Source organism: Alternaria metachromatica (assembly GCF_023757995.1).
Source record: "Alternaria metachromatica strain BMP 0045 chromosome Unknown scaffold_27, whole genome shotgun sequence".
Classification (NCBI taxonomy): Eukaryota; Fungi; Ascomycota; class Dothideomycetes; order Pleosporales; family Pleosporaceae; genus Alternaria; species Alternaria metachromatica.
The window spans coordinates 70669-192564 of NW_026055518.1; the positions used below are offsets into that span (position 1 = coordinate 70669).

At 53.3% G+C, this 121896-nt stretch overlaps 46 protein-coding genes and 1 non-coding gene across 47 annotated transcripts; 23 read left to right on the forward strand and 24 right to left on the reverse strand.

Annotated features, from left to right (window-relative positions):
• Positions 1-1363: 1363 nt before the first annotated feature.
• On the reverse strand, positions 1364-2160 carry J4E83_008750 (uncharacterized protein; the record flags this gene model as incomplete). The annotated part of the gene is made up of 2 exons (XM_049335644.1): positions 1364-1655; positions 1706-2160. The coding sequence occupies 2 exons, from the start codon at positions 2158-2160 to the stop codon at positions 1364-1366; spliced, it is 747 nt and encodes a 248-aa protein (XP_049185140.1).
• A 653-nt stretch (positions 2161-2813) lies between these two features.
• J4E83_008751 (uncharacterized protein) lies at positions 2814-3859 on the forward strand (the record flags this gene model as incomplete). The annotated part of the gene is made up of 2 exons (XM_049335645.1): positions 2814-3003; positions 3060-3859. The coding sequence occupies 2 exons, from the start codon at positions 2814-2816 to the stop codon at positions 3857-3859; spliced, it is 990 nt and encodes a 329-aa protein (XP_049185141.1).
• Positions 3860-4018: 159 nt separating this feature from the next.
• On the reverse strand, positions 4019-5218 carry J4E83_008752 (uncharacterized protein; the record flags this gene model as incomplete). Its single annotated transcript, XM_049335646.1, has 1 exon — positions 4019-5218. The coding sequence occupies one exon, from the start codon at positions 5216-5218 to the stop codon at positions 4019-4021; it is 1200 nt and encodes a 399-aa protein (XP_049185142.1).
• A 2164-nt stretch (positions 5219-7382) lies between these two features.
• J4E83_008753 (uncharacterized protein) lies at positions 7383-9421 on the reverse strand (the record flags this gene model as incomplete). The annotated part of the gene is made up of 2 exons (XM_049335647.1): positions 7383-8071; positions 8122-9421. 2 exons carry the CDS (start codon positions 9419-9421, stop codon positions 7383-7385), a joined length of 1989 nt encoding a protein of 662 aa, XP_049185143.1.
• A 474-nt stretch (positions 9422-9895) lies between these two features.
• Positions 9896-11154, reverse strand: J4E83_008754 (uncharacterized protein; the record flags this gene model as incomplete). The annotated part of the gene is made up of 2 exons (XM_049335648.1): positions 9896-10042; positions 10096-11154. 2 exons carry the CDS (start codon positions 11152-11154, stop codon positions 9896-9898), a joined length of 1206 nt encoding a protein of 401 aa, XP_049185144.1.
• A 1752-nt stretch (positions 11155-12906) lies between these two features.
• On the reverse strand, positions 12907-15131 carry J4E83_008755 (uncharacterized protein; the record flags this gene model as incomplete). Its single annotated transcript, XM_049335649.1, has 3 exons — positions 12907-14874; positions 14986-15042; positions 15105-15131. 3 exons carry the CDS (start codon positions 15129-15131, stop codon positions 12907-12909), a joined length of 2052 nt encoding a protein of 683 aa, XP_049185145.1.
• A 310-nt stretch (positions 15132-15441) lies between these two features.
• J4E83_008756 (uncharacterized protein) lies at positions 15442-16978 on the forward strand (the record flags this gene model as incomplete). The annotated part of the gene is made up of 4 exons (XM_049335650.1): positions 15442-15699; positions 15760-15934; positions 15982-16829; positions 16883-16978. The coding sequence occupies 4 exons, from the start codon at positions 15442-15444 to the stop codon at positions 16976-16978; spliced, it is 1377 nt and encodes a 458-aa protein (XP_049185146.1).
• Positions 16979-17387: 409 nt separating this feature from the next.
• J4E83_008757 (uncharacterized protein) lies at positions 17388-17897 on the forward strand (the record flags this gene model as incomplete). The annotated part of the gene is made up of 3 exons (XM_049335651.1): positions 17388-17477; positions 17537-17568; positions 17789-17897. The coding sequence occupies 3 exons, from the start codon at positions 17388-17390 to the stop codon at positions 17895-17897; spliced, it is 231 nt and encodes a 76-aa protein (XP_049185147.1).
• Positions 17898-18521: 624 nt separating this feature from the next.
• J4E83_008758 (uncharacterized protein) lies at positions 18522-19248 on the reverse strand (the record flags this gene model as incomplete). Its single annotated transcript, XM_049335652.1, has 2 exons — positions 18522-19031; positions 19084-19248. The coding sequence occupies 2 exons, from the start codon at positions 19246-19248 to the stop codon at positions 18522-18524; spliced, it is 675 nt and encodes a 224-aa protein (XP_049185148.1).
• Positions 19249-20079: 831 nt separating this feature from the next.
• Positions 20080-22745, reverse strand: J4E83_008759 (uncharacterized protein; the record flags this gene model as incomplete). The annotated part of the gene is made up of 5 exons (XM_049335653.1): positions 20080-21730; positions 21781-22247; positions 22298-22365; positions 22474-22617; positions 22670-22745. The coding sequence occupies 5 exons, from the start codon at positions 22743-22745 to the stop codon at positions 20080-20082; spliced, it is 2406 nt and encodes an 801-aa protein (XP_049185149.1).
• Positions 22746-23043: 298 nt separating this feature from the next.
• On the reverse strand, positions 23044-23397 carry J4E83_008760 (uncharacterized protein; the record flags this gene model as incomplete). Its single annotated transcript, XM_049335654.1, has 3 exons — positions 23044-23121; positions 23185-23299; positions 23366-23397. 3 exons carry the CDS (start codon positions 23395-23397, stop codon positions 23044-23046), a joined length of 225 nt encoding a protein of 74 aa, XP_049185150.1.
• A 357-nt stretch (positions 23398-23754) lies between these two features.
• Positions 23755-24574, reverse strand: J4E83_008761 (uncharacterized protein; the record flags this gene model as incomplete). The annotated part of the gene is made up of 2 exons (XM_049335655.1): positions 23755-24372; positions 24425-24574. 2 exons carry the CDS (start codon positions 24572-24574, stop codon positions 23755-23757), a joined length of 768 nt encoding a protein of 255 aa, XP_049185151.1.
• A 377-nt stretch (positions 24575-24951) lies between these two features.
• J4E83_008762 (uncharacterized protein) lies at positions 24952-25472 on the forward strand (the record flags this gene model as incomplete). Its single annotated transcript, XM_049335656.1, has 3 exons — positions 24952-24987; positions 25057-25270; positions 25339-25472. The coding sequence occupies 3 exons, from the start codon at positions 24952-24954 to the stop codon at positions 25470-25472; spliced, it is 384 nt and encodes a 127-aa protein (XP_049185152.1).
• Positions 25473-25859: 387 nt separating this feature from the next.
• On the reverse strand, positions 25860-26492 carry J4E83_008763 (uncharacterized protein; the record flags this gene model as incomplete). The annotated part of the gene is made up of 3 exons (XM_049335657.1): positions 25860-25923; positions 25971-26335; positions 26394-26492. The coding sequence occupies 3 exons, from the start codon at positions 26490-26492 to the stop codon at positions 25860-25862; spliced, it is 528 nt and encodes a 175-aa protein (XP_049185153.1).
• A 270-nt stretch (positions 26493-26762) lies between these two features.
• Positions 26763-27466, forward strand: LOC1 (60S ribosomal subunit assembly/export protein; the record flags this gene model as incomplete). The annotated part of the gene is made up of 2 exons (XM_049335658.1): positions 26763-27104; positions 27188-27466. 2 exons carry the CDS (start codon positions 26763-26765, stop codon positions 27464-27466), a joined length of 621 nt encoding a protein of 206 aa, XP_049185154.1.
• Positions 27467-27753: 287 nt separating this feature from the next.
• J4E83_008765 (uncharacterized protein) lies at positions 27754-29079 on the reverse strand (the record flags this gene model as incomplete). The annotated part of the gene is made up of 1 exon (XM_049335659.1): positions 27754-29079. The coding sequence occupies one exon, from the start codon at positions 29077-29079 to the stop codon at positions 27754-27756; it is 1326 nt and encodes a 441-aa protein (XP_049185155.1).
• A 489-nt stretch (positions 29080-29568) lies between these two features.
• Positions 29569-32619, forward strand: J4E83_008766 (uncharacterized protein; the record flags this gene model as incomplete). The annotated part of the gene is made up of 1 exon (XM_049335660.1): positions 29569-32619. The coding sequence occupies one exon, from the start codon at positions 29569-29571 to the stop codon at positions 32617-32619; it is 3051 nt and encodes a 1016-aa protein (XP_049185156.1).
• Positions 32620-32957: 338 nt separating this feature from the next.
• Positions 32958-35474, reverse strand: J4E83_008767 (uncharacterized protein; the record flags this gene model as incomplete). The annotated part of the gene is made up of 1 exon (XM_049335661.1): positions 32958-35474. One exon carries the CDS (start codon positions 35472-35474, stop codon positions 32958-32960), a length of 2517 nt encoding a protein of 838 aa, XP_049185157.1.
• Positions 35475-36521: 1047 nt separating this feature from the next.
• On the forward strand, positions 36522-38162 carry J4E83_008768 (uncharacterized protein; the record flags this gene model as incomplete). The annotated part of the gene is made up of 2 exons (XM_049335662.1): positions 36522-37211; positions 37287-38162. 2 exons carry the CDS (start codon positions 36522-36524, stop codon positions 38160-38162), a joined length of 1566 nt encoding a protein of 521 aa, XP_049185158.1.
• A 3080-nt stretch (positions 38163-41242) lies between these two features.
• J4E83_008769 (uncharacterized protein) lies at positions 41243-42486 on the forward strand (the record flags this gene model as incomplete). Its single annotated transcript, XM_049335663.1, has 3 exons — positions 41243-41536; positions 41583-41824; positions 41880-42486. The coding sequence occupies 3 exons, from the start codon at positions 41243-41245 to the stop codon at positions 42484-42486; spliced, it is 1143 nt and encodes a 380-aa protein (XP_049185159.1).
• Positions 42487-45367: 2881 nt separating this feature from the next.
• Positions 45368-46105, forward strand: J4E83_008770 (uncharacterized protein; the record flags this gene model as incomplete). The annotated part of the gene is made up of 3 exons (XM_049335664.1): positions 45368-45436; positions 45488-45610; positions 45659-46105. 3 exons carry the CDS (start codon positions 45368-45370, stop codon positions 46103-46105), a joined length of 639 nt encoding a protein of 212 aa, XP_049185160.1.
• A 2727-nt stretch (positions 46106-48832) lies between these two features.
• On the reverse strand, positions 48833-50481 carry J4E83_008771 (uncharacterized protein; the record flags this gene model as incomplete). Its single annotated transcript, XM_049335665.1, has 2 exons — positions 48833-49395; positions 49446-50481. The coding sequence occupies 2 exons, from the start codon at positions 50479-50481 to the stop codon at positions 48833-48835; spliced, it is 1599 nt and encodes a 532-aa protein (XP_049185161.1).
• Positions 50482-50994: 513 nt separating this feature from the next.
• J4E83_008772 (uncharacterized protein) lies at positions 50995-52126 on the reverse strand (the record flags this gene model as incomplete). The annotated part of the gene is made up of 3 exons (XM_049335666.1): positions 50995-51232; positions 51281-51897; positions 51947-52126. The coding sequence occupies 3 exons, from the start codon at positions 52124-52126 to the stop codon at positions 50995-50997; spliced, it is 1035 nt and encodes a 344-aa protein (XP_049185162.1).
• Positions 52127-52925: 799 nt separating this feature from the next.
• Positions 52926-54941, forward strand: J4E83_008773 (uncharacterized protein; the record flags this gene model as incomplete). The annotated part of the gene is made up of 1 exon (XM_049335667.1): positions 52926-54941. One exon carries the CDS (start codon positions 52926-52928, stop codon positions 54939-54941), a length of 2016 nt encoding a protein of 671 aa, XP_049185163.1.
• Positions 54942-56429: 1488 nt separating this feature from the next.
• Positions 56430-58128, forward strand: J4E83_008774 (uncharacterized protein; the record flags this gene model as incomplete). The annotated part of the gene is made up of 3 exons (XM_049335668.1): positions 56430-56568; positions 56619-57012; positions 57063-58128. 3 exons carry the CDS (start codon positions 56430-56432, stop codon positions 58126-58128), a joined length of 1599 nt encoding a protein of 532 aa, XP_049185164.1.
• Positions 58129-58483: 355 nt separating this feature from the next.
• On the forward strand, positions 58484-59374 carry J4E83_008775 (uncharacterized protein; the record flags this gene model as incomplete). The annotated part of the gene is made up of 3 exons (XM_049335669.1): positions 58484-58963; positions 59016-59158; positions 59212-59374. 3 exons carry the CDS (start codon positions 58484-58486, stop codon positions 59372-59374), a joined length of 786 nt encoding a protein of 261 aa, XP_049185165.1.
• Positions 59375-59526: 152 nt separating this feature from the next.
• J4E83_008776 (uncharacterized protein) lies at positions 59527-60849 on the reverse strand (the record flags this gene model as incomplete). Its single annotated transcript, XM_049335670.1, has 3 exons — positions 59527-59928; positions 59994-60235; positions 60282-60849. 3 exons carry the CDS (start codon positions 60847-60849, stop codon positions 59527-59529), a joined length of 1212 nt encoding a protein of 403 aa, XP_049185166.1.
• Positions 60850-61595: 746 nt separating this feature from the next.
• Positions 61596-63463, forward strand: J4E83_008777 (uncharacterized protein; the record flags this gene model as incomplete). Its single annotated transcript, XM_049335671.1, has 3 exons — positions 61596-62082; positions 62165-62305; positions 62361-63463. The coding sequence occupies 3 exons, from the start codon at positions 61596-61598 to the stop codon at positions 63461-63463; spliced, it is 1731 nt and encodes a 576-aa protein (XP_049185167.1).
• Positions 63464-64795: 1332 nt separating this feature from the next.
• J4E83_008778 (uncharacterized protein) lies at positions 64796-66472 on the forward strand (the record flags this gene model as incomplete). Its single annotated transcript, XM_049335672.1, has 5 exons — positions 64796-64802; positions 64904-64990; positions 65041-65333; positions 65391-65773; positions 65824-66472. The coding sequence occupies 5 exons, from the start codon at positions 64796-64798 to the stop codon at positions 66470-66472; spliced, it is 1419 nt and encodes a 472-aa protein (XP_049185168.1).
• Positions 66473-67034: 562 nt separating this feature from the next.
• On the reverse strand, positions 67035-70973 carry J4E83_008779 (uncharacterized protein; the record flags this gene model as incomplete). Its single annotated transcript, XM_049335673.1, has 6 exons — positions 67035-68569; positions 69578-69697; positions 69744-69872; positions 69972-70311; positions 70517-70533; positions 70682-70973. 6 exons carry the CDS (start codon positions 70971-70973, stop codon positions 67035-67037), a joined length of 2433 nt encoding a protein of 810 aa, XP_049185169.1.
• A 384-nt stretch (positions 70974-71357) lies between these two features.
• J4E83_008780 (uncharacterized protein) lies at positions 71358-74199 on the reverse strand (the record flags this gene model as incomplete). Its single annotated transcript, XM_049335674.1, has 5 exons — positions 71358-72896; positions 72950-72975; positions 73022-73215; positions 73264-74124; positions 74168-74199. The coding sequence occupies 5 exons, from the start codon at positions 74197-74199 to the stop codon at positions 71358-71360; spliced, it is 2652 nt and encodes an 883-aa protein (XP_049185170.1).
• Positions 74200-74972: 773 nt separating this feature from the next.
• On the reverse strand, positions 74973-75471 carry J4E83_008781 (uncharacterized protein; the record flags this gene model as incomplete). Its single annotated transcript, XM_049335675.1, has 2 exons — positions 74973-75360; positions 75431-75471. The coding sequence occupies 2 exons, from the start codon at positions 75469-75471 to the stop codon at positions 74973-74975; spliced, it is 429 nt and encodes a 142-aa protein (XP_049185171.1).
• A 694-nt stretch (positions 75472-76165) lies between these two features.
• J4E83_008782 (uncharacterized protein) lies at positions 76166-77034 on the reverse strand (the record flags this gene model as incomplete). The annotated part of the gene is made up of 5 exons (XM_049335676.1): positions 76166-76202; positions 76256-76512; positions 76564-76842; positions 76897-76955; positions 77010-77034. The coding sequence occupies 5 exons, from the start codon at positions 77032-77034 to the stop codon at positions 76166-76168; spliced, it is 657 nt and encodes a 218-aa protein (XP_049185172.1).
• Positions 77035-77287: 253 nt separating this feature from the next.
• J4E83_008783 (uncharacterized protein) lies at positions 77288-79473 on the forward strand (the record flags this gene model as incomplete). The annotated part of the gene is made up of 2 exons (XM_049335677.1): positions 77288-77994; positions 78048-79473. The coding sequence occupies 2 exons, from the start codon at positions 77288-77290 to the stop codon at positions 79471-79473; spliced, it is 2133 nt and encodes a 710-aa protein (XP_049185173.1).
• Positions 79474-79758: 285 nt separating this feature from the next.
• J4E83_008784 (uncharacterized protein) lies at positions 79759-80280 on the forward strand (the record flags this gene model as incomplete). The annotated part of the gene is made up of 1 exon (XM_049335678.1): positions 79759-80280. One exon carries the CDS (start codon positions 79759-79761, stop codon positions 80278-80280), a length of 522 nt encoding a protein of 173 aa, XP_049185174.1.
• Positions 80281-80400: 120 nt separating this feature from the next.
• Positions 80401-81196, reverse strand: J4E83_008785 (uncharacterized protein; the record flags this gene model as incomplete). The annotated part of the gene is made up of 2 exons (XM_049335679.1): positions 80401-80885; positions 80992-81196. The coding sequence occupies 2 exons, from the start codon at positions 81194-81196 to the stop codon at positions 80401-80403; spliced, it is 690 nt and encodes a 229-aa protein (XP_049185175.1).
• Positions 81197-82509: 1313 nt separating this feature from the next.
• Positions 82510-83425, reverse strand: J4E83_008786 (uncharacterized protein; the record flags this gene model as incomplete). Its single annotated transcript, XM_049335680.1, has 2 exons — positions 82510-83288; positions 83419-83425. 2 exons carry the CDS (start codon positions 83423-83425, stop codon positions 82510-82512), a joined length of 786 nt encoding a protein of 261 aa, XP_049185176.1.
• A 2473-nt stretch (positions 83426-85898) lies between these two features.
• J4E83_008787 (uncharacterized protein) lies at positions 85899-87374 on the forward strand (the record flags this gene model as incomplete). The annotated part of the gene is made up of 1 exon (XM_049335681.1): positions 85899-87374. One exon carries the CDS (start codon positions 85899-85901, stop codon positions 87372-87374), a length of 1476 nt encoding a protein of 491 aa, XP_049185177.1.
• A 405-nt stretch (positions 87375-87779) lies between these two features.
• Positions 87780-89680, forward strand: J4E83_008788 (uncharacterized protein; the record flags this gene model as incomplete). The annotated part of the gene is made up of 2 exons (XM_049335682.1): positions 87780-87807; positions 87966-89680. The coding sequence occupies 2 exons, from the start codon at positions 87780-87782 to the stop codon at positions 89678-89680; spliced, it is 1743 nt and encodes a 580-aa protein (XP_049185178.1).
• A 493-nt stretch (positions 89681-90173) lies between these two features.
• Positions 90174-91670, reverse strand: J4E83_008789 (uncharacterized protein; the record flags this gene model as incomplete). Its single annotated transcript, XM_049335683.1, has 2 exons — positions 90174-91429; positions 91478-91670. 2 exons carry the CDS (start codon positions 91668-91670, stop codon positions 90174-90176), a joined length of 1449 nt encoding a protein of 482 aa, XP_049185179.1.
• Positions 91671-95686: 4016 nt separating this feature from the next.
• J4E83_008790 (uncharacterized protein) lies at positions 95687-100162 on the reverse strand (the record flags this gene model as incomplete). Its single annotated transcript, XM_049335684.1, has 3 exons — positions 95687-95869; positions 95921-100088; positions 100158-100162. The coding sequence occupies 3 exons, from the start codon at positions 100160-100162 to the stop codon at positions 95687-95689; spliced, it is 4356 nt and encodes a 1451-aa protein (XP_049185180.1).
• An 823-nt stretch (positions 100163-100985) lies between these two features.
• J4E83_008791 (uncharacterized protein) lies at positions 100986-103068 on the reverse strand (the record flags this gene model as incomplete). Its single annotated transcript, XM_049335685.1, has 4 exons — positions 100986-101680; positions 101735-102260; positions 102311-102735; positions 102783-103068. The coding sequence occupies 4 exons, from the start codon at positions 103066-103068 to the stop codon at positions 100986-100988; spliced, it is 1932 nt and encodes a 643-aa protein (XP_049185181.1).
• A 5388-nt stretch (positions 103069-108456) lies between these two features.
• J4E83_008792 (uncharacterized protein) lies at positions 108457-109371 on the forward strand (the record flags this gene model as incomplete). Its single annotated transcript, XM_049335686.1, has 2 exons — positions 108457-108772; positions 109133-109371. The coding sequence occupies 2 exons, from the start codon at positions 108457-108459 to the stop codon at positions 109369-109371; spliced, it is 555 nt and encodes a 184-aa protein (XP_049185182.1).
• Positions 109372-110243: 872 nt separating this feature from the next.
• Positions 110244-111201, forward strand: J4E83_008793 (uncharacterized protein; the record flags this gene model as incomplete). Its single annotated transcript, XM_049335687.1, has 2 exons — positions 110244-110251; positions 110550-111201. The coding sequence occupies 2 exons, from the start codon at positions 110244-110246 to the stop codon at positions 111199-111201; spliced, it is 660 nt and encodes a 219-aa protein (XP_049185183.1).
• Positions 111202-113449: 2248 nt separating this feature from the next.
• Positions 113450-113521, forward strand: J4E83_008794. The gene has a single exon. It is a non-coding gene; the product is annotated as a tRNA-Ala (tRNA).
• A 981-nt stretch (positions 113522-114502) lies between these two features.
• On the forward strand, positions 114503-115316 carry J4E83_008795 (uncharacterized protein; the record flags this gene model as incomplete). Its single annotated transcript, XM_049335688.1, has 3 exons — positions 114503-114554; positions 114736-115158; positions 115207-115316. 3 exons carry the CDS (start codon positions 114503-114505, stop codon positions 115314-115316), a joined length of 585 nt encoding a protein of 194 aa, XP_049185184.1.
• Positions 115317-116241: 925 nt separating this feature from the next.
• Positions 116242-118899, forward strand: J4E83_008796 (uncharacterized protein; the record flags this gene model as incomplete). The annotated part of the gene is made up of 5 exons (XM_049335689.1): positions 116242-116306; positions 116362-116507; positions 116559-118226; positions 118279-118530; positions 118838-118899. The coding sequence occupies 5 exons, from the start codon at positions 116242-116244 to the stop codon at positions 118897-118899; spliced, it is 2193 nt and encodes a 730-aa protein (XP_049185185.1).
• Between the last annotated feature and the right edge of the window lie 2997 nt (positions 118900-121896).

Genomic DNA, 121896 nt, shown 5'->3' on the forward strand with positions numbered 1-121896 from the left:
TAATAATAAAGCTATTAGTACTTTTAATAAAGTAAGTATATATTTATAATATATAGTATTCTAAACTTTTCTAATAGCTAAATAAAAAGTATAGTTACTAAAGTTAGTAACTTAGAAAAAAGTTAAAGTAAAAAATAAAAAAGTAAAGAACTAAATATATAATAAAAGATAAAAAAGTAGTATTAGTAGAAAAGTAATATATAAAATATAGTAGTACTAAAAAAGAAAAAAAGAAATAAGTAAAAGTAATAGTTACTTTATAATAGTATATTTACTATCTATTTATATAAAGACTATTTTATCTAAAATTAGATACTAAGATTAGTATAGTTTTTAAGTAGCTTTACTTAGTTTTTAAGCTTTAAATAAATTCTTAGTTTTTTATATTCTCTAATTAAGCCTTTTAGTTCTTAGATTAAAATACTTAGTTTTTAAACTCTTACTTCTAGTTCTTATACTAGTATACTTAGTTCTTAAACTAGTAGACTTAGTTTTTAAATTAATATACTTAGTAATTAAACTAGTATACTTAGTTCTTAAACTAGTATACTTAGTTTTTAAACTAGTATACTTAGTTCTTAAACTAGTATACTTAGTTTTTAAACTAGTATACTTAGTTCTTAAACTAATATACTCTATTCTTAGATTAATATACTTAGTTCTTAGATTACTATACTTAGTTTTTAAACTAAATTTATTACGCATAAGCTATTCTATACTTAGTTTCTACTAGGTATTATATATTCTAATATAGTTAGCTAATTATAGAAGGTTTTGTTAGACTAATTAATAGGTACGCTTTAAGAAAATTAAAGGTACAAATTAGGCTAAAATGCTTCCTTTGGAAGCAATAAGCGCTGCGTTTGCGCTCGTTAACTTAACTAGCAACGCGACTCTTGTCCTGTCGGGCAGCAGTGACACTAACGCGACAGCTAGCGACTGATCCGGCGACAGGCCGACCCTACGCGTGTTGGACAACTTACTCTCCCCTATTAACATCGGCTTGACGAGCAGCGAGCGCGCCTCTTGGAACAACTGGCCATCGTCGCCCTGATGACCGACGGCGATACCGCTCGCAGAACGTCGCGTTGCGCAACATTACATCGTTCGGCGACTCTTGATTCAGGCAGACTACCTCAGACGTACTGTGCTGGGGGACTGACTACTGTGACATTGGCTGCTCACGCGCGCTGGTCATCAAGCAAAGGTACATGCTAAGCTTGAAATTTTGAAGCGATTCAGCTGTGGGCGGCAATGCGTATACGTTGGGCGAAGACTTTGTAAGAAGAGCAATCATTGATGTCGTCTTCTGTAATTGTTTGCGCCGGGCTCGTACGACGGGTAATGAATCTCTGGACTGACTTCACCACCCCGATATCTCCCCAGTATACACAACCAACTTGCCGCCGTGCTCCTTCTTCGTAGCCTTTGCAAACACGCGCATCATGCCTTCACAGGAATCCTTCACCGACACCGGCGCCTTCTCGCCTATACCCAGAGCCTGGGACGCGCCATTGCCCATATCCGTCGCAACATGACCCGGGTCGAACGCGAAGCAGTTGAGCCAATCCTCTTCGGCGTTGATGCGAATCGTGTACCAGTTGAGCGCGGTCTTGGTCGGCGCATACGCCGCGTTGGGAATGGGCAGGTGGTTGCTGCAGTCACAGTCAAAAGGGTGCGCAAGACAGATGTCAAGTTTACTTACACCAACAACCCCGCCGACGAGCCCATAGGCAGAAAGATTGGCTCGCGCGTCGACTTCTTCAGGAGTTGGCGCATCGCTTGGTATAGCGCTATCACGCCGTACACGTTCGGCTCCATGTGCGCCCTGATGTCCGCAATCTTGACCTCTGCGACACTGGGCAAGATGTAGCTGATGCCGGCGTTCGCAATCACAATGTCGAGGTGATGGATTTGGTGCCTCTGCTGCAGCTCGGCGACGGCATCATGCGCGTCCTGCTCGATGCTTGCGTCGAGCTTCACAACAATGAGCTGGCTGTCGGAACCCTTGGGCAGGTCTTGTAGCGCATGCGCGGTCGGGTGCTCCGGGTTGCGCACTGCGGCAATGACGGTGTGCGAGGGCTTTGCCAGAAAGCGCTCGGCAAGGCCAAGACCGATGCCTCGGTTGGCGCCTGTGATGAGGACCATGGTGGAAGACATGTTGGTGGGACGAGGTTGCAGTTCTCGTTCTCCCGTGTTGCTGGTGAGTTATGATTGAAATGAATTCGGTCTCAGAGAATAAGAAGTAGGTTCCTGGCTCTACGTTGGGATATCCATCTCTTTCTCGGCGGGTGGGGAGATACTTGTAGCTTTGGGACCTTGGGCCAGATAGGCTATACGAACATCACAAACGTGCGAAAAGGATAAGGCGCCCAACGCGAAGATGACATATCGGCGTACGAACGGTTGTAAGCCATGTACGAGCTTCGTACCTGCATGTGTAGGATTCATCGCTAACAGCCTTCCGATAGTTGTCGCATTTCTAAGCACGGCGCTATCCGCCAAGGTTGCGTAGCGAAGTCGAGCCGCAGATGCATGGACGCAAGGCTGTCACATCGTTCGATGATGGTACCGGAAGCGTCGCGCTTGGGGCACGCGCTCGATGTCAGGAACGTGGGTGTTGTCCTGCAGCACGATCTGATGTCGCGTGGGTGGGAGTCGCAACGCTAAGGACGCGTCGGCGCGACTCGAACTTCCACGCGGGATGGTAAGGCTGACGTCACCACCAACCCACCTCAAAACACCACAGGCGCCATCGTCACAATGTCATGTTTCTATCCAAGATCGCTCGCCCCCTTACGACAAAATCCACCATGAAGCTCGATCCGGCAGTCATCAGGCTCCTCGGCCTGAACCTCGACAAGACGCACGTTTCTTCCGCAGGCGGAGGCGGCTCGAGCTCGGCATCGACGTTGAAGATCACGTCACAACTCGAGGATGGCACAGATCAGACATTTTTCATGAAGACTGGGAGCGGGGAAGAGGCCGAGGTCATGTTCCAAGGTAAGCGCAACTTCTAGCACCTCCGGGCTGGCTAATCAACTGACAGCGCGCTGAAGGCGAGTGCGCATCCCTCCAAGCCATCCACGACGCCGTCCCATCTCTATGTCCTCAACCCCTCGGTCACGGACGTTTCGAATCGCAGCCATCTGTATCCTTCCTCGTGACTGAGTTCCTTCACCTCACGGGACGATCGAGTTCAAAGTCGAAAGCGCCATCGCTGGCAGCTAAGCTCGCAAAGCTACATACCACGCCCGCGCCCATACCAGAAGGCTGTGATAAGCCTGTGTTTGGGTTTCCAGTGACAACATGCTGCGGCGACACACCACAAGATAACAGCTATAAGGGAAGCTGGGCAGACTTTTATGCGGAAAACCGTCTCAGATCTATACTACGATGCGCGGAGCAGAACGGGAGAAGGGACGGCGACGTGAAGAAGCTGGTTGAGCAGACTGCGACCGTGGTAGTACCCCGCTTGATTGGTGATGACCATCTCAATAACGGCAAGGGAGTCACACCCGTTGTTGTGCATGGCGACTTATGGAGCGGCAATGCAAGCGCAGGCGTCATTGGTAATAAGAAGGGCGAGGTCGAAGACGTGGTCTACGACTCGTCGGCATGCTACGCGCACAACGAGTTTGAATTAGGCGCCATGAAGATGTTTGGTGGCTTCGGTGGAAGTTTTCTGGAAGAGTACCATCAGCTGTGTCCAAAGACGGAGCCCGTGGAGGAATACGAAGACAGAGTGAAGCTATATGAGCTCTACCATCATCTCAACCACTATGCAATGTTCGGGGGAAGTTATCGGAGCGGCGCGGTCAGTATCATGCGAGATCTTGTCACGAAGTATGGTGGTTAAGGATAAGTCAAAGAATTGATAGAGTGACAACGAGTGGTCAAGTATCTACATTTGGATGTACACCAGCTTTCTGTCGCTCTAACCTCAACAATCGCGTATGTCTCGTCTTGTAGCTCACACGGACCAGCAATGCGAGTTTACAAGACAACCTCGATCCGCCTAAGCAAGCCCAGCGGCCTGGATCGCGAAGGAAGCCGCTGCATCTGCACTGCTGCCGTAGCTGAGATGGCTTCCAGTAGCACCGCCATCACCGCCACCACCGCAGATCTGATCAGCAGTACCGCAGAACTGCTTGATCTTGTCGGCTGAAAGACCGCTGATAGCCTGGCGCTTCAATGGGTCTCCGAACATGACAGCGCCGCTAACATCAGTAGCAGACATGCCCTTGCTGAAAGCATTGTGAACGACCATGGCACCTTGAGAGTAGCCCGACACAATGACCTTGGTGTCGGGGCATTGAGACTTGGCCTGCTTGACCAGATCGGCCATCTTCTGACCACCGTCGCCACCGAGGTTGGCGTTACCAGCAGCAGAGGCAGCGTAGTCAACACCCTGAACGGTAACACGGTCGTTACCCAGCTTCTGGCGGATAGCCTTGAACATGGGTGGTCCGGACACGGATCCGACGTTGCCCATCTCTCCGGTACCACGTGCGAAGACGATGGTCATATCGGTGCAGCAGTTCTTGTCCACGATACCGTTTTCGCTTCCTCCGAAGGCGTTGGACGATCCAGATTGGGGCTTGCAATCTGTGCCAATCGTGCCGGCGCCGCCAGTGTTGCCTCCGCCCGTTGCGGCGGGTGCTCCAGCGGCACCAGTCTTCGAAGGTGCGGGAACAGCGGCGTCAGCTGTTGTCGTAGCACCGCCAGCACCGCCTCCGAGGCCTCCAAGACCTCCAAGACCTGAAAGGCCCCCAAGACCTCCACTGGAACCTCCACCTAGGCCGCTGAGCCAGCTGCTCAATCCCGAGCCACCTGTACCGGTGCTGCCTCCATCTAGGCTGGGAAGGCTGGTCGGAAGTGAGAAACCTCCACCTCCGAGGGAGGGGATGCCGGTTGGCAAGCTGAATCCTGATCCTCCTCCAAGGCCTCCAAGGCCGCCAAGTCCCGAGCCTCCACCAAGTCCACCAAGTCCTGAGCCTCCACCTCCGAGAGAGGGGATGTTGGTTGGGAGGCTAATTCCTGATCCTCCACCAAGGCCACCCAGTCCCGAGCCTCCACCAAGTCCACCAAGGCCACCAAGACCAGAGCCTGATCCACCAGTCGGTAGCGAGAAGGATGGTAGGGAAGGAAGCTGGGGATGCGGGAAAGCAGTTGCAATGCTAGCAAGAGCGAAAGCTTGAGCGGCGTAGAACTTCATCTTGCGATATCGTTCGATGAGTCGTCTGTATCTGTATGGTCCGCGTCGGTTGAAGAAAAGAATGTAAGTGCACAGCACAACGAAGAACATAAGCGGCGCGGAAAGCGAATGTAGTAAAGATGGAAGCGAAAGTGCGGATCGAAGTCGATGCCCATCAAACTTCTGTTGGAGACCACCATCTTATACAAAACCTCCACGGCTGCCTTCCTCGGAGGACCATCGCAGCGAGTTGCGCCTGTGGAATTTCGAAACATTGCTTCTGCGGCGGAATGTGATGAAAGGAATGCCATGGCGTTGTCCATCAACGCGACCTCGGGACGTTATTGTGGAGTCGTGGCCCCGTTTCGCGGGAAGAGGCTGATGTGTACAGGGAAGCGTGCTCATGGTTTCCATCACCATGCCATGTCTGATTACTGAATCGGTCGGGTGATCTCTGCGTGTTTCGTGTTTTGCTGGCATGCGATTGGGAGGAGGAAAGCCATTGTTTCTGCGATTCAAGGATGGATGTGGGTGCATGACTCTAGTGACCGTTTCGATCATCGAGCAGGATTCTCGTTGCGTTGGCGGCGGATGGGATGCTAGGATGCGGGCTGTAGCAACCGCGACATGTGGTACATGTCATGGGTTTTGGATGTTGTGCGCAATATCCCCGGGGCCTCTTCGACATCTCGCATCGCGTCCAGACACGCGACGGTACTTCGCCCACACCTTGGAAGCCGAATGTACAATCTGAGCTAGACACAGCCTTTCGGGGTGGTTCACGCAAAAGATTCCGCTTTCAAACACGTGTGCAAACTCTACGTCGCTGTTTCCCAGCAAGCCTTGTCGGTTCGGCTGGCTTGCTGCTATTCAATGCCTTGCATGTTCTGGAACTCGCCGGCGATCGAAATGTACAAGATGGCATCATCCGCTAAAAAATCCAAGCATCCTTCATTTACCAGCCAAGGTCTTCTCAACGGTGCGAACGCCAGGTAATTAATCAGAATCCCGTAGGGCTGTCCCATCCATGTCGACGATGCGACGTGCGACCCGGGCCTCGGCAGCCACCATGTGGGCCGTTTCACGATGATGCTGGTGCAACATCAGTCATGAATCGTGGGTTTACTAACCAGTACCTCTGTCGACCCAATAAGATAGCCGTTTCTTACCTCACATCCGAGGCTGGCTTATATGCCTCTTGACGTCCTGTACACTTTCTCTTTTGATACGCTATTGCAGTATCACGACGACCTCGGGACTTCGCCCGCTGTAACATTAGATGGCGAAGGCTAAGTAAAGAGAACGATGACGTTGAAACATGTTTGCTTCTATCGCTTGCGCCTTCAAGTCAAATTGCCATTCCATCCTTCCTTCTTCACACACTAAACTCCAACCTATTCCCCGCAAAGTCCCTCGCAAAAAACCTCGTCGGATACTCCACGCCCTCCGCCCCACTATTCTTCACCCCAGGTCTATCTGCTTCCAACGGCGCCGCCTCTCCACCCCGCTCATGATGTTCCCAAACCTTCGCTCTCAGCTCATTCAGCGCTTCTACACTACCAACCCGGAAACATGGATGCCGTGATGAAGCGTGCGCAAAGTCTTCTGGCTTCCCGATAGCGACGTGCACTTGTTGACCGGAGTCGCCGATGTCGAACCACGCGAGCGTGGAGCGTTGTAAGTGTGGTACTGCGCGTGGTGTTAGGCCGAGGGTTGTTGCGTAGAAGTCGTTGGCTAGGTGGAGTGTGTTTGGCGGGACTACGAGGTTGATGTGGTGGATGCCGGTTATCATGATGGGTTGGGATTGGATGTGCGTTGACTTTGTGTTTGGTAGCGGAGTTGTTGATGGGGTGGTATGCTGCGACTTGGCGCTGCGAGATGGGGTGAATGCTAGCTGCGGGGTGGAGGTGGTGCAGGCAAGCTTGGAGGCGAGGCGCGGATCGTCCGAGCTAGTGGGCCGTTGGAGATGGCATGTCGGATATCTTGAGCATCGCCTCTTCACACGCAGTCTCATTGTATACATTACACTTGCACACACACGTCTTTACGATCAGTCCCTGTTCCGCGCAGAGTGTGAGAGAGGCAAGGATGAATGAGATTCGACTTTCGCTTCAACGCTACAAGAATGCCGCCATTGGGAATCATACCTATAGATGAAGCGCTGCATGATGTCGAACATGCCGTCTCAGACCAACGCCATTACCGCGACCAACGCAGCAACACTCGTAACAGCGTGTAGACTTACACCCACCACCCCCACCCCACCCTTCGCATTCAACTTAACAACCGCCCCCGGAAAACTACACGTCAACCGATCAGGATTCTCATCTCTAACCCCATACATGCCCATCCTCTGCACGCCATTCGGGCACGCAAACCCCATCTGCGCAGGGCAAGTCCTCACAATATCGAAGCACATATCCTCACACGGCTTGAGCTCTTTATACGGGCCCGGACTAATCTCCGTATCGATTTTCGGGTTTCTCGACTGGCTAAACGCAGCGCTGTCGTTGAAACCGGGTATCATGTCGGGAACAGAGCCGTTGGCAAAAGGCGTCTTAATATTCCGCGGCACGAGAGAAGGGTCTGTAGCAGTCCAGTCTTCGCAGCGGGGCATGAGGACCATGCAGAGCCAGTTTTTGTATGTTTTGGCGCAGTCTTCGCATGTTACGGCTAGGGAGTATTGGGCTTCGGAGACTGTGTCGCACGCAACTTGCGCGAGGGAGCGGGTGAAGTTGGTGTAGTAGTCGCGGGCTTGGGTTTCGTAGATCTCGGCGAGGGCGGAGTCGTTGAGCTTGAATTTGGTGTTGGAGGGGACGGCGTAGGCGACCATGTCGCAGAATTCGAGGTCGAAGAGGACTTGGCAGGAGTCGTCTTTGCATGTTGTTAGCATGATTCTGGAGAAAGTAGTGTGGAATGCTCACCAGCTTTGGTCGTCCAGTTGAAAGCCTGAAAGACCCTGCCTCCACCTCTCGTCGTGCCCGTGCCAGGAATCGTGAGTGGCTGTTGACTCCCCTCAATGACCACGAATCCGTTGTATGTCTTCGCACTCTGCAGGTTCCTGACATGGAATTGGCTCTTGGGCATGTTGTCGTCACCGCCAATCTTATTGAACTTGGTGGTGATGCTTGTGTCGATGGTGAAGTTCCTTGTCGCGTTGACATTGAACTGCTCCTTAAGCGCACAGTAAGAGCGTTCCAAGCCCGTAACGGGAGTCCATTCGCCGTCTGGGAAGGCGTACATATGGAAGGGGTTTTGCGCCCTCCATCTATCGATTTCCGCTGTGTCGTTCGAACTGCTCAGGTTTTGTGATATGAAGAGGGTGGACTCGCTGTCCGTGTCAATCATGTAGAGGAAAGGTGTCGCGTCGTCGTAGCTGTGGTAAGGTCCATCTGTGCTTGCGGCGAGTTCGAAGTGCCAGCTCCCAAACCAGTCTTCCTCGAGCTTGGGCGCCCCGATACCGATGTATACGTCCGAAGTGGTGTTGAGCTCGAAGCTGGCGTAGCCTCCATCGAAGAGCACGCCCGTGATGTTGGTGAGACTGTCTTGCGTCGCATCTGGGCCTGGTTGCTTGTTGCGCGGCGATGTAGAAACGTACATGACCAGCTGCGGGTGGTTCTTCCTTGCCTCCTTCGCGTCTCCATTCGGCATAGGTTGGCGGCAGGTATTAGCCGTGAGCCAGACGCGACTACTACCAGCCTGTCGCTTTGCCAGCTCTCCAATCTCATCATCACCAACATCGCCTTCCTTTCCAGGTACTGGCGCATCTCCCAAGCCAGCTTTGTCAGAGGCGTTGTCTGTTCCCCGTGCTTCCAGAGCATCCAAGGGAGCATCAAGCACACTCCGCATGCGCAATTGACCCTTCTCAAACACGAAGTGTAACGTCGTTTCGGGATCGATGTCCTTTTCCGTCTTCTCGTTATTCTTCAGCGGCTCCGGCGCATCTGTCTGTCGCCCAATCAGACTCCGGTCGAGATAGCTGAACTCCGGCTCGTAGCCATCGCTCTCTTCGCGGTCGAGTCCCCCATCTCCAATGTGTGGTGTATCTCCGCTGGTGAAGGCGTGCAGCGCGAGGCTGTCAAGGGCGTCGTGATCGGGCGTCGCGAGAACTTCGGCAGCATACGCGAGAGGTAAGGAAGGCGTCCATAGCGCGATACAGACACTGGTAGCGACAAGGTGTGCGAGCAGTCGCGACTGCAGAGGTGAAAGCCTGGGGCGTTGCATTGCCCTCTCCGCTGCCTTATCGATAGAACCGGGGCCGCATGGGTGGGTGGTGGGCGCAGAGGGTGCGCTGGGAGGGGAACGAGCGTCGGGTGGTCGCACGTGTAAAGAGAGCGATGCGCGCAAAGGATGATGTAGGTCGGGAGGTCTAAGGGCAAAGAAGGTTTGGCGGGGCGTGGTAGTACTCGCGCAACGGCTGATCCTTTGCTCGCCTGCGCCCTGCCAAGACATTTGGCTTCCCGAGTCCAGCCCCCACGCGGGCGCCATCACCGTTACACCACCCATCACCATGTCGGACACTTAGTCATTCATTCGATACATGCACAATGGTCATGTACACTTTGATTGATATATACAGTTCTCACGAATCTAGGACGAGCGAGATGCGATCGCGGCTATATACAGTGCATCTTCTTGGCAACCTCCATCCCGACAAGGGCTTGATTAAAGGAACTACGTGTCCTACTCGTCGAACGTCTATGCAAGAGCGGGGCTAGCGTTCTGGAGCAACATCGCGAAGTAGTCCTGGAACCAAGTACCAGCCTCAGGCGCAGGCTTGAACGCCGAGTCCTTGCCGCAGAAGCCATCGTAGCGGGCAGCAGATTGATCGGAAGTACCGTCAGACTGTATCCTCGTTAGCATTCTCCTTCTCAGTCGTTCACAAATACGTTACATACCTCGCCACCGGGCTTGACCCAGACAAAAGCATCGACAAGCGCGTTGTCGGTGTTGGTAGTAGGACGGATACCGAAGCCAGCACCCTTGACGTTGCACCAATCTCCCCAAGCCTGTTGGCCAGTAGGCTGCTTGCCGCTGCGACCAGTGTCAACGATGAAGTGAGCTGGGAAACCCTCGGCCTTGAGCAGGGGAGCGAAGGCGTTGATGTAGCGCTCCTCGTCGCAGTTCTTGCTTCCCTGAGTGATGGAAGGGCAGGTAGCGATGCGGAAGGCGTTGTAGTTGCTGACGTTGGTGACGATACCACGGACGGCACGGGGCGAGCCAGCCGCCTTGTAAACCTCGGCGTAGAGCTTTGCGGCTGGGCCAATGTTGGCGTCCCAGCCGAGCCAGCCAGCGTGGCCTCCGTCGAGGTACATGTCGACGTTGGCGAAGTTGAGGCTCTTGAGGGCGTAGGCGGTGAGTTCCTTGTAGTAAGGGGCAGCGCGCGAGCACTTTTGGACGCCCATGTTGGTGATCATGTTGGCCAGGGAGTCAGGCTCAATGGCAAGGTTGATCTTGACATCAGGGTACTTCTTGATGATGGCGGCAATCTTGTCGATGTACTGCGTCTTGTACTTCTCTACACCACCATCGTCGATCTTGAGCTCACCATTGGAGGCAAGGGCGGCGCAGTCACGGTCGGGCAGATCGTAGACGACGAAGGTACCCATCAGCTTCGCACCGGCGGCGTTCTTGGCCTTGATGTCGGCCAGGTAGGTGTCCATAAGAGGAACCTTGGCCATCGTGTCCATCCACACGAACGAGCCGACCTTGGCCACGGCGGAAGCAGCGGGCTTCAGAGATGCGGCAAGAGATGGCATGGCCAGGGTGTAGACCTCGGAGGAGTAGTATGGGTTGGCGTAGAAGTCCTTGCCAGCGAAGGGGTTTCCAGTCGCTGCCGGAGCGGCCGTCGTCGTCGTGGCGCGAGTAGTAGTGGTAGCCCGCGAGGTGGTCGCCTGAGGCAGGGCCTGAGCCACGCCAGCTGCGAGCGCAGCAGTGAAGAGAAGGTTAGACAGCATCGTGACTAGAGAAGAGAGTGTGATGAGAAGTGCGTGAAGACTGAAACACCTGGCGAGCACGCATATTTGTATGCTGGAGCTCAACCCCGGTGCTGGCGATCATGAAGTCTTCATCAATATCCAAATTACTTCAGCCGGTGTGAATGTCCGTGATGCCGCCGCTGATAGGTTTCATAACTTCTCCAGACAACGCTCGGTCATTTGATATGTCGATGTGGTACCTGCGCCCCCGGATCTTCTCGAAGCCCGCGAAGAACGTCCATGCTCATGACTCGGCCCGCCTCCACATTTGATGAAGGTGTATTGCTGCGGGGGTCCTACAACGGGTACTAGGCAATGCACTCCGGCTGCCGAGCAGGGTCCCAGGTCTGTCAACCGGTGGCTCGTGGGGTGGATGCTTGGAATGACTTGTGGTCTGCTGGAGCGAACGCAAGCTTGAGGCTGACTAGTGACGTCTAGGTACTAGATCGCCTTGACTTCATATCGGAACGTTGTCGCGTTCATGGCGGTCGGTCGTTGCAGCCACAACGGTACTTAGCGTGGCTGTAGACGTGAATGGATTGGTGATGCAGTTGGGCACAGTCGAGCGAAGGCGGAGCTCGGCTGCTTCGAGCCACTAGCGCGCTTCGACACCAGACTCACGTTGCTTACACCTAGACATCCTTCCTCAACTTCCATCGCGATGCAACAATATGCCTTTATCGTTGCTTGACGTCGCGACGTCAAATACGCCCCAAAGAGGCGCCTACCTGTAACCCGGTTCAGTATATGAAGACAGGGCTCAGTGCTGCCTGGCGAGGTTTTGTTTCCCGGTTCACCTCGGCCACATTAATCTATTCTGCTGCGGCATGTATATTGCTCGCGCTGCCAACCAAGGGGTCATATGACGTCTCACGACTAATCGCCTGCGACTCCGGAGACTTGGGGCGAGCAAGTTGTTAATCAACTCTGAGCATAATGTTCACTATTCAGGATTTGGCAACGGGAGCATGCGTGGACTAGCAGCATACTGTGGCGACGGATAGGGAGAAATCAACGAAGTCCTACTTTGGGTACGTTTGGCCTTCTTCGCCACATCTTCACGCACAGGTCATGCGTGGATAGCACGTAACTTTGACCTGAAGGTTTGTGGGTGCGCGCCAATGCACATTTCTGATCACTGGAATACGCGTTGTGCCTACATGCGGTTGTACCTATGCTGAGCCAAAGATGAAGCATTACTGCTTATTCGGCTTTGACAGCATCTGCTTTCCCGTGCGCACGATCAAGATGTCCCAAAGCATACATTGACCTCCCTCATGAACTCGTGGACGTTATAAATGCTATGTCTATTTCTCGCACCGCTTGAGGTCAAATCACAAGAGAGTAGTCTCATCGTAGACTGAAGTACGTCTGACAAGTATTGTCAGGCGCGTTATGCTACGCTTTGCATCCAATACGCATAGCCAACGAGTCAAAGAAGCCCAGGATGCGATAATGTTTCCAAAGTCATTGAAGTATATACTACAAATCGTGATCTACAGCAAAGATCAACCTGCAAAAATCTTCTTCCTTTCAGATCGCGTAAGCTGGTACGAAAAGAACACCTAAATGCCATGCAAGAAATAAACGCCGCCCATATGCTCGAAAGGGTATCGTTTGTACCGAATGCTTTTGACGGCTGGACGGAACCAGACCCATGCATGCCCCCATGAAACGCCAAATTCATCGTTCTCTCCACGTAACGACAGGCCGTGATATCCTTCTTCTTCTTCAGGCGGAGACCAGCGGCCCGTGGAAATCTCTCAGTGTAGCGACCAAGTCGTCTTCGCGGGATAGCTGTAGCAACAACTTCTCTTGCACCTCTTTCCATTTGCGAAGATCGTCCAACTCGCGTGGGCTCAACCATTTCTCTTCGTTGCCGACTACGTCAGAGCGCTCGGCTTTGGTAAGGGTAAACTCAATCTTCTCTCGTTCGTATTCTATGCGTTGGAGGATGCGGACCATGCCCTTGTAGGTGTCGTGGAGTAGCTTTTCGCGGGCGCGCTGCCGATCGTACCAAACAAGATGAAGGGAGTGCTTCGCTTCGCGTCGGTCGACTTTGGGAATCTCCTGCGTCTGGACAAAGCCCTGGATGGTGAGGTCGTTGACTATGCCGCGAACGTCGGCGGCGGGCATCATCATGACGTTGCACATGGCGCGCTCGTCGAGTTTGCCCTTCTTCTTCAACGCGCGAACCAGTTTCACGCCCAAGGATCCCTTCCTTGCAGAGATGGTGTTCTCGATCTCGGTCTGTATCATCTGCCGCGCGATCTCGTCGAACTCAATGTGCCATTGCGAAAATCCGGCGCGAGAGTGCCAGGTGACAAAGTGAAACGGGTCTTCCGCCAGCATCTGTATATGCTTGTCCACGACCTTGGTCCTGTCTTCCATATTGAGGGTTGCGGGGTCAACCGGCTGTGTCCAGATAGTGGCTCGGTTGATGTGCCCTTTGCGAGTCATTTGCGCCGCTGCGTTTGGATCGAGGCCCTCAAAGATGTCCAGATCGCGCTCACGGCTGAGCTTCGTGGCGACGTCGCGGGCGGTTACGAGGAAGCGGGGGTCGATCGAGTTCTCTCCAGCTTCGCCGGCAGGTAGCGGTGGGTCAGGCCACTCTTCCCAACAGCGGGGTGTCTTGGACTCGAGCATGCGCAACATGGTTTGGTAGACTCGCGCAGTAATAGAACCAAGACGTTGTTGTACCAGACTCACCAGCTGCTCCGTCCGCATGGCGACCGCAATCTTCTCCGGGTTAACGCGAATAACGAGTTCGTCGTCCGATGATGGTGCCGCCCATCCATTTGTGCCGTTCGCACCGTTGATCTTCACACGCTTGTTGGAACCATTCATTTGTCCGTTTCGGGCAAACTTTGGGACCGTCAGCCATTCGTCGCGCATTGCCCGTTTACGCTGCAAGGTCCCTCTGTGGACAATGTCCTTGTCTTTGGTGCCCGTGGGTGTGACGCCATTATTGTCTTGCTCGATGGACTCCTGGTAGAGCATGTCGTGCATGTCGCCGGGGGAGAGGTATTGTGTTTCGGTGACTGTCCTGATCCAGCCGCGCTCCATCAGCCGCTGAATGATTTCGTACAACTCCTCGACGGAGCCGATGTCGCTGTCATCCTGTTCTTGTCCGGGCTCTTCTGGAGCGCTGTTGTGGGTCACGCTGTCGACTTTGGAGGGCTTGTGCACGCCGTTGGTCTTGCCGTGGCCGTTGGTGAGTTCGGTGGGGTCTGGTTTTGCGTCGTCCAACTCAGAAGAGATGCCGTTCGTGACGCCATTCGTCTTCGCTGTGCCGTTGACGTGAGTGCCGTTGGTTCGTTTCCGCTTCGAGCCGGCTCCGTTGGCCGCGCCGTCGTCTGAGTCATAGTCGCTTTCAGTTTCGGAGGGGAAGTAGGCTTCTTTCAAGTCGGCGATGCGCGTGTGGCCGAGCGCGAGTAGGTTGGACATGACGTTGGCGGCCTTTTTGCCGTCGCGGTCTTGGACGAGCTTGACGATCTTGCCGAAGCGGACGATTGCGTACGAGTTTTGCCAGTCGATCTCGTAATAGGTCAAGGGCGCATCGGTGCCGGAGTGGAAGATGAGGTGCTGCTGGAGGAGGATGACGAGGCCGTACTTGATCTGGCGCGGGTTCAGGTAGGAGACGCGTGCGATGGATGCGAGACTCTGGCGTCCGTGGCGCGCGAGGATCGAAAAGACCCGCTATGAGGAGTTAGAAGAGTGTTCTTGAATGCGCCCGTCGCATGCCTGGCTGCAGAAGAGTACTGCGCCCGAGCGCGGCGATGCGCAGGGACTTGGTTCGACAAGACATACTGCCGCGAGTTCGCCGTAGACATCGTTCACCAGGGAGGTGCAGAGCTCAGCAAGGACCTGCAGAGTGGTTGGTTATGATTCATGTGACATAGGCGAGGCGCAAGGGCGGCGCGTCTTACCGGAGTCTCTCGCTGGTTGTAAGACATGATGGAGCCTAGATATTTGCCAGATATCTAGGGTGGGGTAATGCTACCGGGGAGACATTGGCGACGCACGGGGAGAACAAAGCTGGAGCAGAGGGAGCGAGGGTTAAGCAGCGACAGTCTTAGCGACTAGAAAATGATACCGGGTGGGGTCCCAGCTCCGGCCAATGGAGCGGCGGTCGATGGCACTTACTAGGCTTGGCGGCCTACGAACTTTGTGACGGGCATCTCGACATCCGCACCACCAGACGTCTTTCCATCCATTGCCGTCCCCCGCACACCACCCAGCCCTCCGCCCGGCGCCTACACCACGATGCTCTCCCGAACGACCGCCTGCCGGGGCGCGCAGCGTGCAGCCCGCCAGCAGCCCGTCGCCCGCTGCCAGCGCCGCGGCCTGGCTGCCCCAGCTTCAGGCTCCTTCAACTACCAGGCCGGCGAGGCCAAGGGCGTCAAGTACGCCAGCAGAGACTTTGCCGGCCCCACGACGACGCTGGCCCTGGTCGCAAAGGCCGGCACGCGCTTCCAGCCGCTGCCCGGCTTGACCGAGGGCCTTGCCAACTTCGCTTTCCGGGTACGCTGAATTGAGACTGCCGATGCTATGGAGAGCGAGACTGACGCTCCGGACCTCTAGGGCACCGAAAGACGGTCGACGCTGCGCATTGTCCGCGAATCCGAGCTCCTGGGCGCCAGCCTCAACGCCCACCACTCGCGCGAGAACCTGGTGCTCGAGGCCAAGTTCCTCCGCGATGACCTGCCCTACTTCGTCGAGCTGCTCGGCGAGGTCGCCAGCTCCACCAAGTACCAGCGTAGGCAAAATTGACACCCCGAGATGGATGGAATTGACACTGTGCAGCCCACGTCTACGCCGAGGAGGTGCTCCCCATGATCCACTTCGCCCACAAGAAGTTCCTCGCCAGCGTCACCGACATGGCCACCCAGTCCGCCCACAGCCTCGCCTTCCACCGCGGCCTCGGCGTCCCCACCGCCTCCGCTGCCCCCACGCCCTACACCAAGTACCTCGACGCCGAGACCATTGAGTGGTACTCCAAGATCGCCTACGCGAAGCCCAACTTCGCCGTCGTAGCCAACGGTGCCGACCACGGCGAGTTCTCCAAGTGGGTTGGCGAGTTCTTCGAGAACGTCCCCAGCACTCCTCTCCAGGAGTCCAACACTGGTGCCGACCAGTCCAAGTACTACGGTGGTGAGGAGCGCATCGCCCACGATAGCGGCAACGCCATGGTCATTGCTTTCCCTGGCTCCAGCTCCTTCACCGGCAAGTTCTACAAGCCCGAGATTGCCGTCCTCAGCTCTCTCCTCGGAGGCGAGTCCGCCGTCAAGTGGTCGCAAGGCTTCACCAAGCTCGGCCAGGCCGCTGCTCAGGGTGCCAAGGTCAAGACCACCAGCGCCATCTACTCCGACGCCGGTCTCCTCTACACCACCATCACCGGATCCGCCAAGGCTGTCGCCCAAACCGCCCAGGCCGCTGTTGATGCCATCAAGAAGATTGCTTCCGGCGAGATCTCAAGCGAAGAGGTCTCCAAGGCAAAGGCCGCCGCCAAGTTCAAGGAGCTCGAACACGGCCAGGACATCCGCGCTGGTCTCGAGCTTACTGGCAATGGTCTGATCCACAACACCCAACCGTACCAGATCGACGAGGTTGCCCAGAAGATTGACGGCGTAACAGAAGAGTCCGTCAAGAAGGTGAGTCTTTACACTTTCATTACCCACGTGATGTGTACTAACAACTACGCCAGGCTGCTAAGGAACTACTTGAGAGCAATGCCTCAGTATCATCCGTCGGTGACCTTTTCGTACTCCCCTACGCTGCGGATCTCGGCCTGAAGGTGTAAATACAGTGATTATGTAGCGCAGTAGATGTGGAATCTCGTTTGTGTAACATTATCTTGTGATAGTCCCTGATAGATGCATCTCGTATGAGAATTCTTTTGTTCAGACGATTTTCAATCAACCCGATATGTGAAGTATTGCTATGAGACAGCTACTGGCTTCTTGGCCATTTCATAGCCCCTGTACAAGGCCTGTGTTTATGAATGTGGCGTTCAGTGTTAGCTTTCCACGTGCCAGCGCGTCAACGCACAGACCCGGCTGCACGCATCGACGTCAACACACACGTCTACCCACGCATCCATCCCGTATTGTGCTCAACAACCCCGCACACCACGTCCACTGGGCCCAAACTCTCCTACACATCCTATAATAAGCCATCGCCTCAACCTTCGCAAGCGCTAAACGCAAACCATGGCGCCGACCCTCTACCCCCGCGGCACCGTCAAGAAGATCGTCAAGGCGCATTCCAACAGGCCTTTGAGCAAGAACGTGGATATACTGGTGCGTTGATGCTATTGGTTGTAGAGGGGCGAGAGATGGGAGACTAACGTGCGACGCAGATATATTTGAACTATGTGCTGTTTATGCAAGAGTACGTACTTCCCATGTCCATACACTCCACTCCACGATACGATACGATACGATGCGATGCCACACGATGCTTCCTTCGATTCACATCACATCACGACACGGTGCGACGAAGGTCGGATATTTTGGAAGGGCACAGAGCAAGGAAACGCATTCGCGCAGGTGATGGCAGGAGGTGGAGGCAGGGAATAAAAGGAGAAGACGGGAGCTAACGATACCCGCAGACTCATCAACGAAGCGAGCATCAAGAGCAAACAACGCGGCGAGCGGGGCTTGTCGGCCAAGAGCGTCAAGAGGGTTAGCGAGGATGTGTTGAGGAAGTACAAGGGTTGAGTGTGGTGGGCTTGAGGGTATGGGCGAGGCGCCTACGAGTGGATGAGCTGACTGTGGACGATGGGATTGCTACGGATGGCATGCTGTCGTCCCACTGGGCTTTTTCGACAGGCCGGTCAACTGTGGAGGCGTTTCGGGAGCTTTAGTTTGGTGTTTGTGATACCCGGGTATGTTCTTATGGCGTAATGGTAATGTTGTTTCTTGCACTGGGTGCCATGGAGAAGCACTCATGATTTCACAAACGCAGAGTATACAGCACTCTGCAATGGGCTCATCTGAAAAGATTTAATTTGAGAGTCGCTAACTGCATGGAACTTGTAACAAGTGCCACTTGCAATCAACTTGAGAAGAATCAGTCTCTCGACAAACAGGTCCAAGCTATGTTCCACTGAGGATCAGAACTAGTTGTGCTCCTACTACCGTATGTTCGTTCAGGCTTCGCCCCGACTATAGGTTTCAAACGATCGCACGCCCCTCCTGGTCGTCATCAAAACCCAAGACAGCGTTCCTCGCTCATGAAGATCTCCCCACTTGCTGATACCAAACGACGTGGATCAAACTAGCTATAGGATAAACTCGCAAGAGGTGGGCACCTCTCCCGGAACTCAAGAAATATTCCCCTCCCTAGACAATAGGGAACTTAGACAAATACACCTGACGCTTGTTCAAGACATTCAAGAACTCATCGTAGTAACATGACTGTGGCACAGTATCTCTGGGATCACCTGCTTGAAGCCGGTTCGGACACCTGAGTCCACTGTGGAACTTGCTGAACTTGCCAGGCAGGGAACTAGGATCCTCTATGTTGTAAGGAGCGAGTAGATGGGCTAGCAGGGCGGCCTGACAGCGCAGTTCCTCCTGGGCAAAGAATGTATGGTGATTAAGCACCTGGTTCCAGATGTTCATGGCTCGATGGAAACCAGCTGCTTCCGCTACCTGGAGATCGAAGTCGCGCGACTTGGTGACTAGACGCTGCTCTGCTAGACACGGCTCGGCTGGATGCTGGGCGACTGGAGGCTTCTCTACCGGACGGGGCTCCACTTTGATCAACTTGATTGCAACAAGTTGCTTAGCGAGCTCCTCTCCAAAGCATTGGTCGATGCACCAGCTCGGCAATCCGCTCCAGAGGCTGAACTAAAGACGTTTTAGTGATGCATTCACTGTAAGACTGTAGTGGTTAACTTACATTGAATTGAGGAGGGTTCTGAGCAATGATTGCCTTGTCGCTGGCGTTGAGCTTCGCTTGAGAGGGCACATTAGTTCCTGCGTCGAATGCTTTCATAGCTTCGAGTGCCGCATGGTCAAATCGCTTCTGCTTGTACGTAGCGACAGCATTGGACAAGGGCGCCATGGTCTGGTCGAGGTATTGCGGACAATGAAGGTAGTATGCAGAAGTGGGAAGGAACGGTTGGATTTTGATGTTGTGGGTGGGTTGAGGAGTAGAGGTGAGAGCGCGATAGATTGCTTAACAGGCAGGCGCGTCTTAGCGTGGATATCGAACTCCAGGTGAGTCTGAGTTGGGCAGTCGCGGTGACCGCGCGCGTCATGGCATATTCTTCATGCGAATACGTTGACGCCTTTGTACCTGGTCATTTGAAGGAGATATGTTTGACCAACAAGAGCTATACACCCCGTTGAATCAAGAACTCGAGAGACAGTAACGTGTGAGCGTGAATAGCCGGCCCCGTTCGTCAGGCATTCAATTTGCTCTTTGAGTTCTTGAACTTCATTCTTAGACTGGTCGCGACTGTCGCAAGTAGGACCACACTCATTCTCGAGCTCAGCAACTTGTTGAATAAGTCTATTGCTGGCCTTTTGCAATTCGTCTTACTCAGAGTTAACACGGTTGACTTGCTCTTGAATCTGCAAAGTTGCGAAGTCAGTATACCTGGGTATGTCTCAGGTGTACTCGGATCGGTCAAAGCTTACATTATCTTAATCCGAAATAAGACCCTTAACTTGCTTTCTGAGCTTATGTCGTGCTGATGTAGCATCATTAATTATTTGCATGGCGCAGCAGACTCTGAGCACGGTTCGTCAACTTGTCTTCGCAACTCGCCAAGTGTTGTTTTATAGTCGCTGATTAGCTGCTGTAGTCTAGTGCATCCATAAAGCGGCTCGTCAAAGCGATGCCCGTTACAGCTTCCCTATACGTCCAACACGCTCGCTCGATTTCTTCACCTCAATCCTTGACAACCTTCCCAACAATCCACCCCTCAGCATACCTTTTCCCCGTCGCCGCCTCCGGAATCTCCACTTTGAACCCTTCACCAACATCCCCCTTCCCCTCATCCTCCTTACCCCTACCCTCCCCAACAACAACAAGATCCTTAACCTCCTTAACCGCCAACCCCAAACTAACACAACTCGCCACCATCCTCCTAACCTCATCCTCCCAACTCCCCTTCACCCCCTCCGCCTTCGCTGTGCCCACACCCAATCTCTTGTATTCAGCAAACGCCGTCTTCGCCGCCTTGATACGGTCATCGACTTCCTGCCAGAGCTGCGAGTCCTTGTTTTGGATATCCTTGACGAATGTCTCCGGCGGGGGCTCGGAAGCAGACGGCACCGGTCCATAAGGCTGGCTATACGCTTTGAAATCGTCGAAAGGCGGTGCTTCGGGTGGCTGCAAGGCGAGGAAAGGTTTCATTCTGAGTTCGTACCGGAGCTTTTCTGTGGAAAAGGGAGTGCGGCGGGGCATGGGTAGTTTACCTAGGTAGGCGCAGATGACGTAGAAGCGGGCGAGAGCTAAAGCTAACGATGCTGTTCCCTCCGTCTCAGCGAGCAGGGAGTCTAGGAAGGGTGACGCTTCTTCCACGTCTTGAACCTCTCTGAATCGACGCGATTTGAGAAGCTCAGTGGAGATGCTGAGGTAGTGTGCTTCCACCCTCTTTAGCAACTCTTTCCGTCGTGTAGCGATGAGCGAGAGGAAGAGGTACATGCCCGCGTACTCATCCGGCAGGTAGATGTCCTGTTCGAAACCGAGTAAGATGACCTTTTCTATCATCCAGAGCTTCTTGTGGTAGACCCAGGTAGAGAGGGAGAACTCCATAACCTGGGCGCTCTGACCGAGAGTGGCGGCCGCGGAAGATATGTCCATGTCGATTGAGCTTGCGTCGGCTTGAAGCAGGTCCCAGCCTGTGATGACGTGCGTCAACATGCGTCTCAGTCGACAACGGTTCTGGCCCATGGCGACCCAGAGATCGAGGTAGGCTTGGCCGGCGCGGTCTACGAATTCGTCGATGAGCATTGCGAACTGGAGGCGCGGGGGTTTGGGTATGAGAGCATTGCGCGGTGGTGACATTGTCCAGTTGATGGGGTCTATGACGGGTGAAGAAGGAAAGACGAGTGTCTTTACGTCGACGAGAGGGAGGGAAACGGAGGCGTTGAGGACGTCGGGGTGGAAGAGTAGGGTTGCGAGGTAAGAGCGGGCGTATGTCAGTGGCGGGGGTGAGCGAGCGGAGAAGTGCCATAAGAAGGACTGGTATTCGAGGGGGTCTTGTGGAAGAGCTGGGAAGCGCGTGGCTTCTGCGCAGTCGGTGGCTATCTGGTGTAGCTTTTCCAACGCATCCTTGAAGTCGAGTTCTACGATTGGTCGTGGGGGAACTGTAGAGGCGAGACGACGTTGCATCTTCGGACTGAAAGCACCGGGCACTGTCTTCCCAAGCTGATGCGTGTTCTTCAACGAGTCGATACCTTGAAGTATTGGTGGCCATGAATAGGATATCTGGTCGAGCGGTAGATCCAAGTCAAGGGCGCGAAGGAAGTCTTTCCGGAGTTCTAATCGTGAACTGATTGCCTTCCGAAGCGCATCATTGATCTCAAATTCGGGACTACGATGTGTCAGCAGGCCGTCAATTGTACAGTCCGCGGTGAAGCATACTCTTCAATCGTCTCCACCGCCGCATCCAACTCTCTCAAAAACACATCCATCGGCACACTAACAAACAACACCCGATTATACGTATGCGTGCAAAAGTCCTCCTCTTCAAAGTAATCCCTGCCCGTAATCTTCGCAATCACAAAGTCGCATCCTTTGATCAACGCTAGACAATACGCTCTCAGTACTTCCAGCAACGGTCCAGGACGTCTTTCATGCAGGAGTTCCCCACGGTAGAACTGCGCCTGCTCGAGGATCTTAGTCTCGGGCCAGAGCAGCTTATCGATGTGCAAAGACGTGAAGAGAGTCTGGGATAACGGGTAGCCGGTATGCCAGGCCATTTCGTAGCAGAGTAGTTGGTCCATGATGCCTATTAGTTCCTCAGGTAGAAGGGGAGCCAGAGTGTCGTAGTCGTCTTCTAGGGTTTCTCCGGGTTGGAGGAAGCCGCTGTCCATTTTGGGGTCCATGATCTGTTGCATGTAAGAAATAGAATCTGATTCGTGAAACGAGAGCGGCGTACTTCGATGGCCCCGATGGACTCAAACAGCGTAAAGTATTCATCTTTGACGAGTTGGCCGACTTCGAGAGCTAAGTGTTGTCAGTCTTTGTTGCCTGACATATCGTGGTAACGACCGTAGTACGACATGACGAGGCAGCCCCGCCATGCCCCTCAATGTACCTGAGGTCGCAACTCACCATTACAAGCCCTCGTAAACTTGCCCGTCACATCATGAATCTTTGGCTGCGTCCCCGCGACCGGATGTCTTGATTGTCTCAAGGGTAAATTAGCGGAAGTAGAGGCCGAGATGGTAGGCGCAGACTCTTGCGCATGCGAGGGGCCTGTGCATCATCAGTATCGACTGCTCTACGCAGAAGTAGAAGAAACAATTACCAGCCCCGTCAACGGCTACACCTGTGTCATGATCCGGGGTGGGGGCTGTGCTGTGGCTGCTAGACGCATCTGCCATGTTGTGGTGGAGTCGGTGCCGATGCGGGAAGATTTGTGACAGCCGAGTTGGACAGGCGCGCGTCCGAGGCAAGCGGCAACATTACTGGTAGTCACGACCGTCATCTCACTTCTACTTCACAAGCGCATGGGATTACTGGGGAGAGTGAATGTCGGCTCAATTGTTGGCGTGCATCGGCTTTGATTCCGCTCCAGCTTGATAGTACAGCTTATACGTCTATCCTCCCCAAGCGTCATCTCTCCTCCGTTGTCCGTGCCACTCCATCGTGTCTATGCCATGTCCCTTCCTCTCAATTGCTTTACGAGGTCTTGGCGGCATCGGCCTGTGCCTGGAGCGCCGCAGCGTTGAGCTCCTTCAGCTCGCCCTGCTTGCCGTTCTGCCCATTCCGTTAGCCCAGCCCAACTGCCTCACTCCATCCTGTCCCATCATCCTGACTCACCTCCCACTTGGCGAAGCGAAGTTCGCTCTCGCCCCTTCGCTCGGCAGCGATGCGCTTGTCCTCCTTGAGCGAGCGGCGCACGACGCGCGATGCGACGGCAATGTAGCGGTTGTAGCTGTTCAACAGTCAATGGCGGGTCCAAATCTGGGGCTGCAGCGGCTGCAGGAGTGGGCGGGCGTACGTGAGACCGGCGGCTTTCCACGCGAATGCCATTGTGATGGTAGGATGCGGGTTCGTGGGTGTGGACGGGGTTTGGGTTGCGGGTGCAGGTGTTGAAGTTGCTGAGCTCCGGCGAGATTTCGCGCATGCGGCTCGGAGCTGCAGATCACGTGCACATATCAGGTACGGGAAACTTTTGGGTAAACTGCACCCTGGCGGATACATGATATTTTACTTGATGGAAAGCAACTACAAAACACACTGAATACCTCCAGGCTGTCACTGGAGCACTCCAAAGACATACAGGAATTCGAAATCGTGTTCATTATATTTTCATAGCCAGACGGCTACATCATGATCTACAGTCTCTCGTGAAGTGGCTATACTGAGTCTAGCAGACTGCACGCTTCCTTACAACTCCATGGCCTCTCCGCCCTCGGCGGTATCATCGCCGCCTTCCCTGTTCTCAAAGGTAGCGTCCAGCCACTCCGCGACGTCCTGGCCTTCATGGTGCACAAAGTCCTCGCCAATACCGCTGATACCGACGCTGGTGTTGTCAACAGTCAGCTCCTTATCCTGTGACAGCGACTCCTTCAGCGCCCTCAGTGCGTGCTTGATCAACTCCTCCCTGCTCGCGCCCTCGAAGTCGTCCAGATGCCTCTCAAGGTATGTCCTCGCCATTTGACTCCTGGCACCGATACCGCATGCAACCATCTCCTGTGTGACACCGCTGGGCTGAAATTCGAACAGATGCGGGCCCTTTGCGTCAACACCGGCAATCAACAGTCCCACACCATATGGTCTCCGTCCGTACTGTTGGGTGTTGGTCTGGGCACGGTCTGCAATTCGGGAGGTGATTTCGGACAGTGGAATGGCGCGGTCGTAGGTGAGGCGGGATGCCAGTGATTGTTGCTTCATGAAGTTGGAGAGCACACGGGCGTCCGAGGCGAGACCGGCGAGCGCGACACCGAAGTGCGAATCGATGGTGATGATCTTCTTCTGGTAGGAAGAGAGTTCTTCGGCGTTTCGCTAGTAGTCTGTTAGGAATTATCCGTATAGTTGAGAGAGCGTGAGTATTTACCTTGATTGCGGCGAGTACTGCATGAGTCTTGCTGACGATTCCGACGACGACGGAACCCTGCTTCACCGCTTCCTGTGCATATTCGACCTGGAAGATGCGGCCTTGTGGTGAGAATGTGACCGAGTCGTTGTCGTAGTTGTTGCGGAACATGTTGAAGGCGGGATCGTGGGGTGTGGGGTGGTTTGTGGAGGGTTAAAAGAGGGAAGTCGAGACGCAGTATGTTATATGGTGGTGCTGCAATCCAGTGGCGAAGACGGTAGTCGTGTGGTGTGCGGCGTGGGACGAGTACCGAGAGAATGTGGTGTTGCAGCTGGAGGCACCCGCTGTTGACGACGATGAGCTCCAGAAGCTCCAAGCTTGGCAAGGCCCTTAGCGCGTGCGACGCAACCTCACCACCAGGCGTCTAGCAGCCAGACCCCCATCACAGCAACCTCGCATCTTCGCCGGACCGAGGATCGAACCAAGGCGACGTCGGCGCATACTTCTGCAACACATTATCGTCACGTGCAACCCTCTACGAATTCACCATGGCCGGCATCAAGACCATCATAGGGTTGTCCTTCGTACGTCAGCCTGTCGCATGCACGCGCGCTCGCTATTCCACCATGCACTTGCTAACACCGTCTCACTAGGTCCTGGCGATTGGCTTCCTCCTTGTCATCCTCTCCGCCGCGCTCTTCAAGAACTACCTCACGCTTCTCGTCGTCGCAACCTACGTAATCGCGCCCCTGCCCAACTGGCTCTGCGGCCGCGCAGCAAACCGCGATGACTTTATGGAAAGCACCGGAAATGGTGTCGTCGACTTTGGACGGTTTTTGACGGGCTTCTTTGTGGTCATGGGTATTGGTGAGTATACCTGGGTGGCACAGGGACGATTCTGGGGATATCTTGGCAGAGTGCTAACACGTTGACAGCCCTCCCAACACTACTGTGGCATTCAGCAGAGATCGCAGGCGGCGCGGCGGCCATGTCCATCTTCGGCGGTCTTCTGATATACGCGACTATCATCAGCTTCACCCTGTTCTTCCAGGAGCAAGAAGACTTCTGACTCGCCGGCGGGACTCAGCAATGAGGAACCGCACACACACAATCTGGTCCAGCGCGACCACTGGAGGAACGTTGAGGGCGTTGAAAGCAAATGCTGACAGCCGGAAGATTCGGATCGGTGCTGCCCCATGTTTATGTTGTACCCATAGTTTGCTGAGCGTTTTTGTACAAGTATATCGAACATAATGCATAGGATGACTTTGGTTGTCCGTATTGGAACATGATAACTCGAAATCGCTGAATGACTGGCATGAAACAACAAGCTGCCTATGACGAACAGTCCCGACCCTTCAAATACTCGTACATAATTATATCCATTCCATGCGCGTGTCCAGATGCAGAACGCGCGATATCCGTCCTGAATCCTGACCCTTGATCCGCCAGTAGCTTACAACGCCAGGTTGTAGGTGTATTCGTCTTCCATGTTCTGCGCGATCCAGAGCACAGCGGAACTACGCAACATTAGCAGCCATCCCAGCACTTCATGTACGGTACTCACCTCAGCATAAGAAGCGCATTAGCAACGACGTTTCCAACGCCCAGCCAAAGAGTCGGCCAAGTATGCCCAACAACAATAAACTTCATAACCATGACCACAACACTGCCCGCAAGTCCACCAGCCAACAGCGCAAAGCCCAAGAACAACACCAGCCTCGCCTTCCACGCGACGCCGTTTCCAGAGTAGGAGAAGCTGTCGGCAGATAGACGCGACTTGTCGATGCTGTTGATGACGAGCATGCCGAGGGCGCTGCAGATGCCGGGGATCCAGTCGACGAAGGTGATGTGGACGGTTGGTTCGGAGCCGTTCATGGCCGACTTGGACCAGACCGAGATGTCGATGAGGGTGTAGAAGCCCATGGCGAACTGCGCGGCATTGTTAGTGACTCTGTAGGTGTAGGTGTGGCATGCGAGAGGCGCGCACCAAGGCTCCCGCGATGTAGACGCCGGCAGTCCGCGTGTTAGCGCTGTTCATCCACGCGGGCTTGGGGAAGCGGAAGAGGCGATTCGAGTCCTCCATCATGCCGTGCGTATGCGTGTGCGACTCGGTGGGGAGTGGGTTTGTTGGTGGTGTGGGTGTGATGCAAGGAGCTAGCTAGCAGCTGGAGATGCGGTTGCGCCAGTCGAGGTTGCGGTCCACCCGGTCGCGCCTGCCCTTGGCACTTACGTGCCTGGTCCGTCGGCATCTGCAGCTCGCCAACCGCCGACGAAAAGTTCCAGACTTCCAGAACTTCTTTACAACCAACACCAACTTTTGCGCCAACTTCACCCACGCACTCGACACCTCGCTAAAATGGGTCTCTCCAAGCCCTCCACCAAGGGCAAGACCTCGTCGAAAGGCAAATCCGGCCCTGCGAAATCCGGCGCGAACAAACCGAAAGCGAAGTCTGCGAAACCGACTGGTAGCGCGCCCGAGGGCATATCGAAGCGCAAGCAAAAGTCCATGTCCCTGGCTAAACCAGGTGGCCAGCAAAAGACCAAGAGTGTTGTTTCCCGGGATGGCAGGAAGAAGAAGCGCGTGTATACGGAGAAGGAGCTGGATATCCCGGCGCTGAATGGCATTATACCTGCTGGTATTGCGAAACCGAAGGGTGTGAAGAAGGGGAAGAAGTTTGTTGATGATCCGGCTAGTATGGTATGTAAATCCCATGCACCCACCTTCCGTCCCTCCTACCACCCAATTCACCCAACCTCGAACCCGATACTAATGTCTTCAAGATGGCCATCATGTCCGTCGTCAACGCCGAGAAGGAAGGCCACCTCGAGTCCAAGATCGCCAAAGCACGCCAGCTGGAAGAGATACGCGAGGCCAAGCGGAAAGAAGCCGAGGCGAGGAAATCGGACAAGGACCAGGCTTTCGAGGAGAGGAAACAGGATCTCAAGAAGAAGAGGAAGAGGCATAGTGAGCCTGGTGCGGGTGGGAATAAGGATGAGGGTGATAAGATCAAGGAGAAGGATCGCAAGTTCAAGCAGAGGAAGAGGGTTAGCTTTGGTTGAAGGAAGGGTTGATCTCTGGGGCGTGCGTTGAATCATGATGGAGGGTTATACACAGTAGGACAGATATTGCGGCGAAACGATTACGCATCGTGCACGATATCGAGGAGGCCAGTGTCGTCAGACAGCTCTTGCTGGAAGTGCGAGCACAAAATCACGGCAGATGAGAGGGCGTCATATGTCGCGCAACACATCAGGTCTACAAGCGATCTACGATATCTAAAAGTCTATGATACCCAAACAAATTTACAATCCAATCCAATCCAATCTCCCAATCATAGCTCAATGATCTAAGCCTCGGGCAATATCAACCTCCGATGATTCGGATCGAAAATAGGATACTTCTTCCCCTCCAACCCACCCATATTCACATCCTTCCCCTCATCCACCCCCTTCATAGCCTCACCCTCCACTTCCTCAAACATCTTCTCCAAAAACGCCGCCGCAGCACTCGCAAACCACCTCCCCCCACCCAACTGAAAAGACCCCAAATGACCACCCCAATCCGTCGTACACAACAGCGTATTCGGATTCTGCAACACCTCCTGATACGGCAATCCCGCTTTATTGCTAATCGGATCGTCCTCCGCATTAATCCCCAAAAAGGGGATTCGAATCGCCAACACCGCATCCACAGACTGCGAGTCCCTGTAATACGCGCCTTCCGTCGGATACCCCCACGTCGGACACTGGACATGTCGATCAAACTCATGGAGGTATTTACTCGCTAACAGAGCTGTCTCGTCGATACCGGGGTTCTTTAGTATCTGCGAGCGGTGGCGGTGGAACAGTCCCATGAGGTTCTTGCCCATGGTGCGGGAGTAGATGTGCAGGCCTAAGTAGGTTGATTGGAGGGTTGTGTTGCAGACTTCTAGGTTCCAGGGGTTCGAACAGGATACCGCGGCTTTGAGGGTGCAGCGGGGTCCTTCTTCGCCGCAGTAGTTGGTTAGGATGTTGGCGCCGAGACTGAAGCCTATGGCGTAGAGGGGGCGGTTGGGGAAGAGGGCGTGTAGTGTTTTGATGGTTTGACGTAGGTCCCAGGTTGCGCGTGAGTTGAAGAGTTGGGGCGTGGAAATCGCGGAGAGGGCGCAGCCCCGGCCGTTTACAACACATGCGGCCCAGGGTTGCGAGTGGGATGTCAGGAGCGGTTGGAGGGTTTCGCGGAGGTAGACTTCGTGGGAGCCGCCGGTTAGGCCGTGCAGGGCTATTAGCATGGGGGTGTTGTCTGGACTGCCTATTGCGTCCCATTCTTTGGGCGTGAAGTTTGTGGTTCGCTCGGGGAGTTCGGTGGTGTCTTTCTCTTCGGTCATTCGCGTAGCGGAGGCGAGTCCTTCTTCTTTTGGTACGACGAAGTCTACGGCAAAGGTGCCTGGGTAGACGGAGTGGTCAGAGTCGAAGATTTGGCGCTTGTAGTAGATTTCTGGGCCGGGGTCTTTGACGGCTGTGTACATTGTCTGGAGGTGGCCGTTGAAGAGGAAGGGGTTTAGACGGCATGGTGGGATTGAGGACTCGGCGATCTCTTTGAGGGTTGTTTTTGAGCCAGTCTTGGTCTGGAGGGGTGTTGGCGAGGCATGAGAGGTGTAGGTCGTTTTGCTGTGGCCTAGGAGCCAAGACATGATGGATTTGGGTGAAGTACGCTCTGGATTGATTGAGTGTCGGGTCTTTGTATGAGGTCTGAAGACACCGCCGATTAAAATCCCACCTCAGCACTGTTACACGCCTTCGGTCCTGTTCCCAGCTCTTTCACGATACCCTCACTCAGTCGATCAATGGCTGGAATGTTTGGTGTACTTGATGAATTCAGTTTCAAGAAGACGCCCTGCTCTAATTGATCTTAACAAAGAGATGGTGAAAGTCTTATCTAGACATACGTACGTAAGGTTGAAAGAACTGGGCCTCGGTCTGGCTACGACTAGGCTGCATGTGTTGGTGCAGCAAGCGCGCGTCTGTCGGCCAATGGCGCTCAACGGCGCTGGCGCGTTCGCGATTGCCCAAGTTCGCGACTGCCCATTACACGTCCTCACGTCGACACCCCGCTTTCGCCCACGATGCACCGCCTGTACCTCGACTCTCGGTGACCATTCCTCTCCTGAGTATCCTCCGCCATGGACCCGCGATACGGCTGGCAGCCCCAGGGCTATCCGAACGGCCAGTACAATCCGTATGCGCCGCCTCCGCAACAACCGCAGCAACAGCAGCCAAATGTCTACCAACAGCATGGCTACCCTCAGTATCCTCCCATGCAGATGCAAGCGCCACAAGGATATCCTCAGTCACAGCCACAGCAGTATCAACTGCCGCCACAGCCCAGCATGCCCCGACCCATGAGCCAGCAGTATGCGCCAATGCCTCCCCAGATGCAGCCACCACAGCAACCCCAGTACCAACGGCAGCCTCAAGTCGTCATTCCGCCGAGGACACAGCAATATGCTCCCATGCCGCAGATGCAGCCCCCAAGGATCCGACATGTCCAGGTGCCGGTCCAGCGAACAGGCAGCACGGGCATCGCGCAAACAGACGGCTCGGGTGACCAACAGCGGCGGTATAGCGCACAGCAGGCACCCACCACGCCCAGCTCCAAGCCAGTGCAGCGGTCGCCGTCATTTCAAGAGAATGGGCCCAGGCCACAGCAGCGACCCGTCGTCACTCCTTCTCACAGTCAAGCCCAGTCTCGGGCACCTCTACAACTGCAGACGACGCCTCAGCAACAGCGTGTACCTTCGCAGTCGACGCCTCAGCAGCAGTACATGTCCTCTCAGACCACGCCGCAACAGCAGCGACCCCTGCAATCGACACCCCAACAACAGCGCCCTCCACAGTCGACACCCCAGCTACAGCGACCCCCTCAATCACAGTCAACACCTCAGCAGCAACGTATACCCTCACAACCTACGCTTCAAGAGCAACGTCCTACCTCGCAATCTACTCCTCAACAACCCCGACCCCCACAGTCTACTCCTCAGCAACAGCGACCCCTTCAATCGACGCCCCAACAGCAGCGCGTACCCCCACAGTCTCGGACGCCGTCGAGCCAGTATGGCAGTCCGTTCCCACAACCGCCCTCGTCCAAACCAAGAATGCATCCCCAAGTCGTCATACCGAAAGCATCGTCTTTGCACCAGCTTACGCCGACGAAGCGCGCCCATCCACCCCAGAAGGCCCTTCCTGCCGAGCTCTCCGAACTACTGCTCACGGCTGCGGACGAATACATTGCGGTCGCGCGAGGCATGGGATCGCTGCTCATACGGGAGAGAAGGGAGGCCGACGTCAGGCAATACTACAAGTTAATGTCTACTGCCATGGGGTGCATGGATACCGTGCTGAAGGACTTCAACATGCCGCCTAGAGACGAAGCCAAGCTGCGGTTGAGGTATGCCAGCTTGATGATTGAAGAGACAGACATCGAGGCCGCGGACATATCCAGTCGGATCGAAGAGATTCTGTCCAAGCAGATATCGCTCTGTGGACGCCATCGCCTGCAAGACCTCAAGTTTGCTGCCCTCCATCTTCAGGCACGATATCAGTTCAAGACAAACCACCGCGCCGGTCTCAAATCACTCGATCAGCCTATAAAGGAGGCGGAGACCTTTCAACATATTGCCTGGGTGTATGCGCTGCGGTTTCTCAAAGTCACGCTCGCACTGCAGATACCGGGTCGTGTCGAGGTGGCATTAGCACTCCAGCAACTCCATGCTATACAAGACCACGCGGACCGGCGGGGTGATCGAGCCATCTACGTCGCTTGTCATGTACTCGAAGCGATGGTCCATCTACGCTCGGGTGCAAGCGATCGACTCGAACAAGCCCAACGCGCCATCGCAGCAGCCAGAAGCCTGCAGCTTCAAGTATCAGCCAAGCAACTAGGGTCGTTTGGCACTCTCATCGACATTATTGACATTGCTAGCGGTATCCAGAAGGGTAGTCCCAACCCACAGAAGTCTACCGCGCTTCTGGAATCGATACTAGGCGACAAAGATGAACAGGGCAGCTCCCAAAGCGGCGTCTTCACTGTTCTCATTGAGCGGAGCTTTGGGGGTCACTTGACGTTTGACACTGCTGGCATCTTCCGAAAGAACGCGGAGCAAAAGGACGAACTGGTATTTGCATGGCTTCCGAAGGAGGATCTTCAAGCGCTGTGCTTCCATATCTGCGCACTGGACCAACATGTTCATGAGAAGGGTCTGAACTTTATGAAGGAAGCACATCAGCGCTTCCGAGAGACTGCGAAGCGACGCGTTTACAGTGGTGTACCTATACCCATCGCCTTTGCGCGCATCGAGTGGAACATGGTCCTCGACTGGTATTCCATGTTCGCCATCGGCCTCATGGCGCGTACTAGGAACGATTCCGCGACCGCCGACGATGCGTTGGGTTTCCTCAAGAAGAAGATCTCGACGACCCCATACAACAACCAGGAAGCATTCGCTCGCACGCTCGCCTACTTCTCCGCCATCACCGACCAGATCAACGGATCCCACACGTCCTCACTAGCCGCATTGTCCTCGGACGTCCTCGCGATACCAGAGAAGGGCCACGCAACCCCCGCTAAAACAGACATTGCAATAATGGCAGCATTGAACCGCCTCCTCATTCTCCGCGATGCCTCGCACCCACAACACTTCCAAGCAGCCCTCCTTCTAGCCCAAATCAAACCCCTCTGCGACGACCACCCAAACCAATACATCCGCATCGCCTTCCGCCTCGTCCAAGCCTACCACAGCGAAGACGCGCCCATCCTCCAACAGAAAAAAACCGTTCAAGCCGCCGTAGGCATGGCCCAGGATGTGTCGAAGCGAACCCAGAACTTCGAGTTCGTCGCTATGATGATGTGTTACTTTGTTGCGCGCTTCTTCGCCGAGACCGTCGGCGAGAAGAGTATTCAGGCGATTCGTGCGGCGAGGTCGCAGGCCGTCAAGGTGCATAGGCCGCTGTGGGTTGCTGTTGTTGCGGGCCTTTGTATGAATACTTATCGACGGAATGGACTTGTGGCTGAGGCGGATTTGGCGGCGAGGGAGTTTGAGAATGTGAGGGGTCAGTTGCCGGTTGCGTTGAGGGGGGTGGACTGCGGGGGTGGGGATGTGGATGCGGATGGTGATGTTGATGCGGAGGGGGAGGAGGATGTTGATGCTGATGGCGATATCGATGTTGTGGGTTAGGCGGAGGGTTGTGCTTAGGGTTTTCTTCTTCATTGTGCTTCCTTTCAAAGCTTTCTCAAAACGCATTTGTTGGCGCTATATGGCGGGGCTTCATCATGTACTGTAAAGGGTTCGAGATACCATGGCGGTCTAACGGCGTTTCAATGCATTTGCGTTACCGAGAGATGGGGAACAGTGTGTAAGAAGTGTGATAGTGAGGGAGGGGATGGGTTACAATAGAATGTGTTTAATATCTATCTGTACTCGTTGAGATGAGTTTGCGTTTGCTTGCGGTGATTTCGGCTCTGGCCTACACGTAGGCTCCACGCTGCTAAATAAAGCGGGGGAAAGGAGTTGGATCACGAAGTCGTCCACCGAGCGAGAAGCTCATTCACGATGTCTTCCCCATTATCTTCTACAGGCACCATTGCGCTTCCCTGGTCCTGACTGCGCATAGCTTCCATCTGTCGGTTTGCTATCTGAGTGAAGTCAAAATTGTGACTGGGTGCCAAAGAATGCGTGCCCGTGTACACGGATCCCTGGGGATGATAGGGTCTCTCCCCAGGCATGCTCTGATATACAACTGGTTCAACATCAGCGTCAACCTCGTCGTCTGATTCGTCGTCCGCGTCCGGCATTGCTGTTGTTGCTGGATCAACGGAGTCCGCGGCATGTGTATCAAGGTCGGGATCGAATTCGTATGGCATTGAGGGTGGAATTAACGCTGATGGATCAGTGTATTGCGCGGCCCATGCATCAACGTCGGGATCGTATTCGGTTGGCATTGATGTTGATGGATCAACGTGTTCCGCGGCCTCAGATGCGCGTGGCCTAGAATATCCTCCAGATTTGGAGGCATCAGAAAACTTTACGGATGTTCTATCGAACGCTTCGTACCCCGTGTTCAGTGTACTGGGCCTCTCATAGGAGAATTGCTCCTCCAGCACATCCTCAGATTCATCAGGCGGGTGTTGTGGTGGTGAATCGAGCTCATTGTCGAATTCGTCGTCCGCGTCCGGCATTGGTGTTGTTTTTGAACGAGCGAGTGGCGTGGCACTCGATGAATCCATTATTGGACGGAAGTCGGGGTTAGGTTCAGGTGTAACAGGCTTTTCTCCGGGCTTGGAGGATCTTTGGTTGTACATATTGAAGTCTGGAGACACTAAGTCACTCCTGGTAGGCTCAGGGGGTATTTGTCTGCGTATACTACCGCCTTGTTCTCGTCTAAGTCTGCGGATGAACGAGCGATTGAGATCGGGAGTCGAGGAAGCAGGAGGTGTAAGTCGTGGGGGCGATGGGGTGTGAGATCCTCCTGCGGCTAGCACCGCGGGTTCGAAGTCGTGAGAAGGATGCTGTGGACCCATCGCAAACAGTCCGGTACCACCTGAATTACTTGGGCTATTCTCTCCCGGTGGCATTTTAATTTTCATTCTGGAGATCCACTTGAGCGTTTCAACGTTCAATGTACCAAAAACACTGGATACACTGATGTTGCGTTGTAAGCGAACATACGCTATTTCCCAATTGTCTTCATTAATTGTCTCTTTGATCATGGCCTGCTGCTCTCGTGTGAGCTCTGACATCGCGATGTGTGGATCGTTGCCTTCGTCGGTGTATTTTTTGACCAGTTTCTCGAGTGAGGCGTGGGGTAGCTCCATCCCATCTAACAAGAGTGAGTCGCCGCGACCTGTTTGAAGTCCCTGAAGAAAAGTGGTAGTAAATCCTGAATAGAAGCAGATTACATCGTCATTGTCCGCGGTGGTTACATTATCACCGCCTGCAGCGGTGGTTGCCTCAGGTTGCGCCTCATGTTGCTGGGCTGCTGCCGTCGGCTCGAATGGTGGGATAGAAAGTGTAGATTGCTGGGGAATGGGTTGATCTGAAGGGTGCGACTCTCCCGGTGAACTCGGACCTGGGGTCTTTACTCTTCGTGACGATGTTATACCTCCTGGACTTGAACGTGAACTGGCTCGGACTGGCTCACTTGGTCCAAGAGATGCGTGCGATCTGAGAGGAAGTCCTGCCGCTCGAACTTGTGTATCACCGATGGAGGCCAGAGACATATTTGCGACACTCATACCGGTTCCGGGTAACGAGATTCCTCTACCTCTATCACTGGAAGGCGACGGGAACCCGTCCGATACTGGTGGGCCAGGCGGAAGGGCTTTTGCCAAAGTCGCCATCGCAAACATGGGTGCTTGCTTGGAAGACATGCCCTTGTCGGCATCAACACCTGAGGTAGAAAGACTTTGCGAGTCCTTCACCTCCCTTCGAGGAATCTTTGAAGAGTGTTGAGGTTGTGTTTTGACCGCATTCGCCCGTTGCAGCTGCACAATCGTAGACCCGAGCTCCAGTCTCTCCGTATCATGAATCGGTCGCTGTCGTCCATCTCTCTGCGCAAGAGCAAGGCTGGCCACAGCAATCATCAATACAAGATTTCCCTTCGCATCTCGAAGATCGTTGCGCAGCTCGTCGAACTGTGGCTGTAAAAACGGCCATTTCGCTTGTTCGAACCGGGAAAGCTTGATGTTTGATCGCAGCGCTGGGCGTTTCCCCACTTGCTCGAACGCGCGACGCAAGAGAGCTTCGATGTCCGTGAAAGAGGACCTGCATCGGCGGAGAGCATGCGAGATGTCGTTGAGAGCGATGGAGTTGAAGACCGACTTGAGAGTGCCTTGCGCATCAGGCTGAGGTATGATAAGTTCGCGCACCTGGTTGAGAATGGCGCATGTGCTGCTGATGTCGTCTGCGATGCTTGTTACTCTTTGGCTGGCTGTCGCAACCTTTTCGGCAAGTGCGTACAGCTTTACGGAGGCTTGTACGCCGGCTGCGGTGATGCCCACCACGGATCCTGCGATGCTGAGAGGATCCGCCATTCTGTGCTTTCGAAGCAGTAATTGTGTCTAATCAATCAGTCAAAACATCATCCATGCGCGGAAAGAGGATAGAAGCCAGAACCATGAGTTTATGGCTGATGAGATTAGGAAGGCTGAGATGTGCGTCTTGGGGGCGCAGCCGGCTTACTCGATATCGCGTACAGCTCACTCTGTTCATTCAATACGCGAGACAGGCGCCGTGCAGCCTACATAAACATGGAAAGGGAATGTTAGCAGGATATTACCGCAATTAAACACTTAGATCATTGGCTTTGGTTGTATCCTCTAAGGACGGGCGTTCGATGTGTCCCCCGAACAGGGTGGGCTCATCATGCCGGCAGATGGCCGCATGGTGGTACCTAGGTAGTACTACTACTCAGCTCTGCCTCATTGAAAAGAGATCTTAAATTCGAAAGGCTCATGGTGCGGTCACCGCTCGTTCTTGTTGTTAAAGTCTAGTGCCCAGGGTGTTGGATGTCTCCAGAAGCCGGTGTAGACCCTGCCAATCTGCCCCGCCCCACTTCAGCTTCGCGCAACGCCAACCCATGTCTTTCAGAAGGATGCACCTCGATCCCTCAACGGCATAGCCACGCCACTGCTGACATGATCATGTTATCTTTCGCTCCCCCGCTGCTGTCAGCACACTATCTGCGAATTTCCATCGCGACCACCTCTAATGTCGATTTGATCAATTTCCTTCCACTGCTTCTACAACATGCACCTTCTGCGACGTGACATCGACGGCGAGTTCAGCCTTGCTGACTATGACGACAGACAGCTGCCACCCTATGCCATACTGTCACATACCTGGGGTTCCGATAACGATGAAGTGTCCTTCAAAGACATCGTGAAAGGCAGAGGAAAAGAAAAGCAAGGCTATGCCAAACTACACTTCTGCGCTGACCAAGCTGCCAATGATGGACTGGAATATTTCTGGGTGACCTGACGATGTTCTTCTTCCTTTGCGCATCGGCTAATACGTGTTAGGTGGATACGTGCTGCATTGATAAGAAAGATAGCGTGGAACTCTCGAAAGCGATAAACTCCATGTTCTCATGGTATCAAAATTCGACCAGATGCTACGTCTATCTCTCCGATGTGATAGCTCCGCCTCGGACGCCTTGGAAGGATGCGTTCCAGAAGAGCAAATGGTTCACTAGAGGCTGGACTCTACAGGAACTACTCGCCCCATCTTCTGTCGAGTTCTTCACCGTTGATGGTGAACGCCTAGGTGATAGGCAAACACTATCGCAGGCCATCCGTCAGGCTACATCTATCTCTTGGCGAGCTTTGAAGACCACTCCGCTGCATCTCTCAGACTTCAGTATAGACGAGCGCCTGTCCTGGGCAGCTGGGCGGGAAACCAAACGTGAAGAGGACGCAATTTACTCTCTACTGGGTCTCTTCGACGTACACATGCCACCTATCTACGGAGAGGGCAAAGCAAATGCATTTGATCGCCTCGAATCAGAGATTGAACGAAAGCTGGTACTTGATAGTTCACGGAAAAGGAGCGCCTCGGAAGCTTTTGAAACGACGCTCACTGGCCTGGAAGGAAGTAACTCGAAGCTGAAACAATCTACAAGCGACAGGGCTCAAGAGCATTCAGTGGTAATGCAAGACTGGTGGGCTGAAGCAATCGCTAGGAATATGGGAACACCCAGAGGCTATGCAAAAGTTACTGTGTTGCTTTTGAAATGGGCAGATGAACTGGATGAGCTGCAAACGAGCAACGAAGTGAGTGAGTTTAGATTCAAGTTGAACTTTAGCACCACCCAGAATCTTCGCGCAGGTGTTCTAATTTGATCATAGGTAGAAGAGCTCGGACATATCTTCCAGGACCGATTTAATTTTGAGATTGAAGTTGCCGAACTCAACCACCGAAGCAAACCACAACGTCAGATGGATCGAATCATCACCACATTCGTCGAAGCCCACGATCAGCCTCGTAACTTGTTGATCGTGTACTATACGGGCCATGCTATCCACTATAAGAATGCCGGTCGACTCGAATTCTTGCCATCCTCGCAACCACCAGCGGCCGGTGGCACTTCTACCAGTGGTCAGATAAACTGGTATAAGACAGAAGACTTCCTTTGTTCGGACGAAGTCGATGGCGACATTCTTGCGATACTGGACACAGAGTATGCGAGTAATGGCGATGTACGTCATGTGTCCAATGACGAACGCGACTCGAATTACAAAGATCAAGGGACTGCCAGGCGATTCCAGTTGATAAGCAGCCGTGACAATCCAGCTCCTGGCTCCGAGTCGCTCACGCGCGCATTGATCGACGGGTTAAAAGAGCTCTGGGAGCGCAACAGGACTTCTGGTTTCTCGACTCAGGACCTTCATCAGTGCATTGAGATGAACCCAATCCGGTCAGGCATAAGCTCTAAGATGTGGTCTTTGCTACCGAACAAGCGCCATATTCTTCTGACACCGATAGCGCATTCGGAAAATGATACGTGCGAATTCCAGCAGCATCGTAGTCGCCCTGAACGAGGTTACTTGAAGCTCGGCCTCGAACTCAAGGACTCGTCTTTGGATCAGGAACAGATAGAGAGTCTTGCAAAGATCTTGTGGTCATCGTTGGATAATCAGTCTATAGGCCTACAGGGTATTGATTGGCTTGGGTTCGAGCGTCGGGACAAGGGCCACTCTCGTCTTCAGCATCTCTCTCCTTGAAAGTGAGAGGCATTGCACAATAGGACCACGGTGGCAAAGAGAAAGACAGAAAGGGTATTTGTCGCTCAATAAGCTTTTCTGTCGTAGCATAGTCGGGGTCCAGCGAATGTGAGTGAGTAAGCTCCGTGAACTCAACGCCAATTCGTTACTGTCCTTCTACACTACGCGGGTTTACCTTAGTGAGTAAGAAGCTTTACATGTGTATAGTAATCACACAGATGCACGCAGTCGTACGAACGTTCAGTGTTATTGAATGATCGTCCATCTCAGTGTACGCCAGCGGAGACTCATCCGACAAGCGAGATGCGCCCGCAGCTTGCTTATCCGAATTCCGAAGAACGATGGACTGGGCGCAAGGCGTGAAGCTAGCCAGCACACGAGAGCCTTGAGTTCCGGTAGCCGCCTATCAACGTTTGGACACCGAGCTAAGTGTTGATGGCATTCTCCTGGCCTTTGTAGACTGCCTTGCGTCCATGGCAAGTGTTGTTATTAATTCCCGGACGATCAACTATGACATTGACATCCAAGTGGGTATCATCCAGCGCCTACCGCGTCAGTTCGCGCTTCACATATCCTCTCAGCAGCGTGATTCGAGTGGCGCGGTCGATATGTAAGCACGTTTGTGCTTGTTTGCAGCATTGTCAAACGCCTGGAGACCGAAACGGCGACATGCAGATGGCATCGAGAACATAAAGTTCTGGCAGACGTGAAGTGGTGTGTTGATGCGATGTGACATGTTGGTTCGAAGGTTTCTGACTCTCTAGGTAGTGACCAGTGACTGCAGATCAGGGGCCGACGATCGTTGGACTTGGACTGCAGCTTGGAGAATGCTCAGAAGACGTTGGCTGGTGCTTGAACTGTCCGTTCAGATCAGCCTAATGCGGGGTGCCTTACGCCGTTTTCGCTTACCTAGAGAATGTCAATCGCAAAGATGCCAATAATGCCATGTGTCGATCCAACGGTGAACCCATCTTCGTGCAGGATCTGGAAAGACCCTGGCTATACATACTGGAGCTATTGAAACGTGAAGGTGCCAGAGGCGCGGTACTGTAGGATGAGGACAGCGATCGACCTGCGTGCCACAACGCGGTCCATGTTACAGCACGCTAATTCTGCGTCGCTGAGGAGGTTCGAAGATCTGCGTGGCTAGTAAAGACACCACAGTCCATGGCTGGTGTTCGAAGTCAGCTCTCACGCGATCAGTGCTGCGGTCTCGAATTAGACTAGTGCGCCAAGGAGACGATTTGGCGCTATCGACCCGTTCCGGCTGAGATCACGTTTCACGAGATGCTTCCGAGGTTCCGGCATCTTCTCCCTTCCCAGGCATCCACTTGCTTGCACGCCCTCTACATGGCAAAATCATGACGCGCTTTTACGAAACTTCGTTCATGCTGCGCAATAGATCACAAATCAGCTGTTGTCACATGGGCTCTGTGTTCGTACTGCTGCATCGCTGACGTAGCGCAAACCTTCTAACCGACCCTGTCCGGGCGCACCTCAGCTGCAGGAATCCTGTCGCACCCCGCGTTATGCCGCTACCAGCACAATATCTGCATGGGATTATCGTTCCTGAGGCAGTACTCGAGCTTGAAACGGATGTTACCTCACAAACGATCCTTTTGAGATCCTTTCCCACGCGAACGACACACACTGCATTGCTTGGGATGTCAGAATGACATATTCATTCGCAGTACTGCGTGATGGCTGATCTGTCGCAAGACTCAGCAATGTTCCAAACAGGCATGTGTCAGGCGAGATGACCTCGCACGGTGCTTGCGATGCACAAGAATGCGACCACAGCCGCGAGGCCTCCAGCGCCTGTTGAGACGACTACGGACATGCCAGAGTCGTGGCGTGGCGCCTCCGTCATTATAACCGCAGTCTATCTCAATCGAGACTTTACGAATGCAACGGAGCAACGGACAAAGGCGGCCCGGTCTACCAGCATTGTTCGACGTATGCTTCTGGTCAGTTATTTCCAGGGCCCCTCTCGAACGGCGGACCTGAGCACAGCAGGCTGGTAGGTGGTAAGGCAGCTAAAGATGATAGAGTTTGAAATCCGATCCGCAGGGATGCTTCCGAACACGAAGACTGTCCATGGACTCCTCTAGCGTCACACTAAGGCTACGGGCAGATTACACCACTCAAATTAGCCGGTATTTGGTGGCTCTCCTACATGACGCCACCATCTTCGAATGGTACCCTGGTCAGGTTCTCTCCCGCACTATCCTACCATCAGCATGTGAACATATCATGTTGATGAAAGGCTCAGAGGCTCGCCAAAGTTACGACCAAGGCACGCTCAAGAAAGAGTCATTGCACCTAATAATACGAGAACCAACTGCGGTATGTTCACGCAAACGGGTTCGTGCCGAGCTCTCACCTCACCATGACAGCGCTTCCGTTCGCAATTCGCCGGCCTGGTCATTCAGCAACGAAGGCCGTTCGTTCAACCCAAGCGATCTTTTGCGTAACACAGACTGCGCCACGCGAAAAGCTCGTTCGTCAAAGCACCTGCATGATCTGCACCCGGCGAACCGAGGGACGACTTCGTGGTTTGGAAGACGTCCACTTAGCGGCAAAGATCGCCATCCACCATGGCAAACGCATAGACTGCATCATGCAAGTGAGTTCGTATGCATGGTGTGGTCTTGCTCACTGCGACGGTCCGCTACGGAGATGTACCCCTCGAATTTAGACTATTTACGTATGCAGGGAGAAGTGCATAGTCTCATTGGCTCAGCCAACATCTTGCCGTCTGCTAAGTCTAGCTCTTCCGTTAGGCACCCCATCCCCCCAGATCTTCCCTACAACTGCTACCAGGGTCTCGTTTATCCATCAGTTTTGAGTTTCGGATGCCTCCTCAAACGACATAGCCTCCCGGTTTTGTGTGAACTGTCACCCTAGTCCGTGCAGCTTGCAGTGCAGGTACCTCCGGGCGCAGTGCCTGACACATGTACTCTTCCACCCACGGGGAACTGCGAATACATATGTAAAGGAGTGCCTTGGTAACCTCACCACGCCCGTCCGACATATCGACAAGCTACTTGTAGCATCGTCTGTTTCTCTTCACAACAGCCATGGATCCCTTAACACCCGAGCAGTCGGCTGCCTTGGCCGAGGACGATCGGGGTCCACTCACCAAGTCTATCGTCGTTGCTTTTACATGCATAGCGGTGATATGCGTTGGCCTGCGTCTCTTCACTCGGCTTCGATACCTGGGACGAGCATTAGGATGGGAAGACTACACCATCGTAGTCTCCATGGCTCTCTCCATTGCCACCGGCATACTTCAGGTCATGCAGGCGAATGCTGGAAACGGCAAACACGCTGCCCTGATCGAGTTTCCAACCGGAGTTGAAATCATCTTAAAGGTGAGAACTCGTACAACATCTACAATCCTAAGCTAACGTATTCCAGTACCTCTTCTGGAGTATCATCTGCTACAACGCCAGCCTTATGTTCACCAAAGTGTCCATTCTCTTGCAATACGGCCGAATCTTTACTGTGCGCGAGATGCGCATTCCACTCCACATCGTCATGGCCGTGTGCGTTCTTTGGGGTGTGAGCACAATCATCACCTCTATCTTCACATGCGTCCCTGTCCACGCCTACTGGAAGATCCTGGAGCAGCCAACTTCGAAGTGTATTGACAACAAGACGTGAGTGTTTCCAAAGTGCTCCGCCTCACGATGCGCAATGCTAATTGAATCACAGGATTTGGTATGTGAACGCCAGCATCAACATCGTAACCGATCTCCTCGTCGCCTTCCTTCCCGTTCGCGTCATCTGGACATTGCAAATCGCCATGCGCCAAAAGATTGCTCTCTTGGCCATCCTCACCATCGGTTGGTTCGTCTGTGTCGTGTCGATCCTCCGCCTTCACGCTCTCGTTGTCCTGGTCGCACATCCCGACGACAACACTTACTACAGTGCACCGACAGCCTACTGGTCCGCGATCGAGATGAACCTCGCCATCGTCTGCGCATCGCTTCCCGCGCTCAAGCCACTTGTTGTCAAGATTATTCCCGGCTTCTCTTCATCGCTCAATGCCAGCAGGGCATACGGGGGTGGGACCGGTACTGGAGCCAGCACGAAGCAAATTGGTGTCAGGACCACAGCAAGACGCATCGACGATGACTTTGAACTGGGTCGGCCAGGCAGCACAACACCTTATCAGACGACTTCAGAAGAAGGCGGCATGTTTGGGAAGAACATTTACGTTTCTCGACATTTCGAGCAGCATTTCGAACAAAGTTCGCGGATCAGCGACAGCGAGAGCCAGAAGGATCTTGTCGCTGAACCCAAGTCAGTACTTCATTGAACGATTGCTAGATAGAATTGAACATCTTCTTTCGAGAATTGCACACGCATGAACCATCTCATCTTCTCTCCTCCACATCCTGCGATACGGTGTTCAAGGCTCGGGACAGCGCACGGTGTCTCGCGACGTGCCGCCTTGCAGGGAACGCATATCGGTTATCATCTACCTTTCACGCTGGCGCAGTGTGCAAAACGCCTCTTTTCATTGTCCACCACTCGTTTCTCCAGTCAAAGTCCGGCGCGCGCTGAATGGCTGATCGCAGTCTTGGCCTCCACTATTAGCCGTGATTATGGGTGCGGGTGAGAATGCAGCGCCACCCGTCGGAAGGCTTGAATATGGACTTCCTCGAGCATTGTCCAAGGGGTTCTTGAATAGCGCATTGAGGTACTTACGATACAATGTATGAGCGCTGGGCTATGATTTGAAGCCTGCCTATTTTAGTAAGGCATGAGGCCTCAACACCAGCGCACGCGTGGAACCGATCAGCCGCCGTCATCTGCACGACAAGTGAGCCACGCGTCTGGCGGAGATGCTCCCTGTGGATTTCAACGTCCACGATGGCGACGAGGCTGTCGATCACCCAGCGGCATCTCCAGAGGTATCGCTCGCTAGCTTGTTCGAGTCTGGCATCTCGGTAACGGCCCGATTACGCTTCAACATGCCGGTCGCCTTCTTATACCCGTCGTCTCTCCTTCGCGAACGTGAGTCGCGGACGCATCTCTACCGCGGCGGGCTGTATAGAGTTGTCGTAATCGGTCCGCGAACCGAATCGATGTTCTCTCCAATGCCTGTCGGGACCTGTTCCGTGGAATTGGTGCTCGGGTTCCCGTGCGTCTTCGCGTAGCTGAGCACAGTAGCAAAACACCTTGTGTTAGACGAATCGCATCTCTCATATACATAGATCGGAAACCGGCACAAGAAGGGCCGGTGATTTTGGGCTGCCAGATCACCGGGTTCCATGCGGTTTTGAAAGACTGACGTGCCTTAGCTGGCAGAACTGGAAGCGCAGCAATGTTCGTTGTGCCCAAGGGGCAGCTTCTAGTGTTTCCAGGACGATACTATCCTGGAATGATCCGAGTAGGTTCGTTGATGCGCTAATGTTCTGTGACGCTTCCCATCACGCTCGACGGTGACCACTCACGAGATCATCGGCTTGAGATGTACGATGTTTACTGATCAATGGGAATCTTGATTTCGCCATGTCAATAATCGTACGACCTTATACCCGGCATGCGAATCTGATCGGAATTCTGCACCGTGTCCTATGGCGAAACGTTCTGCGGGCATGTACCCATGGTCGTGGAAAAATCACGTACATTCACTCCGTTCAGGGCTTCCTTGCAACGGCTTTCAATTCCAAGTATACCCAGAGCTCCGAGCCGTCCTCCTAGTCTGAAATTTATTGCGAACTCAAACACAGCCCGATCGCAGATCTGACATGTCATGGCACGGCGAAAACACCTGTAGCGTCTAGCGGGATGCAAAGCTCAACGAAGCTTCTATTTACATCGCGTATAATAAACCTTCGCGATGTGTCCAAACTCTATTTCAGACATTACACATTCTGTGCCGTGGTGGTTCTGAGGTTGTCGCAACATTGCGATCGACAAGATGGCGTCTGGCATAACCACTAGAATCTATTCAGAACGCGCAGGGGAATAGGTGCACCACTCTCAAGCTTCTGGTCTTTGTTTCCTTGATGTCGAGACCAAGGAGACGGCAGGTTGGTACAAGGTCTGACTTCACCACGAACCCAAAGTACCCAGGTATCACGCTGGGGGACTTGCAATTGAGCAAGAGCTCGTGTTTCATCATGTGCTGGACCGCTCTCTGTGAGATGTGAATATGGTGGCTGGTCGAATATTCCGCTCTATCGTGGCGTTGAGTTTTGCATCATTCAGCAAGACTAGGTACCCAGGTACGGCTCGGGGCTATCATCCGACATGGCAGAATGCTTGTCTTGGGGTTGAAGAATACGATTAATAAAATATCACTAATCTTTGCACAGTTGCTACCTTGTAGATACCTGGGCATGCAATGATAGTTCGCTGGAATCCTTTGCCGTTAGTGTCGATGACCGCCTGGGGCAGCGGGGAAGTGCGCGACCCGCTCCGGGCCTTGAGCGCCGCTGCATCGTCCCACCCGGCCTTCTACTTCCTTTCTTCGCATCGCTACACCCACTCTCATCAAACTTCAATATCGTCGACAACACCATCGCCATCAGGAGTGCATGTGTCTCCCCCTGTCACGCTTTCCGAGATTGTGACGTGAGTATGTAGTTGCCATTCCACTTCGGCGCGGAGCTCGGTGGGCCGCGCTGGTTGCATCGCATATAGCACCCGTTTATTCACCTCGCCTTGGCCGTCGCACTTGCAAAGAGCGATACATTTCATTTGGAACGCGATTACACCAGACATGGAAGACCTTCTCCTCATTAACTTCCATTGGTGGGTCTTCTCGTGCAAGATTGATCATCATATTGCGGGGTGCATCATATCTAGATGAACTGCGGATCCATGGCGCAACTTCTGGGGCCATTGTCCGTGGTGATTTGGCAGAGCGAGATCGGATTACTGGAATCGAGCGCCCCATGATCATCGGAGAGGGTGTCGTTACCGCCGGCTAGATACTATACCCGAAGACCTTCATCTGGGCCAGCTGGCTCATTCTCGGGATAAGAGGAGCTGAGCCCTTCAGTGTACATTTCGTCCTGATTTCGAAAGACGTCAAGATTGCACTACATAGGCATTCGATTACAACCTAGAAGTTGCGCTTCGCCCAACACGCTACGAAAAGTGTACACTCTGCCAATATGCGCGCCACCATCCGCTCGGCATGGCTGGCCATCGCTGCCTTGACAGTAGCAGCAACGGCAACCCCAATGGAACTAGCAAATCGCCAATCGACGGTGAAGATCATGGCTCTCGGCGATTCGATCACCGGTAGCCCAGTATGTACCCTGCATCAATACTACTGCAATAGGTACTGAACCACGGCATAGGGCTGCTGGCGGGCTTACCTCTGGCAAAACCTTCAAGAAGCCGGTATTAAGAACACCGACTTTGTAGGCAGTCTGGCTGGCCAGGGCTGTGGCTTTCCATACGACGGAGAGAACGAGGGACATGTAAGCTTATCATCACGCGTCCATTGCATGGCTAATCCGGAACGGCAGGGCGGCTTTCTAGCAATAAACATCGCGAACCAGAACCAGCTCCCCGGTTGGCTCTCATCCGCCAAACCCGACATCGTCATGATGCACCTCGGTACGAACGACGTCTGGAGCAACCGCTCGCCCCAAGAGATCACTACTGCGTTCAGCAAGCTCGTAGATCAGATGCGCGCCTCGAAGCCCCCGATGAAGATTCTCGCCGCGAAGATCATTCCCATGAACCCTTCGAACTGCGCTGAGTGTGGGCATCGTGTCGTTGCCCTGAACACTGCGATTGAAACATGGGCGGCAACCAGGACGACTGCAAACAGCCCCATCACGGTCGTAGACTCGTGGACTGGGTTCGACACAAAGACTATGACTGGCGATGGCGTTCATCCGAATGATGCGGGCAGTAAGAAGTTGGCTGCGACGTGGTTCCAGCCATTGGCGGATGCCATCAAGGGCTAAAATGCGTGGACAATATCTAGGGTGCACCAAGAGGACGCAATATTGATCAAATTCTCGTGCCGCAGGCGTATACATCTCATTGATGCGCTATGTACTGCGACGCGTTGGGTGTATGTAGGCTCGTGCGCTTCTTTCAACGGCTCTTCCACTCTGCAGGAAAGACTTGTTGTACAACAATCGTACAAACAATCTCTCCTCCGGACTCCGAAGCACCGAAACCCCTCGCACATATCTTCGTGCGATCTTTGCTTATGTGGGATATCATCCGATGATGTTGTCTCTGAAGGCTCGGAAGTGCCAAGATGTCCGAACATGAGGCTGTCGGCGATACTTCGTAGCAATCAGCCACTCCAGAAACGCGTGTACTTTCCTGTCTAGGGAAGACACACAGCATCACACTCGGCCGGCCGTATGCGCCGAATGCACATGCTTCGCGCGTTACGGACGTTAGGAACACCGGTATGATGGATGGTTTCTTATATATGGAATCAAGACCGACCATGAACATTCTCATCATCAAGTTCTCCATACCAGCTTCTCTATGACTGCCTCTGGAATCACTATGCTCATGCGAATACTCACCACGGCAGCGCTGTATGCTGCAACGAACGCCATACCAGCACGACAGCCATCCTTTGCGGACACCGTGTTCCACAACGGCTCCATCTACACGCTCGACGCGTATTCGTCAAAGGTCGAAGCGCTGGCAATTAAAGACGGCGTCATCACCTTTGTCGGATCAAACGAGGATGCCAAAGTACGCATTGGCAATACGACCCAGGTAGTCAATCTCCAAGGCCACGCTGCCATTCCAGGCTTGATCGACTCTCACATGCACATCCTCGGTGGCGGCATTTATCTCCTCAAATGCGACCTGAACTACCAGCCGCTCGACCTAGCTGGAGTTCTCCAGCATATCCAACGCTGTATTGACGATGAACCCGACAAACCGGACGACGCTTGGATGGAAGCGGTGAACGTGGACTATTCGACTCTCACATTACGGAGTGGATCTGTCGACAAAACGAGCATCGATGCGCTCAAGACGAAGCGACCCGTAGTTGTCCGCTCGAGCGACTATCACACCATCCTAGTAAATTCTCGGGCGTTGGAGATATCCAACATCACCGCGGCGACTCCAAACCCATCTAATGGCCATATCGAACGGCTACCCGGAAGCCAGGAACCTTCAGGTGTACTCGAAGACAATGCTTCTGATCTACTCGACATACCTCTGCCTTCACCAGAAGAGGCCGTGAAGGCCGCTCTAGCTGCTATGCAGCTACTGCGCCAGTCCGGTATCACTACCTTTCAAGAGGCGATGGCTTTGAAGGAGTACGACCAGGTGTTTCAGGCTGTCCAGCAGGGAGGAGGTCTGAGCGCACGAGCATTCTTTGACTACCGTATCGATGCTCCAAGCTCCGTCACCGAAGTGCCTGATCTGGTGGCCAAGACTGTCCAGCTCATCCGCGGTTTCGACAACAACTCTACGATGCAGCCTGCTCCATCACTCAAATGGCAGGCCGTTAAGGCCTTCTTGGATGGTGTCATCACTTATCCGGCAAGAACGGCAGCTCTCATTGAGCCATACTGGAGCTTGGTCAATGGGTCTAATACGACATGGGCACCTGACCCAAGCACGCTCAGGAAGACGTACTGGGAACCTGAGATCCTTGCACGTACTCTTTCGGGCTTCTTCCTCGCCGGCATAGACGCACAACTCCATGCTGACGGCGACCTTGCTGTCCGCGTTGGTCTTGACGCTGCCGAATACTTCCGTAAAGCGCATCCCGGACACGACTTCCGCCTTGGTCTAGCGCATGACGAGCTCTCTCACGAGGATGACTGGCGCCGTTTCAACGAGTTGGAAGTCGACGCCATCATGAGTTTCCAGTGGTCGCAGCTCGCCCCTTCATACCTCCCCAACACGTTCCCATCGCTCGCCGACTACCGCCGCCAGAACCTGCAAGCCTATGCCGAGATCGAGAAAGCTGGTCGGCCCGTTACATACGGGAGTGACTGGCCAGTCGATCCTCTCGACGAGTTCCTCGCGCTGAAAATAGCAGTCACGCGGTCGGGTGATCCCGGTAATCCCCATTCCTCGGCATCTCAGGGCGCTCCTTACAATGGCACGTTTCCTGGTGAAGGCATCTCCCGCGAGGCTGCTCTTCGCGCGATCACCATCAACGGCGCCAAATTTCTCAGGGCAGACAAGTACATTGGATCCCTGGAAGTCGGCAAATTTGCTGATCTGATCGTCTTGGAAAACGACTACTTCACTGTGCCGGAAGAGATGATTGGTCGCCAACGTGTCCAGCTCACCATGGTAGGAGGTGAGGTGGTGTATATTGCTAAAGAGGCTGATCAGAAGTTTGGAAATATCACTGCCAAGTATCCTAACGATGACAAAGCGAGTGTAGCTCTGGATCGCAAGGCAATCGGCGGCTTGGACCGCAAGCAGGTGTCGATGAAGGGAGCCGTGAATGCGGCGAGACTGAGGAAGAGGAATGAGTGCGTGCACCATTGAAGGGCGTAGCCACCTGGTGGTAGCATGACCCGATATGTCTATGGCGATTAGATCATGTAGCTTCACGGAATTAGCATTACGAATAGAACATTGTTATAATGTGCTGATTAGAGTACTTCAAGAGTGACATGATGTATGCCTGAATTGCGGTGCAGGTTGTGCGATAAGTCATCCTCAGACGGGACAATGACCTTGTAAGACTACCGAAATTCGGCATAAGCGAAATGCGCCGGGGTCAGTACAGGCTGCAGTTCGCCATAAGAATACAGGCCCATCATCATGCCAGTGAAAGGCTGCCCAATGTCTGGGTTACGCGTCATGATCTGGGTATCAATCTCGCCCAGCCATGTCCATTCAGCGCTCTGCTGTGCCCCATCGCCGACTTCCCGATAGCCAAACCGGTAGGACGTAGCAGTACTCTCGATAGTGAGTTTTACCTCACCCTTCTCTGAGATGGGTTGCTCCACAGTCTCCATGTCTGGACGGGTAAGTCGAATGATTCGTTGAGGCTGACCATTGCGATCTGCAAAAGCAATGCCAATGCTAGAGTAGCAAGTGTGATTCCAGTACAATACAGTTCCAGCCTCGACGCGTGAAACGTTCGGTTGGAAATCTAGTTGGGTCTCCCACGTCACCGGCCAATGTCTTTGCTTTCGCAGGAATAGCGTTGGACATGCGGGCATCGAGAGGGTGTATGGGCCGCCATCTAGGGTAAGAGAATCGTGTCGCGATGTCATCGAGTAGTCTTTCTTCATGGGCGTATCTGCAGGCGTGTTAGGTTCGCACCGTATGTCGGCTTTTTGGATTGCTTACTCTTCCTGTACCAGCCAAGGCCGAGCCTAACCCCGCCGAAAACGTCCCTCCAAGCCTTGTCGTCATCAACAGTGGACTCTTTCGGCCCGTTCATCTGCAGTGTGACTGGTTTCCCTTCGTTGAAGATTGGCCAGTCGTTTTCCCAGCGAATTGGGAGTAACATTGACTCGCGACCGAAAACCGAAGTTCGCCATTCGTCATCTTCCTTCCTCGGTCGCACACCTAGACACATGGCCCACCATTGGCCTTGGGTGTCCTCAACAATATCGCAATGGCCAGTATTCTGGATCTCGTCGTCTGTTGTGTTGCGCCAAAGCGGGTTGTGCGGTGCTTGCTCCCAAGGTCCGAAGGGGCTTTCCCGGCTCCGGCTCACATATTCGCAGTGCCCAGACTCTGTGCCGCCCTCCGCGGTGAAGAGATAGTAGTAGCCGTTCAACTTGAAGAGATGAGAGCCTTCTGATATACCGGATTCCGACTCCCGAACCATCTTAGGCGTAGACTTCAACGTACCAGATTCCAGGTCAATGGTAGATATATGTATCGCGAAGTCTTTCAGTTTGCCCCCAGGAGTCCGGTCAAGCTTCCTATACGTAGAAGACAAGTATACCTGGCCATCGTCGTCCCAGAACAGGTCGAAGTCGAAGCCAATCTGGTCGAAGTACACAGGTTCGGACCACGTGCTGTCGTTCCAGATGTTGGTGGTTTTGACGTAGAAGCCTCGGGGCCATACTCGATCGTCGTTTTGCGGTCTGTATCGGTCGAAAGAGTTGGTAATGATGTAGAATGTACCCTTATGATAACGAATCGTTGTTGCCCAGATACCGCCTCCCGGCTCAGGAGTCTTGATATCCAGTTGTGACTTGCGCGTAAGCGCATGGCCGATTAGCTTCCATTTGATAAGATCTTTACTGTGATATATGGGCGCGCCAGGAAAGTATTCGAAGGACGAGGTAACACAGAAGTAGTCGCTACCCACGCGAATGACGGACGGGTCTGGGTTGAAGCCAGGGAGAACTGGGTTGGTGAAAGCAGCCATGGCGAAAGTCGCTACCTGGATTTTGGTTTGGGAAATCCAATGTGGGATGAGGCTCAACTGTTGAGTATATAGGCCAATTGCGCCGCGGCTGCCATCTTCCGCTGTGAGCCGCATGCCGCGTCTGCGGATGAGGCTGAGACCATTTTGACGGCCAACGAGTGGGAGCCCAATCGCGTAAAAGTACGGTCGCGCGTTTTTCCTCGAATCACAATATGTGTGGAAGTATCTCGTGATGGTCCAGGCCCTGAGAGGAGCTATCGTGAGAGGAACACGGGGGAGCTGGAGGATTGAGGGGTAAGGCTTGGCGGGGCCAAGGCGTTCTTTCACGGGCAAATCTCGGGCCTCTCAACGAAACAACACGCCCGTTTCGCGACACACGCGGCAGCCGGCACTGCCTCTGCACTCATCCACAGCAACACATCATGTTCGCACGGAAGCGAGTGTGCCGATTATGTGCACTGTGATCGCGATACAGTGGGTAGCGCTTACATTGCCACGCGCGCTCACATCTACTTAGGTATATGTGACTGCCATACCACCAGGCAGCTCCGTCAACCAGTCACCGCTCACTCCGACATCTTCAACCGCCTGCTGTGGTTTCTTGCACTTCATCGAGTCTTGCGCAGACTGAATCTTCAACACCTGACAGTTGGCGTTTGCACACTTGCCGCTCGGCAAAGCATCCATGGCTTTCTGGAGCGAGTCGTCTTTCCAGCCAAAGAGGTAGTCACCATGCTGTCCGTAACCCGTACTGTCTCTCGTCAGTCATTGTCAAAGAAGCAGAAAGAGGAGCGCTCACCCATCGCCAAAGCTGTAAACGAACGGCTGCTTGTTGTTGCCGTACCAGGCGTTGTTCTTGTACCGGCCGGTGTCCCACATAATCTCGTACATCACCTGCGGGATAGCTACCGGGTGCGTACTGGGACAGTTTGGGGTGCCTAGACCTCCGCCGTTGGAGTATGCGACGTGGCTCTTGTGATCTGGCGAATCGAGGTTCTTCCCATCCCAGCAAGACGGAAAGATGACAGTCGCTCTGATGCCACCAGGACAGTACTTGTTGGGCAGTTCTGCGGTGTCTTTCGCATCACAGGGTGCGAAGCCTTCTCCGTTTTGCAAGCATCGATGACAGATGCTTGCACGATTAGGCTTCTTTGCCATGGGATCACCCGCGATCATGCGGAAGCCTGGCTTGAAGGCCGTCATCTTGTTGTTCTTCGCGGAGTACGGCATGTAGTACACCGTCATGCCACCGTCTTGCTGGAGTCCTACGTTGGCGAACTGGGGCACACGTTGGAATGTGCCATTCTCGGGCGACTTGAAGTAGAGCGAGGCAGTCCAGTAGTTGCTGAAGTCCTCGCTGTATGTGCAAGACGTACAAGTCGAACGTGTCGGAGGATCAAAGACACCAGGTTCCATCTATGGTCTGTTAGTGGACGTGTCGCTTATGGATCGGACAGAGTATTACGGTAAGGTTGAAGGAGTTTCCTCCGATAATCTGATGCGTGTGTGGTGAGGGTCGTTGGCCGGGGTTCACCAACGGATCGGCTCTCTCAACGGTGAGCTGCGAGCAGGCGAAGCGCAGCATGTTCTGCGCAGAGGCGCATTGCGTCAAGAGCGCGCTGGCGAAGACGGTGGACCAAATCATGACGACAGTGGTATGACTAGCTACTGGTGAGTTGCGAAAGCCATCAGGTCGAAGTTACGAGGCTTCTTAAGCCAAGGAGTCTTCATGACGTCCATCCAAGGTGGAGGCTTGCTATCAGTGAGTATATTACGGTGTGACGGCAGTAGTACTTCTCCTCCCAGTCATACCAATGACAATGCGACAGATTTTCCAGTCGTACATCTTGTGACGTTCATTCCACAACGAATCTGTGGCGATTGTTCGACTCGATCATTTGGATGAAGTCGTTAATTAACACAAGTTACCGGCAGTTGCAGCTACAATACCGAAGGCAAATCACAACAAGCTTTCGCTTCCGAGAATGCCGACAGGGATCTTGTTGTGCACAGTCGGTCATTGTACAGGTCTGATATTGATTGCTGCAGCTATCGGCATGAGTGAAGCATGGGGGCACAAGTCCAGGGCAAGAGAATCCGGTAGAGAATCTCGGGAGTTGGTACCGCGAGTGGAATCCGTACGGCAGCGGCCTCTGTCTTCGCACTCTCATCCTTCCGACTGATGCCATGGACTTCAAGGTCTGAGGAGACATGGGGTTGTCAAAGTATCGTGTTGCTTTCGGCGGATTTGCTGCAATCCGGCTGCGACTGCCCCATTGGGCGTTTTGCGGGGGTGAACCGAGGATGTCTGCGACATCCGAGCGCCAATACTTCTAAACGATGAAGCTGGGTACCATGTGCGTCGGGGAAGTATCGTCTCTTCTCTGGAGACAGGTACTTCTATCCGTCTCTACTTCAGTTGCGTAATTGCTTTGCATGCCAACATGACGCAACAGCCGCCTCAGGCTTCCTCCTCAACATCAGGGTTCTTCCAGGCCCTTCCGGTACTTCCGCCACAATATACCAGTCCGACTTTGCTACCAAAGGCTTTCCGTAGTCCGCACTCGGAGTCAACACAAGCTTCCGATGACAAAGTTATCGCGCGGATATTAGATCTCTACCTGCCACAGGATGCAACGGAGGCTACCAAGCGTGCCCATCACCTAGCACGTCTATCACTTAATCCATCCATTCTGAAGTACGCCACGGATGCGGAAACCAACCACCCGGTACTGCGTCTGCTATCTACTTTCGGCGCAGAAAACAAGAACGATCCCTTATGGACGACGACAGGGTGGCAGAAGCTAAAGGAGATCGGCTATCGTGAAGGCCTCGTCTCGGTGGCTTATGACAAATCTGATCGCCGCTTCAATAGACGCGTGGGACAATTTGTCCGAGGCCATGTATGGGGCCCGACAGGTACCATGACCGCATGCCCTCAAAGCATGACCGATGGCGCCGCGACGTTGTTGGACAAACACAAGAACGACGAAGATGGTGATCAGCCGGGTCGAGGCGAAGTGCTACGGGAAGCATATCGGCGAGTATGTAGTCGCGACCCTGATGTGGCTTGGACAAGCGGACAATGGATGACAGAGCGATCGGGCGGAAGCGATGTATCTGGCACGGAGACACTTGCTCGACGCATGGCAACGCAGGAGCTGGATGAAGATGCAAAACGAGGAAGAGATTGCGATGCAGTTGGAATGCAACTGGGCCCCTGGAAGATACGTGGCTTCAAGTGGTTCAGCAGCGCAACGGACTCGGAGATGGCTGTACTCCTCGCGCGAACAGACAAAGGCGGCCTGTCTGCCTTCTACATGCCCATGCGACGATGCGTGGGAGGGCAATCGTTGGAAGGCGATGCTTTTAACGAAGAAGTCCCGCCTCTCACCGAGCTCAACGGCGTTCGCATCCAGCGCTTGAAGAACAAACTCGGAACAAAGTCACTACCAACTGCGGAGCTCGAGCTCAACGGCGCACGCGGCTGGCTCATTGGCAAAGAAGGCCAGGGTGTGAAGGAGATTTCCGCCATTCTCAACATCACGCGACTATACACCGCAGCTGGTAGTGTAGGGAGTTGGGCGCGTGGTCTGGCAATTTCCCGCGCCTACAGCAAATTACGCAAAGTGCGTGGCGGACTACTTCAAGACAACCCAGCGCATCTCGCATGGATGGCTGAAGAAACAGTAAAGTACTGGGCCGGTGCGCACTTCACCTATCTCGGTGTTGCTCTACAGGGCGCTTTGGAACAGGATTGGGACGAGATGGTCGCGAATACAAAAGCCGTGCATCTGATTCCGAGCGACAAGACCACGGTAGCGGCTTTACTGAGATTGTTGCTGCCCGCAATGAAAGCGCAAGTCAGCGTCGCATCCGTTGACGGCTTGCGACAGTGCATGGAATGCCTCGGCGGTGTCGGGTACTGCGAGAACAACGAAGACGGCGGGCTCATGAACATCGCGAAGATCTATCGAGATAACCTCGTCAATCCGATATGGGAAGGCACCGTCAGCGTCATGGCAGAAGATGTCGTTCGGGTACTCACCGATAAGCGATTGGGCGGCGGCGATATCATGAAGAGCATCTTCACACCGTGGGTCAGGGACGTGCTCGGTCGATGTGCTCCCATCTTCCAAGATCAAGTCTCGATTGTCGAGGAGAGACTTCAGGCGCTCAACGACGTTGTTCATAATGCACAGAAAGAGGAGCTGCTATACCGTGGACGAGGTATTTTACAGCATCTCGAGATCATCACCAGCAGCGTCGCGCTGATGTACGATGCGCAAGCAAACCCAGACCCTGTTGCACGGGAGATCGCAGCACGATGGATCCACCTGAAGGCACTTTCGCCACAAACGCGTCCGCGCTCTCAAACTTGGAAAGAACTGTCGATAATGGACAAGCGCATCTTCCTTGGAACAACGGAAGCAGCCGTCGGTGTTTCAGCGAAGCTCTGAGGCAAGCGTAGTTGCAAGGGATGCGATTGGTTGCGCAACAAAGCCCTGGAAACATTCAGCTACTGTTGATAAGATACCAAAACAAAACCGCGCTTCAAGTAGACCGCGGAGTTAATTTATCCAATGCTTCATGTTGTGAAACTATTGGAGTGTGGTTACTTTTGCTGTCGGCTATCGATGTACCAGATGTTACGGCACAACTTGCCTGTGAGGTCGAAGTTGAGGCGGGGCGTGTCCTCGATTATCACGACTTTGTATCGGGATTTCGGCGTTGCATCTTACTGGTGCTATCTGTTATGATCTTTCTCGCAGACATGCATCAAACAGACCCCGAGAATCTGACCGTACCTTTCTCCCATACGTCCTGCAGTACCTGGGTAGATACGCAAGTTGCAGCGATGCGCTCGAAACGGCACTTCCGCGACACATTCGGCACGACCCGCACTCCACAAAACGAAACATTACCGCCAAGTCTTCTGCAACAGTCCAGCTCCAAAGTTCAGACCAGACAGCTGTTGTTCGAGTAGCCCTAATAACTTTGACGTAGTGTTTTGCCTAGTGGCGTCCCCCGTAGCGGGAGTCCGTCAGCGCGCATCCCCACATTCTCCGGTGGTGCCAGGATGCGACCTCCCGAATGGCGCGCGCCCGCCATCAGCACGATGGGTCTCCACTTCCAATGCCGAGAAGAGTAAAGCTTCATGATTACTATGCAACCTTGCAGGTGATGTTGATAAGATACAGGAAAGGCGAAGATACTTTCAGCAATGCGCTGAGAGACTTACAGTGTTCGAGTTGCGCCTGCTGGGTCGAAGAGAAGCAAAAAATACGCTAGAGCCGATGCAAAACAGATTGCGTCGGAGAGGAAGACTGCTCAAGTCATTGCAACAGTATGCTATGGTTCGGCTGAAGACAGGGTAAAATGCGCCATGCACAAGCTTATTGATAAGGTTTCTCGTACGTCAGCCTTGTACCTCGCATCATGCAGGTGGTGGAACAGGATTGGCGGGTTGCGCAACTGCACGACAAGCAACTTTCCCTTCCTCGCGGACCTAGCGCATGAACCAGGTAGCTCGAAAAGCATATGCAGTCCCTGTATCAAGCAGCCAGCGGTTCCCCAATGATCGTTCAGCAAGGATATGTGAATTGCGCTACGGAAGTGCGAACACGTCCAATAATCGTCTTGAAGGCTCGAATGTCGTTGGTTTCACGACACCATCATTCGCTACTATAGCCCAGATATTGCGTTAGCTGACACCCGCTAGTTCAATACATGGATCAACTGTGACTGCTGATCGTCGCAGCAAATGGTGTCTCACTACATGGCACTGGAAGCCGAGTGATGCATCATCCGCGGGAAACTAAACATCCATGAACCGTGGAGCGCAACATTGCCGAGCATGGAGGGGGCGTATAAGTTGACAGGCTCGCCGCGCGTTCGTGCTGGAGGGATCAAGACACGAAAGATAGATCGCGGCGAACGACTTTGAGATGGCGACCAACCACAGCGATGTTGAACTCATCCCTGGTACGGAGATTATCAACGAGGATAGCTCTGCACAGAAGACGCTCATACCCACACCCTCTTCTGATCCTCGCGATCCTTTGAATTGGACCCGGAAATGGAAGCGTATGTTGACCCTTCGCCAACGCCTGAGTCTTCGCTGACAGCTATCACAGTCATGGTGATGGCCTCGCAATGGCTCTTCACTTGGATCTCCGTTACCGGCGCACTATCCATTGCGCCGATGTTCCCTCTTCTGGGCGCCCAGTTCCACCTTAACAACAATCAGTTGGCTATGCTGACTGGCATCACCGTTATCACACTCGGTTTCGCCAACTTCATCATCGTGCCGCTCTCCAATATCTTCGGTCGACGCGCTATCAGCTTGACCTTTTCCGTGTTCATTCTTTTGTCATGCGTATGGCAGGCGATGGCGACCAGTCATAGTAGTCTGCTGGCGGCGCGTGCTGTCAACGGTCTGGCTTGTGCGACGAGCGAGAGTATCCCTGTGCAGATGATTGCCGATGTCTTCTACCAGCACGAGAGGGGTCTCTGGACGGGTGTATACTTGTAAGCGATGCTCCTTCGCGCGGTCGAGCTCCATCTAACAGATACTGCAGCACCGGCTACTTCATGGGAGCTTTCCTGGGTCCGATCATGGCTGGTTCCATGGCAGCTCATTATGGCTGGCAGTCGTTCTTCTGGCTAGAGACCGCATTGTCTGGTGTTTCAGTCATTCTGATCGCACTCACCTTCCCCGAGACCAAATACCATCGCGGCAACACAACAATCATCCAATCCACCAGCAGCAACGCCAGCAACGAGGACCAGACCAAGCTCGAAAAACAAGCAACGGAGGCCGGAATTCAAGACTCGGAGCGGAGCTCACTCGAGCAGCCCATCACTGTGCAGGGGCGCCCATCTCGCGCCCAGTTCATGCCGTTCATGAAGCCAGATGCGAGGTGGAAGATATTTGTCGTGCGCGACACCTGGACGCCCATCAAGGTCTTCTTCAACCCGATCATCTTGTGGGCAGGTTTGATGCTTGCTGGCCCAGCCGACATCCTGCTCTTCTTCAATCTCACCGAGTCGCCTGTCCTCGCTGCACCTCCGTACCTGTTCAAGCCAGATCAAGTTGGATATACAAATTTCGCGTTCGCGATTGGCGCCTTGTTCGGGCTAGCAACAGCAGGCCCATACTCCGACTGGGTATCTGCCCGCGCAGCACGTAAGAATGGCGGCGTGCGCGAAGCGGAGATGCGCCTTCCGGCTTTGTTCATTTACGTCGTCATCATGATGCTCTCGATCATCCTCGGCGGCATTGCATACCAGCAGCAGTGGGCGTGGGGTCACATCGTGGTTTGGGGCTACGGGCTGGCTGGCCTCAGCGTCACCACCGTGCCCACCATCGCCATCGCCTACGCGATCGACTGCTACAAGCCCATCTCCGGAGAGATCATGGTTGTCGCTACAGTCTGCAAGAACTTCATCGGTTTCTCGTACAGTTACTGGGTTTTCGACCTTGCGCACGTGAGCAAGAATGGGTGGATTACCCCCGCCATGGTCATTTTCGCTTGCGCAATGGGGCCTGCGCTGTTTGTATTCCCGTTGTACTTTGGGTTGGGCAAGCGAATTCGGCGATGGACGAAGGACAGTGATGTTCACCGCATGGAAGAAGTGATCTAGATGGTCAGTGGCAGTGTGTTGACGCGTTGATGCGTGGGGAGAAGCTCCGTTTGCATGGCTTTTGGAAGGCATGGTCGTGTGCCATGGCTGTCATGATAGGTCACAATATACCCATTTCTTTTGTTAAACCTGAGTTCCTTTCCCCTCGAGGTCTGTTGTGCAATGAGATGTCGATGATGGAGATGAGGTGGCGCCGAAGAGAACGCGTTCAAAAGGGCACCGCCAAAAGTGGGTCTCGTCTTCGCGCTAACCGTTGACGTCATCCCAAGTTTTCCACCAGCGGGCAACGCCAATAGCGTATGATTCATCTATCAATCCGCATCCATACATCAATTAATATCAACCCCAATCCAACATGTCCATTTCCACCCTCCAAGACAAAGTCGCAATAGTGACCGGCTGCAGCTCCGGTATCGGCCTAGCAACAACGCGTCTCTTCCTTGAGCGAGGCGCCTCAGTTTTCGGCATAGACATTGGCGCACAGCCGCAGAAGCTCGCGGAAGACTATTCGACGTTCACATTCTACCAAACTGATCTCACCGAGTCCCAAGCTGCAGAACATGCAGTGGCGAAGTGCGTCGGCAAGCACAACCGCATTGATGTGTTGGTCAACTGCGCGGGCGTGAGCGATGGCTGGAGTAGTGCGGACACGATTCACGAGGAAGAGTGGGAGAGGGTGATGTCGATCAACTTGACAGTACCTATTCGCATGATGAAGGCGGTCCTGCCGGCGATGAAGGAGCAGAAGGGTGGTGCGATTGTCAACGTGGGTAGCAAAGCGGGGACTTCGGGGGCAAGTGCGGGAATCGCGTATACTGCTAGCAAACACGGTCTGGTAGGAAACGCTCCTTTTTAGGGGATGATCTGTCGATGCTGACGATTGATAGGTCGGTGCGACGAAGAATGTGGCTTGGCGCTTCCACAAGGAAGGCATCCGGTGCAATGGTGTGCTGCCCGGTGGTGTTGCAACCAACATCGCTTCGTCGGTCCAGATGGAGCACTTCGATTCCGCTGGCTTCAACGCATTTTTGTAAGTTTTGATGGGCTTCACCTGCACGTTCTGGCCTTTGCTTACTCATACAGTCCCATCGTGCAAATGCACGTATCGAAAGACAGTGAGGGTACACCGGTTCCCTACATCGGGGTAGACAACGTCGCCCGTGGTATTGCTTTCCTCGCTTCAGAAGAGTCGACTATGATCAACGGCGCAATGATACCGATCGATAATGCCTGGTCTACCATATAGCATAGCATTACTTCGGTAAAGAAATAGCAACATTAGAAGCGCATACATTACTTCGATAACGACTCGTGTACCCATGGCCACGGGCTGTTTCTCGTGAAAAAGACGTGTTCAGATTCGTTTCTTACAGTGGTAGACATAGATAAGCCTGTTGCTCAGGTTGCCTTCGGTACATCGCTGCCCCAAGGGTAAGCCTCAGGCATAGCCTTCCACGTCTTCAAATCGTCATAATTCCGCGTCGTACTCTTATTCTGCAGTACCTTTTGCACAAAAGGCAAAATGTCCGCGTACCCACTCACGTCGCAGTGTCCACCAGACGGTATACTCATACCCAGCTTCTCGCCCACGCCTAGCCAATTGTACACGACCTTGGCCGCAGGGAAGGTGACCTGAGCGGTCCCTTTGGAGTCCGTGAACTGATCGTTCATGTTCTGAGAGAGGATGACTGCGCGTGGGGCGATGGCTGCAACGATCGTGTGGGCGTCATAAGGGAGCTGGGAGGATTTGCCGACGAACTGCGAGATACCCGAGGAAGTCCACCATCCTGCTCCAGATTTCTAGGTAGTCGTCAGTGCGCATATTTCAAAAGATCGTGGAGTCTTCGATGAGACCTAGTGCTTACAGCGTTTTCTAGGTTCTCTCCTTGCCCACTCAAGCTGTATCGGTAGGGCCCCGCACCCTGAACGCCAGAGCACATGGGCATAGTGACGGCGATACGCTTGTCGAATACCCCAGCAGCCAGAGCAGCTTTGCCCAGACGAGAGCAACCAGTGACGCCAGATTTGGTTGCATCGATCTCTGGAACCTTGAGTTCAATGCCGTCAAGAACGCGATGAAAGCCCCATGCCCATGCAGTGAGTACTCCTGTTGGCTGTAAGTATGCATGAAGCAAACGGCAAGGTCTACTTACCAATGTCTTTACCACTATACAGCGTCCAGAACGAGCCAGTCTTACTGTTGTTGTCTGCTGCAACTTTGGTATAATCGAATGTGACTACCGCGATCCCTGCGTTTACATAGCTCTTAGTATCCATCCCGCCGATCGAGATGACCACTGGGAACGGTCCGCCTCCACTCGGCAAGTTCAAAGAAGCTGCAATGTTAGCGGTCTTCCCTCCTGCGGTGACAGTGACAGTCAGGGTGTTGCCACTTCGAGTTGCGGTGACAGTCTCTTGCGAGTGATCAGGGTAATACCCGTATTGGTATTCCTGGAGGAGCTTGAGGATTTCGGGTTGACGGCATTGTATCCATTCGTCTTTGCTTTGGACACGGGTCTTGCCGTCGAGATACAGAAACGGATCTGGCATCGTCTTTACTGAGGGAAATGCTGCCGCTTTGGGCATGGGGCTCGGTGTTACTGGACATGTCACATCGATCTGGCGAGGAAGGATCTCCGCAAGATGCTCGGGGTTTTGTCCCAGCGGTGTGCCACCACTGGTGACTACCAAAGTAAAGATCGCAAATGAAGTGGTGCGCATTGTACTGGCTGATATGGAGACGATGACATGGGATGATACAAGTTGTATACTGACAAGAAGGTGAAGCCACAAAAGGGACATGGAACTGTTATGTATCCTCCCGGACGAAGGGCTACATCCATGAATGTGGAACTGGTGTAAGTCAATATCATGTGGTCAACCTGCTGCCCATAAGTAATATAAACAGCCAAGTCCTGTATCTGTTTTGGATGACCTTGGTGGACAGTGAAAAGGTCAGACGGCGTGATGCTATTAAGCTCTTTGTGGGGCTGTCATATAGCCATATCGACGGATAAAGGGTCGATCCACACATCGCAGCAGTGGGCGAAGTATTGCGCACGAGATAACGCGAGATCCGCGCATTCGGAAGTATTCATTCCGAGGTGATGGGAGTGAGCGTGCTCGTCAAGATGACTGCCAGTGTTGTAGTCGTTGCCACCATGGATGCCCAGGTGCCAATCCTACCCTCGCACGTGACAGCGTGACAACGCGTCGATGCGCGCGCTCTTTGAGAACCTGACACATACCGGGCTGCAGAGTAGTACTGCCGTCAAATGAGATTCCATGTGTCAGGCCACTTTGATGGTCATCAGAATCGATTTGGAGTAAGTGAGTTGTGAGGTTGCATCGGCGATCATGATCAGCCGCGAGGTCCAAGCTCCCCTCAGTGCGGGGAGCGACATGTCGCACATCTAGGCATCCTCATGTCAAACTCTATCATGTAGTTCTTCCAGCTCACCGCCGAAATGGTGCCGCTGTCTTCCTTTCTGCTAGTCGCTTTGGCCAGCGCCAGATGCTTCGAACCTACCATCGCGCATCCGCCGCCTCGGTACAATGCTGGCGATCCTCTGCTTCAAGACGCGTTCGAGTCCATCAACACGGCACTCACGGCAGCCGTCGCAGCGCCGAAGTTCGACCGAACCTCCTTCTCTGTAGAGATCACCTCGTCGAAAGACACGTTATGGTCGCAACACCATACCGCGCGCGAACGTAATGCTTCGCGCCCAGACATCCCCGAAGTCAATGGCGACGCGCTGTACCGCATCGCTAGCATCACCAAAACCTTCACCGTACTCGGTATACTGTATCAGCATGCAGCAGGCAACTTGAGCTTGGACGCTACAGTGAATACATACCTCGAAGAATTAGGAGACAAGTCGAACGGCGGCATTCCATGGAAAGACATTACATTGCGCAGTCTGGCTAGCCAACTGAGCGGCCTTCCCCGCGAATGTAAGATGCTTTCTGGAAAGAAGCAGAATCTGTTCGGAGTGTGCCACACAGAAGAAGGTACGCGTGCTAATTTCTTTAACAGGGGCTCAAGGTGATCTGATCAATAACAACTATCCTGAGTTGGATCGAAGCTCCCTGGGTCTACCTCCTGATGTGTCACGAGAAGGGTTGCCAAACTGTGACGAGTACTCACCAAATTATGAGAAACCCTGCACAGCCAAAGGTTCGCTTCTCACTAATTAATCTTGAGAGAAGATTGCTTATCTGATTGTGCTTAGACATGTTTCGACAGCTCAAGAAGTTCGCACCGTTATTCGCGCCAAACCAAGAATCGTCTTATTCGAACGTCGCCTTCGAACTCCTTGGCCTCGTTCTCTCGCGGGTGACGAACCAGACCTACGAGACCTACATCGATGAAGCCATCTTCAAGCCCTTGAACATGTCTACCAGCACTCTCTTCAAGCCTGCCGATTCTGCTGGCGTCATTCCGGCTGGTCCACAATTCTGGGGTGTGGACGAAGGCATCCAAAATCCTACCGGCGGCATCTACAGCTCGTCGAGTGACCTGTCGAAATACCTCCGCTACGTCCTAACGCATTACAACGCCATCACCCACGCGATAAACTGGTTACATCCCGTCTCTTCGTCTCGCGGATTGAACTCCTTCTATGGCATGCCGTGGGAGATTTACCAAACAGACCGCATACTTGAGCAGTCGAAACGTACAGTACGCTTTGTCACTAAGAGTGGAGGGCTGCCAGGCTATACCTCCATCATCATAACAGTGCCGGAGTACGACTTGGGTATCACTATTCTAGTCGCGGGCCCCAACGCAATCTTATCCAAGATCAGGGACGTCGTTACAGTAAAGATAGTACAAACAGCCGAAAAGCTTGCCATACAGCAAATGCGTAATCGCTATGCGGGCACCTACATCACTTCAGATCCAGAAGTGAACTCTACAGCCACACTGAAAGCTGATTACCGCGGTCTTGTTGTTACAACCTTTGTTTCCAACGGGACGGTTGTCTTCGAAGCACCGATCACGAAAGACGCGACGACTCCGCCCCAATATGCGCAGCTTAGCCCAACGCTTCTCTATCGCAACGAGGAAGAAGAGCAGGGGGAGGAGTGGCGTGCATTGATCTTCGAGGAGCGCGCAGAAGGGCTGGGCTCTATTTGGGACGACTTCTGCGTGGAGGACTGGGAAATGTCCCGCTACGCCGGCATACCTTTGAACACAGCGGTGTTCTGGGACGAGCAAAAAGACGGTCATTTCGAAACACTAGAGCTACCGGCTTTCCGCGTGAATCTCACAAGAGTGGATCAGAAGAGGGGGTCGAATAGGAAGTATGGTCAACAAGAAACGATGGAGCTCTAAGGCCCCACATTGCAGACCGGCAGGGCGGCTTGCGGTCATCCTCTCCACCACGTGAATCATGGCCGAACGACGAATCTACAAGTCGCTGCAGCTAGTACGGATCACTTGAGCATGTACCACGTTCCCCTAGAATCGCTGCAGAACGAAGGATTCGCCAAAACTCGCCAATCTTTCTGTCCACAGCGCTTGCATCTGCCGTGTCCAAAGAACATTCGGTTTTATCACAGCGACCATGGGTGACTGACTAGCCTAGTGTTTCCGAGCTTTATTAAAGACCGTGCTAGAGGGGATCTACATGCGGAGCTAAACTCTAAAACTTACATGCAGGGCCAAACCACGTTTTCGCAAAGACGATTGCCATTACTTGGGAGCAGTGGAATACCGTTCTTCACCGGGTTCATGTACCTCCGATGATCGACGCTGCTAGTGTTGGAACTGTTCGAGGGATTCTCCACTAGCGAGGCCTTGTAACTGTATACACTAGGCAAGCCTTGTGGCAATTGGCAGAACGCCAGAATGATTGCCACGTCAAACGCCGATCAGGTTCGCATCATGTTCACCTCCTCGTGATGCCTGACAGGCCGACATTCAGTACTGTGAGAACATGGGTGCTCATACAGCTACCGGCCCCGATAATCTCGCTTGAGCGCGTCATACATATCTTGGCACAATCTTCCTCACTTGCAAACGTCATACCTCATAGACAAAGTATGTGAACTTTCGACACATTCGACGTGTGAAGCCAGCAAAGGTAAAGGCCAGACATCGGAGGGTTTGTCGCTCGTTGGGCTCAAGATCCACGTGGAATTCGCCGTAGCAGCGGCACAGCAACGAACTAAAGTCAGGGCACCGTCTAGCTCATAGACTGCCGATTGCGGCCGAGCACGTTTTGTGTGGCGCGCCTTGTGGAAGACACTCCGTGACGAGGATGGCAGCTGCACTACGTGGTGCTTGTAACATACTAACGGTGCTTTGATGTTCGGGAGGCTAGGATTTTGACGTCCATTGCCGCCTCTGCGTAACCTGTACCTGCCGTGTACAAGCCCCTGTTCTTATCCTGGTTCATATGGCTTTTTGTTTTACCCTGTTTGATCCGCAATCCGTCGCTTAACATAATTCTCCTTCCTCTTTTGTTTTCTCGCGCAGGGCTTCTCGTACGGCGTTGTCTCGATACGTACTGTCGGAAACAATCTGGGGTACAGCCTCGTCACATGCGGGTTCCGACATGAAGTTCTTCTCCGCACTACTGTGCCTTGTCTTTGCGCCTTTGTCTTTTGCGCAAAGTCAGAGCGGTAACGATGTGCTTGCGTCTGCGGTCAAGAATCTGCCTCCATGCGCGGTATGTAAACCATGTCGATTTACGAGACTCCATACTGATTTCGGTCATATAGTTAGATTGCACACTCACGATAATCTCATCATCAACATGCCAGCTGACAGACATCGACTGCATCAAAGGCAACGAGAAGCTTCTCGATGACTTGAGCAAATGTGTCTTGGCTAGCTGTAAGCCAAAAGAAGCACTGAGTAGGTCCTCTCTCATAATCATTCGTTGAACTTTGTGCTAATTTCCTGAGAAGCGGCGAAGAGGTTTCTTACTGAGTTGATGGATGCGCCCATTCGAAACAAGACGGAACAAGGAACAGTCACTACAATAGTCTTTGGAGTGCTATCCTTGGGAGCCTACATTCTTCGCGTAATCGCACGCCTACCCTGGTTCGGCGGAAACTGGGGCATTGACGATTGGGTTATGACTGCGGCCATCATACTCATCATCCCGCTCACGATATGCGCGTACCTTCTGAACCTTTTGGGGCTGGGTACGGATATGTGGATGGTGTCTTTCGAGAACATCACCAAGATTCTCGAGGTATGTGATGAGTTAAGCAAGCCATGATACCCTGCGCTGACCAACGTTCGATAATAGATCTTCTACTACACTGAGCTTCTCTACCTTGCGTCAATCGCATTGACCAAGATAGCAGTCTTGCTCTTCTACCTTCGCATCTTCCCTCACCAAGGTCTCCGGCGCGTCATCCACGTTACCATCGTAATCTGCATCATGTACATCATCGCATTCGTTACAGCGACTGCGCTGCAATGCATCCCGATACGCATTGCGTGGGAACACTGGGACGGCGAGCATCACGGAAAATGCATCAACCTCAACGCCGATGCCTGGGCTTCTGCCGCGGTCAACATCCTTCTCGATCTAGTCGTCATTGTTATCCCTATGAGAGAGCTCAGCAAGCTTGCCATGACCCGTCGACGCAAATTTGGCATCATGTGCATGTTCCTAGGTGGAGGCTTGTAAGTTCATTGCCCATATCTCAATCTTATCTCTGCTAACACCTCCTCAGCGTCACCATCGTCAGCATCCTCCGCCTCAAATACATGATCCAGTTTGCGCAAACCACCAACGTAACTTGGGATTACCTACCCATCGGATACTGGTCCGCCATCGAAGCCCATGTCGGTGCCATCGTCGCCTGCGCACCCGCAATCCGCCAACTACAACGTTCCATCCGCGAACGCATCTGGCCCAAACAGAAGACACCAAGTCAATACTACTATGCCGAGAACTCCGGCAACAGCAGCAAGAAGAACAACGGCAGCAAAGACCTCAAGTCCCGCATCTGGCTACCAAAGACCGATCGCTCCCAACTGAGCACTCTGGGCCGGAGCAAGATGGACAAAGACGACTTCGTCCGCCTAGACGAGTACGAGATGGGCGTTGGCATGGGCGGAGAGGACGACGTCCTCACAGATAGGAATTCACCGGAAAACTCATCGGAAGGGTCGCTGGATAGGTCGTTCAAGTCGAATGAGGATGTGCAGCCGTTGGCCGATGTAGCGGCGCCGGCGCCGGTAGTTGGTTCTCCAATGGGAGGTATCATGGTGCAGTCGGAGTACAGTGTTGATCGGGGGAGCTCGCATCCGAGTTTGCAGGCTTTACCGCCGATTCAACATAAGAAGGAGAAGTCGTTGGATGCGAGGAGGTGGCTTTGAAGTGCGACTCTCCACGATCTATGAACTTTGGCAGATACCCAATAATACATCCTAATGCATCGAAATACAATTATTACATATGAACGCGTGAGAGCCCTATCGTATTGTGCTCGCGCTTTACGCGTTCAACTAAAGACATTCTATCCACAGCCAAACAGTTCCAATACAAAACCCCATCACACCACAGCTCACCAACCCCCAAACCCGCCGCACCCCCGAACAGCCATCCCCACCTATCGCAAAGATCCAAATACCATACATCGTAAGCAGAACAGCCAAGCCTACCAACCTCTTGACAACAGCCAACGATTCAAGCACCAGCGCAGCGGCCTGACGCGTGCCGGCACGCCTCGCCCACTTGCCGCACCAATAACACCAGCCAGGAAAACAAGGCAGCTACGGCGGTTCTTGAATCGCGACATTGCGCCAGCGTAGGAAGTTAGGGTGGGGTGGGTCGTGGGACCCGCACCGGCTCGGTAGATCAGGCCCCACTGTGTGAGGCTAAGGGAGGAGCAGGGAGGGGGTTGGTGGCTCGGTGGAGGCTCGGGGTTGTGGTTGGCTTTTAGGAGTGCGATACTCTGCTGGGTAGTGCTGACAATTCGAAGTCGTTGTCTGTGCATTGTGTTGCAGCATCTTGTTGGTCGGTCATGGTGCCGTCTTCCACCGACGGCAGCTTGCCGTCATCTTTCTTTTCTGCTTGCTTGTCCCACAAATAGAATATCAAGAGAACAATGCCACTAACTGGGATAGCGATTGCGAAGAACAGCCAGACGTTGCGGCTCGCTTCGTCGAACGGGACTTTTCCCGCGATACCGTTGAAGAAGTTCATCCCAAAGAACGATGTCACGAATGTTGCTGGTAGAAATGCGATAGTGACCCAAGCTATACCACGCATAGTACGACTGTCGCGTTTCGTCTCTTTGGCGATTCTGATGCTTTGCTCCAGAAGCTCTCCCTCTCTTCTCGCCCGGATCTTTTCCTCAGCCTTCTGGTCATTCTGCAGCTTGTATCGATCTTTCTTTCGTTTCTCTTCTTGTTCCTGGAGCTGCTCCTGTTTTTCTTGCTGCTTTTCCGCAACAACATCCTCGATATGCTGATGAACATCTATAAGAACTTCTCGCAAACGATCTGGATGATACTGCTCTACCCCTCGAGCTACCAGTAGCAAGTTTTCCTTTTCATCCATGTATCTTAGCGGTTTGAAGATAGCGTCCGCCCACTTTGCTGCATCCATACTGAATACAAACTTCTCCTTCAGGCTTGCAGCCCTAACATCGCGGCTGATAGCATTGAGTCGACGAAGCAAGCTGCTTGGGCGTTCTTCGGAATCCACAGATTTTTCAACGTCTTGAATCCCTGTCATGCATGCCTTCAAGTCGTTCCCAACGGCTTGCACGTAATGGAGTACAATCTTGTGAAGAACGCTGGCGAAAGCGCGAAAGGGTTCGTCCGCTATATCTGGGTTGGGATCGCGTTCAAGACCGTACCCTTCCATGTGCCTTTCGAATGTCCAAAAGCTCAATTCAAAAGGAAAGCCCCTTCCGTCATAGGCGAGTATTACCTGCCATCGTCTTCGAACACCTTGGCTCTCTCCCCTGTTGAGCGAGAGTCGTATGTAGGGAACAGAGCTAACCGGTGTCTCGAACAGTATATCGTGTTTGTCTTCATCACAGAGGCGCCCAGTAGTTGTCGTATGGTTGAATCCGGACAACAGACATTGGACATGGCTTCTGATGACGTTTTCTGCGCTGAATCCATGATAAGATAGTGGCGAAGATGATGTTTTTCTATGCGGTAACGGCATCTCCACAAAGTTGACTGTGGCAACTAAATCATCGTCCTGGGTCAGAGGCGCTGAATCTTCTACCCTTCTATCGAGAAATGAGTTTATTTCCTCGAACGTCTCAGGAGTCGAGTTTCCAGGCGATGTTTGAACAAAATGTTTCAGTTTGGTATCGTAGGTGAATACGTTGGACTTCGCTTCTTGGAGAATCTCACGCTTGAAAGCCCTGTATTCGCGGATCCCTCCTTTGAGTTGCTGCATAGCTGTCGAGGATGTGTCGAGAGTAGTCGAAAAGACAACCACACAAGGCTGGACTGCGTGAGGTGTTTAACACTCGGTCTCAGCTGCCAAGAGCGCCACACTCATGCGCCCCTCCAAGGTCTGCATGACAACTTCGTCCCGCAGATAGCCAAGACCATAAATAGCTAACAAAAACACGCCCCAGGCGCCAAACAGTTGGCTGAGATCAAACATGAGAATCTCATGCAGGTAAGCAGCCACCGCAAGATGACTCGACTGTCGGGGCCAGCCTGATCACACGATCGTCTCCGACTCTCCGTGGGATGTCAGGGGACAAATCTCAGCCTTGTGCACTCGGCCAAAGGATTGGATGTTTACAGAAATAAGGAAAGATAAGCTAGTTGAATCAAAAAAGGCATTTCTCAAAGAACCATGAGTCAACCTTGCAGTCACCAATCAGCGGCCAGATGCGCATGAAATAACGAACAGGGCCCACCTCTAACAACATAACGAACCGCATCACCTCTTTTGCTTTATCACATACCCCACAACCCTATCACATCCCACAAAAAGAAACCCCACTATCATCCCAAATCCGGCGCCACCCTACCCCCCACCACCCCCTCCCACAACCCCGCAACATCCAGCAACAACCCCTCCGTATACTTCCCCCCAACAACAAGCAACCCAAACGGCCGTCCATTTCAATCTAGATACCCCAGTGGCAGAGTCACCGACGGATACCCTATTATCTTAGTAAGAGACGCTCGTAGAAAGACAAGGCAAGACAAGGCAAGGCAAGGCAAGGCTAAGAACTTACTAGCCAAAGCAACAGCGTCAGGGAGCCGGCTATCAGCTGGGCCTATAATCACGTCGACGTTGTGCGAATGGAGGGTTTTGTCGATTGCGTTGGTGGTGGCTGAAAAGGTGGCTTTGGTGTCGAGACGGGTGTACTCTGCATCCGTGAGCGAGTTCGCTGCTTGGAGGCTTTGGATGAGGAGGTCTTGCCGAGGGGAGTCTGGTGATAGTTGGGTTTAGCGGTGAACAGGAGATGAGAACGCCATTGCTGGGTTGGTACTTACGCGCTGGTAACTCGATCTCGCGATGTCGTTCGTTGAAGTCGATCAACTGCTTTAGGGTCTTGACTTTAGGTGAGATCAGACCATCTGTGTAGGCTTCGAAGAGGTTGGAGAAATCGTTGTCTGGGATACGTTAGTGTGGCTTGCACCGCGGCATTGATGAGCTCACTGATTATGGTTAGGACGTCGTTCATGCTCTCATCCAATGCCTCATCGGTAATCAGGTCGACTGGTCCAACAACGCGCTTAGCGAGGCTTGCGATCTTTTCGTAAGCCGCATTTGTCTCACGTATCTTTTCTTCGAGTAAGCTATGGTTCTAGATCTTTCAACCTATACTTACAATTTGATCCAACGCCCCCGGTCGCGATTTCTGCACCCCCTCCGCCAAACACCAACGGCCTGGATCCAAAGTAGCAAAAGAAACATCCCTCCACTCCCTCGAAACCCCAGTCCCATACCCCTGGTCAGGCACTCCCGGATGCTCAACATCCACAACAACATTCAGCAACCCAACAAGATCCTCCACACTCTTCGCCATAGGCCCAACACTATCCCTGTCCTTCGAAAACGGGAAGCATCCGTGTTCCGATACTATACCAGGTGTAGTGCGGATAGTATACAGCGCAGCACGAGTAGCTGGATTCGTGAGAGAGCCGTTGAAGTCGGCGCCCATGGAGAGAGGGGCGAAGCCTGCGCTGATGGCTACGGCTGAGCCTGTTGATGAACCGGATGGGTTCTGTGGGGTAGTGAGCAGTAAGATACGGGTTCAGGCGCAGAGAGGTTTTACTGAATGGCCGTAGATACCGTCGTCGATCACACCACCGCGCACATATGCGGATTGCGTCTGACCGCCACGTGCTGACCAGCCTCCGCTCATTCCGGACGCTCTGGAGAGGTCAGCCAATAATTTTTCGCACCTCTGTTCCCTGTTCATGACTCACTTCCAGTTCCCAAATTGCTGTCTCCATTAGCTCAAAAGCCCCCAGACACCAACCCCAAACATACAGAAAGATTCGCCTTCCCCATCAAGATCATCCCAGCATCCACCGCCATCCTAATAACCCTAGCAGTCTCTCTGGGCTGAGACCCCTCAAACGCCCACCCACCATTCGTTGATTCGAGCTGGAATTCGCTCGACGTATCCATGGCATCTTTGACAATAAACGGAACCCCATGCATCCCACCCCTCACAACCCCCCTCCGTCTTTCCTCATCCAGCTTAGCCGCAATCTTCTCCAGATGTGGAAGCGGTGAGATGGATATCATAGCCTTGAGTCTGTCGTTGTGTTTGAGGATCTGGGCGTGGTATTGGCGGACGAGATCGAGGCTGGTGATCTTACCGTCGGTTAGTAGGCGCTGTAGCTCACTCGCTGTGACGTTCAAGAGGTCAAGTTCCATGTTGGATGTGATTCGGACAAAGTGGAGTGTAAGCAGACTCTTCTTGAGATGGTGATGAAATTCAGGTGTTGAAAGCGGACTGAGGATGTGCACCGCTGATGTTATCGATAATTGCCTGGGGGTGGGCGTGTGGTTCCGTTGCGAAGGGCCGCCCTTACTTCAACCCCACGGACGCTACCTAATCCAGTTGGCTCAGATAGCGTGCAATAGTAGCAGCAAGATGAACGAAGACTGTGATTGCGCAAACAATTGAAGTCAACTTGATCGAAGCTCATGAATTGTAGTCTGAGCGCTTCCAGTCTGCGCTAGAGTGATCTGTATTGCTCTCACTATGCAAATTCCAGCGCATTTCTCATTCCATCACAGCTTCCCCTTATCACCCAGTCACGCATACCCATTCGCCTTAAGCCACTCCCTAACAACCCCCGCATCCCTCTTGGCATAAGCCGCATAACTCCTAATAGTATCATCCACAACCTCGAGCCCCTTATTATACCCCCTGGTATCCTTGCCCTTGAAGAACTCCTGAATCTCATCGGCGACCTTACTGTCCGTAAACTTATTCAGACCAAACCTGAGGAACCTCTCCAGCACAACAGGGTTACCAGCAAGCGCGGGGTGTACCTTGCTATCCCAGTTATCGCGAATGTAGTGCCAGACCTCCGGGCGGACCTTTGAGTTGTTGGCGAGGGCAATGGTGGAGCTGTGCTTGTCTTGCATGGCGACGGCGTCGGAGAAGACAAAGTCCATGACTTGCCTTGCGAGGTCGGGGGTTTGGACGCGGCCGAGGGAGCCGAGGCAGATTTCTTTGCCGTCGATGGATGTGGTGTGGAGGTATTCGTTTTGGACGGCTTTGAGGGCTGGTTCGCCGCGGTTCTTGATGGCGGTGGCGAAGACGGCGCGGCGGAGAGAGGGGTGGATGGCCTTGTTGTCTCCGTTGATGTAGGCGTCGAAGCGCTTGAGGGCCTCGTCGACGGTGGCTTTGTGGCCGACGATGCCGGCGGAGAGGACGAGGCTGGCGCGAAGTTGGCCGACGAGGTAGTTCTCGCCATCCTTGAACTCCCAGCCGACCTTTTCGACTGCTGGGGTGATGAGCTTGAGGTGGTACTTCCTCAGTCCCTCGCTGATGTCTTCGCTGCCGGAGAAGACGCTGCGGACGTTGCCAATATTGGTCAGAATCTGAGACCATACAAGGTAGTCAGACTCGTCCTGGAAGCGCTCTGCCAGTGCGAGGAGACCAGCGGTGGAGCCGTAACCTGCCACTGCGTTGGCGTAGGCGTCACCAACGAGGCCAATCTTGTCTTGTACGGTGAGCTGATCGCGATCTTCTCCAAGCTTCTTCAGGCGGTCCGCAGGGTAGTTGGTACGATAGAAGCCAGTGAGGTCCTTGTTGAGCAGGTAGAAGCTGTCACTGACGTTGCGGATTGTGTCTTCCTTCTGTGTCATAGCAGTGGTCTCGTGGACAGAGGCGCTGGAAGCTGACTCGCCAGAGTGAAGGCCAAGCGGAATCCACCAGGTAGTTTGGTCCTCTTCAGGCTTGACGTTACCCGCAAGGAGGAAGCGCTGTTGACGCAGTCCAATCTGACCAGGCTCTTCGGCTACGGTGACGACTGGGAAACCAATCCTGCGAACCCAGAGGTCCATGAAGGTGTTGACATTCTGACCAGACGCTTTGCTCAGGGCAGACCACAGGTCGTTGGTAGTGGCGTTGGAGTACTGGTGGGCCTTGAGGTAGTCGGCAACACCTTGCAGGAAAACCTTCTCGCCAAGGTGAGCGCTCAGCATGCGGATGACTGAGGAACCCTTGAGGTAGGAGATGTGGTCAAAGATCTGGTCGACCTCAAGACCGTCGTATACGGGTACTTCGATGGGATGCGATGTTCGTAGTGCGTCAAGGGCGAAAGCTTGTTGGACGGATTCAGTCTAGAGAAACAGTCAATAGGCTGATAGTAGATACCTCGAGATTTGTGACGTACGACGAACTGTCCCCAGACGTTCCATTCTAGTGGGAGTTAGCAGAGTTCTGCCGAAGTAGTGATTTGACGTACCTGGGTATAGATGATCAATGGCAAGCCATCCGACCCATGTCGCGAAACCCTCGTTGAGCCAAAGCTCGCTCCACCAGTCCATGGTGACCAGGTTACCGAACCACTGATGGGCAAGTTCGTGAGCAACAACGTAGGCGACCCTGTTGCGGTAGCTGTCGGCAGATGTGGCGGGATCGAAGAGTACGGCAGTAGTCCTAGTTACGTTAACATGAAGTCCAGCTTGTTCAAAGGACTCGACGCACCTGTAGGTAATGAGACCCCAGTTCTCCATAGCTCCGTGCGAGAACTCGTGAACAGCCAGCAGATCGACCTTGGGAAGAGGGTAGTCGATCTGGAAGACCTCGGAGAAGTAGTCGACAATCTTGTGGCAGTTGTCCAGAGCAAAACGACCCTGCTCCTTGAGACCGCGGGTGGTGTAGACCCTGACGGGAATGTTCTTGCCGTTGTACTTGCGCTCGGTGAAAGCCTCGACGTACTCAAAGTCACCGATAGCCCACGCCAGCAGGTATGTAGACATGATGGGTGATCGCTCGAATACGACAGTGTGAAAGCCGTCCCGCTTGCTGGGCTTGATCTCCTTCTCGGGCATGTTGCTGAGGGCGACCTGGTCTTTGGGCACTTCCAGCTCGACATCGAAGGTGGCTTTCAGGTTGGGCTCGTCGAAGCAGGGGAAGGCGCGGCGGGCGTCGCAGGCCTCGAATTGGGTGCTGAACATGTAGTGGAACTCGTCGTCCTTTGCGACGGAAGCGGGGACGTCGCCCTTGGGCTTGTACTTGGAGCGGTAGAAGCCGGCCATGATGTTGTTGACGAAGCCCTCGAACTTGATCTCCAGCTGAGCCTCGCCAGAGTAGCTGATCTTCTCGCCGAAGTCGAGTGTAACCTGTTGCCTCTTCTCATCGTATGAGATGTCCTTTGCTGACAGTGACTTGTCGCCAGCCTTCAACTCGGCAGTTTGCAGCTTGAGCTGATGTGCGTTGAGAACGAGCGTGCTGAAGCCATCGTCCTTTGTGATCTTGGTGGTGATGTTGACGGTGCCCTTGTAGGCAAACTTGCCGCCGAATTCGAGGTCGTGGAGGGAGAGGGCGTAGTGCGAGGGTTTGGCCCTGCATGTGTCAGCGTGGTCCTATTGGAGAGATATTAACTAACCATGCGGGGAGGACGTCGCGATCTGAAGCCATGTTGACGAAACTGCTGGTGACTTCGCTCTGGCAGAACCTCTTTTGTGCTGCAAACGTGTTTGTGTTTGCTACGGCAAGCCTCGGTCTTAGGCGTAGTTGGGTACGTGGGGCAGACTCAAGCTCTCTAGCTGCAGAAGAGAAGCTTCTAGAGCGGCTAAGGTGGATCGAGGTGAGTGAATGCGATACAGCAGAATACAGACGCGTCGAAGGATTAGCTCTACACCTCAATTGTCGAGAGCAGAGTCTCGCAGAGGCAGATAGAGTAGCCAGGATGAAGGTCCGCGGGGTAGATAACCTCGAGCGAACGAAAGAGGAAAGAGGGGTGTCTATGTTTCAATTGGACTGGCATGAGATGATGCGTATAGGCTTAGAGGGGAAGGTGCGCGTGCGGCACGCCGAAGCGCCCCACCTAGGCTGAATCCCTGCGTTCGGCTCTAGCGCGGGGTCTTGGGTGCATTTATCTAGATGCAGATGCGATGATGCTTGGAAGTTGAAATAGTTCTTATCTTGTTACATTTGATGGGCCGTTGTGATGGGGTGTAACGCGTCGTTTCTGCAATGCCCTCTGCCTTCTCCATATGCTTGTAGCACATCTATCACGCATGACTCGGTGGATATCAATCCTGAAAGTGGTATGCCATTGACGCCTGCAAATGCTTCAGTATACGCCCAGCCATGCGATAGTATCCTTTCCACCACGCCTACCAGCCACAAACGCCTCGCACACCTCTACATTGCAGACCAGCACCCCATCTTCCCCCTCCACCCCCCATTCAAACCCTAATCAAAACATCCAAACATTGTATCCTCCACTCCTTCTTCCCCAACAACCCCTTAACCCACTCATAACTCTGCCCTCCAGCTTCACTCCCCTGCCCTAGACCAACCCTCCCCCTAACCCCCTCCACCGCCCCCCTCACCACCGCCTTGGCCGTATGATTCGCCGCCTGCGCCAACACACCCGCTGTTTCCGCAACAGTGCCGTTCAGCGCCAGCTCCGCGCTATCGGACAGCGGCGCATCGAACCACGGGGTGTGGAAGTCGAAGAGGGCGACGACGAGGATGAAGAGGAGGAGCGAGCAGTACACGCATGGCCGGTTTAGGAAGTAGGTTGCTGAGATGAAGAGGACGAGGTAGACGGGTGAGGCGTGCGTTCGTAATCTGCGGGGGACGTGTTAGAGAGGGAATGCGCGTGGAGTGGTTGGTAGGAAATGGGTGGGTGGGTGCTTACAAGAAGAACAGGACGGGGATCCAGCTGCGGAGGCAGAACATGGCGGGTTGGTGGGTTGTGGGTGTGACTTTAGGTGTGTGTAGGTAGGGAGCCTCGCGTGCGCACGCTGCAGCCCTAATGGCCCTGACGTATTCGTCGGTCGGTCGTGTGAGGCGCGCACTTTACGGCGATAACTGAGGCGGAGGCGATAATCGTCGACGGCGGACGTGGATGCGCTGACTAATGCGATAAGTCGGCGAGGCGAATGGGCAACGTGAAAACAGCGAGCGGACGAAGAAATAGCAAAAGGGTTTATTAGGATAACAAAGTATCAAAGGTAAGAGGGCTGACGGCTGCGAGATGCATGGATGGTGCGGAGTCCTGGCCGCCGAATTAGCGTCCGCTGATTGGCAGTGCGCCTCCAGGTAAGCATTCGGCTCTCCTTGATGCCTCGAGGCTGCAGTCGGTGGCGCACATGCATGCACTGCTTTTCTCCTGTCTCAGCCTTATCGCTTGCATATTCAGTACAATCCTCTGACCATCTCACGTCTATTCATTTCAAGGTATCTTCCTACATGCCCATTCCCCGTGGTGTGATGTCGTCCAACGCCCAACCAGCCAACTATCAGAGGCTACCTCCTTCCATAAAAATGCCACAAAACGCCCACCTAACACAAATATGCCCAGATACGAAGCAGAGTAGGACCGAACTCGGCCGCCAACAGCAGAAGGGAGCAGCGTCCATGCGCGCGCGGTCTATACGGGCAGATTGAACTTCTTGCCTTGGATAACCCTGAACATTTAATTAGCATGTTGATGCGCCTTCAACGGCGGTTGGGGACGTACTTGGTGTAGTAAATGTAGAAGAAATCAGAGTATAGGATCGTCTGGATGATGCCGGCAATCACCGCGATCGGATCGTAGAACTTGGGCACCTCGAAGAAGTAGCGGTAGATCCAATTGGGGATGTACAGCGCCCGGTACGCACCCAGCGCGAACAGGTAGTGTGTCGTGATCGTTTCCGCCTCGCCGGTTCTCTGCAGCATGAAGAGCTGGGGCAGAATGGCGACTGATTCCAGCCAGATGGAGAAAGCCCAGAGAATCTATTTCAGTCAGCACCTTCCTCTTCCATTACAAGTCCTGCTGCTACCCACCTCAGAAAATGTGTATTTGTACGGAAACAGTATCGCCAGCACCGCGCTCGCTCCCAGCAGATATTGCACCTTGAACGTGTCGAGATTCGGGTCGTGCGTCGGCTTGTAGTCGTTGAGCATGAGGTAGACGGTGTAGGCGGATGTGCTGATGAAGATGATTTTGAAAATGGTATTGTAGAGCGACTTGGGTTCGTAGAAGGTCCACAGCAGGTCGACGTAACGCGTGAGATAGACCATCAGATAGAGGAATTGTGACTTGAACGAGATGCCGGACGCGCTCTATGCCATGTCAGTATATGCGGCGCATCACGTGTGCAATTCCGATATACGTACGCTCGACACCTTCATCTTATGCAGCAGAATCAGGATGGATAGCAGGTGGGATAAATCCCCTAGACGGGTTAGCCCATCATACTCGAAGCATCATTTGGTGTCGCGAGGCCTACCCAGCAGTCGGAAGAGGTTCATCATGGCGGTGCGTGGGTCGCTGGTCGCGGCGAAAGGAGCGGCAGAGGTTTGGCGACGTGAGGCGTGGTGGGCGGTGGTGGTTGAGTGCCTGACATAAAAGACACGTTCCGCCAGCTGCTTCACGTAGGGATGGAGCTGTGGAGCCTTGCACGCCAAGACATGCCCCTGCCGCCAACGTCATCCCGATCGCCGCTACTTCCCGCTGCAGTTCGCACCACTGTCGCCATACACTCACCACTTTTATCAGCAGTCGGACATGGCTTATGTTCGTGGGTGGAAAGACATCCTCAGGCCGATTCGCGATGGTTACCGCCATCTATTTCCCACCCCGGACACTGGGCCTACGCCGGAAGAGAGACGCCGTCAGCGCGCATTAGATCGACTGAAGGGCTTCGCCTACTTCGATACCTTTGATCAATTGGAATCGTGGACCGAGGCTGACTCTGACCCTCTGCAAAGAGCCAATACGCCGTTGTTGCGAGCCACCGGTGGAGTTCCGACCGACGACTGCAAAACTGGTGTTCTATTGATCCATGACTATTCTGGCAACTACCATGACTACGAAAGCGTGCAGGCCGTCGGTGTAGACAAGGAACTCTACTCGTGTGAATATCTCCAGTTTGTTGATACTTTTGTCTACTTCTCTCATAAGCTGGTCTGCGTGCCCCCGCCAACATGGACGAATACGCTGCACAGAAACGGTGTGGAAGCGCTGGGCACCTTCTTAATCGAGCCGCAGACTGAAGGCTCGGAACGTTTGTTGAATCATACAACAGAAGAGTCTGGGGATTTGAACTTTCCCATGGCGGGGAAGTTGGCCTCCATTGCAACACACTTCGGCTTTGATGGCTGGCTCATAAACATCGAGAAGCCGTTCCCAAGCGACGTGTGGGATCCAGAGGTCCTTGAAGCATTTCTACGTCAGCTGAGAGACGAACTAGGAGTCACCAAGCGACTCATATGGTAATAGCCTCACATCCACTATCACGCATGACTGACGCATGACTCTAACCCAGGTACGATGCGCTCACCATTTCAAACAAGATATCCTACCAGAACGCGCTGACCAGCTCCAACCTCAAATTTGCCGACGCATGCGAAAACCTACTCACGAACTACTGCTGGACGGATGTTGATGTGTCTGAATCAATGAAGCTCGGACAGTACGCTGGCTATTTTGGCCGTTTCGCCAAAGGCAAGAAGAAGAGTATCTACTTTGGCGTGGACGTCTGGGCACAGAACAAGTCTAGTTCTACCCACCCTCGCGTCACATATCCTGAATATGGGGGCGGTGGTACAAACACTGGAGTCGCATTGGCCAGACTCTCGGATACGGGTCAATCGGTTGGCATCTTTGCACCAGCATGGTCGTTCGAGCATTTTCCAGGCCATGAGCGGGACGTCGTACGCACCGTCTGGGAAGGTACTTCACTACCAGAGGGCATTGAGTGCACCTGCGGAGACTGCACATCGCGTCATCCACCAAACAAAGAGCTTCCAATCCTACATACAGCCAAAGAGCGCGTGGCGGGCTCAGAACACTTCTTCTACACAGACTTCACCCGCGCATTCTCTCCACATGATGACGACGCAAGATACCTATTCAACAGCAGCAACACGCACTCACAACTAGGCTCGCAATCCGTCTTTCCACGTCCAGCCAGCCTCATCCCCGGGAGCGAAGACGTCACACTCTCCCATCACATAGAACACTCTCACAACCAAAACATCCTAGTCATCTCCTTCATCTCCTTAGTCCCACAACAGCCAACCGAAGACTGCGACGTTCAAGTCTTCCTTCCCCTCTACAAACTCGACATGCCAGCCGATGGATCCCTGCAACTCTCGATGGTGCTAGACAGCTACGAGGATCCTAGACCACCGGAAATGGAGGACATGACGTTTTTTTTGTACTTCAAATCGGGTAGAACGACGCATTATCACACGTTGCATCTATCGCGAGAGCCGATCCTGTTGCTAGATAGTGTGCCCGGAGCGAGGATAGAAGAGCTGGGTATACAAGTTAAAGGCCCGTTGATGGGGACTTTACGTGGGCCTGTGAGGTTAATTGGTTTCAAAGAGATTTGCATTTCGCCTACATTGAAACTACCTCCAAGCTCTTCTTTCAGCATTAAAGATGTACGGGTCGAGAATCGCGGTGAAGGGGGGAGTGCGCATGCCAGACTGTGCTGGAACTACAAGGATGCAGCGACTTCCAAATCCAAAACGGCAGGTATGCCATGGAGCGACATCACCGGCCCGTTCGCGCACTTTACAATTCGAAGTAAAGGGCTGCTTCTGGCGAAGGCGTATGCATTGGAGCACATTGTCAACGAGAAGTTCGTGGAGCGGTATACTGGGCAAAAGATTGAGATTGAGGTCGTAGGCATTGGCTTCGATGGACGGACACTCGCGGAGACGAAAGTCACGCTGGAGCTGTAACGTGGTTGAATCCACTTCCTTCCACGGTACTGCGGTGACGCAGAGCAGACGAGCCACTCACGACTTCCGAAATCCACATCGCATCTACCCAAATTCGCGAACCTGGGTTAGAAGCTCTGTATCAGCGTGGAGGTGGAGGTAGCGCACTATAGGTATATAAACCTCCGTCCGCTATTTTTCCCCATCAAGTCTGACTTTTCCAGCATGCAAACCTCACAGCAAGATTCACCATTCCCTTGTAAACCGGATATGGAAGCTCACCAAGAATGCCCCTGTCCTTCAACAATGAAGATAGACGCCCTAAAGTCCGAGTGCGAATTTTACCTCAACAGCTGCCCGGGGAGATCGAACCTAGCCCCAAACACAGCGTTCAACGGCATCACCCAAGACTTTCTTGACGGAAAGTATGACGACAATAACGAGGCCCTGGACATAATCACCAAAATGGTGTCGTATCGCAACACCTTAACGAGATCAGCAACAGCACTATTGGCCCTCGCGGGGATATTCAAGCCCAACGGATTAGACTGCGCGGAGTTCGACTTTGAAACTTTCCAAGAATCGCAGGAGTACAAGAATAAGAGGGGCAAATACGAACATGCCTTAAGGCAGGTCGCTCGGTTCGATAGGGTCTTTTTTCCTCCTCCAGATGACGAGGAGGGGAGGCCGTGGGTTAAGCCGGTTAAGTATGTCGCTGCGGCGCTGACGCTGGATGATAATATCGACTCGAGCGAGGAGATTGCGGATGCGGTGCAACGGATTACATCGAGTATGTACATGAGCCTCTTCATTCTGCAATGGCGCTAACGACAATATGTACATAGGCTACCTGAAGTCTCTTCTTCATAAAGATGAAAAGGAAGCCAACAACTCTACGGCCCAAAACGAGGCGCCCAAAAGCCTCCCAGCACCAAAGTACGCATACTCTCAACCCGAGTAAACCGCCGGTCCAGGGCTAACATACTTGAAGCTAGAATCATAAATCGCCTTCGTGAAGACCGGATCACTAGTCTTGTAACCCCCCGGAAAGCTAACACCACTCGGCGTCGCACTGCCACCCCCAGTAACCTTGACCTGGAAGCAACTAACATACGGCTGCGGGTTATTCGCACCAGCATGCAGCGCAATCGCCTCGGCGCGGACCAAGTAATCGCCAGAAGCAATGTTCTTGGGCACGGTAAAGGCGCGCTTTCCGCAGTTCGCGTTGAGAATCTCGGTGCCCCACGAGGCTGTTGTGCCCGTGTACCCGTCTTCAGCGACTTTGAAGAAGGAACCACTGGTGGTGGTTTTGGCGTCCGCGACTTTGGCCATGTATACGAAGACGGGGCCGTAGTGGTTGCCGCCGATGGCGGGTTGGGAGCAGGAGCGTGCGTTGGGTTGGGCGTGCATTTCGACGGTTAGGGAACTGCCGGCTGTGGGGGTTTTTGTCAGTATGTTATACAGTTCCACATCATCATATCCCCATCACATATTGCCTTGCTGGGCAAAGGATTCTGAAATGAACTCGAGGGAGCTTACCAGCGACTTCGCAAACGCCAGATGTAGAAGCTGGGCCGCGTCCGCAGAACATGTCGGGAGAGGTCAGACTGGTGATGGGGCTGTTGTCCTTGACAGTTCGCACACATGTGCCCGCTTTGTCTTCACTGCCGACCCAAAGTTCTTGCCAGGTCGAGTGAGCGGAGACGGTCGCCGCCGCAGCGAGGAAAACGGTGGCGTACTTCATCTTCGAATGGTTAACGGGATGAGATGGCAGAAAGCGCAAAGAGGGTAGGATGATTCGTATCGAGTCTTTTTCTCGACCACTGGCACCACTCTCAGTATTTATTCACCACGTTCGATTCTTTTGGTCATGCATACACCGTAGTACACTTCACCACTGCAATCTAACAGCGACGTTTAACATCCACCCGGGCCGCTGTACCAGTCTTTCCCTCGTCATCTCCGCACCTAGTCATGGCTTCCGACCACTATCTTCATCGTTTTCGCCCTGACCACTTAGATAGATTAACATCGCTGGCATCAAGCTTTCCTTGGCACCTGTCGGGTAGCGCGTGCCCCGTCAGGCCGTCAGCACTCAATTTGCACGACAGGTGCTCATTCGCCGGGATGGGGAAAGTGGAGGCGGAGTCGCAAATGTAAAGGGTTGAGACCCCAGGTTTCAGCCTTTTACCTCATTGGGCACGGCATTGGTGGTTTGGTACCGATGTCACATGGCGCAATGTGGGCGGAATTTGGACTTCGGACTGCAACGGTGGTGCTTGGCTATATGGAGGTCGTATATTATGTGCGTCATGGTGGTCACTGGGGCGGCTGCGTTTGGGCGATGCGAGGCCGTCATGTAAGCGTTGACATCTGGGCTGTTCAAGGGTTGCTGAGTTTCGGGCTCCGATGTGAAGTTGTTCGTACGTTCATTCGTTTTGCCTGAGGCATTTGCGCGTCTGCTGCATCTCGAAAGGTCGTTGTGATGATCCTCTCATGTTCCTGTTCGAGAATGCCGATCATTCGGCAATTTGGGCCTGGAGCCGCTCAAGAGGCTAGTCATCATTCAATTCGAAACGATCTGAAAATGCCAGAACGCTCACTATTGGTCTGAACTCGTCGATACCGCGATTGTTTCTTTTGTTTTCGCCTTGCATTTGTTCAAAGAGATGAGTAATGAAGGCCAACGGCGAATAGATAAGCGTCTGGGCGCCATCGACGCCTCCAGTCAAGTTTTGTTCTACTGCGAATCTTCGATAGATTGGACGTTGTTTAATCTTGGTCTTGGCGGAACGTAGTGCATGCGAGACTGTCTCTACCCGGGGATTTTCACGCCTCTTTCGTGATGGCACAATCAACAGTGCTCAAGAATGCCAACGGAGGAAGCGTTTGGCATCGCAATCGTATCGAGATCGACGCCAGTGGTATTCCCACGACCTGCGATGCAGAGTTTACCGGGTTTGCCTTGACGCCTCTTCCGTGCGCGGGAAAGAGCATCGATCCGCTAGTCCTTGTCGGAGAGAGGAAGACGTCCAGTTTACCACCGTCGTCCAGAATCTAAGCGCTTTCCACCTTCACACTCTTCTCCTTCTTCCCAAAGTAGTTCGCCAGAGTGTTCTTCTGCGCCGGCTTCTCTTCCTTCTTCCCATCCGCCTTCTTCTTCCCTTCCCCAATACCCATCAACTTCTTGAACTCTTCCCATTCGCCCTTTCCTACGATCCCTCCACTAGCCTCTTTATGCCCCCTCGCAAAGCTCTCCCCAAGCCGTTTTCTCAACTCTCCATCGCCTGCGACGATGCCCTCCAGCTTCTTGATGATGTCGACCTTCTCCTCTCCTTCGCGCGCTCTCGCGCATTTCGCAACGCGGCACGAGAAGTTGACTTTGTTAGGGAGGTAGCCTTCGTTTGCGCACATGACGATTTCTAGTTTGTTGGACTTGAGTGTGCCGGACCAGCGTGTTGCGATGACGGGATGTATTTGCGCGGCGCTTGATATAGTCAGAACAGCGATCGTAGCGTCAGCAGAGAACTTCGGGGCTGTGTGAGTGCAGCGTTCGGTCTCCCGTCTAACCTCCATGCTTGCATCTTTCAGCTTGTCGGCTTTCGAGATGTCTCCCGGACTGCTGGCGGAGATGACGGCATCCCAGGCGTCTTGCACATTGTATGCTGCTGATCTACGTGGTGCATTGGCCAAAGCCACGGCATCATTGATGGACTTTTTGGGATGCTGCTTGAATGTTGCCACCATGTCTGGAAAGGGGGGTTCCCACTTTATGCTGCTTCCGAGATCACCGTGGGTCCCTAGTGCTGCTAACCATGATATCTTGTCGTGTAGATCTGGGTGGAGAGGCAGACAGATGGTGTATGTTAGCAACGCGCTGGTTGCGACAGGCGGGCAGTCATGAGCTGTTACGTAATCGCTGCCTTCTGGGAAGCCGCCTTCATCTGCAAAGTGATGGTCTACTACGAGACATGTGTGGGGTGAGTCAATGACAGGCGGTGTTTTCCGGCTGCCTTGATCTAGAATAAAAATGTAGGAGGGCGACATGGCCGTCAGAGCCTGCTTTGTGCTTTCATCGTGTACATTAGAGCCTTTTGGTGGGAAGTAAACGGATATTAGATCGGCTGAGAGACCTAGAGCGGTGAGAGTGTGATGAAGTATGGCACCAGAGGAAAGTCCGTCTGCATCCTTGTCGGGTAAAATGACTGTTGGTTTTTGCGCTTCAGCACTGTGGCAGATTAGCACATAATGTCTCATCCGTCGAGTGTGTCTTGATGTACCATTCTCTGATAATCTCTCGCGCGCGCTCAATTTGTTCCTTCCTCGCTGGCCAGACATTCTCTCCCGACTCGTCCTGTCTTGATGGGGTAAGATGATACGCGGGGACGTCAGTCTTGGTTTTCGCCTTCGTTGTCGTCTTAGTCTTCTTAGGTTTTGGTGGCGATATATCTTTCTCAGCTTTCCGTTTTGCTGGGCTTGACATGATGGTGGAGGCGTGAAGTTGCCGGGGTTGGATGAAATTGGCGAGTAGTGGCGACAATCGTGGCGGATACAGACTTAGTGAAGAGAAGTTCGATAATTGCGCCAATCGACAAACGGGAAATCTCATTATAGAGGTGCGACAAGATAGTTTGCAGAGCGAAACGACTGGATGCAAGGGTGAAAGGGAGGAGAGTATCGATGACGTCGTTGACACGCTAGCCTCTTTCTCGCCCAACCTCCCTATCATACTTCAGCACCGCGTCAAGCAGGACCTGGGCTCCCAACGCGCAATGCTCAGGACTCGTGTACTCCTCAGGATTGTGACTTATCCCGCCTTTACTTGGCACAAAGATCATAGCCGTTGGACACACTCTGCTCGTCCACGCACTGTCGTGTCCTGCTCTACTCTTGATCGGCAAAGTCTGCTCTTCACACACTAAATCCACCGCCGCCCACTCTACAGCGAAGATACAATCTGGGTGGAATTTCGATTCCGGCAATCCCCATGTACGCTCTACGTGATATGCCGTCGCATTGTCCTCCTCTCTGATGATCGTATCGAATTCCCGTAATATGGATTCGGAAAGTTCCTCGACGAGAAGATCAGTATCACATCTGATATCTACCACAAATCTCACGCCAGCGGGTATAGTAGCTTGCGAACTCGTATCACTGCTGATGACACCAACGGTGGCTACACCACAACCGCTATGCAAGGCAGTGTCCCTTACAGCAGTGATCATCCGCGCAGCTGTTACCAAAGCATCAGCTCTTGTTTCCATAGGCGTCGTACCAGAATGGCCTTCTCGGCCTGTAACGCGGATGTCGAACCATCTCATTCCTTGTACGCTTGTCACGATACCTATGTCGGACCCTAGGCGCTCTAGTTTTGGACCTTGCTCAATGTGCAGTTCGAAATGCGCGGAAAGACTATTCTCGCGGTAGTCGCAGGGCGTTGGGCCGAGGTAGCCGGTGGAGTGTAAAGCGTCTTTCATGGATACACCGTCGGTGTCGCGGAGAGCATGGCATGTAGACAAGTCCGTGCTACTGTGCGTGCTCCAGACACCAGATGCCATCATTGCACCAGGGAAACGCGCGCCCTCTTCATTTGTCCAGTTTATCAAGGCGAGGGGGTGGTGGGTTTGGACGTTGTTTTCGTGCAACGTGCGGAGGACTTCTAGGGCGGACTGAACACCCAAGATGCCGTCATATCTAGATAACCATCAGATTCTCATCATTGTGATAGCTGCTTGGGCGTTGTTGCACGTACCTTCCACCCGCTGGTTGCGTATCCATATGACTCCCCATGCCAATCGGCGCCTTGTCTGTGGCGGTACCTGGGCGTATGGCAAAGATGCTGCCCATTTGGTCGATTTTTATGTCGCATCCCAAAGATTTACATTCGCTGACCAGCCAGTCTCGAGCTGCTTTGTCGGAGTGGGTCAATGTCAAGCGGCACATGCCCGTCGATGGTGCTGGAAGAGCGCCATACAAAGTGCATGTCTCTTGCAAGGTGTTGTTTAGCCTGTCGCCGTTGATTTTGAAGCGTTTGAAAGGCATTGTAATGCAGATGGAGACTCTGATAGTACGAAGACTGATTTGTAGAGTTACCTAGGTACGAATAGTGGGTGGACGCGTCAAGGTCGCGAAAGCTAGTTTCGACGTGCCCGCTGGCGAAAAGCGCGTCTTCTTCATCTATGACCAATTTCTATGACTGTGCCGGATATCTGAATCATTCTCGAGCGCGTTTATACGCGAATAAGCGTCGTGGTTGATAAGAACGAAGACGGGAGGAAGGTGGGGCAGCGCGAAAGAGGGGTCGAGATACGCACCTCACAAACCTGGACTAGCCTTCTTTCCACTACCACAATAACCGCTGAGATGTATCTTCCCGTGATCGTGTATGACTGGAAAGTATATTCCGTGTTGTCATTCTGCTCGGAAAAAGGTTGAAACAAGCTCTAATGGAGTACGATCTATTCATCATCAATGGAGTGGTAGTGTCCGAAAATGAAGTTCAAGAGTGGGATATCGCTATCAAAGACGAGAAGATCGCAAAGGTAGTTTCAAGAGGAGGTCTAAAAGATGCACAGGCGACAAGGACGATAGATGCTGAAGGCGGCTACGTGATGCCAGGAGGTGTGGACGCTCATGTTCATCTCCAAGAACCTCCATTGTTTGGAAATGGCTCAACAGCAGACAACTACGAGACTGGCAGTCGATCGGCAGTATGCGGTGGTACCACTACGATGGTGACCTTTGCGCCCCAGAAGAAGACCGAAGACACTCTTCTCGACACTCTGGCGGCCACTCATGAACGAGCGAAGAACAACTGTTATATCGACTACTCATTCCATATAATCGTCGGCAACCCTTCAGAAAGGGCGCTCTCAGAATTCAAGACCCTGCGAGAGGAAGGCATATCCTCACTCAAGATATACATGACCTACGAGGCCCTTCAACTGCACGATGGTCAGATCCTAGACATCCTCCTCGAGGCCAGGAAGCAAGGGATAACGACCATGATCCACGCCGAGAACGGACAAGTGATCGACTGGATGACCGCGCAACTCGAGAAGAAGAAGCTGTTCGCGCCGAAATACCACGGCTCATCCCATCCGCCCATGGCAGAGACAGAAGCCACCTACCGCGCAATCAGCTTATCAGAGTTCATGGACACTCCCATCCTCATCGTCCACGTATCCACACCTGCTGCAGCTGCACACATCAAAGCAGCGCAAGACCGCGGCTTACCCATCTACGCCGAAACCTGCCCACAATACCTCTTCCTCACGAAGCTAGATCTCGACCAACCCGGTTTCGAAGGCGCGAAATGCGTTTGCTCGCCCCCACCCCGCGAAAGCGAAGCAGACTGCGACGTGATCTGGGAGGGTCTCGCAAACGGCACCTTTACCATCCTCTCCTCAGACCACTGTCCCTTCCGCTATGACGACCCTGAGACGGGCAAGAAGTCCAGCATCAGCGCAGAATACCCTCTAGGACACTTCAGATACATTCCCAACGGCTGCCCTGGTATCGAAACACGGCTTTCACTGACGCTCAGCGCGAACCGCCTCAAGCTCACCAAATTCGTCGAAGTCACATCTGCGAATCCCGCGAAGCTATACGGTCTCTACCCGAAGAAAGGCGCGCTGATAGAGGGCGAATCGGATGCTGATATCAACATCTGGTATCCGGATGGCAAGATGGAGGAGTTTGAGTTGACGAATGATATGTTGCATCATGATGTTGACTACACGCCTTTTGAGGGCAGGAAGCTAAAGCAGTGGCCGCGGTGGACGTTATTGAGGGGGAAGGTAGTTTGGGATAGGGACAATGGAGGATTGTTGGGGGAAAAGGGGTATGGCAAATTTACGAAGAGGGATACGAGTAGTCTTGCGAAGCCGATGAGGGAGGGGGAGTGGGTGTTACCGTTGTAGGTGTGGGTTGTGGTGATGCGCGTGCGCCGTGGAATCGGACTCGTAGATTGATCATCGACGCGTTGAACGTGTTCGATTACATCGTGACACGAGATGACGCTTGCGACGCGTAAATAATCCTTTGTATCTCCAGAATCTGTTCGGTGTTGTAGCTACGAGCGAACGGCTTGCAGCTTGATGTTTGCCGCGGCTTGATCCTTATCTTATCAGCCCCCTGTACACCTCGCGTCCCACCCCATTCTTGCTTCTACCTCCCTTCGCGACAGCGCGTACATTGTGCATATCTCCATCATGTCACATCGAGCATGCCTGACTAATGCCATGCTATCGTCTTATCAATGCGGTAGCTCCTGCTTGCCGTTCCCGATGTAGCTATCAGGCTCAGGAGGCTTATAGCCGGCCAACATGGGTGTACATGGGCTTGAGGAAGCTTGTCATGCGCCCAAGCTGAACATCTCCATTTTCCAGTGAACATGACGACCTCAGATCTGCCGGTAGAGAATGTAGATGTACTTGTGGTAGGTGGAGGACCAGTAGGTACACAACTCCAGCATCTATCCGCTAGACCACCATACTGACATTCATGCCCAGGCCTCGTAACCGCCTACCAACTCGCGCGCAACCTCCCTCACTCTACGCATCGCATCAAGATCATAGAACAACATCCCAAGTCGTCCCAAGACAACTATGGACGCGCCATCACCCTCTTCCCAAGAACGACTGAGATGCTCGATCAACTTTCTCTGGCTGATTCCCTTGCTCAGCAGTGTTTTGCTTGTCGCGAAACAGTGAATTACGATAAGCATGGCAACGAGGTCGAAGGAAGAGGCTGGGCGTTCATGGAGAATATGAAGGATACCAAGTGGGACTTCGCGTTGGTGCTACGTCAGAAGTACCAAGAAGAGGTGTTTAGGAAAGCTTTGGCTAGGGAGGGGGTACAACTCGATGCGCCGTATACCCTGGTGGGCATCGAGCTTATAGAAGGAGTAGAAATGGGCGGGTACCGTGTACTGGCTACTATGGAACATGGCGAGACCAAGGTGAAGAGCGTAGTCAGATGTCGATATCTGGTTGGCGCAGACGGTGGGCGGTCTTTCGTACGACGAGCCATGAACATACCATTCGACGGCTCATCCAGCGAAGACAAGTGGGTACGCGTCGACGGCGTCATCGAAACCGACCTCCCCAAGCCACGAACATACTGCGCCATCGAATCGCCGACACACGGAAACGTCCTCTGGGCCGCATTGGACCGAGGGGCAACACGGATAGGATTCGCGTTCACAGCGGAGCGTCAGAAAGCATACAAGGTGTTTGACGAAGAAGCCGCCGTCAAAGAAGCCATCGCATCCGTCAAGCCGTTCAACCTTAAGTTCAAGCAGGTGGACTGGTGGACCATCTACGTTGTGGGGCAGCGTATCGCGCGCTCGTTCTTCGTGAATGACTGCATCTTCCTCGCCGGCGACGCTTGTCACACCCATAGTTCGGGTGCAGCCCAAGGTATGAACACAGGTATGCATGATGCAGTAAACCTAGGCTGGAAGCTCTCCCTCGTTCTCCAAGGACTCGCCAAACCCGATCTGCTGCACTCGTACGAAGCAGAGCGACTGCCCAACGTCCAGAGATTGATCAACTACGACAAAGACATCTCGCGTCTCATGACAATGCAATTACCCGAGGGCTGGACAGGCGACCCGAACGCCGACCCGAACGAAGTACTAGGCATAGTCATGGCCGAAGCAGCGACATTCAGTAGCGGACTGGGCATCTACTACGAGCCAGACTCCTATCTCAACTTCACGCAGAGTTCGGGTGTATCGTCCGTACAGCCTGGTCAACGCGCACCGGATGTCCCGTTACAGAAACCAGCAACTTTTGAAACTACGCGATTACAGACCGAGGCACCGAATACGGCGACGTTTTATGTTACGCTCTTCGCTGGTGAGGTAGCTCACACGAAACTCGCTTTATCGTCATTCACAGCAGCAGTCTCTCGACTTGCTTGGCTTCACGATCCGGATATTCCGATATCATGTCTTTCTATTATCGCATGTCCCGGTGGGCCATCGGCCTATGAGACGCTGGGCGGTATGCCGTTCGGTCGTGTATTCTACGACCAGGACCGTAGTGCGCACATGCGCTATGGTGTTGCTACCGAGAACGGAGCCGTGGTGGTGTTGAGACCTGATGGGTGGGTAGGCACAGCCATTCAGTTGGATGGAGATGCGGCGCTGAAGCTGGAGAGGTACTTTGGCCGGTTTCTGCTCGCTGCAGTGGCGGGTAGCAAGGCTGGGGCGAAGCTGTAGAGTTGCTGTGGATTGTACACACAGGCGAATGTGAAGTCAAACGTAGAAGCAACAGATTGCGTAGGTTTAGTATAGCGTTGACAGTAGTACCTAAGTTCATCAGTACAGACTGATAATACTAGCAGACTTCATCACACTACGCATACATGTAGGAGATATCTTACGAGTACCTACGTGTAAGAGCGCGCACTTGGTTGCCACATGCCCACTCTTCAGCGATGGTGTAGCTCAAACAGGTTTTTCCACATCAACTTGGTTATTGTAAGAGCAGTATAATATCGTAGCGTTTCCGCCGTCATAATCCATTGTTGTACAAAACAGTACAAGGTACTCCATCCAGCCTATCCGGTAGCCTGATACAAGAGGGTATATATAAAAGATCCAAACGCTCAAACACCAAAACCCGCTTTTTCCCAAATCGAAAAACATCGAGAAAGAAGAAATTTTGTTACAGAAAAGATCATCAAAGCATCACCAGCTGCGTTATACCGTACTATCCCCTAATGCTACCCTTCCTGTACTTGTCGTCCTTCAGCGGCACTGGCGGTGGTTCGTCGGCGTAAGACTGCGCTGGCATGACGGAGTCCTTCCGCGCGTGCCTTGGGTCGTAGGTCGCACTCGATAGTATCGGCTCGGGCTTGTAGGTAGCGTTCGAGAGCGTTGGCTCTGGGTTGTATGTTGCGCTGGAGAGTGTGGGTTCGGCAGCCGGCTTGGGGTCGTACGTAGTCGCTGGTAGCGTCTTGTATGTGGTTGCGGGTAAAGTGTACATGAATTCGTCAATCGCGTCGTCGATGTCGTCGAGAAGGTTTTGTTGGTCCGATTGCGACGTCTCGGATGTCGACTTGCGGTCAAAGGGATGCTTTGGGTCGAAGGGAAACGTGAAAGAAATGGGTCGCTCGTTAGGTGTGTACGACACTCTCGGTGCGTATTCCGGTGTCCAGTCTTTTGGGGATTGTGTTGGGCTCAATGGGGCCAGAGAGATCATGCGCTCCGAGTAGATGCGCTCGAGATCTTCGTCCGGGGCGTTACCAGGGAACAAAGATTGCGATCGCTCGCGCACTTGTGCAAAGCCGCCATCGTATGTTGTCGCTGGTAGTAGGAAGGAGCCTTGCTCGGGTGCAGAGGAAGCTACCTCCCTCTCTTCGCGTACGAAGGTGAAAGACATCGGGCGGTCTTTTGGGTTAGGCGAGTTGTCGTTGGAACCATTGAGCGTCGAGGAAGAAGAAAAGCCAGGAGAGAGTACCGGGTCGCTTTGGCTTCGCGTATGTGATACGAAGCGAGGGGAGGGGACCTGCAGGTATCTGGGAGAAGGCTGATAGTCGTAGTCTGGTGGTGGTGCGATGAAGATGTCACCGTGTCCCATTCGCTCGCCAGGCGCAACGTTCCGAAGCGCTTGCAATCTCTCGTTCGCGAAGTTTGATTCCAGGATGTGCGCTCTCTCGACCAGTTTGTCCACGAGCTTGCCGTGCGAGTCCTTGAATGTCCTCTTGACGAAGCTCAACAGAAGCGATGAACAGGTCATCTTGACATCTTCCCGGATATACAGTCCGTGTCTTGGAGTCTTGAGGCCAGGCTCAGCCGGAGGCTTTGGCTCGCCAGGCAGTCTTCCTCCTACTGTCCACTTCCCCTGGATATCGAGACCAAGCGGCGCGTACACGTGTGTGTTGAGACCTTCCGCTGTGTCGTTGAAGCAAGCGTGGTAGGACACAGAACCTGTTGCCAGGCCACCCGGTAGATATGAGACCTTATCTAGGAGATATTAGCGGCTGCATGGTGGATGTGTAGAAGACTACTCACCTTTGATAGTGTACCACATCGACCAGTACTCGTCAGTCGGCGCATAGCTAGGTGGCCTACACTTGAACCGCTCCACAACCAACGGGTTCAAGTCGATCATAGCTAGATGATCGCGGTACATGTCGAGCACACTCTTCCTTGTGATGCCCGCCGGCAACGGCGTAATGGTGGTGAAGACAGCGGTCTTCGGCATGATTGCTTTCTCTCGAGGTACGAGTCGTTCTTCTCCGGATTGATGTTTCAAGAAAACCTCTGCGGATACGATCAATGTTTACGCGCGCGTGAAGCTGGAGAAGTGGAAAGAAGAATGTTTGGACAGCGAAGCAGCGAGAGAAGATGTACTTGTTTCGCAGGCCATCAGATCCATCCAGCCATGGCCGCTGACACGCTTCGCACACGTATCAGGCGAGCGCTCGAGCGCAGCTTGAAAAAAGCCCCTGCATCCAGATTTGCGGAAGGTTTGGGAACTGACAGCTCCCCGCCAAGCTCCCCGCCAACAAGTCGAGAGCGGCATCTTTGCCGTTTGTGGCAATCATTGGAATTGCATTCCCTGCCATCGTTGCTATATTCAGTCGGATGGCATCTGGCCGCTTTGTTTCTATGCGGGCCCCGGTGGACAGAGCATGCTCTTACTGGCATCGTCGTGGAAAACGCGTTGCCGAGAACCGAGAAACGCGAGTAGAACGCTGTCAGATAGTGTCAGCCGAGATGCAGAAGTTCTTGTTCTGTGACGAGAATCAGTGGCGTGGTGTTGCAGGTCTCAGAATCCTGGAGCAGATCCGCCGCAGGTACGTTAGACGCTAGCGCTCGCGCTATGACCAATCAAGCAGTGCCGATGAACTACTGAGGGGTTGCTGACAGTTATCTTCGTGAACGCATCCACCAACGCGGTCATCAATTACAACAGGCAGCATATCGACGTATCGCATTCCTACTGCATGACTATCATCTCATCTATCGAAGAAAAAAGTGTCTTGTTGCCGTTCGCATCGAACGTCGCGGACGAGGCTGCCGTTCCAGGCGGTTTGCGTCTCTGTTACGTTTCAGCATGGCTTCATCAGGCATACAACGCATGTTATAAGGCATCCACAAAATCTCCTCCTCGGCACACTGCTACATACCAAGCGTTTCGAAACGAGGCTAGAATTCGCCATCGACCACGCGGGTCGGATGTCGACATCCTCAATTCCTTATAACCAAGGCATCGCATGCTTCTATGACAAATGCGCTGTTAATGCAGTCATGTAGAGTACTGATAATCTAGGGTCCATCAGAATTATCTGGAATACTTACAAAGTGACAGATGGCGACACAGCTGCCGAGAGCTTTCCTGCTCTTATCGCTTAGATGTTAATATTGGCTTTCTCTGCACCGGTGACGAAGGCATGGTCGTGAGGCCCAACGAAGAAAAGGATGCATCTTTGACTCAGCACTGGGTCATAGCTTGGCCCGCGCTGGTCATCGAAGTTGTGACTAGATTGTATGCTCCGCGATGTACGAGACGATGATGGTAGCACCGAGACAAGCATGCACAAGGTTCAATCAGCTAGCCCACGAAGTCACACGGTGGCTACTATACGGCAACAAACACCACTGCGATAAGCAGTCGCGGGCAGCCAGCTCACAGCTTTTCAAGTCCTTTCTATACTGCCCCGGGATATGTTGCACATACTCTTATTTAACGACCTGTTTTGATACTGGTAGAGGGCTATACCAGACTTGGACACCTTTTTGATGATACCCACTTGCTTATATATTCATCTTAATCTATACTGCCCCGAAAGGGATTTCTCGAATGATCAGCCCAGCGAATAAGATAAATCCCTCCAACGATCATCAACATCACGTCACACAGCACGAGGTGACACGACGTTATACTCAAAAAGAAGTATGCATTACGACTAAACCAATGCTAAAAGCAAAGCAGGATATCCAAAAAGCCACCACGCGCCGCAATCATACCTGATGATCGCAAGTCCCAAGTCATACACACATACACCGCTGCCCCACCACCTTGACTCACATCTCTATACACCCTGATGCATATCCACCTCCTTGCTCTTCGGCGCCTTGCCACCGAACGTCATACCCATACCACCACGCCGTCCCTTAACAACACCAACAACACCAAAAGCAAAAGTGACAGCCCAAGCAAGCCACGAAACCGCGCTGATGGCCGTACTCGCGCGGGCTACATCACAGACCTATTCGTGCCACACATTAGCATCTCAATCCCCTTTCATGTAACGATTTGGGATTTGGAAGCTTAAACTCACCATACCAAAGCAAATCCGCCCACTCAAAAACACCGCCAGAGCCACAAATCCACTAAACCAGAACAACATGGTCAGTCCCTCCAGCCCCAACAGAGCCCACTTCACACTGCCTTTCTCAGTCAAGTGTGAGAATTTGGGTAGCGAAGTGAGGAGGAGGGGAATGAGACTGAGGATGGTCCAGGAGGGCGCGAAGATGAGGTAGTTTATCTCCAGCGGGGAGGATTGGCGCCAGTGTGTTGACCACCATGATGATACTTGAGGGTGTTAGTTGGTACTACGCGCGGATGATGAAGATGGGGGAGGGATGGAGGGTAGGGGAGATGGGTAGGAGACGTACCATAAGCCATCAACCCGAGCACAACAATGGAAAGTACAGCTTGAGCAGCGCGAACGGGTAGGATCCAGTTGATCGCCATTGTGACTGTGCCTCTTCCTCTTTCTTTCCTTTTTCCCTACTGGACTATCTTCTTCCGTCCTTGTCTCGATCTCCTCAAAGGAAGTGGCGGAGGCGTATGCGTATAGTATAGTGAATGTATGGTATGGTGTCGTGCCACACCTAGTTCCCGTCTATATTGCGCGGCGTAGTTCGTAGAATATGTCCAATCGAAAGCAAGTCGTAACAGTAATATCCAAAAAGAGCGTCAAGAAGAATAACCAGTATGTAAGGACGGAAAAACTGAGGACACGAGGAAAGAAGGAAAGAAGAAACAGCAATCGAAAGGAAAGACGGAAACCAGTTCCACAACACACCAACGTTCGCCCAGGTAAAACCAAGCCAGGCATCTCTCATCTATTCATTCCTGAGTATCAGTAAGCATCCTCATGCCCCCTCTCCCGCCAACCGTCCATCTGCTCGCCCACTCCAACATGCCACGCGACGCGCATACACCTATTCTTTGACAGTCAAAACCCACGTTGCGGCACAATGCAAAATGCGCTGTGTCCCGCCGTCGCAATACCCATCACACACTGCACGGAACAGCGAGTTCCCAGTCGCAACGCAGACGACACAAGGTTGTGACTGGCTTCAAGTGGTGTTTCAGTTGTGGTTAAAGTGGATGGGGGGTGGGTAATCTGCGACGATTCATGCGACGGACGCGGCGGGTTCGTCTCATCGTGATCGCCCTCCCGTTGTCTGCTCTGCCGAACACGCGAACACCCGTGAGCACGCGAGCAGCGTGAGCGGGAAGGATGCGTGTGCGCAGATCGATGGCTATTATTGTGCAAGTTCACCCCGTGCAGGTTGTGGTTCACGCCACACCTCAACATCATCAAAAACACAATTCCAGTAACCGGTATATTACTCCAGCCATTAACCCTGCCGTTACTATATCCATCCACCATCGCAAGAAAAATATCGTACACATGCTTCATCCTCCCTAACGCTTGAGCTCAAAGGCCGACATCTCGTAAAAAAAGAGTCGTCAATCCGATACCTCACTCATAGCATGCCAGATCGTGAGAAAGATCATAGACCGCCCACACCCCCCATCATCCCCAAATCCAGCGGTCTCGTCGTGAGAACACAAGTGCAGAAACAGTCAAAGACGTGAGCATTCCAGCATCACTAGACTGTTTACTGACAAGACGCTCGGCGGGTGGATCGCTGGAAGGTAAAGACAGTGGGTATCTGACAGGAAAGGAAATGAATCTATGTGTACATTGGAAAGGAAAGAAAAGTAAGATCGAACTAAAAAGGAGAGTGTAAAGTATCTGGTGTCGTAGGCCTGCCGTGGTATATTCGCGCTCCGTGTATGCCTGTGATCATGACGTCGAAGACAAGGCAACGAAGACTTGCAAAGAGGTAATGATCAAACGACACTGAAGGCGCAAGCAGAAGCCTAAACACCTTGAGCAATGATACGTGTCAAGGCATTCTCAGCACAAGACGCTCATTACTGTACGAATAGTTTGCTGCCTACCACCTCGGTCTTCAACCACGGGGGCTGAAGGGTGCAGCGGCGCGAGTCATCTCGTTGCACTTGTTGACCAGCTGAGAGATGGCGCGAAGGAGCGGGCTGCCAGGGGTGCTCTCATTGAGCTGGATGTATGCGGCGGTCAAGCGCTGGATGACGACGTCCATGATCTTAGGAATGATGTCGCGAATTTCCTGGTCCTGTAATGTCTCGTTAGCAAGAGCATGATGGTTTTGCAGCGGTGTACTTACGTTAGGGTTGACACTCTGGAATACAGCGTTGAGCCAGACAAGACGCTCCGTCAGGTTGCGTCCCAAATGCTCAGATACGACCGCACCAGTCGACAGCGCGAGCAGCGGGCTCACCTGGCTGAGGTAGGCAGGATCGTAGCGGACAAAGACAGAGTCGAAGAGCGCGGCGCTGCGAGGCGACTGCAACCACTGCATGGTACCCATCTCGTAGTTGCCTTCGGACATAAGACGGTGGATAGACTCGATCTCAAGCTCCTCCTGTGACTTCTTGGGAGGGGTACGTGGAGCAGCAGGCGAGTCTTGTACTTGTCGAGGAGCTGGAGCCTGGCGAGCCTCGAGAAGCTTTGCGACCTGGGATTGAAGTTCAATCTGGTTTGCAGCCATAGTCTGAATAGTCTCTAGGCATGTCTGCACAACCTCGGTCAACGCGGCGATCTTGGTAGCATCTTCACGGCGTTGAGCATGGGCTTGTCGGAGCTCACCACCGATCTGACGCTCGATCATGTTGGTCAAGTTCGACATGGCGGGGTTGACGACGGTAGCAACTGAGGCAGCGATCATAGGCTCGAAGTTACCAGCAATCTTCTTCGTGACCTGGTCAGAGAGTGACTGGAACATCTGCGGCTGCTTCAGGGATCGAGACACGGCATCAGGAACTTCCTTGGACAACTGCTGGGCCAGGATGGGCTTGAGGTTGGCGCTCAGACCCTGCTCAACGGTAGCAGTAGTCTTAGCCAACACCTCAGGAAGCACGACGTTGCGGATATTGTCACTGACCATCTTGCCAATGACGCCCTCGACGTTCTCGTTGAGTGTGCTAGACACCTGGCGCAGAATAGCCTGCTGGTGGGCACCGTTGGCTGCGTTCATGACACGCTTGTCCTCGTCGAAGCGCTTGTACATGATGTCCAGCTCGCGCGAGAAGCCCTTGGTGATCTCAGCCTGTACGACCTCCTCAAGCTTCTTGGCATCAACCTCTGCGGGATGAGCAGCGGTAGGTGCGGCACTTGGGCGTTGGAGGTGCTTGCTGATGAGCTGCTTGGCCCACTCCGGCGCTTCGGTGGTGTCAGCAGCCTTGGACTTGGCAGGCTCCTGCGCAACGGATGGCTCAGGTGGTGCCGGAGACTTGGACTGCGCAGTCGCTTGAGCAGCTTGCGCGTAAGACGGGGGCAGAGCCGCGGGTGCAGGTGCAGGCATACGAGCGGAAGGAGCAGTGGAAGCCACAGCTGAAGGCGCTGTAGAGACCTGGGAAGATGTCTCTGTGGCGGCCGCGCGCTTCTTCTTCTTCTTTTCTGACTTGTCACCACCATTGATGATAGCTGCGCGAGCTGCGTCTTGCTTGCTCTCGACCTTAGCGAGAGTAGATGCGCGCATCGCTGCTTCGGGGTTGATGGACTGCTTGGACGCGGTGCTGCTCTCCCTCTTCAATGGCTCACGCGCAGATCGGTCAGAGACAGACTTGGGCGCAGGAGTGTCACCAGCAGTAGATGACTCATCAGTGACAGGCTGAGGTGGCTTGAGCTGCGAGATGGTGATGACGCCCTCTTCCTCAGCTTCCTTGGGGTGAATGGGCTCGCCCTCCTTCTTCCAGCCAAGATCGCTTCGGCGGATGCGCAAGACGCAGACACCCTTGGAGTGCATGACGTACAGCTCGAAGAGAGCGGCGTTGTCAGGGTCGTCGACATCAGAAGGTCCAGCGGGCTCGTTGAGCATGTGCAGGCTCCTAATCTGTCCCTTGGAGGCGAAAGAGTACTCCGTGATGCTAGTCATGATGGCAGTAGCGTTGACTGGAGGCAGATTGTTCTGGCCCCTGTCGCCCTTGTTTGCCAGACGGGAGATGTAGGCAGCCTGGCTAAGAGCAGGAAGGTTGTACCTCGGGCAGGAGACGTGGACGAAGAAGATCGAGTTCCTGGTAGGGTGGGCGACAGCCATGATGCCAGTGCGGGGATGGAACGATACGCTGCAGATGGCGTCCGATTCGTTCTCGTGAGGCAGGTGAATCTCCTGCACGGCCTTGTTGAGACCCAGGTCCCACAGCTGGAAGGCGTGGTTCTGCTTCATGCCGACCATGACATAACGCAGCGCAATACCCTTAGTATATGGCTTGTCTTTGTCAAAGAAGAAGACGGAAGTGGGCCACGACTTGGCATTGGGTGTGGTCGTGTGGAACTCAAGCAGAGTCTCGGAGACCTCGACCTGGCGGGGAGGGCTGTGGGGATTGCCTAGGTCTGGCTCGGTGAGGGTACGGATGTCCCAGAAGCGCATGCGGCCGGCCTTGTCGAGTGAGACGATGATGGTGTCGTCCTCGCTGAAAGTGAAGTCCTTACCAGCCTTGCCAGTGAGGATCTTGAGGGAGCGCTCCTTGAGGTACTTTTCCGTGTGGCAGATGCGGCTCTTAGACCGAGCATACTCAGCGGCGACCTTGGGGAAGACGATGTGGATGGACTTGCCCCTGCCAACAGCAAAGAACTCTGGGTGACGCGAAGATGGTTTCGCGCGAGTCTTGAGCTGGCCTCCAGATGTGTTATCATCTTGAGATGGCGACGGGGGAAGCATCAAACCCTGCGAATCGAGGTTCTCGCCGAACTGGTCCTCGCGAGCAGGGTCGAGAGAAGTCCAGAAGACAGTGCCATTGACACCAATACCCAGGATGCTCTCGAGCGGTTGTTGTGAGTCGTCTGCGGAGGTGCACAGGGCGATGTTGAAGATGCGCTCTTGGTGGTTCTCGAAGACCTGACGGTATTGACCGTTCTCCTGGCGGATGATGCGGAAGCCGCCCTTCTTGACGAGTGCGTATACGATGAAGTTCTTGCTGGCGGAAACCAGGGAGCGGTCGATCTGGTCAAAGTCCTTCTTCAAGCGAGCAATGTCCATAAAGAGCTCGTTGGCGAAGTAGAGACGACGAGGGGGCATCTGGTTGACCTGGATGGAGGCAAAGGCGCGCATGGGGAACCTGTAGACTATTACCGTCTGGTCCTCACCCTTTGCGAGGCTCTCCTCGGCTTCGGCAGTCTCCCAGTCTTCGGCGACGTTGTCTTGAGCAATCTCGGTAGCAACTTCCTTCAAGGCAGCTGCGATGGGCTTGGGCAAGCTGGCCTCGATGTCCTTGGCTGTGCTTGGGTCGGCAAACTCGTCCTTGATTTCGGTTGCAATCTCAGCCATGACCTCCTGGACCTCTGCAAGCTCCTCAGGTTGGGGGAGAGCAGAGGCCTCGGCTTCAGCTTCGGCGAGGGCGTCCTCAATCTGCTGACCGACCTGCTCGCCCAGGTCGCTCACGGCCTCGGCCACAGTTTCGTGTGTATGGGCAGGAGCGTCGTCTTGGGGAGCGGGCGAGGAAGCATCGACTGCCCTCTTCTTGAGGATCTCCATCTTGGGGGCAGGAGGCTTGGAGCCCTGCTGGATCGGGGTGTTCTTGCGGGGGCTAGCAGCTTCGAGCTGGTCGAAGGGGTTGACGTAGGTGAACTTGGGGGCAAGCGAGGCGGCATCGGGCTGGAAGCGGGACGACTGCTCCTTGCTGTCGGAGCCGAACATCCTCATGGGGGAAGAGGCCCCCGGGGTGTGTACGGTGGGGTCAGACGAGACGTGCTCGAGCTCGGCGTCTGCGAGGTCCTGCGCGAGGTCGTCCACAACCGTTTCAGGCTTGTTGGACGCACGCGGAGAGAGCACGGAGGCAGCGCGAGACGAGCGGCCGCTGGTCTGGGCGGGCTTGGGGTGGTTCAGCAGGCGCAGGAGAAGGTCCTGGGGGTTCTGCTGGGCGGCGGCAGGCGACTGCGCGGGGGCGGCGGCGCTGTGAGAGGGCGTCCTACTGCCCATGACACTGGCCATGCTGGTCGCAATGTCGGGCGCCTGCGACTGCTGCGAGACGCGTCGAGAGGGGCCGCCGCCCTGCGAGTTGAAGCGGAGGAGGTTGAGCAGGTTGGTCGACTGCTGCTGCGGCGTGGGCTGCGACACGGGCTCGGGCGCAGGCGTGTTGGCCATGGACGAGTTGGGCGACATGACGGCAGACTGGTGATGAGGCTGCGGGCCGCCGGGCTGGGGGGAGAAGAGAGGCGACGAGACAGACGGGTGCTGGTAGCCGTGTGGTTGTTGCTGGTTGCCAGATGCGCCGCCGTTGAGACGGGCAAGCAGCTCCTGCAGGTCCGACATGGTGAAGGAGACTAGGGCAGATCTGGGCGGCGTTAATAGATGAGAGTGGGTATGGGCGCGCTGTCACCGCCGCGATGGCCAGCACAGTGACGCCATGGACAAACCGACGTACTTTACTCAGGACCCAAAATTCGAGTGCGCGGCCGAAGCCCAGGTGAGGAAAGCGCGAAGCTGCCGGTGACAAACAGAGAAGGGACGAAGAGAAAGCTGACGAGCAGACGGGGGCGTGTGGTGACGGGCTGCGGTGATGCGCAGAGGTCAATTGGCGATGCAAGAGGAAGGGCGACAGCTCGACGTGATATCGCTGGCGCCGCAGACGAGCTAGGCTAGCGTATTGGGAACTTGTGGAGACGGCGCCACTCACTTGGTCTGCACTCACCACATCATCCATAGATGACAGCTCATCGTCGAGTCACATCAATCGTCACATCTATTACCTGGCATCGATGGATTACTTACGTCGATATCGCATGAGTTTCCGCATTGACTGCAATGCGTGCAGACTGGACTGGAAAGAGCGATGCAGGTCCAACGCGAATTGGCACATGCCAAACTTCATTTCTTTTACCACCAGTCGACCTTTACTTTTGCCCTCTCATACCCTGCATATTATCCCATCAGTCTTAGTCCGCAATTTTGAACTATTATATCAGGCAAATGTAGGAAAAGACTGAGCACCCTAGAGCCTACGTTGCCGTCAGGTTATGCACTTAGCAGGTTGTTGTCTTGATGTAGTCTGCAAACCTGTTTAGTGTTTTTCGTGTATGAGGTGATGAAACGTTTGTATACAAGACATTACAGCCAACGATTGCATTCAAAAGTCCATTCTCAGCTATACACCACCCCCATCTACCGTCTAATCCCCAATCCCCAAAACTAGAATACATAAGAATTGAACAACAACATTCAGCAAGCACATCTACCGGCAGTCACCGAACCCAGGCTGGCATCCAAACATCTTCATGCAGGACAGCAGGCTGTTTCCGCAAATACCAGCGGGGCCGCAGCAGTTACCATAAGCAGAGCCCTTGCACGTCTGCTGGCTGCGCGCACCACACAGGCGGTTCTTGCTGACCTTGAGGCCCGCGGCGGAGGAAGTAGCGGCCGGGGCGGACGAAGTGCGTGTGCTGGTGGTAGTTGCGCGAGTGCTGGTGCTGGTGGTGACGGGACGGATGGAAGTGGATACGGTAGTAGGTGCGGCGGTCGAAGGAGCCGCCGTGGAAGGAGCAGCGCTCGAAGGTGCTGGGGACCCAGAAGAACCAGCGCAGTTTCCGAAGAGCGCATTACAACCCGTTCCACAGTAGTCAGCCGTCTTACCGCAGAAGCCGTACTGAGAGCAGCACTCGCCGTCTGCGAAACCAACGCACGTGAAGCCAGATGTGCCACCGCAGGAGCCATCAGTCGTAGTAACAAGACCGCTGGGAGCAGACGTAGGAGCCGAAGCAGATGAAGAAGCACCGGTAGCTGCTGGCTGAGAAGCACTGCCACTTCCAGACGACGGAGCAGTGCCATTGTTACCGCATTTTCCGAAACCGGCCTGGCAGCCTACTCCGCAGTGACCGTCGGTGTTTCCACAGAAGCCGTAACGAGAGCAGCATTCGCCTTGGGCGAAGCCTGCGTGGATGTCAGTTGGGGGAGATTTTGTATGTCCAAATTAAGAGGTCGTACCAAGGCAGGTGAAGCCAGATGTGCCTCCGCAGGTGGCATCCGTGGAAACGCCCGTAGGAGTGGCAGCAGGTGCGGCGGAACTGACGCTACCAGATGTGGGACCCGCGACAGGAGGGGTGAAGACAGACGTAGTGGCTACGCGACCGGAAGAAGCGTCTCGGTACCAGTTCGCCTGAGGCTCGCCCAAGCACTCGCCGAGAGTCACCAACTTGTATCCCTTTGCCTGCATGGTCTCGATCATGTAGCCAGTCAGGTTCTTGGCGGTCTGCTCGTGGATGTCGTGTGCGATGGCCTGGAAAGCGTCCGTCTGGGGGTTGCTGGGGTCAATGGCCTTCTTGACGTTGTCCTTGGCGTTCTGGATCTTGTCTGGGGTTACGTTGTTGTAGTCGTCGGTGTCGAGGTCGAAGTAGGAGACGACGTATCCTAGATCAGCGAGGTCCTTTTGGCATCCCGAGGCTGCGGTGCAAGAAGAGTATGGCGGGCGCATGTATGTGGGGAATTTGCCCATGATGTTGGCGAACGCCATCTACGAATTGATTAGTACTTCTCATGGGCGGTCAAAACAGACTATCGTACCTCGTTCCTGACCATCTGGTCGTATCGCTGTTGACTGGTGATTGCGCTCAGATCTTGATGCGACCACGTGTGGCTTGCAACTTGGTGTCCCTCGGCGATCATGCGCTTGATGGTAGCAGCCCATGGCTTGCTTGTGTCGTCAATTGCGCCCTTGTTAATGTTGACACCGGTGACGAAGAAAGTGGCCTTTGCTCCGGCAGCTTTGAACTGATCCAGCACACCTTCAGTGTAGATGTAAGGACCGTCATCGTATGTGATGGCAATCGTGTTTGGCTCAGTGCAGTCGTAGATGCCCTCTCCACCGTATGGCTGGTTGCCGAGCTTGGGACGAGCAATGTTGCGAGTGCTGCCTCCAGTAGGGAGTTTGTTGGCATCACAGGCAGGGCCGTACTGGAACTGGCAGTCGGGTGCTTCACAATAGTCACCTATGAAGGTTAGCATTGGTCTCTCAAGTTGTACCCGAAAACTTTACCTCCTTGACCACAGTAGCCTTCCACAGAGCAACAGTAGCCCTCAGCGCAGCTCGCACCGCCGTTGTTCGGTCCGCACCGACCATCAATACCACCTTGACGTGCCGTCAAACGTAGATTGGGCCCTGCAACGTGCGCCGCATGTCCACCAAGAATGTTCCTGCTCCTGAGTTGACCAATCTCTCGGGGTCCAAGGCCAACAATTTTCGGTACAGGGAAGTCGCCGCCGCCGTGAGCAGCCACGAGGGGTGCGGCCAAAGCCGCAGCGTATAGTCCAGTGTAGCGCATTATGATAACGTGACTATGAGTCCAACTAAAATATAATCGAAGAATAAACGAGTGTAAGATCAAAAGATCGACCGATATTAAGTCCGAACAAAAGGTAAAGACGACACTGTAAAGAGTGAACAGACGCCTTTTGACCTGTTCACAAAGTGAGCAAGGAAAAAAAGATAGACCAAGAGAAGCAACAAAGGGATGTGGGCGCGAATTCCATATAAGAGGCGACTGGACTACCGCATGCCCAGACATTAGAAAAAGATGCCCACGACGCCCGTGGAGCGTGTAGTGTGCTTGGCTATGGGACGGGTCAGCCGCCGCGCGTGTCAGATTTGGTCGAGGCTGACACTGAGACTGCGATACAGGAGGTAGCCCGCTAGCGGAGAGTTAATAATGTAAGTCTTGACAGGGAGTGTGCTGTGTAGGAAGATGAGTAAGATGAGGTCTTTAATCGAGCCTGCGGAGGACATTCAGTCGCATGCGGGCTTCCACGGCTTCTGCCTTTCTCGGATTCCGGACATGATTCCAACTCGCAGCGCGCGTATGGCACAATGTCGCGAGGGAGCATGCAGGTGCTGTCTTCGCTTCGGAGGCTTTGTGGCGGTCATAAGCCAAGACATACCCCTGGGTCGTTGCCAAATCGGGGCTGTAGATCACGTTAGCGCCCGAGATTTCGCGTAGATAGATCCGTGGTCCTGGCCTTTGGGGACGGCCCAGATTCCGTCGCTCTACTCCAGACTCTTTAAATAACCCGGCGGGTTGCCTGACAAGAGACAGCTGGTGCGTGGATGGCCTTGATCGCACGTGTAGCTCATTCTGAAATCTCTGGATGCGACGTGGTTCTCCACTCCGAATTTCCTGAGCGAATTCAGATCGACGCCGTGATGCTGACATGTGCGGCCTCGGTGCGATAATTTTCTCTGGGCACTTCTGCAGCGGTCAATACTTCGGCGCCGTTGTCTCGAAACACGGTGTTGGGTTCGGATGAACTGATGCAGAGTTCCCGCGGTTTACCCAGCACTACTGATCAGTAACTGCCCAGGTGAGTTGCCACAGTTCTCCAAGGCGTCGGGCGAAAAGGCAAAAGCTAAAAGAATAGGCGTGCAGCTTTAGGCGGGGGGCCAACGGTTCGTTTCCTGAAGTTGGTCGCGAACAAACCTCTGTCGTATTTACCGTATCGCGCGGCGATAAAGGTGATAAGAAGAGGTGGTAAGCGCGATTGTAGCAGCTGCAAACAGAACAAAAAGCGTAGGTGTAGCAAGTGTAAGTTAAGTAGCTAGAACGTAGTAAAGATTTAGATTAATTTAAGTTATGTATTAAACTGTAGTAGCTAAAGGGCTAAGAGAGAAAGGGCTAATTAAGAGTGTAGTTGCGAGAGTGTGGTAGCGAAAAGCACACTTCAAAAGATAAAGGTGATAACCTAGCGATGTTGCGCAAGGCAACCTTGGAATCCATGGGCAGCTCTGATGTCATGACGCGATAACGAAACGATAGCCGAGAATGTCAGGTGCAGCTGAATCATACTCGCATTCTCATCTTGTGGAAATGATGTGACTTTCTTCCTTCGCTTCCGGACTATCGACAAAAGCCATTGTTCTCGTTAAGCTTCGGGGCTGCCGTGACACTGTCACTGTGCTCGACAGCACGGACGTTGACACAGACAGCCTCGCGTGTTCACGTTACCTACGCCTTCCTCCACATTTCGTACCCACCAACATCGCGCGGAGAGCGCGTTTTTCTGCTTCTTGAACGATTGGCTGGTACAGCACGTCGTCTGATGGATTTATTGGAGCTTGGTTTTCTACAGACATGCTCCAGAACAATTCTCCAAGGACTACGTAATCTTGTCAGGTACTCTATAGCGTATCTTGGACACCGTCACGACAGACACGCAACGCCATCTCGAAAACACAACCCAGTCCGATGTCCGAGTTCGATAGCAAGATACACCATGAACGTAAATCGGACGATACCCCGCGACAGACTACCCCGCGAAGACTCACTTTCCCCGGATCCGCAGCAGTCTCGTCATGTCGTTCGAGCGGCTCGTTCGGTATCGATGAACGATAGTAATCGGGACGCGCCAACGCACCAAGACCATGGCGCAGTATTCCAGTCTCAACAATACATGATTTGGGAATTCCACGCCTGGAATGAACACTTGGCAAACCACTGACATCGGCCCAATGCGATCACTTCTACGACAAAGCAATCTCGACTCTCAACGCTCCGCCAGCTGAGACTGGGGTGCTGTCAATTCGCATCGCATTCCGCCAAAATTGCATGAAGGTTGAGGCATACATTGTTCTCAGAAGGACCCATTTGCTCACATTCAATAGTGCGTATGCAGCAAACCAGAATGTGACACGGAATTCAGCCACTACTATTGCCACTTTGCTCGCATTTTGCACCTCAGATCGAGCCATCTACAGGTAACTCTCGAATTCGTCGTCTGATGCTGTATCCGATGATACATAAGATCCCAATTCTCTGCTCGCATTGGAAGCAATAGTATTCATAGATTCCAAAAGTAAAACACTCCATTCTCGGCCACCTCCACAATCGCACAAGCAGTGTGGCCTCTCGGCATCACTGTTCCTCGTTTCCGGTCGATTACATTGATGCAGCGTTCGACCGCGTCTGGCAGCACTCGTTCGGCGCCGGCTGCGTCGAGGTGTTGCGAAGTATCGTGGTCATATCTGAAATGGTTACAGACGAGCAATCAGAGCTTTTTATCAGCACATAGGACAGGGAAGAGACGCTGCCGACTCGTTGAATCCGAAAGCTTTAGTCGTCTACCGAGTGGATCCACCACCAACAATAGCAAGGTCGCGATAGCGTTACAGTGATGATTGGAAACGTTGTTCGAGTTACAGCAGCTTTGATGATGACGACCAATATATCACAGGCTCTGTCTACTACTACTACTGCCGCAATCGCCGATAAGGCCAAATTCCTCATTCAATACCTAAGTACCGCCCTGTTACCTGGTTTGTCCACAAGTACAAACCGTCGCAGGATCGTTATCATGTTCCCTGAGGCAACCTAACACCCGGACGTGGCCAGAGCAGTCGAGTGTACGCGAGTGGCGCCACAGCTGGTAGGTATCGGCGCGGAGACATGAGAGGTACCTAGGTATACCTGGGTCAGGGCCTTTGGCGGATCGCTACAGTAAAGCTCACGGAAGCAACCATACAAGGCATCACAATCGTACATTACTAAAGAGGAAGCACTGCTGTCATCTAACATACATCCTCGCCAGGGACAGCCGTGCCGGAACTAGAAAGTCAACCAGCGCAACAGAATGGATTGGCGCGGGATATACCGCAGGATGTCTCTTTGTACTACAGGAATCGGGTTCAATGTAGTGGGGTCTGATTGTACCAGCGCCTTACGGTCCACATGTGGCGCAACAAGAGAGAGCGCAAAACCCCCTCCATTGACGATACAACACTGACAAGGACCCCCGCCATTACGTGATGCATCGGCACGGTGCAGATTGAAGGAAGTCTCTAAACACTGCAGGCAACAAACTTCATACGAAGGTGTCTCTGTACCAGCGTCGGGAAGTTTGTCAATGGCGCACCAGGATCAAACACGGGAACCCCGATTACATGTCAGGAATGTGAACCTAGATTTGCTACCAAGATACTTTGAAGAGGAGAGTGGCCATATCATATTCTTGAAAAAAGATTGGTATGAAGCAGTTCCGTATGGGTATGAAGTCTCTGGTGCAAGCAATAAGCCGCGCCGGTTTGAGAGGGCGACAGCGTTGCCAAGTAGATACCTGGGTAAGTGGCTTAGTTTTCATCACCACATACACCATCGGGGGAACATATAGAGATTTGAAGAACATGGTAAGACTAGCAGACCTCACATATGTACGTGGACGTGGTGGCTATCTTGCAAGTGCCCGCACGTGATAGCCCGCACTCCACCGCCACGTGCCGGGCTGCACCGCGATACCGGAGCTCTCTCACCTGCAACCTGCAACAGCATCAAGCAGCGCATACAAATACAATGGCTCTCGCACATCTCCTCCATCACTCTTTCAACCCACTACTTCCAACTTCTTCATCTGCACCATCATCTGCACAAGCTCTGACTAGTATTGCAAGAGCGCTGCCCAAGCAAAACCACTTCAGCAACCTACAACACCAGACAATTCCTATCGCAAGCGGTGACGATCTCCCCAGACGCCGCCATGGCCGGAAATGGCGCGCAAGTCAGCGCGCCATCTCCAACACCGACAACAAGCTCACCACATTCCATCGATGACCACGCGCCTTCCACACCCAAGCATGAATACTGATTGTAGAGAGCTTTGAAGCTGTCTCACGCGAGTTGCAATTCACGACAAAACAGGCCCACAAAGCCTACCGCGCCTACTCCATTTGGAGTAGCGCAAGCGACAGCCCTTACACCATCCGCAGCTTACCCCACACCTGAGAACGCGGACAGAGGAACAAGCGACATGACGCAGAGGTAAGTTCTGGCGCAATACTCGTAAACATATACTGACTTCGTAGATGAAACACGGGATCGATATCAAGTACCCAGTCGCAATGCAGGCATACGACCCCCAAGACATGTTCTTTGCGAAATCTCACATCAAGTCCTGGACAAAATAAGAGTCGGCGAAAAAATATGACAGGCTGGCAGGAGCGTATATGGCACTGAGACATGAACACATCTCCGTCCTTGTCGATCAAGACAGCAAGGAGAAGAACGCACGCCGCCAAGTAGTCGACTCGCGCCAATCCCTCGCCCATGGAGCGCAGATGCTATTGTGGAATTCTGAAGCGGCGTTCGAAGCTTCGAAGGCGATCGCAGGAAGGATTTGTCAACCATCGATCTGGACTGACCCGCAGACACAGACACAGTACACCGGGAAAGCACCAGGATCATTCACACCACAAGAGTCATAGCATATCCTCAATCTGCACAAGAACGCCTGTATCAAAGACTTGAAAGGCGCCACACTGGCGGCTACCGGCGCGAACCTCGAAGAATTCGGCATCGACGAGACCATCGTTACGCAGGCGTACAATCTACCTGGCGATAGATCGTGGTTTGAGAAGATCGGTGACAATTGGAAGGACGCTGCCAGAGATGTACTGGTGGACAGCAGCATGGATCTCAGCATTATCGAAGAAACACCGCCCCGGCGCCAAATTCGCTTCCTGCCGGCGCGTACGAAAGGCCGCATTACCCTGCCGACATCGCTCTTAGCTTCTCGGTCTGCCGACGTATAAAAGCGACTTGTCTGCGGCTCTTTCTTCCTTCTTACACACTCATCTTTTGAAAATGAAGATTTCCAAAAAGAAGAAAAATTGAAAATATGTGGTGCGGTCTCCAGACCTTGGTCTTGTGTCAAAAAGTCAAGAAACCGAAACCATGTGCGCTCGTCTACCCTCACTCTGGGACGTCCCCGTATCATTTCAAAACGACGCATCGAATGTTATGTTCGATCCCCTCTTGGCGAGCGAGGACCCTTTCAATGCGGCGCAATCTGGCTTCCCGTTGACCGATCTGAAGCGCGAGTCTTTGACCGAACCGGCGCACGATCAGGTCATTTCGGCGCCTAAAGATGAGAAGAAAAAGAGAAAATTGGGTCCCGAAGTTGCCGAGACAGAGCTGAAGAGAAGGATCGAAAGGGCCGACACGTATTGGGTATTGGACGTTACAACTGAGGATATCCAACGCACAGTGAGTAATCCCTAACTGATAACTCGAGCATGTATACTGACCTTGATCTTTTAGCTAAGCTTCGGTACCGGCCGCTCCCATTTCAAACAATACAACGTCATATATCCGTCGGATGCGAAACCACTAGATGATGATCCCGCCGTCGCCGCCTGGATCTGTACAGCTGACCACGCTTGCCAATTTCGTCCCCTACATGGTCATGGCGACCCGACGTGCATTCTTTGCCGGAAAAAGACAAAAAAGCTGGCCACGGATTGCTTTATCCCAAAATCGAGCGTCGCCACGAACATGGCCGTGAACAGTACAATCAGAGAGGAGGGCAATGTCTGCAAGCAGAACAAGAACCAAGAGGGTGAATAGACAGGCGGCGCCAAACGTGGGTTGAATGTCGCCAAATATGTCAAGGACTTCATCGGCTTGACATCAGCATGGATGCTAGGCGATGTCTACACGCGCGAATACCGGAAACTCCCCACTCTGATCCCCAGGGTAGTCAAGACTGTAGATCTAATAAATATGTCGCTCGCGACTCCTATAATAACAAAGAACGACATCGATGAGAAAATGATGAACTTCCGCACTTATTGCTTTGTTCCAGTCTAGAATTCGCCGTGCAATACCAAATGGGGATAGAGATACAAGCCCCAGGCTGCTACATCGACGTTGTATCCAACAAGATTGTAGTTGCAAAGCACTCCTGATGACTACATCAGCTCCCATCATTGACAAGAATGTTTCAATAGAGCACTGTATTGACTAAATCTAGCGCTGACTTCTATAGGACTACTGTTGTAAGGTCAGCCTGCCAACTACACAAGTGTTGAGGGGAGAGTCGCGTTACTCCGAACATGACTGACGACCTCCTAGCCACCTCAGTAAGAAACTTCTAGCACCTGATAATGTTACGAAGGTAGCTATACTACCCAGGTATCTCGTGATTTAAGCAGCTTCTGCTACTCTTCGCACGGACGATGCCTGGCTCAAGACCGATCCCGTTGTTTTGAACCAAGCAGTATTCCCGCCAGCTGGCAGTCACGGCATTCTTACGCCTGGGGAGCCGATGAAGTCTAGTGCGCTGAATCGTCATCTGCGCGAGGTATGCATCGACACGGGCTTGCCGCAACGCGAAACAATGTATTGCTTTCGTCGAATACGTATCATCGAAACCAAACATGAACACGGAGAGGCAGCGGCGCAGGTAATTGCAGCACATGCCGACGACTCGAACGCCCACGAATACTACGACACGGTGGCCGTCGGCGACATCGACATTTATTCCTACATACGAGGCAGTGCAGATGAGCCGGTGAGACGCAAGAAAGATGTTTGAGCAGGCAGCTCAGACAGGATACGTACAGCATGAGAAATACGGGATCATGCTTCACGCTGATGTCGAAGACCGGTTGCGCGAACGCGAGCGAGAACACCCCGAGTTAGTCGAGATAGTCCAATCCTTCAAAACAACGATCGACGACATGCGCGAGTTTCTGATACGGAAACAGCGGCGATGATACACCCAGATCGTGAGGCTATACCGGCAGTGTCACTGGCGCTTACAAGGTCATGTTAAGGGATGGAAACTCTGTAGCATAGCTTGTCCTTAAGGAGCTTGGGGCTGTCTCCTACAAGCGAAACAAGGTACTGAAGGAGATCCGCGGGAATATACGGAACGCTATACTGGAAGAGCTAGCCCAAGAGATGCGATCTTTCCTGAAAACTTCCACCAAGTCAACAACTTCATGACTGACTACCGGTAAAGATGGCGCGCCAACATCGATCAGCAAACAGGCCAAAGATGCCCAGACCGAGCTTGAGGGTCTCCACTGTGAGCACATGAGCGCTCTCGAGGCCTTGAAAAGGCGAGATGAACAGAATGAGATGACCGAGCCAGATGTTGATCAGGAAGAAGGTCTAGACGTGGATTCGCTCGAGGAAAACGACGGCAAGCAGCACCCACGGGATGAGCCGTTGCAGTGGCAAGATTTACTAAAAGAGGACATCCAGGTGAACATTGCTGATGGGGTTGAGGAATGCGATGCGGCTACAAAAGAAGAACGTGCAGCATTCCTTCGGGCCATCAGTGCGCATACAAGTCCGACCATCTCTGGGTTGAAGTGTTGGCTCTGCCACTTCGATCGAACAATGTCGCAGGCCATCAAAGACACGAAATGGAACCGTGCGCAACTCGAGAAACATATGCAAGAAAAGGTTCACACGCGCCGCGAAGAGCTTATAAACGCGTTCAACGAGTTGAAGATTGCCGGATGCACAGGGAGCGCGTCATGTCCCTTGTGCCCAGACTGGTCGTACAAGACCGCAGCTAAGTGGCTGGTTCACGTTGAGCGTCATCATCAAGAGGAGCTGTGGTTGATGGAGGAGGATGATGGGGAAGAGAACAATGACGATGAGGACTCCGATTTTGAGAACTTGTGAGAGTGTTCTAGTCTGTAGTATGTCGAATGGAGATCGTATGGCCATAAGATACAACGTGATGCTTGCGAATGCGATGGCCTTACTGCTCGGTCATACCATCAGAACGAGCACAGTGCATGTACCACGTCGTTGATCATCTTCTCCCACTTACTGATGTCTTCTCTCTTTTCATCCACATTAACACAGTTGGCATATTCCCGCACTGAAGTTACCATATTCGGCGCCTCGATACGTCTGCATAACCAAGACTTCGTGCTGATCTGCGATTTCTTATCCATGTCCTGCCTGGTTGTTGCTACACTTCGCGCTGAACTTACTCAGCTGGACGCGTTGATACCTAGGTATACTCGCGCAGTCAGTATATCTCTCAACATATCTATCTTCTCTATCTGTAGATGTTTTGTGTTTATTCAAGGTCGGCAAAGTATAGCGCTGGAACAAAACAGCGTGACACGGCTACGTAGACAGATTGATTGACGTTACATTGCTGTTCTACATGTTCTGGAGGCAGCGAGAAACGTAAGATTCTACTTCGAAGTAGTTCAACTCGTAATTTACGTCATTAGCCCCACGGGCTTGCTTGTGTTCGTTCTCCATGTACTCGTGCGGAAGTCTTTTCCGCGCTAGAACATTTAAGCATAGCACGCTTCCCTTGTTATGAAGATAGAGCGTAGAGACGTGTCTTTCAGTTGGTCTTTTCATAAACGCGTAGTATAAATTCTCCGTGCGAGGGTAGAACAATGTGGCGCGTGCGCGAATGCAAAGCAAGATCGCATGCTCAAACATAGTTATACGTCCTGGAACATGTCTAGTAAGACATAGGCACCATATGTTCTTTGCGCTGAAGCCTACCTGCGGTATAGTGCGCTGATTGGTATGAAGACACTTAGCACGGCCTCTTCTTCGCCTGTCTTTATCATGATTAGGCCGCCCTGGTTTTCTAAGTATCGGTGCTGTAACTATACTACAAAACACTCGCTAGCTTTTTATACACTACTGCACATTTACCTTCTTACTATTAGACATGTTCTAGTATTAGAACGAATTGCCACATGTGACTTAGACTGCAGTCATTCTGACGCCGGTTCACGCTATAGTTTGCTTACAGATGTAGGCCCGACTTGCATTGCACGACTGTCTTCTCGAGTCTCTTGAGTGCGGCTTACTTCCATGCTATGACAGACATGCAAGTCTAGCGAAGATACTGCTGCAGTTAACTCTTGTGCCAGTTGAAAATGTTCAAGTGCATAGCCTAACACTTCTCGGCAAAGGTGCTTAAGGTGGTCTTCTACTTTACATTGTTTTCTGCTATCACGCATCTAGTGCCGGTACTTAGTAGTCAAAGTCTTTGACGCTGCTTACATCCCGCACAAGACATCTTCATACCACGTTTACACTCTCTAGGATTACACTGCCGAGAATCACTTTGCCTTTACCTGGACAGGATTCCGTATAACCTGCCGTAAAGATATTCGCGGTATCTGTCCCCGAGAAACTACTACGACAGAAGATGATGTATACTCTAACACTCGTAGTACAATTCAATCCGTAGATGTCTCGCTACTGTGCGTACTTTAACTCTCAATGTGCCACTTAGTTTGTACACCGGGCAATACATGTATACGCCTGCCTCCGTAGTCCTATCACAGGCTAAAGCAACAAGATCGTTGTAGTCGTGAGATGCAAATCCTTACGATCTTTTCGATACTGGTCGAGAGCGATATTAGTCTTGGATACCTCTTCGATGATACCCACCTGCTCAGCTATTCCATAGTTATCGCAACATCTTAACCATGCTTCAAGACCTCATCTCGATCCATCAAAGAGCATTGCAGACTTCTGCGTTATCTAAAGGCACGACGTCAAGTTCTTCCATAGGGATGTGGCAGTGTCTACTTCGTTGGAAGTGGATTGAGGGACTGATATGTCCTCTGCAAACAAGAACAACAGACACGCAGTTTTCTAGATCATGCACAGATATGCAATGAGGCTTTTCTCGAGCCGAAGCGGAGGGGCAATTACCTCGAAAGTGGGTCTTGTTCGTGAATACCCCTTCGCCATGTCTGACACTATCCCCAAATCTTACTAGACCTCCTGACTTACCAAACCAGCGTGATAACCTGCTCTGTACCTCGATTGCCTTGGATTATTGACGAACCAATTTCAAATTTCTCCATCAACAAGCAGCTCTTCGAGTTGCAACACCGGCCGCTTCGGAGAAGTGGCTCCTTTCAAAAAGGGCAAAATCGGGCTTGTGGTTTAGTGGTATAATACTCCCTTAGCATGGGAGTGGTCCAGGGTTCGATTCCCTGCAAGTCCAGCTTTTTGCGCTCCCAGAGGTATAGGATGGGTCGTGGTTGTGGTGGTGAAGCTTTGGGAGGGGGGTGGTGGACATGGGATGAAAGCTTTTTTTTTGGCCGGATGTGGGGGCACCACGACACCACCCGAGATTTTGCACGGGTCTAGAACATCGAAATATCTTTCCCAGAATTCAGGGTCTACCTTAGGAAGACGAACATCACTTTGCGAACGCTGTTCAACGGTGGTGCTGCATGCGTGGATGTATTTGATGTGTACGCTGGTTGGCATTGAAGACGGCAAAGAGCCCTTCACGACACCATTTGAAACGAATCTCACCTTGACATCTTCAACCGATACCAGATCTCTAGATCTCCCGCTGACCACCTGTTCGTGCCTCGGCATCAATATTACACGCAGCCACGTGTGCGATCGTTCGGTTACTCAATCTTTCCACGCCAGGTTAGCTGCATATGCATCCCGAGATCTGCACGAGGCCTGTCAAGCGATGCTTCCCCTTCCAATGACGTCGAAGCCGACTTAGGTACCATGAACAGCAGTTCCAATCACGCGCATATCTGCAATGTGCGTGAAATCAAAGCCCTATTGTTCCGGACCCTTACAGGAACACAAACCACAGCGACGCCGTCCCTGATTTCGCGCAAACACCAGACCCACCTTGAAGGCAAGAATGAACGGTGAAGCTAGACCGTATTTCGCTTAGACTAGCGGCAAGCACAACCCAGCCCGAACAGATATTTTCAGCAGTCGACTTTGTGCCCCTCGCTCTCTCTCTCCAACGATCCAACCCCTCAGCTTCCGATAATCAAACAATTGGTGGTGTGCGACTTTTGAACGACTATTTCAATACCTTTTTAGAAGACAATCATCTTCTAACGCCACTCCCTTACCCTTTCGATACTTCGGTAAGAACAAAGCCCGACATCACGGCATGGCGCGTGCGGACTACAGCTAACACTCACCAGTCTTCCAACTCTACAAAATGGATTACCAAGCACCTGCTCCCGCTGCCGGTGGCCGTGGCTGCTACAACTGTAAGTTGACTCTATACCCACGATGCGGTGACACGGTCCGAATGCGGCCCCGCTTTGTATATCAGATCGCGAGAGCGTCACGCCTCAGGGTCCAGCGACAGGTCCAGATCGGTATTCAAGCGCGGAGACCACCATGCCTGACTCGGAACTGCATCTTTGAACACGCGCTGACCATGTCCAGGCGGAGACTCCTCCCACCGCGCTGCCGAGTGCCCCACCAAGGGTACCCCAACCTGCTACAACTGCGGCGAGAAGGGCCACGTGAGCCGCGAGTGCACCTCTCCCCAGGCTGAGAAGACCTGCTACCGCTGCGGTGGCACCGGCCACATCTCGCGCGAGTGCACCAAGGACGGCGGTGCCCAGATGGGTGGCCGTGGCGCCCCCAGCCAAGAGTGCTACAAGTGCGGCCAGGTCGGTCACATTGCCCGCAACTGCTCCCAGGGCGGTGGCTACGGCGGTGCTGCTGGCGGCTACGGCGGCGGTCGTGGAGGCTACGGCGGTGGTGCCGGTGGCTACGGAGGTGCTCGCCAAACCACGTGTTATTCGTGCGGTGGTTTCGGTCACATGAGCCGTGACTGCACCCAGGGACAGAAGTGCTACAACTGTAAGTACACAGCGATGAACTTGGAAGAGCATGACTAACCTTTTTCAGGCGGCGAGGTTGGCCATCTGTCGCGCGACTGCCCCCAGGAGACTTCATCTGAGCGCGTGTGCTACCGCTGCAAGCAGCCCGGCCACGTCCAGAGCGCCTGCCCCCAGTAGGGTGTTCCAGATACCGTCGATGTTTTGATCTGGAACGAGTTTGGAACTACCAAGTCGCTCTGATAGCATGAGCGACGTTGGAGATTGCGCCCACGATGTGACGAATCATCGACATGCTTACGATTTCTTTTCTTGTATATTTTCATTCAGCGGCTCGCTGCCGTTTTTCGACGCTTCACGAAAAGCACATCGTCGCCCGGGCATGATTGGACGGCCTTTTCCTGTTTTGGCTGTACGTCAAGAGAGTTGGTTATGGGAAAAAGTCTTGATCCAGGAAGAGCGTTTGGTGGGAGATACAATGTGGGTGGATGGGAGAGCGGATGCTTGATGCGAGCAATGAATGAAGCAGTGCGTGGTCTGCACGACGACTGTGGCTGTAGGAGAGCGAGGTGTTCTCTCGTTTTGGCGGATGACTGGTGTCTGGGATGCGAATTAGCAACTGAGAGCCGGCTGAGGTTGAATGAAGAAACCGGAAAAGTCCCCACGATTGGGTGGGCTCCTCAACTTATACTGCGCCGTTTTTATGCACCGTGATGGATGTGCGCTAAACTAGTTTGTCAAGGTGAGTGGGATGCTGCCATGCATGTACTCTTGGGTGGCTCCGTGATGTCACACTTGGCAACCGAACTCCTGATAGTGACATGTCAAAGTCACAAGGAGCAGATTGTACTAGACTAAGAAGCGAATGTAGACGCTGTACTACATCTCGTGATCATCTCGTGATGACTGTGTGATGGCATTTGGCGGGTTGGAGTTGGAGGGGAAGGCGCCAAGACCCTGTGCCTTCCCGCCGTTAACGGTTAGTTTACATCCCGCCTAAACCCAAACAACTTATCGACAGCGCCCTCGCGATTCAACCGCGACACCACCGACGCGTCACCCGCACCAACACGCGCATTCATTCCTTGCGAACCAGACTCTGAATATGGCGCCCACTAAGAAACGCGAAGCGCGCGAAAACAATTACTACAACGTTGGCGTGCAGGGAAGGTAGGCAGACAGACGCTCCAGCGCATGCGCGTAAACAATAACTAACATTGCGTAGGAAGACTGGCATCACACTCGCAGACAAGGGCGTATACGACGAACATGGCCTCGAACCGATTTCCGGCATCTTCTCGTCGCCAGAGAGGTCCCCACCCAAACAAGGGAATGATGCGACAGGATCAGGCTCGATGGAAATACAAGAGAGTGCGCAGACATCGACGCAATCGCGAGGGATGTCACTAACAGGTCCGACAGGTTCAATGCCAGAACTCACCACATCCCACCAGATCTTGCGCAACAACCGAACGCTCCTCCCTCCGCCCCGATCGCGATCACCCAAGAAGACCAACCTCGGATCCTCGCCGCGACGGCAATCCTCCATGGCGCCGAGGGGAAGCTCTCCTCCCCCGTCTAGTCCGATCCGCGACTCCGCACAGCCGATTGCGCGACGCCTCGACTTCGAACAGGACGGATCAAGCCTGCAAGAGACGCCAGCTCTAAGCGGATCAGGTGCGCGACGAGGAAAGCGATCAGACGTGTACGATATCCCGGAAGAAGAATCGCCGGGCCCGGCAGAGAGCGCGATCTTTGAAGAGAGTATTGTGCAGGAAGAAATCACAGCCAATGAACTGGGAATCGCCGCTGAAGAGAGTTTTGTTGCGCAAATCGGAGGCGACGAGAGCATGGCCGATGACCAAGTTGTTGAGGACCTTGAGGAGCTGGATCGTGAGGAGGAGTCTGAAATCGTTCCAGAACCACCAAAAGAGAAGGCCAAGAGGGGTAGGAAACGAAAGAGCGATGTGGTGGAGGTTTCAGAAGGGGAGCAGGAACCAGCAGAGAAGCCGCGCAAACGGGGCCGCCCTACCGCAGCGCAAGCCTCGGAGTCACAGAAGAGCAAGAAGACTGAGCCTGCCGAGCGCCGACGCTCACAACGTGTATCCGACGTCAGCGAACTGGACGCACCTGTGGATGACTCGATAGATCAATCTGAACAGGTTGAGGAAGCACCCGTTGCGCCGAAACGACGAGGACGGCCACCCAAGGTGCAACCGGTTAGCGAGCACGAGAACAGTATCGTTGAAGCGCCGGTCGACGACTCAGTAGATCAATCAGAACAGGTCGAGGAAGCGCCTGCACCGAAGAAGCGCGGCCGACCCGCGAAAGCGCAGCCAAATGGGGAACAGGACGACAGTATCGTTGAAGCGCCGGCCGACGACCCAGTAGATCAGTCGGAACAAGTCGAGGAAGCGCCTGCACAAAAGAAGCGCGGACGGCCAGCTAAAGCGCAGCCAAATGGCGACAAAGCAACATCTTCAGCATCGGCATCAGCATCAGCCAAACCAGCGAAGCCCAATGCAGAATTCACAAAGCCCGCGAAACCTGTAGGCAGACCGAAAGCAAACGCAGAGTCCAAAGCGAAATCGGCAAGTGTAGAGCCAAGGTCCAATGGAGTATCGAAATCCAAGACTCCACAGGCGGAGAGCGAGGAGGCCGGCAAGCTGGTAGATGCGTACGGAAACCCTCTCAGCAGGAAGGATATTGACCAAATATCTGCGACATCAGCCGGCTCACGCTTCGGACGAGGTCGACATCTTTCAGTATTCCGCGAGATGGATCCCGACAATGTCGCTCGCATAGGACGAACGGGCAGACATCGCGTTGCGCCTATCGACTTCTGGAAGAACGACCACATCTCCTACGACCCCGACGGCAGCATGTCGTCGATTGTGAAGAGTCAAGCAGTGGAAGAAGAGAGGAGACCCACCAAGAAGTCCAGCTACAAGAGCAAAAAGAGGGCGCTCACTGTTGTCGAAGAAGAGGAAATCGAGCTCGACCCCTGGGAAGAGCAAGGCACTCTTGTTGGCAACTTTAGAGGTTTCGACACTGTTGGTGATGTTCCCTCCAACGACATCATCGAGGACAGTAAGTGGCCTCAAACCTCAAGAACGATCAATTGTCACTAACCATATCACAGCCATCGCATGGAACGAAAGGGGTGTCGAGCCCGTAGCCGTCGGAGATGGCGGCTTCAAATACGCAAAGATTGGATCCATCGGCAACTTCTTCAACTGGGGTCTCATCGAACTCGGTCCAGATCAGATGAAGCGCACGAAGAACTCACGGTACATGCACATGATCTTCAACGTACAGTCTGGTACTGTGGAAGTACGTGTGCATGAGAACGAGTTCACAGTCCACAAGCAAGGTGTTTGGCAAGTCCCTCGAGGTACGTTCTTTCTCATCATTATTCTCTGTCACTTCAGCCCATTCTCGAAGATGCACGGCAGCATGAAAAGACCTGTCGCCGTGCTCCTTCACTTCCTTCCATGCATGCACTCGCTACAACAAACCCCCCATCCGCCTTCCCTTACTTCCTCCGTCTCTGTACGACAGCCGTTGCATTATGCTCGACGCCATCCGGGTGTTTGCATATCCCCATCTCACACCACACTTGCATGCCCGCGTTGTACGTTCCTGCTCTGCAACATGGCACGACATTGGGGGGACCAGGGGCGCGTCCGACAAGCAACCAGGGCAAGCGAGCACACTGGCGAAGCGAACCCGATTCTCGTCACCCGCATGGGCGTGGCGCTGACTGCAGCATGCTGTGTAACCATTGACGCTAAAGCCTCGCCCAACCGACGGTGCACAGCATTGTCGTTCGCTTGCTCTTGTGGCGGTTACCAAACTTGCTCTAAGCCATCAGGCAAAGAGAGAGAGAAGAGCGCGGTTACGGCGCGCCACAAACACTGAGCACAACAACACCCGCCTCTCCGATCCGCTTGCGCTCTCCGCGCCCAGTCTCTTCTTTTCGTTTCGCCAATTCCCCCGCCCTCGAGGCCGTCAGCCAACCATCTCTTCGCGTGGCGCGCGTTTTGCCGCTTTCCCTTGCTCACACCCCTTTCTCGCGCTCTCATTGGTCCAAAAGCACACGCGGCTAACGAGTGGTCAATCACAATAGGCAATACTTATAGTATCAAGAACATCGGCACCGGGACGGCTCGTGTGTTCTTCGCTCAGGCGAGGGAACTGCATGTCGAAGAGGCGGAATAATGATGATGGAGCGAATGTTGGACTATTGCATACAGTGTTTGAATCAGTAGCGGTGTAGATGTATGAAAAGAGAGAGTGCGGAATTCGGTCTCATGTAGCGGTCAACGTTACATGCAGCATGGGGTTTTACGAAGCTTCCTTTTTGGCCTCACAATGTAAAAGAACCTTGATGGTCTTCTATCTTCTTCTGTTCTTTTCCCTGCATGTTCGCGCTTGTCGACGTGTTCGCGCCATGGTGGAGATGGTGTGGGTGGGGCGCATGCTGCAGATGTTTGTCCGGCGATACTTTCGAGCGATTAAGCGCCGGGGTTATTGTGAGCGTGAGGGTTTGTGACAAGCGGGTGAAGCGGGTGAAGCGCGGTTGCCTACGATAAGTGAATATCAGATTCACGTGTAGGTAATCGTGTCTAGATCCGGATGGGGCCTTCGTACGAGGACACATCGAATGTAGTCAGGGATGCGAACGATTACATATGTCGATTTGTCCTTCGATGCTTTGTGTTCTAAAGATCTGATTATGCGTGTTCGCTCGATTCGGAATTATTTGCTTCCGCGGAACGAGTCCCGGGACTGTTTACTGTGGCTTCCCGTACTGCCAATCTATCGTTCCAGACGAGAGAAGAGAACGCAGGTTCACCGCTCATCTGCCGGGTTCTCTTGCTTTGTTTTTGGTGGTTTGCTAGGGGGAGAGTGACGGGATTGCATGCGTTCTGGATTCGATCTGCTCCTGCTGCGAGTTGCCGTTGAGCGGGTGGGTAGGTATGATTGGAGAGACCAGTAGGACAAGGTATCGGATGATGGATAGATGCGAAGGCAGTGACGGGCTGCATGCCGTCACTACAGAAGATCTTGGAGACACAGATCCTTAGCTGTCATGACCTCAGTTCATGATACAAGAGCGTAACAACTGCATGTCGTATAGCCATGCTAGAGTGTGGGTCTTCTTACTCCAGTACTACCGGTCTCATTTACTATAGAATTAAAGACACTACAGTCAAGTCAGGTTTAGTGCCACTCCAAAATCTCCCCATCTATCCATATCAACACACTCCTTCCAGCCAACTCCGCTATCCCCAGCCTCATTCTCAGACAGTCGTGTCACCACAGAAACTTCCCCTCCGAGTACACCCACCAGATCTATGCCGTATGTCTTGCATTTACATCTACTTCTGCATCAGCGTCTGTATGCTTCCCTCTTGTACTACCCTGCTCTGCGGCTTTTCTGCCGAAGTCATGCTATCCAATCGACTGGTTGTTACACAAGAATGAGTGGCTGTTGTCTTTCCCCGACGTGTATGTTACCATGCATACATGTGGGTTTTGTCGTATTTCATATCACTTCTGATGAGAAGTGGCTAGATCTGCGGCTTCGTGTTGAGGTACATATCGATCGCTGCATGTGAACTTTTTGGGAGGGGGGAGAGAGACACGGAGTGGATTTTTAGCCAAGGTAGTCTGAAAATACATCATGATGAAGTCTTATCCAACGTCACACATCCTATCCAGTCTCGCATCGCGAAGCTGAACAGTAAGCCCGTGACACAATGTCTCGTTGCCAACCCTGCCATCACAGCAATTCCCAGATCTCCACAGCCATGCGTAGAATCCCATCGAAGCACATATCCGCCCCATCCAAACTTACTAACAACAGCACATCGAAGCGGTGTACCAGCCATGTGCTGTACTTCATCCACCCTGCCCATCTCCATCTCACTGTCCATCGATCCCAATCTAGACACAAGTGTAGTCTGTATGCCCGTCTCGGTACTTCTATCATGCTAGCCGTAGCGGACTGGGAGTAGGGGAGACATACAATCTGAACTACCCATGACGGTTTCGCTTGTTACAGTACCACTACCAGTACCACTAACCACTGCCGCCACCTGCAGGTACTACTCTTACTTCTACTGTTCTACACAGCCTCCCCATGGCGATCGATATCAAGATGAAGCGGTGAGAAAGCGGTGAAAAACTTCCAATTGCAATCTGGCATCTGCATGTCCAAAATAAGATTTCGCAGCGACCGACGACATGTGTAGCCATCGCCACGATCCGGTGTACGAAAACTGTCTCTTGAACACTTACCCAACAAACAGTTCTCGCCCAGCAGCGACGTTGGTAGTCGGCAGGTCGAGTGGGTTGTAGCGGTGTGGAGCGGTGTAGACCACAGACCCTGCGCCACCATCCCCATCCACATCCACATCCACAGATCGAACTAGTCGTCAACCACAACGACTTTGTGACGTCCGGTGAAGATGGATACACACACCACGGGTGTGGTACCTTGCACTACTTATCTCGCTAACAGTAGAGAGTATTTGCGTTCTGTTTCCTTCCCGCCGGAGGGAAATATCTCGGCCGGTAACGAAAGAAACCATGGAGTTTCATGGGATCTAGACGGTGGAGGAGCAATGCAAGGGCAACGATGTTAGTAGCTCGCCGTTACCTCGCCTCGAACCAGCAACGGCGACACCAGATGCAGAGATTGAAGGTGTGGAAGAAGTGTCCGTGACACCGCTCCTTTGCGCAATTCGCGTTC